This window comes from Orcinus orca, unplaced genomic scaffold, assembly GCF_937001465.1.
Source record: "Orcinus orca unplaced genomic scaffold, mOrcOrc1.1 scaffold_41, whole genome shotgun sequence".
In the NCBI taxonomy this organism is placed as follows: domain Eukaryota; kingdom Metazoa; phylum Chordata; class Mammalia; order Artiodactyla; family Delphinidae; genus Orcinus; species Orcinus orca.
The window spans coordinates 609681-753859 of record NW_026043744.1 but is presented as its reverse complement, the minus strand read 5'-3'; positions in this window follow the sequence as shown (position 1 = coordinate 753859).

The window sequence follows — 144179 nt, the reverse complement described above, 5'->3', positions numbered from 1 at the left end:
CGTGGTGATCCTAACCACCAACCATGCCCTGAAGTTGCAGGGTTCGCTCCGTGGGCACACCAACCTCGAGTGAGGAGGCCCTCCAACTCCAACATCCAGAGAGATAACCGGGGGCAACAGGGCACCATGACGACTCGTGTGAACATCACTTGACCTGGAGTTTCTCTCATAAAACAACAAGAGTGTGTCCCAAAAGAGTAGACTACTGCTTACCCAGAGGGGAGCTAATAATCTTGGCGGGGGAACCGTATATCACACTGTCACCATAGAAAAGCCTACAGACACCGTGATGATGGTGGCCAATAAGACTGGCTGGACTCCTGTTTACTTCAAAAGGCTGTTGACTCAGTGGCCATCATGGTCCTTGATCACCACTGACCCTGGACTGTCTGGGAGTTGAGCAGGCAGGGCTCTGACACCTGGTGCTGTTTGTACATTAATTCAGGGGCCTAATTGAAGAAAGCGCAGACTACTGGTCAGAGCATCTAGGCTGGCAGAAACGGTCAGCCTAAGGTGGCCGAACAAATGTGGGGCGGGGTGAAACTGGCCCCCACAGCGTCTCTGCACATCTCTTTCCTGGACCCTTAAAGGTCATTAGAATCTATAACACTTCCAATGCTGGTGCTCAGGTGGACGAGCAGGGAGGCAGGGGGCCTGGGGACAATCAACGTCACCTGGAGGCTGCTGGGGAGAAGCCCTGACCCTCGCCCCCGGGTATGAGGGCTCCCAACTCAGCACTCAGCAGTTACAGAAGAAGGGTCTCCACCCTCAGCACTCCAAGAATGAGGAACGGGACAAAAGGCAGAGGAGGGGTTTGTCCCCAGCAAAGCCCATTAAAAATCCCTGGGAGATAAAAATAGAATCTGGGCAATAAAGTCAAGTCTAACCTTTTTTATCCTTTGTGCTTTGTCTAATTTCATGTGCTCCTAGGGTCCCGCATGCAGAGGTTCCACACCCGGCACTTCAGACCAGATTTCCTAGTGCAGAATGGCTGGGACGACACCTCAGCTCCTGGGGCCCAGTGCAGACTCCGCGATATAGAGCCTGAGCTGCAGCCAACCTGGCCCTCGAGAGCTCCGCCCCCTCCCTCCCACTGACTCTGACAGGATCTCTACACAACAGCCCAGCCCACAGCCCACGGGGTAGTGCATGCTCTCACCTCTCCATTCTCTGATCAAAATATAAAGTTTCCTTTGCTTGTGAACCAAACTCAGTCTTGATCTGTTGGCCCCAATGACACTGGGCAGGGGGACACTTGTTGGGGTCCACTCTGGAGGATCAGTAACAGAAATTGAGACTATTGTAACCTCAATGAACAGATGTGTGAGCCAAACTGTAGTTAACATAGAACAGTGTATAAGGCTCGGGTAAAATAAGATGTTTCTAACACTTCCATTTGATATTTCCATCACTTTATTATAAGCAAGTTCAGTGAAAAGGTTTGTCTTATTTGTCAGGTCAATATTAGAGAAACGAAGTGATTTCTTTCCAAAGATGTACATCTAATAATCTTGGTTAAAGCTTCAATCTTGTTTTAAATGCTTTTCCATTGAAAATGATACCTCTCTTTCAGCTCCCCCATTTCTGAGAAGTATAAAATCTTATAATTTATTATTACCAAAGGGGAAAGGTGGGAGGAGGGATAAATTAACAGTTTGGGATTAACACATACACACTGCTATGTATAAAATAGATCATCAACAAGGAACTACTGTATAGCACAGGGAACTACACTCAACATTTTGCAATAAGCTATAAGGGGAAATAATCTGGAAAAGAATAGATATTTTTATTGTCATTGTCATCTATCAATGACAGTTAAAGTGTAACCTAAGGGAAGCTGGTGGTGAGTGCTTCTGACCCTGAAGACTTCAATCATCTAAAGTTTGGACTCTGCCTACTTCCCCAGGCCCTTAATGAACATATGTGTAGCCGTAGCTTAAAAAATTCCCCAGTTTGGGTTTCGGGCAGACACTGATTTTGAAAAAGCCCTGATGTTCTCCTTACATGAATGGGACTCTTCCTACTGCTAAAACATGTCTGTCACACCCAGAGGATGGTATACCGTCTGATCGGGAAGAGTTTGGAAAAGGCATCTCATCTCCTCATCTCCTGGTGCTCGGGTTCACCCCTCCAGCGTCTTTACTAACAGTCTCCCCACTTGGAGATGTCAGCACTGTCAACATCCTGTTGCGTACAGTTTGGAATTTGTCCAGAGGATGAAGCGGAAGGATGAGGAACAATGAGAGACAAGTCCTAGGTGTTCAGACAGGCACATGTCACTCTAATTTCCAACCAGGAAGACGAATTGACCAAAGGCTAGGGTTGCCCATGGAAACAGTATAGGGCTTGAGGAAATCCCGCTGCTTTGTGGCCAGTTCCCATAAACACAAGTTGAACAATGGAACTCAGGGGCAGTAAAATTCACGAAACTGCAGAGTTGAAAATATCCATCACTGAAAAATGTCTTGAGGAAAGTCAGAGAAAAGGACTTGTAAGCAAGGGAGAATGGCAGGAAAGGGATCTGAGGAGGTAGAAAGGACTCGCCATTAAGCACGAGAAAAGGAGCTGAACATTGCCAACATTGCAGTTGGCCAAAAAGGGTGTATGCGTTTTTTTCTGTATATATTCAAGAAAAGGGCATACACTTTTTTAGCCAAGCAAACAGGTGGGCACTGGAAGTCAATACTACAAAAGATATCACTTCGCATCAGTCAGAAGAGCCATCCTCATAAAGCGTAAACAACAGAAATGCAGGACAGGGCAAGGAGAAGAGGGAGCCCTGTGAGACTTATAGTGGAAATGTATATTGCCAACGGCCATTCTGGAGAAGTGTATTGTGTTTACTAAAGCATCTAAAAAATGAGCTACAGAGCATAGGGCACTTGCACTCATGGGCGTATATCTTGGGAAAAACAAAAATCAAGAGGACACAGGCACCCCAATGTTTACCCCCTCTCTGTTTAAAAGATCCTCGACTAGGATATAACTTAAATGTCTCTGGAGGGAAAAAATGGATAGAGATGTGGTACTTAGGTAGAGTGGAATATTATTCAGCCTGGAAATCAATGAACTATGGCCAGTTGTAACAACTCCGGAGGAGTTACGTATGATCATTCTAAGTGACATAATTCAAAAAGAAAAAGACACATATCATAAGATATCACTTAAAGGTGGAATCCAAAATGGCTACACATGAAATAAATTACAAAACAAAAACATAGTCAAATATGTAGGAAACACGCATAAGGCTGCTAAACGGGAAAGGTGGGGAGGGGTGAGGCATCATCCAGGAGGTTGAAATTAGCAAAGATACCATTCCAAATACCAAACTGATAATCAACAAAGCCTACACGGTAGCTAAAAGAACTGCACTCAGCACACTCAAGTCACCGGGAAAGAATATATACGACTGGTAAGAATCTGAAAAAGAATTTACTGATGTCTCTCTGTACGTGAATCAAGTGGATGTACAGCAGCAAGAAACAGAGCTTTGAAAATCAGCTGTAACCAATATAGTAACAAATTGAAAAAAATAAACGACAGAGAGACAGAGAAAACCTCTTACAACTTTTCCTCAGGGACGGTGATGCAACATGGATTGAACACATCTAGATCCACAGCAGGATGAGACATAAGGCTGGAAACTGTTTGCACTAAGAGAAATGTGAGGTTGGGTGAGGAAATGCACACCCTTTAAAGTAATACTACCTGGTACCCATTCAATGGGTCCCAAATCTGCAGGTTCAAGGGATCTTCCTACAGCTAAAACATGCATGGAAAACCCAGAGGACTGTACACCATGTGATCGGGAGATGTGTCTAAAATGCAGCTCATTTATCCTCTCCTGGTGCTCCTGTTCACCATTCCAGCCACGTTACTTAGAATCTCCCCACTTGGAGAATCAGCACATTTCAACTTCTGTTTCACACATTTTGCAAATTGTGAGGAGGATGAACGGGAAGAGGGGGAACCAATGAGAGAATAGTTGTAGGGGTTTGGACGGGCACATATCACTCTAATTTCCCATTAAGAATAAGAATTGAAAAAAGGCTCAGCCCGCCTCGCCGGAGCCAAAATAGGGCCTGAAGCAATCCTGCGGGTTTGAGGCCAGCTCACAAAAGAGCAACTTAAAAAATGGAGCTCAGGGTCACTGCAATTCACAAACCTGCAGAGTTATAAATGAAAACTAACGTCCAAAACTATGTTGAGGTAAGGCAAAGAAGAGGATCTGAATGCAAGACAGAATTGCAAGAAACAGATTTCAAGAGATAGATTGGACTCGTCTTTAAAGCACATGAAAAGCGGCAGAATTTCGACAATGATGCAGTTGGCCCAAAAGGGCGTATGCGTTTTTCCTGATTATATCCAGGAAAAAACGCATACGCACTTTATGGGCAACGAAGCAAGCAAGCAATGCAAATGTGCACAACAAAGAAGTCTCATTTCCCACCGGTCAAAAGGGCCATCCTAAAAAATTGTAAAAACCAGAAATGCAGGACAGGCCATGGAGAACAGGGAGCCTTTATACGCTGATGGGCAGTGTGTGAACTGCCGAGAGCCACTCTGGAGAAGTGTATGGTGGTTCCTAAATCATCTAAAAAACAGAGCTACAGAGCATAGGACACTTCCAATCATGGGAGTATATCTAGGGAAGTCTAAAAATCAACAAGACACAAGCACACCACAGTTTAGGGCTACTCTGTTTACAAGAACCTCAACTTCAGTACACCTTAAATATCCCAGGAAAGAGAACAATGGATAAAGAAGATGTGGTACTTATGTACAATGGAATATCTCTTCACCATGAAATCAAGGTAATAAGGCTAGTAGAAGGATAAAGAGTGGATTTAGGTCCGATAATACTACTTGAAATAAGTCAAACAGAAAAAGAAACATATCATAAGATATCACTTATAGAGGGAGGGTAAATATGGCTGCACAAGAAATGAATTACAGAACAGAACAGTGTCTCACATTTAGAAAACACACTTATGTCAGCTTAAGGGGAAAGGAGAGGTGGGGTGATGCATAAAACCAGAGTTTGAAATTAGCACAGATACCGTTCAATAAACCAAATAGATATTAGACAAGATCTACACCTTGCTCAATGAACTGGCCTCAACACACCTTATAAACCACAGAGAAATATATCTGAGTAATAAGAATCTTAAAATCCATGTATTGGGCTTCCCTGGTGGCACAGTGGTTGAGAGTCCGCCTGCCGATGCAGGGGACGCGGGTTCGTGCCCTGGTCCGGGAGGATCCCATGTGCCGCGGAGTGGCTGGGCCCGTGAGCCATGGCCGCTGAGCCTGCGCGTCCAGAGCCTGTGCTCCACGGCGGGAGAGGCCACAACAGTGAGAGGCCCACGTATCGCAAAAGAAAAAAAAAAATCCATGTATTGATATATCTCCATAAGGGAATCAAGTGTGTGCAGAGCGGCACAAACACAGCAGTGAAAATGAGCTAAACCCCATTATAGAAATAAATTTTAAAAACAAAACGCAGAAACAATGAAAGAGAGAAAAATTCTTACAAAATTTGCTCAGGGGCTGTGATGCAACCTGGATTGACCACATATAAACCCACAGCTGGATAACACATAAGGCTGGACACTTGGGGCTGAGAGGATTGGTGAGTTTTGGTGAGCAACTGCCAAAAGTTTAATGCAATACTTCATGCTACTCATTCCAAGGGTCCCAACAATCCAGGTTGAAGGGAATCTTCCTACAGCTAAACCATGCTTGGGAAACCCAGCGACTGGTATACCATATGATCGGGAAAGGTTTCTAAAACGCACCTCATTTTTCCTCTCCTGGGGCTCCGGATCGACATTCCAGCCGCTTTACTAACAACATCCTCACATGGAGAGTCAATGCCTTTAAGTTCTGGTATCGCACAGTCTGCAGTTAGTGCGGAGGATGAATGGGAATAGGGGGAACCAGTGAGAAACAAGCTGTAGCGGTTTCAATGGGCACATGTCACTCTAATTTCACATCAGTAAGAAGAATAAACCAAAGGCACAGCAAGGTGCCCCAGAAGAAGAATAGGGCCTGAAGGAATCCTGTGGTTATGAGGCAAGATCACAAAAATATGAGCTGAAAAATGGAGCTAAGGGCCACTGCAATTCAAAAACGTGCAGAGTTATAAAGACCAACTATTTTCAAAAACTATATTGAGGTAAGGCTATGAAGAGGCATTGAAAGCAAGGCAGAATTGCAGGAAACCTATTTCAGGAGGTAGACAGGAATTGCATTTAAAGCATAGGAAAAGAGGCAGAACGACAACAATGATGCACTTGGCCAAAAAGGGCGTATGCGTTTTTTCCTGAATATATTCAGGAAAAAACGCATACGCCCTTTTTGGCCAACCAAGCAAGCTTACAAAGGAAATCTGCACTACAATGAAGTCTCACTTCCCCCCAGTCAAAAGGGCCATCTGAAAAAAGTGTAAAATCCAGAAAGGCAGGACAGGCAATGGAGAACTGGGAGCATTGTTATGCTGATGGGTGGGATGTAAATTGCCAACAGCCACTGGGGAGAAGTGTATGGTGTTTCCTGAAACATCTAAAAAACAAAGCAACAGAGCCTAGGGCACTTCCACTTATGGTGCTATAGCTTAGGGAAATTAAAATCAAAAAGAGACAGCCACCCCAAAGTTTGAGACGGCTCTGTTTAAGGGAACCTCGTTTACGGGACAAGTTCAATATTGCAGAAAGCGAAAAATGGATAAAGAAGTTGTGGTACTTACGTACAATGCAATATCACTCAGCAATGAAATCTATGTCATCAGGCCCGTAGCAGCATAATGAGTGGATTCAGGTATGATGATTCTAACTGAAATAAGTCACACAGAAAAAGAAACATCATAAGATATCACTAATACACGGAATGTAAACTTGCTACACAGGAACAGAGTTACAAAACAGAATAAGGTCTCAAATTTAGAAAACCAACTTATGCTTGCTTAAGGGGAAAGGTGAGTTGGGGTGCTGCATAAAACCAGAGATTGAAATGAGCACAGATAAAGTTCCTTAAGCCAAATATGGAATAGACAAGAGCTACTCCTTGCTCAACGAGATGGACTCAACACCCCATATTAAACGCCTAAGTATGTACCTGACTAGTAAGTATCTTAAAACCTATGGATTGCTATGTCTCCAAAAGAGAATCAAGCGTGTGTACAGGGGCATAAACGCAGCAGTGATAGGATTGGAGAGGTTCGGTGAGCAAATGAAGACCCTTTGAAGTCATATTGCATGGTACCTATTCGACGGGTCTCAACTCTCCAGGTTTAAGGGATTCTTCCTTCAGCTAAAACATGCATGTGGAACCCAGAGTATGATCAACTGTGTGATCGGGAGATGTGTTCAAATATGTCTCAGTTCCCGTCCCCTGGTTCTCGGGTGCAACATTCCAGATGCTTTACTAACACTCTCCCGACTTGGACAGTCGGTGCCTTTAACCTCCTGTTTGGCCAAGTTTGCAATTTCTGTGGAAGATGAACAGGAATAGTGAGGACCAATGAGAGACTAGTTGGAGGTGTCTGGACAGGCAAATTTAACTCTCATTTCCCACCAGGAAGAGGAATTAACCAAAGACTCAGCATCCCGTGCCAGAACCAGATTAGGGCCTGAAGCAATCCTGCAGTGTTGCGGGCAGCTCAAAAGAAAGCGAATTGAAGAAAGGAGCTCAGGGGCACTGTAATTCACAAACCTGCAGAGTTATAAATGACAGCCATCGTCCAAAAATATACTGAAGTAAGGCTGCCAAGAGGACTTGAAAGCGGGGCAAAATTGCAGGAAACCGATTTCAGGAGGTCGACTGGAATTGCATTTAAAGCATAGGAAAAGAGGCAGAACGTCCAAAACGATGCACTTGAACAAAAAGGGCGTATGCGTTTTTTCCTGAATATATTCAGGAAAAAACGCATACGCCCTTTTTGGCCAACCAAGCAAGCTTGCAAAGGAAATCTGCACTACAATGAAGTCTCACTTCCCCCTGGTAAAAAGGGCCATCTGAAAAAAGTGTAAAATGCAGAAAGGCAGTACAGGCCATGGAGAACTGGGAGCCTGGTTATGCTGATGAGTGGGATGTAAATTGCCAACAGCCACTCAGGAGAAGTGTATGGTGTTTCCTGAAACATCTAAAAAACAAAGCAACAGAGCCTAGGGCACTTCCACTTATGGTGCTATGGCTTAGGGAAATTAAAATCAAAAAGACACAGCCACCCCAAAGTTTGGGACAGCTCTGTTTACAAGAACCTCGTTTACGGTACAAGTTCAATATCGCAGAAAGCGAAAAATGGATAAAGAAGTTGTGGTACTTACGTACAATGCAATATCACTCAGCAATGACATCTATGTCATCAGACCCGTAGCAGCATAATGAGTGGATTCCGGTATAATGATTCTAACTGAAATAAGTCACACAGAAAAAGAAACATCATAAGATATCACTAATACATGGAATGTAAAGTTGGCGACACAGGAACTGGATTACAAAACAGAACAGGGTCTCAAATTTAGATAACCAACTTATGCTTGCTTAAGGGGAAAGGTGAGTTGGGGTGCTGCATAAAACCAGAGATTGAAATGAGCACAGATAATGTTCCTTAAGCCAAATATGGAATAGACAAGAGATACTCCTTGCTCAACGAAATGGACTCAACACCCCATATTAAACGCCGAAGAATGTACCTGACTAGTAAGTATCTTAAACCCTATGGATTGCTATGTCTCTGAAAGAGAATCAAGCGTGTGTACAGTTGCATAAAAGCAGCACTGATAGGATTGGAGAGGTTCAGTGAGCAAATGAAGACCCTTTGAAGTCATATTGCATGGTACCCATTCCACGGATCTCAACTCTCCAGGTTTAAGGGATTCTTCCTTCAGCTAAAACACGCATGTGGAACCCAGAGTATGATCAACCGTGTGATAGGGAGACGTGTTCAAATATGTTTCAGTGTTCGTCCCCTGGTACTCGGGTGCAACATTCCAGACGCTTTACTAACACTCTCCCGATTTGGAAAGTCAGTGACTTTAACCTCCTGTTTGGCCCAGTTTGCAATTTCTGCGGAAGATGAACAGGAAAAGGGAGAACCAATGAGAGACAAGATGGAGGTGTCTGGACGGGCAAATTTAACTCTCATTTCCCACCAGGAAGAGGAATTAACCAAAGGCTCAGCGTGCCGTGCCGGAACCAGATTAGGGCCTGAAGCAATCCTGCGGTGTTGCGGACAGCTCACAAGAAAGCGAGTTGAAGAAAGGAGCTCAGGGGCAATGTAATTCACAAACCTGCAGACTTATAAATGACAGCTATCGTCCAAAAATATACTGAAATAAGGTTGCCAAGAGGACTTGAAAGCAGGGCAGAATTGCAGGACACCGATTTCAGGAGGTAGACTGGAATTGCATTTAAAGCATAGGAAAAGAGGCAGAACATCGACAATCATGCACTTGGCCAAAAAGGGCGTATGCGGTATTTACTGAATATATTCAGGAAAAAACGCATACGCCCTTTTTGGCGAAGCAAGCAAGCTTGTAAAGGAAATCTGCACTACAATGAAGTCTCACTTCGCCCCGGTCAAAAGGGCCATCTGAAAAAAGTGTAAAATCCAGAAAGGCAGGACAGGCCATGCAGAACTGGGAGCCTTGTTATGCTGATGGGTGGGATGTAATTTGCCAACAGCCACTAGGGAGAAGTGTATGGTGTTTCCTGAAACATCTAAAAAACAAAGCAACAGAGCCGAGGGCAATTCCACTTATGGTCCTATAGCTTAGGGAAATTAAAATCAAAAAGACACAGCCACCCAAAAGTTTGGGACGGCTATGTTTACAAGAACCTCGTTTATGGTACAAGTTCAATATCGCAGAAAGTGAAAAATGGATAAAGCAGTTGTGGTACTTAGGTACAATGCAATATCACTCAGCAATGAAATCTATGTCATCAGGCCCGTAGCAGCATAATGAGTGGATTCAGGTATGATGATTCTAACTGAAATAAGTCACACAGGAAAAGAAACATCAGAAGATATCACTAATACACGGAATGTAAACCTGGCTACACAGGAACTGGATTACAAAACAGAACAGGGTCTCAAATTTAGAAAACCAACTTATGCTTGCTTAAGGGGAACGGTGAGTTGGGGTGCTGCATAAAACTAGAGATGAAATGAGCACAGATAAAGTTCCTTAAGCCAAATATGGAATAGACAAGTGCTACTCCTTGTTCAATGAAATGGACTCAACACCCCATATTAAAAGCCTAAGTATGTAGCTGACTAGTAAGTATCTTAAAACCTATGGATTGCTATGTCTCCGAAAGAGAATCAAGCATGTGTACAGGGGCAAAAACGCAGCAGTAATAGGATTGGAGACGTTCGGTGAGCAAACGAAGACCCTTTGAAATCATATTGCATGGTACCCATTCCACGGGTCTCAACTCTCCAGGTTTAAGGGATTCTTCCTTCAGCTAAAACATGCATGTGGAACCCAGAGTATGATCAACCATGTGATCGGGAGACGTGTGCCAATATATCTCAGTTCTCGTCCCCTGGTACTCGGGTGTAACATTCCAGACACTTTACTAACACTCTCCCGACTTGGAGAGTCAGTGCCTTTAACGTCCTTTTTGGCCCAGTTTGCAATTTCTGCGGAAGATGAACAGGAATAGGGAGAACCAATGAGAGACTAGCTGGAGGTGTCTGGACGGGCAAATTTAACTCTCATTTCCCACCAGGAAGAGGAATTAACCAAAGGCTCAGCGTGCCGTACCGGAACCAGATTAGGGCCTGAAGCAATCCTGCGGTGTTGCGGCCAGCTCACAAGAAAGCGAGTTGAAGAAAGGAGCTCAGGGAAACTGTAATTCACAAACCTGCAGAGTTATAAATGACAGCTATCGTCCAAAAATATACTGAAGTAAGCCTGCCAAGAGGACTTGAAAGCGGGGCAGAATTGCAGGAAACCGATTTCAGGAGGTAGACTGGAATTGCATTTAAAGCATAGGAAAAGAGGAAGAACGTCCACAATGATGCACTTGGCCAAAAATATCTTATGCGTTTTTTCCTGAATATATTCAGGAAAAAACGCATACGCAATTTTTGGCCAACCAAGCAAGCTTGCAAAGGAAATCTGCACTACAATGAAGTCTCACTTCCCCACAGTCAAAAGGGTCATCTGAAAAAAGTATAAAATCCAGAAAGGCAGGACAGGCCATGGAGAACTGGGAGCCCTGTTATGCTGATGGGCGGGATGTAAATTGCCAACAGCCACTCGGGAGAGGTGTATGGTGTTTCCTGAAACATCTAAAAAACAAAGCAACAGAGCCTAGGTCAAATCCACTTATGGTCCTATAGCTTAGGGAAATTAAAATAAAAAAGACACAGCCACCCCAAAGTTTGGGATGGCTCTGTTTACAAGAACCTCGTTTATGGTACAAGTTCAATATCGCAGAAAGCGAAAAATGGATAAAGAAGTTGTGGTACTTACGTACAATGCAATATCACTCAGCAATGAAATCTATGTCAACAGGCCTGTAGCAGAAAATGAGTGGGTTCAGGTATGATGATTCTAACTGAAATAAGTCACACAGAAAAAGAAACATCATAAGATATAACTAATACACGGAATATAAACTTGGCTACACAGGAACTGGATTACAAAACAGAACAGGGTCTCAAATTTAGAAAACCAACTTATGCTTGCTTAAGGGGAAAGGTGAGTTGGGGTGCTGCATAAAACCAGAGATTGAAATGAGCACAGATAAAGTTCCTTAAGCCAAATATGTAATAGACAAGAGCTACTCCTTGCTCAACGAAATGGACTCAACACCCCATATTAAACGCCTAAGAATATACCTGACTAGGAAGTATCTTAAAACCTATGGATTGCTATGCCTCCGAAAGAGAATCAAGCGTGTGTACAGGGGCATAAACGCAGCAGTGATAGGATTGGAGAGGTTCGGTGAGCAAATGAATACCCTTTGAAGTCATATTGCATGGTACCCATTCCACGGGTCTCAACTCTCCAACTTTAAGGGAATCTTCCTTCAGCTGAAACATGCATGTGGAACCCAGAGTATGATCAACCGTGTGATCGGGAGACGTGTTCCAATATGTCTCAGTTCTCGTCCCCTGGTACTCGGGTGCAACATTCCAGACGCTTTACTAACACTCTCCCGACTTGGAGAGTCAGTGCCTTTAACCTCCTCTTTGGCCCAGTTTGCAATTTCTGCAGAAGATGAACAGGAATAGGGAGAACCAATGAGAGACTAGCTGGAGGTGTCTGGACGGGCAAATTTAACTCTCATTTCCCACCAGGAAGAGGAATTAACCAAAGGCTCAGTGTGCCGTGCCGGAACAAGATTAGGGCCTGAAGCAATCCTGCGGTGTTGCGGCCAGCTCACAAGAAAGCGAGTTGAAGAAAGGAGCTCAGGGGCCCTGTAATTCACAAACCTGCAGAATTATAAATGACAGCTATCGTCCAAAAATATACTGAAGTAAGGCTGCCAAGAGGACTTGATAGCGGGGCAGAATTGCAGAAAACCGATTTCAGGGGGTAGACTGGAATTGCATTTAAAGCATAGGAAGAGGCAGAACGTCCACAATGATGCACTTGGACAAACAGGGCGTATGCGTTTTTTCCTGAATATATTCACTCGGGAGAAGTGTATGGTGTTTCCTGAAACATCTAAAAAAGAAAGCAACAGAGCCTAGGGCACTTCCACTTATGGTCCTATAGCTTAGGGTAATTAAAATCAAAAAGACACAGCCACCCCAAAGTTTGGGATGGCTCTGTTTACAAGAACCTCGTTTATGGTACAAGTTCAATATCGCAGAAAGCGAAAAATGGATAAAGCAGTTGTGGTACTTACGTACAATGCAATATCACTCAGCAATGAAATCTATGTCAACAGGCCTGTAGCAGAAAATGAGTGGGTTCAGGTATGATGATTCTAACTGAAATAAGTCACACAGAAAAAGAAACATCATAAGATATCACTAATACACGGAATGTAAACTTGGCTACACAGGAACTGGATTACAAAACAGAACAGGGTCTCAAATTTAGAAAACCAACTTATGCTTGCTTAAGGGGAAAGGTGAGTTGGGGTGCTGCATTAAACCAGAGATTGAAATGAGCACAGATAAAGTTCCTTAAGCCAAATATGGAATAGACAAGTGCTACTCCTTGTTCAATGAAATGGACTCAACACCCCATATTAAATGCCTAAGAATGTACCTGACTAGTAAGTATCTTAAAACCTATGGATTGCTATGTCTCCGAAAGAGAATCAATCATGTTTACAAGGGCATAAACGCAGCAGTGATAGGATTGGAGAGGTTCGGTGAGCAAACGAAGACCCTTTGAAATCATATTGCATGGTACCCATTCCACGGGTCTCAACTCTCCAGGTTTAAGGGATTCTTCCTTCAGCTAAAACATGCATGTGGAACCCAGAGTATGATCAACCATGTGATCGGGAGACGTGTGCCAATATATCTCAGTTCTCGTCCCCTGGTACTTGGGTGCAACATTCCAGACACTTTACTAACACTCTCCCGACTTGGAGAGTCAGTGCCTTTAACGTCCTGTTTGGCCCAGTTTGCAATTTCTGCGGAATATGAACAGGAATAGGGAGAACCAATGAGAGACTAGCTGGAGGTGTCTGGACGGGCAAATTTAACTCTCATTTCCCACCAGGAAGAGGAATTAACCAAAGTCTCAGCGTGCCGTGGGGAACCAGATTAGGGCCTGAAGCAATCCTGCGGTGTTGCGGCCAGCTCACAAGAAAGCGAGTTGAAGAAAGGAGCTCAGGGGCACTGTAATTCACAAACCTTCAGAGTTATAAATGACAGCTATCGTCCAAAAATATACTGAAATAAGGCTGCCAAGAGGACTTGAACGTGGGGCAGAATTGCAGGAAACCGATATCAGGAGGGAGACTGGAATTGCATTTAAAGCATAGGAAAAGAGGCAGAACGTCCACAATGATGCACTTGGCCAAAAAGGGCGTATGCATTTTTTCCTGAATATATTCAGGAAAAAACGCATACGCCCTTTTTGGACAACCAAGCAAGCTTGCAAAGGAAATCTGCACTACAATGAAGTCTCACTTCCCCCCGGTCAAAAGGGCCATCTGAAAAAAGTGTAAAATCCAGAAAGGCAGGACAGGCCATGGAGAACTGGGAGCCTTGTTATGCTGATGGGCAGGTTGTAAATTGCCAACAGCCACTCGGGAGAAGTGTATGGTGTTTCCTGAAACATCTAAAAAACAAAGCAACAGAGCCTAGGTCAATTCCACTTATGGTCCTATAGCTTAGGGAAATTAAAATCAAAAAGACACAGCCACCCCAAAGTTTGGGACGGCTCTGTTTACAAGAACCTCTTTTACGGTACAAGTTCAATATCGCAGAAAGCGCAAAATGGATAAAGAAGTTGTGGTACTTACGTACAATGCAATATCACTCAGCAATGAAATCTATGTCAACAGGCCTGTAGCAGAAAATGAGTGGGCTCAGGTATGATGATTCTAACTGAAATAAGTCACACAGAAAAAGAAACAACATAAGATATCACTAATACACGGAATGTAAACTTGGCTACCCAGGAACTGGATTAAAAAAGAGAACAGGGTCTCAAATTTAGAAAACCAACTTATGCTTGCTTAAGGGGAAAGGTGAGTTGGGGTGCTGCATAAAACCAGAGATTGAAATGAGCACAGATAAAGTTCCTTAAGCCAAATATGTAATAGACAAGAGCTACTCCTTGCTCAACGAAATGGACTCAACACCCCATATTAAACGCCTAAGAATGTACCTGATTAGTAAGTATCTTAAAACCTATGGATTGCTATGTGTCCGAAAGAGAATCAAGCATGTGTACAGGGGCATAAACGCAGCAGTGATAGGATTTGAGAGGTTCGGTGAGCAAAGAATGACCCTTTGAAGTCATATTGCATGGTACACATTCCACGGGTCTCAACTCTCCAGGTTTAAGGGATTCTTCCTTCAGCTGAAACATGCATGTGGAACCCAGAGTATGATCAACCGTGTGATCAGGAGACGTTTTCAAATATGTCTCAGTTTTCGTCCACTGGTACTCGGGTGCAACATTCCAGACGCTTTACTAACACTCTCCTGACTTGGAGAGTCAGTGCCTTTAACCTCCTGTTTGGCCCAGATTGCAATTTCTGCAGAAGATGAACAGGAATAGGTAGGAGCAATGAGAGACTAGCTGGAGGTGTCTGGACGGGCAAATTTAACTCTCATTTCCCACCAGGAAGAGGAATTAACCAAAGGCTCAGCGTGCCGTGCCGGAACCACATTAGGGCCTGAAGCAATCCTGCGGTGTTGTGGCCCGCTCACAAGAAAGCGAGTTGAAGAAAGGAGCTCAGGGGCACTGTAATTCACAAACCTGCAGAGTTAGAAATGACAGCTATCGTCCAAAAATATACTGAAGTAAGGCTGCCAAGAGGACTTGAAAGCGGGGCAGAATTGCAGGAAACCGATTTCAGGAGGGAGACTGGAATTGCATTTAAAGCATAGGAAAAGAGGAAGAACGTCCAAAATGATGCACTTGGCCAAAAATGTCGTATGCATTTTTTCCTGAATATATTCAGGAAAAAACGCATACACCATTTTTGGCCAACCAAGCAAGCTTGCAAAGGAAATCTGCACTACAATGAAGTCTCACTTCCCCCCGGTCAAAAGGGCCATCTGAAAAAAGTGTAAAATCGAGAAAGGCAGGATAGTCCATGGAGAACTGGGAGCCTTGTTATGCTGATGGGCGGGATGTAAATTGCCAACAGCCACTCGAGAGAAGTGTATGGTGTTTCCTGAAACATCTAAAAAACAGAGCAACGGAGCCTAGGGCACTTCCACTTATGGTCCTATAGCTTAGGGAAATTAAAATCAAAAAGACACAGCCACCCCAAAGTTTGGGACGGCTCTGTTTACAAGAACATCGTTTACGGTACAAGTTCAATATCGCAGAAAGTAAAAAATGGATAAAGAAGTTGTGGTACTTACGTACAATGCAATATCACTCAGCAATGAAATCTACGTCATCAGGCCCGTAACAGCATAGAGTGGATTCAGGTATGATGATTCTAACTGAAATAAGTCACACAGAAAAAGAAACATCATAAGATATCACTAATACACGGAATGTAGAATTGGCTACACAGGAACTGGATTAAAAAACAGAACAGGGTCTCAAATTTAGAAAACCAACTTATGCTTGCTTAAGGGGAAAGGTGAGTTGGAGTGCTGCATAAAACCAGATATTGAAATGAGCACAGATAAAGTTCCTTAAGCCAAATATGTAATAGACAAGAGCTACTACTTGCTCAACGAAATGTACTCAACACCGCATATTAAACGCCTAAGAATGTACCTGACTAGTAAGTATCTTAAAACCTATGGATTGCTATGTCTCTGAAAGAGAATCAAGCGTGTGTACAGGGGCATAAACGCAGCAGTGATAGGATTGGAGAGGTTCGGTGAGAAAATGAAGACCCTTTGAAGTCATATTGCATGGTACCCATTCCACGGGTCTCAACTCTCCAACTTTAAGGGAATCTTCCTTCAGCTGAAACATGCATGTGGAACCCAGAGTATGATCAACCGTGTGATCGGGAGACGTGTTCCAATATGTGTCAGTTCTCGTCCCCTGGTACTCGGGTGCAACATTCCAGACGCTTTACTAACACTCTCCCGACTTGGAGAGTCAGTGCCTTTAACCTCCTGTTTGGCCCAGTTTGCAATTTCTGCAGAAGATGAACAGGAATAGGGAGAACCAATGAGAGACTAGCTGGAGGTGTCTGGACGGGCAAATTTAACTCTCATTTCCCACCAGGAAGAGGAATTAACCAAAGGCTCAGCGTGCCGTGCCGGAACCAGATTAGGGCCTGAATCAATCCTGCGGTGTTGCGGCCAGCTCACAAGAAAGCGAGTTGAAGAAAGGAGCTCAGGGGCACTGTAATTCACAAATCTGCAGAGTTATAAATGACAGCTATCGTCCAAAAATATACTGAAGTAAGGCTGCCAAGAGGACTTGAAAGCGGGGCAGAATTGCAGGAAACCGATTTCAGGAGTAGACTGGAATTGCATTTAAAGCATAGGAAAAGAGGAAGAACGTCCACAATGATGCACTTGGCCAAAAATGTCGTATGCGTTTTTTCCTGAATATATTCAGGAAAAAACGCATACACCATTTTTAGCCAACCAAGCAAGCTTGCAAAGGAAATCTGCACTACAATGAAGTCTCACTTCCCCCCAGTCAAAAGGGCCATCTGAAAAAAGTGTAAAATCCAGAAAGGCAGGACAGGCCATGGAGAACAGGGAGCCCTGTTATGCTGATGGGTGGGATGTAAATTGCCAACAGCCACTCGGGAGAAGTGTATGGTGTTTCCTGAAATATCTAAAAAACAAAGCAACAGAGCCTAGGTCAAATCCACTTATGGTCCTATAGCTTAGGGAAATTAAAATAAAAAAGACACAGCCACCCCAAAGTTTGGGATGGCTCTGTTTACAAGAACCTCGTTTATGGTACAAGTTCAATATCGCAGAAAGCGAAAAATGGATAAAGAAGTTGTGGTACTTACGTACAATGCAATATCACTCAGCAATGACATCTATGTCATCAGGCCCATAGCAGCATAATGAGTGGATTCAGGTATGATGATTCTAACTGAAATAAGTCACACAGAAAAAGAAACATCATAAGATATCACTAATACACGGAATGTAAACTTGGCTACACAGGAACTGAATTTCAAAACAGAACATGGTCCCAAATTTAGAAAACCAACTTATGCTTGCTTAAGGGGAAGGTGAGTTTGGGCGCTGCATAAAACCAGAGATTGAAATGAGCACAGATAAAGTTCCTTAAGCCAAATATGGAATAGACAAGTGCTACTCCTTGTTCAATGAAATGGACTCAACACCCCATATTAAACGCCTAAGAATGTACCTGACTAGTAAGTATCTTAAAACCTATGGATTGCTATGTCTCCGAAAGAGAATCAAGCATGTGTACAGGGGCATAAACGCAGCAGTGATAGGATTGGAGAGGTTCGGTGAGCAAACGAAGACCCTTTGAAATCATATTGCATGGTACCCATTCCACGGGTCTCAACTCTCCAGGTTTAAGGGATTCTTCCTTCAGCTAAAACATGCATGTGGAACCCAGAGTATGATCAACCGTGTGATCGGGAGACGTGTGCCAATATATCTCAGTTCTCGTCCCCTGGTACTTGGGTGCAACATTCCAGACACTTTACTAACACTCTCCCGACTTGGAGAGTCAGTGCCTTTAACGTCCTTTTGGCCCAGTTTGCAATTTCTGCGGAATATGAACAGGAATAGGGAGAACCAATGAGAGACTAGCTGGAGGTGTCTGGACGGGCAAATTTAACTCTCATTTCCCACCAGGAAGAGGAATTAACCAAAGTCTCAGCGTGCCGTGGGGAACCAGATTAGGGCCTGAAGCAATCCTGCGGTGTTGCGGCCAGCTCACAAGAAAGCGAGTTGAAGAAAGGAGCTCAGGGGCACTGTAATTCACAAACCTGCAGAGTTATAAATGACAGCTATCGTCCAAAAATATACTGAAGTAAGGCTGCCAAGAGGACTTGAACGTGGGGCAGAATTGCAGGAAACCGATATCAGGAGGGAGACTGGAATTGCATTTAAAGCATAGGAAAAGAGGCAGAACGTCCACAATGATGCACTTGGCCAAAAAGGGCGTATGCGTTTTTTCCTGAATATATTCAGGAAAAAACGCATACACGCTTTTTGGACAACCAAGCAAGCTTGCAAAGGAAATCTGCACTACAATGAAGTCTCACTTCCCCCCGGTCAAAAGGGCCATCTGAAAAAAGTGTAAAATCCAGAAAGGCAGGACAGGCCATGGAGAACTGGGAGCCTTGTTATGCTGATGGGCAGGTTGTAAATTGCCAACAGCCACTCGGGAGAAGTGTATGGTGTTTCCTGAAACATCTAAAAAACAAAGCAACAGAGCCTAGGTCAATTCCACTTATGGTCCTATAGCTTAGGGAAATTAAAATCAAAAAGACACAGCCACCCCAAAGTTTGGGACGGCTCTGTTTACAAGAACCTCTTTTACGGTACAAGTTCAATATCGCAGAAAGCGCAAAATGGATAAAGAAGTTGTTGTACTTACGTACAATGCAATATCACTCAGCAATGAAATCTATGTCAACAGGCCTGTAGCAGAAAATGAGTGGGCTCAGGTATGATGATTCTAACTGAAATAAGTCACACAGAAAAAGAAACAACATAAGATAACACTAATACACGGAATGTAAACTTGGCTACACAGGAACTGGATTACAAAAGAGAACAGGGTCTCAAATTTAGAAAACCAACTTATGCTTTCTTAAGGGGAAATGTGAGTTGGGGTGCTGCATAAAACCAGAGATTGAAATGAGCACAGATAAAGTTCCTTAAGCCAAATATGTAATAGACAAGAGCTACTCCTTGCTCAACGAAATGGACTCAACACCCCATATTAAACGCCTAAGAATGTACCTGATTAGTAAGTATCTTAAAACCTATGGATTGCTATGCCTCCGAAAGAGAATCAAGCGTGTGTACAGGGGCATAAACGCAGCAGTGATAGGATTGGAGAGGTTCGGTGAGCAAATGAAGACCCTTTGAAGTCATATTACATGCTACCCATTCCACGGGTCTCAACTCTCCAGGTTTAAGGGATTCTTCCTTCAGCTGAAACATGCATGTGGAACCCAGAGTATGATCAACCGTGTGATCAGGAGACGTTTTCAAATATGTCTCAGTTTTCGTCCACTGGTACTCGGGTGCAACATTCCAGACGCTTTACTAACACTCTCCTGACTTGGAGAGTCAGTGCCTTTAACCTCCTGTTTGGCCCAGATTGCAATTTCTGCAGAAGATGAACAGGAATAGGTAGGAGCAATGACAGACTAGCTGGAGGTGTCTGGACGGGCAAATTTAACTCTCATTTCCCACCAGGAAGAGGAATTAACCAAAGGCTCAGTGTGCCGTGCCGGAACAAGATTAGGGCCTGAAGCAATCCTGCGGTGTTGTGGCCCGCTCACAAGAAAGCGAGTTGAAGAAAGGAGCTCAGGGACACTGTAATTCACAAACCTGCAGAGTTATAAATGTCAGCTATCGTCCAAAAATATACTGAAGTAAGGCTGCCAAGAGGACTTGAAAGCGGGGCAGAATTGCAGGAAACTGATTTCAGGAGGTAGACTGGAATTGCATTTAAAGCATAGGAAAAGAGGCAGAACGTCCACAATGATGCACTTGGCCAAAAAGGGCGTATGCGTTTTTTCCTGAATATATTCAGGAAAAAACGCATACGCCCTTTTTGGCCAACCAAGCAAGCTTGCAAAGGAAATCTGCACTACAATGAAGTCTCACTTCCGCCTGGTCAAAAGGGCCATCTGAAAAAAGTGTAAAATCCAGAAAGGCAGGACAGGCCATGGAGAACTGGGAGCCTTGTTATGCTGATGGGCGGGATGTAAATTGCCAACAGCCACTGGGGAGAAGTGTATGGTGTTTCCTGAAACATCTCAAAAACAAAGCAACGGAGCCTAGGGCACTTCCACTTATGGTCCTATAGCTTAGGGAAATTAAAATCAAAAAGACACAGCCACCCCAAAGTTTGGGACGGCTCTGTTTACAAGAACCTTGTTTATGGTACAAGTTCAATATCACAGAAAGTGAAAAATGGATAAAGAAGTTGTGGTACTTACGTACAATGCAATATCACTCAGCAATGGAATCTATGTCATCAGGCCCGTAGGAGCATAGTGAGTGGATTCAGGTATGACGATTCTAACTGAAATAAGTCACACAGAAAAAGAAACATCATAAGATATCACTAATACACGGAATGTAAACTTGGCTACACAGGAACTGAATTACAAAACAGAACAGGGTCTCAAATTTAGAAAACCAACTTATGCTTGCTTAAGGGGAAAGGTGAGTTGGTATGCAGCATAAAACCAGAGATTGAAATGAACACAGATAAAGTTCCTTAAGCCAAATATGTAATAGACAAGAGCTACTCCTTATTCAACGAAATGGACTCAACACCCCATATTAAACGCCTAAGAATGTACCTGACTAGTAAGTATCTTAAAACCTATGGATTGCTATGTCTCCGAAAGAGAATCAAGCATGTGTACAGGGGCATAAACGCAGCAGTGATAGGATTGGAGAGGTTCGGTGAGCAAAGAATGACCCTTTGAAGTCATATTACATGCTATCCATTCCACGGGTCTCAACACTCCAGGTTTAAGGGATTCTTTCTTCAGCTGAAACATGCATGTGGAACCCAGAGTATGATCAACCGTGTGATCAGGAGACGTTTTCAAATATGTCTCAGTTTTCGTCCACTGGTACTCGGGTGCAACATTCCAGACGCTTTACTAACACTCTCCTGACTTGGAGAGTCAGTGCCTTTAACCTCCTGTTTGGCCCAGATTGCAATTTCTGCAGAAGATGAACAGGAATAGGTAGGAGCAATGAGAGACTAGCTGGAGGTGTCTGGACGGGCAAATTTAACTCTCATTTCCCACCAGGAAGAGGAATTAACCAAAGGCTCAGCGTGCCGTGCCGGAACAAGATTAGGGCCTGAAGCAATCCTGCGGTGTTGTGGCCCGCTCACAAGAAAGCGAGTTGAAGAAAGGAGCTCAGGGGCACTGTAATTCACAAACCTGCAGAGTTATAAATGACAGCTATCGTCCAAAAATATACTGAAGTAAGGCTGCCAAGAGGACTTGAAAGCGGGGCAGAATTGCAGGAAACCGATTTCAGGAGGTAGACTGGAATTGCATTTAAAGCATAGGAAAAGAGGCAGAACGTCCACAATGATGCACTTGGCCAAAAAGGGCGTATGCGTTTTTTCCTGAATATAATCAGGAAAAAACGCATACGCCCCTTTTGGCCAACCAAGCAAGCTTGCAAAGGAAATCTGCACTACAATGAAGTCTCACTTCCCCCTAGTCAAAAGGGCTATCTGAAAAAAGTGTAAAATCCAGAAAGGCAGGACAGGCCATGGAGAACTGGGAGCCTTGTTATGCTGATGGGCGGGATGTAAATTGCCAACAGCCACTGGGGAGAAGTGTATGGTGTTTCCTGAAACATCTAAAAAACAAAGCAACAGAGCCTAGGGCACTTCCACTTATGGTCCTATAGCTTAGGGAAATTAAAATCAAAAAGACACAGCCACCCCAAAGTTTGGGACGGCTCTGTTTACAAGAACCTCTTTTACGGTACAAGTTCAATATCGCAGAAAGCGCAAAATGGATAAAGAAGTTGTGGTACTTACGTACAATGCAATATCACTCAGCAATGAAATCTATGTCAGCAGGTCTGTAGCAGAAAATGAGTGGGCTCAGGTATGATGATTCTAACTGAAATAAGTCACACAGAAAAAGAAACAACATAAGATATCACTAATACACGGAATGTAAACTTGGCTACACAGGAACTGGATTACAAAACAGAACAGGGTCTCAAATTTAGAAAACCAACTTATGCTTGCTTAAGGGGAAAGGTGAGTTGGGGTGCTGCATAAAACCAGAGATTGAAATGAGCACAGATAAAGTTCCTTAAGCCAAATATGTAATAGACAAGAGCTACTCCTTGCTCAACGAAATGGACTCAACACCCCATATTAAACGCCTAAGAATGTACCTGATTAGTAAGTATCTTAAAACCTATGGATTGCTATGCCTCCGAAAGAGAATCAAGCGTGTGTACAGGGGCATAAACGCAGCAGTGATAGGATTGGAGAGGTTCGGTGAGCAAATGAAGACCCTTTGAAGTCATATTGCATGGTACCCATTCCACGGTTCTCAACTCTCCAGGTTTAAGGGATTCTTCCTTCAGCTGAAACATGCATGTGGAACCCAGAGTATGATCAACCATGTGATCAGGAGACGTGTTCAAATATGTCTCAGTTTTCGTCCCCTGGTACTCAGGTGCAACATTCCAGACGCTTTACTAACAGTCTCCCGACTTGGAGAGTCAGTGCCTTTAACCTCCTGTTTGGCCCAGTTTGCAAATTCTGCGGAAGATGAACAGGAATAAGGAGGACCAATGAGAGACTAGCTGGAGGTGTCTGGACGGGCAAATTTAACTCTCATTTCCCACCAGGAAGAGGAATTAACCAAAGGCTCAGTGTGCTGTGCCGGAACAAGATTAGGGCCTGAAGCAATCCTGCGGTGTTGCGGCCAGCTCACAAGAAAGCGAGTTGAAGAAAGGAGCTCAGGGCCCCTGTAATTCACAAACCTGCAGAATTATAAATGACAGCTATCGTCCAAAAATATACTGAAGTAAGGCTGCCAAGAGGACTTGAATGCGGGGCAGAATTGCAGAAAACCGATTTCAGGAGGTAGACTGGAATTGCATTTAAAGCATAGGAAAAGAGGCAGAACGTCCACAATGATGCACTTGGACAAAAAGGGCGTATGCGTTTTTTCCTGAATATATTCAGGAAAAAACGCATACGCCCTTTTTGGCCAACCAAGCAAGCTTGCAAAGGAAATCTGCACTACAATGAAGTCTCACTTCCGCCTGGTCAAAAGGGCCATCTGAAAAAAGTGTAAAATCCAGAAAGGCAGGACAGGCCATGGAGAACTGGGAGCCTTGTTATGCTGATGGGCGGGATGTAAATTGCCAACAGCCACTGGGGAGAAGTGTATGGTGTTTCCTGAAACATCTAAAAAACAAAGCAACAGAGCCTAGGGCACTTCCACTTATGGTCCTATAGCTTAGGGAAATTAAAATCAAAAAGACACAGCCACCCCAAAGTTTGGGAAGGCTCTGTTTACAAGAACCTTGTTTATGGTACAAGTTCAATATCATAGAAAGTGAAAAATGGATAAAGAAGTTGTGGTACTTACGTACAATGCAATATCACTCAGCAATGAAATCTATGTCATCAGGCCCATAGGAGCATAGTGAGTGGATTCAGGTATGACGATTCTAACTGAAATAAGTCACACAGAAAAAGAAACATCATAAGATATCACTAATACATGGAATGTAAACTTGGCTACACAGAAACTGAATTACAAAACAGAACAGGGTCTCAAATGAAGAAAACCAACTTATGCTTGCTTAAGGGGAAAGGTGAGTTGGGGTGCTGCATAAAACCAGAGATTGAAATGAGCACAGATAAAGTTCCTTAAGCCAAATATGGAATAGACAAGAGCTACTCCTTGCTCAACGAAATGGACTCAACACCCCATATTAAACGCCGAAGAATGTACCTGACTAGTAAGTATCTTAAACCCTATGGATTGCTATGTCTCTGAAAGAGAATGAAGCGTGTGTACAGTTGCATAAACGCAGCAGTGATAGGATTGGAGAGGTTCGGTGAGCAAATGAAGACCCTTTGAAGTCATAATGCATGGTACCCATTCCACGGGTCTCAACTCTCCAGGTTTAAGGGATTCTTCCTTCAGCTGAAACATGCCTGTGGAACCCAGAGTATGATCAACCGTGTGATCGGGAGACGTGTTAAAATATGTCTCAGTTTTCGTCCCCTGGTACTCGGGTGCAACATTCCAGATGCTTTACTAACACTCTCCCGACTTGGAGAGTCAGTGCCTTTAACCTCCTTTTTGGCCCAGTTTGCAATTTCTGCGGAAGATGAACAGGAATAGGGAGAACCAATGAGAGACTAGCTGGACGTTTCTGGACGGGCAAATTTAACTCTCATTTCCCACCAGGAAGAGGAATTAACCAAAGGCTCAGCGTGCCGTGCCGGAACCAGATTAGGGTCTGAAGCAATCCTGCGGTGTTGTGGCCAGCTCACAAGAAAGCAAGTTGAAGAAAGGAGCTCACGGGCACTGTAATTCACAAACGTGCAGAGTTATAAATGACAGCTATCGTCCAAAAATATACTGAAGTAAGGCTGCCAAGAGGACTTGAAAGCGGGGCAGAATTGCAGGAAACCGATTTTAGGAGGTAGACTGGAATTGCATTTAAAGCATAGGAAAAGAGGCAGAACGTGGACAATGATGCACTTGGCCAAAAAGGGCGTATGCGTTTTTTCCTGAATATATTCAGGAAAAAACGCATACGCCCTTTTTGGCCAACCAAGCAAGCTTGCACAGGAAATCTGCACTACAATGAAGTCTCACTTCCCCCCAGTCAAAAGGGCCATCTGAAAAAAGTGTAAAATCCAGAAAGGCAGGACAGGCCATGGAGAACTGGGAGCCCTGTTATGCTGATGGGCGGGATGTAAATTGCCAACAGCCACTCGGGAGAAGTGTATGGTGTTTCCTGAAACATCTAAAAAACAAAGCAACAGAGCCTAGGTCAAATCCACTTATGGTCCTATAGCTTAGGGAAATTAAAATCAAAAAGACACAGCCACCCAAATGTTTGGGACGGCTCTGTTTACAAGAACCTCGTTTATGGTACAAGTTCAATATCGCAGAAAGTGAAAAATGGATAAAGAATTTGTGCTACTTACGTACAATGCAATATCACTCAGCAATGAAATCTCTGTCAACAGGCCTGTAGCACAAAATGAGTGGGTTCAGGTATGATGATTTTAACTGAAATAAGTCACACAGAAAAAGAAACATCATAAGATATCACTAATACACGGAATGTAAACTTGGCTACACAGGAACTGAATTACAAAACAGAACAGGGTCTCAAATTTAGAAAACCAACTTATGCTTGCTTAAGGGGAAAGGTGAGTTGGGATGCAGCATAAAACCAGAGATTGAAATGAACACAGATACAGTTCCTTAAGCCAAATATGGAATAGACAAGAGCTACTCCTTATTCAACGAAATGGACTCAACACCGCATATTAAACGCCTAAGAATGTACCTGACTAGTAAGTATCTTAAAACCTATGGATTGCTATGTCTCTGAAAGAGAATCAAGCATGTGTACAGGAACATAAACGCAGAAGTGTTAGGATTGGAGAGGTTCGGTGAGCAAATGAAGACCCTTTGAAGTCATATTGCATGGTACCCATTCCACGGGTCTCAACTCTCCAGGTTTAAGGGAATCTTCCTTCAGCTGAAACATGCATGTGGAACCCAGAGTATGATCAACCATGTGATCGGGAGACGTGTTCAAATATGTCTCAGTTGTCGTCCCCTGGTACTCGGGTGCAACATTCCAGACGATTTACTAACACTCTCCTGACTTGGAGAGTCAGTGCCTTTAACGTCCTGTTTGGCCCAGTTTGCAATTTCTGCGGAAGATGAACAGGAATAGGGAGAACCAATGAGAGACTAGCTGGAGGTGTCTGGACGGGCAAATTTAACTCTCATTTCCCACCAGTAAGAGGAATTATCCAAAGGCTCGGCGTGCCATGCCGGAACCAGATTAGGGCCTGAAGCAATCCTGCGGTGCTGCGGTCAGCTCACAAGAAAGCGAGTTGAAGAAAGGAGCTCAGGGGCACTGTAATTCACAGACCTGCAGAGTTATAAATGACAGCTATCGTCCAAAAATATACTGAAGTAAGGCTGCCAAGAGGACTTGAAAGCGGGGCAGAATTGCAGGAAACCGATTTCAGGAGGTAGACTGGAATTGCATTTAAAGCATAGGAAAAGAGGCAGAACGTCCACAATGATGCACTTGGCCAAAAAGTGCGTATGTGTTTTTTCCTGAATATATTCAGGAAAAAACGCATACGCCCTTTTTGGCCAACCAAGCAAGCTTGCAAAGGAAATCTGCACTACAATGAAGTCTCACTTCCCCCCGGTCAAAAGGGCCATCTGAAAAAAGTGTAAAATCCAGAAAGGCAGGACAGGCCATGGAGAACTGGGAGCCCTGTTATGCTGATGGGTGGGATGTAAATTGCCAACAGCCACTTGGGAGAAGTGTATGGTGTTTCCTGAAACATCTAAAAAACAAAGCAAGAGAGCCTAGGGCACTTCCACTTATGGTCCTATAGCTTAGGGAAATTAAAATCAAAAAGACACAGCCACCCAAATGTTTGGGACGGCTCTGTTTACAAGAACCTCGTTTATGGTACAAGTTCAATATCGCAGAAAGTGAAAAATGGATAAAGAAGTTGTGGTACTTACGTAAAATGCAATACCACTCAGCAATGAAATCTCTGTCAACAGGCCTGTAGCACAAAATGAGTGGGTTCAGGTATGATGATTCTAACTGAAATAAGTCACACAGAAAAAGAAACATCATAAGATATCACTAATACACGGAATGTAAACTTGGCTACACAGGAACTGAATTACAAAACAGAACAGGGTCTCAAATTTAGAAAACCAACTTATGCTTGCTTAAGGGGAAAGGTGAGCTGGGATGCAGCATAAAACCAGAGATTGAAATGAACACAGATAAAGTTCCTTAAGCCAAATATGTAATAGACAAGAGCTACTCCTTATTCAACGAAATGGACTCAACACCCCATATTAAACGCCTAAGAATGTACCTGACTAGTAAGTATCTTAAAACCTATGGATTGCTATGTCTCCGAAAGAGAATCAAGCATGTGTACAGGGGCATAAACGCAGCAGTGATAGGATTTGAGAGGTTCTGTGAGCAAAGAATGACCCTTTGAAGTCATATTACATGCTACCCATTCCACGGGTCTCAACTCTCCAGGTTTAAGGGATTCTTCCTTCAGCTGAAACATGCATGTGGAACCCAGAGTATGATCAACCGTGTGATCAGGAGACGTGTTCAAATATGTCTCAGTTTTTGTCCACTGGTACTCGGGTGCAACATTCCAGACGCTTTACTAACACTCTCCTGACTTGGAGAGTCAGTGACTTTAACCTCCTGTTTGGCCCAGATTGCAATTTCGGCGGAAGATGAACAGGAATAGGTAGGAGCAATGACAGACTAGCTGGAGGTGTCTGGACGGGCAAATTTAACTCTCATTTCCCACCAGGAAGAGGAATTAACCAAAGGCTCAGCATGCCGTGCCGGAACCAGATTAGGGCCTGAAGCAATCCTGCGGTGTTGCGGCCCGCTCACAAGAAAGCGAGTTGAAGAAAGGAGCTCAGGGGCACTGTAATTCACAAACCTGCAGAGTTATAAATGACAGCTATCGTCCAAAAATATACTGAAGTAAGGCTGCCAAGAGGACTTGAAAGCGGGGCAGAATTGCAGGAAACCGATTTCAGGAGGTAGACTGGAATTGCATTTAAAGCATAGGAAAAGAGGCAGAACGTCGACAATGATGCACTTGGCCAAAAAGGGCATATGCGTTTTTTCCTGAATATATTCAGGAAAAAACGCATACGCACTTTTTGGCCAACCAAGCAAGCTTGCAAAGGAAATCTGCACTACAATGAAGTCTCACTTCCCCCTGGTCAAAAGGGCCATCTGAAAAAAGTGTAAAATCCAGAAAGGCAGGACAGGCCATGGAGAACTGGGAGCCTTTTTATGCTGATGGGCGGGATGTAAATTGCCAACAGCCACTGGGGAGAAGTGTATGATGTTTCCTGAAACATCTAAAAAACAAAGCAACAGAGCCTAGGGCACTTCCACTTATGGTCCTATAGCTTAGGGAAATTAAAATCAAAAAGACACAGCCACCCCAAAGTTTGGGACGGCTCTGTTTACAAGAACCTTGTTTATGGTACAAGTTCAATATCGCAGAAAGTGAAAAATGGATAAAGAAGTTGTGGTACTTACGTACAATGCAATATCACTCAGCAATGAAATGTATGTCATCAGGCCCGTAGGAGCATAGTGAGTGGATTCAGGTATGACGATTCTAGCTGAAATAAGTCACACAGAAAAAGAAACATCATAAGATATCACTAATACATGGAATGTAAACTTGGCTACACAAAAACTGAATTACAAAACAGAACAGGGTGTCAAATGAAGAAAACCAACTTATGCTTGCTTAAGGGGAAAGGTGAGTTGGGGTGCTGCATAAAACCAGAGATTGAAATGAGCACAGATAAAGTTCCTTAAGCCAAATATGGAATAGACAAGAGCTACTCCTTGCTCAATGAAATGGACTCAACACCCCATATTAAACGCCTAAGAATGTACCTGACTAGTAAGTATCTTAAAACCTATGGATTGCTATGTCTCCGAAAGAGAATCAAGCATGTGTACAGGGGCATAAACGCAGCAGTGATAGGATTGGAGAGGTTCGGTGAGCAAATGAAGACCCTTTGAAGTCATATTGCATGGTACCCATTCCACGGGTCTCAACTCTCCAGGTTTAAGGAATTCTTCCTTCAGCTGAAACATGCATGTGGAACCCAGAGTATGAACAACCGTGTGATCGGGAGACGTGTTCCAATATGTCTCAGTTCTCGTCCCCTGGTACTCGGGTGCAACATTCCAGACGCTTTACTAACACTCTCCCGACTTGGAGAGTTAGTGCCTTTAACCTCCTGTTTGGCCCAGTTTGCAATTTGTGCGGAAGATGAACAGGGATAGGAAGGACCAATGAGAGACTAGCTGGAGGTGTCTGGACGGGCAATTTTAACTCTCATTTCCCACCAGGAAGAGGAATTAAGCAAAGGCGCAGCATGCCGTGCCGGAACCAGATTAGGGCCTGAAGCAATCCTGCGGTGTTGCGGCTAGCTCACAAGAAAGCGAGTTGAAGAAAGGAGCTCAGGGGCACTGTAATTCATAAACCTGCAGAGTTATAAATGACAGCTATCGTCCAAAAATATACTGAAGTAAGGCTGCCAAGAGGAATTGAAAGTGGGGCAGAATTGCAGGAAACCGATTTCAGGAGGTAGACTGCAATTGCATTTAAAGCATAGGAAAAGAGGCAGAACGTGGACAATGATGCACTTGGCCAAAAAGGGCGTATGCGTTTTTTCCTGAATATATTCAGGAAAAAACGCATACGCCTTTTTTGGCCAACCAAGCAAGCTTGCAAAGGAAATCTGCACTACAATGCAGTCTCACTTCCCCCCGGTCAAAAGGGCCATCTGAAAAAAGTGTAAAATCCAGAAAGGCAGGACAGGCGTTGGAGAACTGGGAGCCTTGTTATGCTGATGGGTGGGATGTAAATTGACAGCAGCCACTGGGGAGAAGTGTATGGTGTTTCCTGAAACATCTAAGAAACAAAGCAACAGAGCCTAGGGCACTTCCACTTATGGTCCTATAGATTAGGGAAATTAAAATAAAAAAGACACAGCCACCCCAAAGTTTGGGACGGCTCTGTTTACAAGAACCTCGTTAACGGTACAAGTTCAATATCGCAGAAAGTGAAAAATGGATAAAGAAGTTGTGGTACTTAAGTACAATGCAATATCACTAAGCAATGAAATCTATGTTATCAGGCCCGTAGCAGCATAATGAGTGAATTCAGGTATGATGATTCTAACTGAAATAAGTCACACAGAAAAAGAAACATAAGATATCACTAATACACGGAATGTAAACTTGGCTACACAGGAACTGGATTACAAAACAGAACAAGGTCTCAAATTTAGAAAACCAACTTATGCTTGCTTAAGGGGAAAGGTGAGTTGGGGTGCTGCATAAAACCAGAGATTGAAATGAGCACAGATAAAGTTCCTTAAGCCAAATATGGAGTAGACAAGTGCTACTCCTTGCTCAACGAAATGGACTCAACACCCCATATTAAACGCCTAAGAATGAACCTGACTAGTAAGTATCTTAAAACCTATCGATTGCTATGTCTCCGAAAGACAATCAAGCATGTATACAGGGGCATAAACGCAGCAGTGATAGGATTGGAGAGGTTCGCTGAGCAAATGAAGACCCTTTGAAGTCATATTGCATGGTACCCATTCCACGGGTCTCAACTCTCCATGTTTAAGGGATTCTTCCTTCAGCTAAAACATGCATGTGGAACCCAGAGTATGATCAGCCGTGTGATCGGGAGACGTGTTCCAATATGTCTCAGTTCTCGTCCCCTGGTACTCGGGTGCAACATTCCAGATGCTTTACTGACACTCTCCCGAGTTGGAGAGTCAGTGCCTTTAACCTCCTGTTTGGCCCAGTTTGCAATTTCTGCGGAAGATGAACAGGAATAGCGAGAAACAATGAGAGACTAGCTGGAGGTGTTTGGACGGGCAAATTTAACTCTCATTTCCCACCAGGAAGAGGAATTAACCAAAGGCTCAGCGTGCCGTGCCAGAACCAGATTAGGGCCTGAAGCAATCCTGCGGTGTTGCGGCCAGCTCACAAGAAAGCGAGTTGAAGAAAGGAGCTCAGGGGCACTGTAATTCACAAACCTGCAGAGTTATAAATGACAGCTATTGTCCAAAAATATACTGAAGTAAGGCTGCCAAGAGGACTTGAAAGCGGGGCAGAATTGCAGGAAACCGATTTCAGGAGGTAGACTGGAATTGCATTTAAAGCATAGGAAAAGAGGCAGAACGTCGACAATGATGCACTTGGCCAAAAAGGGCGTATGCGTTTTTTCCTGAATATATTCAGGAAAAAACGCATACGTCCTTTTTGGCCAACCAAGCAAGCTTGCAAAGGAAATCTGCACTACAGTGAAGTCTCACTTCCCCCTGGTCAAAAGGGCCATCTAAAAAAAGTGTAAAATCCAGAAAGGCAGGACAGGCCATGGAGAACTGGGAGCCTTGTTATGCTGATGGGCGGGATATAAATTGCCAACAGCCACTCGCGAGAAGTGTATGGTGTTTCCTGAAACATCTAAAAAACAAAGCAACAGAGCCTAGGGCACTTCCACTTATGGTCCTATAGCTTAGGGAAATTAAAATCAAAAAGACACAGCCACCCCAAAGTTTGGGACGGCTCTGTTTACAAGAAACTCGTTTACAGGACAAGTTCAATATCGCAGAAAGTGAAAAATGGATAAAGAAGTTGTGGTACTTACGTACAATGCAATATCGCTCAGCAATTATATCTATCTCATCAGGCCCGTAGCAGCATAATGAGTGGATTCAGGTATGATGATTCTAACTGAAATAAGTCACACAGAAAAAGAAACATCATAAGATATTTCTAATACACGGAATGTAAACTTGGCTACACAAGAACTGGATTACAAAACAGAACAGGGTCTCAAATTTAGAAAACCAACTTATGCTTGCTTAAGGGGAAAGGTGAGTTGGGGTGCTGCATAAAACCAGAGATTGAAATGAGCACAGATAAAGTTCCTTAAGCCAAATATGTAATACACAAGAGCTACTCCTTGCTCAACGAAATGGACTCAACACCCCATATTAAACGCCTAACAATGTAGCTGACTAGAAAGTATCTTAAAACCTATGGATCGCTATGTCTCCGAAAGAGAATCAAGCGTGTGTACAGGGGCATAAATGCAGCAGTGATAGGATTGGAGAGGTTCGGTGAGCAAATGAAGACCCTTTGAAGTCATATTGCATGGTACCCATTCCACGGGTCTCAACTCTCCAGGTTTAAGGGATTCTTCCTTCAGCTAAATCATGCATGTTGAACCCAGAGTATGATCAACCGTGTGATGGGGAGACGTGTTCCAATATGTCTCAGTTCTCGTCCCCTGGTACTCGGGTGCAACATTCCAGAAACTTTATTAACACTCTCCCGGCTTGGAGAGTCAGTGCCTTTAACCTCCTGTTTGGCCCAGTTTGCAATTTCTGTGGAAGATGAACAGGAATAGGGAGAACCAATGAGAGACTAGCTGCAGGTGTCAGGACGGGAAAATTTAACTCTCATTTCCCACCAGGAAGAGGAATTAACCAAAGGCTCAGCGTGCCGTGCCAGAACCAGATTAGGGCCTGAAGCAATCCTGCGGTGTTGCGGCCAGCTCACAAGAAAGCGAGTTGAAGAAAGGAGCTCAGGGGCACTGTAATTCACAAACCTGCAGAGTTATAAATGACAGCTCTCGTCCAAAAATATACTGAAGTAAGGCTGCCAAGAGGAATTCAAAGCGGGCCAGAATTGCAGGAAACCGATTTCAGGAGGTAGACTGGAATTGCATTTAAAGCATAGGAAAAGAGGCAGAACGTCCACAATGATGCACTTGGCCAAAAAGGGCGTATGCGTTTTTTCCAGAGTATATTCAGGAAAAAACGCATATGCCCTTTTTGGCCAAACAAGCAAGCTTGCAAAGGAAATCTGCACTACAATGAAGTCTCACTACCCCCGGTCAAAAGGGCCATCTGAAAAAAGTGTAATATCCATAAAGGCAGGACAGGCCATGGAGAACTGGGAGCCTTGTTATGCTGATGGGCAGGATGTATATTGCCAACACCCACTCGGGAGAATTGTATGGTGTTTCCTGAAACATCTAAAAAACAAAGCAACAGAGCCTAGGGCACTTCCACTTATGGTCCTATAGCTTAGGGAAATTAAAATGAAAAAGACACAGCCACCCCTAAGTTTGGGACGGCTCTGTTTAAAAGAAACTCGTTTATGGGACAAGTTCAATATCGCAGAAAGTGAAAAATGGATAAAGAAGTTTTGGTACTTACGTACAATGCAATATCACTCAGCAATGAAATCTATGTCATCAGGCCCATAGCAGCATAATGAGTGGATTAAGTTATGATGATTCTAACTGAAATAAGTCACAAGAAAAAGACACATCATAAGATATCATTAATACACGGAATGTAAACTAGGCTAGACAGGAACTGGATTAAAAAACAGAACAGGGTCTCAAATTTAGAAAACCAACTTATGCTTCCTTAAGGGGAAAGGTGAGTTGGGGTGCTGCATAAAACCAGAGATTGAAATGAGCACAGATAAAGTTCCTTAAGCCAAATATGGAATAGACAAGAGCTACTCCTTGCTCAACGAAATGGACTCAACACCCCATATTAAACACCTAAGAATGTAGCTGACTAGAAAGTATCTTAAAACCTATGGATTGCTATGTCTCCAAAAGAGAATCAAGCGTGTGTACAGAGGCATAAACGCAGCAGTGATAGGATTGGAGAGGTTCGCTGAGCAAATGAAGACCCTTTGAAGTCATATTGCATGGTACCCATTCCACGGGTCTCAACTCTCAACGTTTAAGGGATTCTTCCTTCAGCTAAAGCATGCATGTGGAACCCAGAGTATGATCAACCGTGTGATCAGGAGACGTGTTCCAATACGTCTCAGTTTTCGTCCCCTTGTACTCGGGTGCAACATTCCAGACGCTTTACTAACAATCTCCCGACTTGGAGAGTCAGTGCCTTTAACCTCCTCTTTGGCCCAGTTTGCAATTTCTGCGGAAGATGAACAGGAATAGGGAGGACCAATGAGAGACTAGCTGGAGGTGTCTGGACGGGCAAATTTAACTCTCGTTTCCCACCAGGAAGAGGAATTAACCAAAGGCTCACCGTGCCGTGCCGGGACCAGATTAGGGCCTGAAGCAATCTTGCGGTGTTGCGGCCAGCTCACAAGAAATCGAGTTGAAGAAAGGAGCTCAGGGGCACTGTAATTCACAAACCTGCAGAGTTATAAATGACAGCTATCGTCCAAAAATATACTGAAGTAAGGCTGCCAAGAGGACTTGAAAGCGGGGCAGAATTGCAGGAAACCGATTTCAGGAGGTAGACTGGAATTGCATTTAAAGCATAGGAAAAGAGGCAGAACGTCGACAATGATGCACTAGGCCAAAAAGGGCATATGCGTTTTTTCCTGAATATATTCAGGAAAAAAAGCATACGCACTTTTTGGCCAACCAGGCAAGCTTGCAAAGGAAATCTGCACTACAATGAAGTCTCACTTCCCCCGGGTCAAAAGGGCCATCTGTAAAAAGTGTAAAATCCAGAAAGGCAGGACAGGCCATGGAGAACTGGAAGCCTTGTTATGCTGATGGGCGGGATGTAAATTGCCAACAGCCACTCGGGAGAAGTGTATGGTGTTTCCTGAAACATCTAAAAAACAAAGCAACAGAGCCTAGGGCACTTCCACTTATGGTCCTATAGCTTAGGGAAATTAAAATCAAAAAGACACAGCCACCCCAAAGTTTGGGACGGCTCTGTTTACAAGAACCTCGTTTACGGTACATGTTCAATATCACAGAAAGTGAAAAATGGATAAAGAAGTTGTGGTACTTACGTACAATGCAATATCACTCAGAAATGAAATCTATGTCATCAGGCACGTAGCAGCATAATGAGTGGATTCAGGTATGATGATTCTCACTGAAATAAGTCACACAGAAAAAGAAACATCAGAAGATATCACTAATACATGGAATGTAAACTTGGCTACACAGGAACTGGATTACAAAAGAGAAGAGGGTCTCAAATTTAGAAAACCAACTTATGCTTGCTTAAGGGGAAAGGTGAGTTGGGGTGCTGCATAAAACCAGAGATTGAAATGAGCACAGATAAAGTTCCTTAAGCCAAATATGGAATAGACAAGAGCTACTCCTTGCTCAACGAAATGGACTCAACACCCCATATTAAACGCCTAATAATGTACCTGACTAGTAAGTATCTTAAAACCTATGGATTGCTATGTCTCTGAAAGTGAATCAATCGTGAGTACAGGGGCAAAAACGCAGCAGTGATAGGATTGGAGAGTTTTGGTGAGCAAATGAAGACCCTTTGAAGTCATATTGCATGGTACCCATTCCACGGGTCTCAACTCTCCAGGTTTAAGGGATTCTTCCTTCAGCTAAATCATGCATGTGGAACCCAGAGTATGATCAACCGTGTGATCAGGAGACGTGTTCCAATACGTCTCAGTTTTCGTCCCCTTGTACTCGGGTGCAACATTCCAGACGCTTTACTAACAATCTCCCGACTTGGAGAGTCAGTGCCTTTAACCTCCTCTTTGGCCCAGTTTGCAATTTCTGCGGAAGATGAACAGGAATAGGGAGGACCAATGAGAGACTAGCTGGAGGTGTCTGGACGGGCAAATTTAACTCTCGTTTCCCACCAGGAAGAGGAATTAACCAAAGGCTCACCGTGCCGTGCCGGGACCAGATTAGGGCCTGAAGCAATCTTGCGGTGTTGCGGCCAGCTCACAAGAAATCGAGTTGAAGAAAGGAGCTCAGGGGCACTGTAATTCACAAACCTGCAGAGTTATAAATGACAGCTATCGTCCAAAAATATACTGAAGTAAGGCTGCCAAGAGGACTTGAAAGCGGGGCAGAATTGCAGGAAACCGATTTCAGGAGGTAGACTGGAATTGCATTTAAAGCATAGGAAAAGAGGCAGAACGTCGACAATGATGCACTAGGCCAAAAAGGGCATATGCGTTTTTTCCTGAATATATTCAGGAAAAAAAGCATACGCACTTTTTGGCCAACCAGGCAAGCTTGCAAAGGAAATCTGCACTACAATGAAGTCTCACTTACCCCTGGTCAAGAGGGCCATCTGAAAAAAGTGTAAAATCCAGAAAGGCAAGACAGGCCATGGAGAACTGGAAGCCTTGTTATGCTGATGGGCGGGATGTAAATTGCCAACAGCCACTCGGGAGAAGTTTATGGTGTTTCCTGAAACATCTAAAAAACAAAGCAACAGAGCCTAGGGCACTTCCACTTATGGTCCTATAGCTTAGGGAAATTAAAATCAAAAAGACACAGCCACCCCAAAGTTTGGGACGGCTCTGTTTACAAGAACCTCGTTTACGGTACATGTTCAATATCACAGAAAGTGAAAAATGGATAAAGAAGTTGTGGTACTTACGTACAATGCAATATCACTCAGAAATGAAATCTATGTCATCAGGCACGTAGCAGCATAATGAGTGGATTCAGGTATGATGATTCTCACTGAAATAAGTCACACAGAAAAAGAAACATCAGAAGATATCACTAATACATGGAATGTAAACTTGGCTACACCGGAACTGGATTACAAAAGAGAAGAGGGTCTCAAATTTAGAAAACCAACTTATGCTTGCTTAAGGGGAAAGGTGAGTTGGGGTGCTGCATAAAACCAGAGATTGAAATGAGCACAGATAAAGTTCCTTAAGCCAAATATGGAATAGACAAGAGCTACTCCTTGCTCAACGAAATGGACTCAACACCCCATATTAAACGCCTAATACTGTACCTGACTAGTAAGTATCTTAAAACCTATGGATTGCTATGTCTCTGAAAGAGAATCAAGCGTGAGTACAGCGCCATAAATGCAGCAGTGATAGGATTGGAGAGGCTCGGTGAGCAAATGAAGACCCTTTGAAGTCATATTGCATAGTACCCATTCCACGGGTCTCAACTCTCCAGGTTTAAGGGATTCTTCCTTCAGCTAAACATGCATTGGGACCCAGACTATGATCAACCGTGTGATCATGAGTCATGTTCAAATATGTCTCACTTCTCATCCCTTGCTACTCGGGTGCAACATTCTAGACGCTTTACTAACACTCTCCCGACGTGGAGAGTCAGTGCCTTTAACCTCCTGTTTGGCCCAGTTTGCAAATTCCGCGGATGATGAACAGGAATAGGGAGAACCAATGAGAGACTAGCTGGAGATGTCTGGACGGGCAAATTTAACTCTCATTTCCCACCAGGAAGAGGAATTAAGCAAAGGCTCAGCGTGCCATGCCGGAACCAGATTAGGGCCTGAAGCAATCCTGCGGTGTTGCGGCCAGCTCACAAGAAAGCGAGTTGAAGAAAGGAGCTCAGGGGCACTGTAATTCACAAACCTGCAGAGTTATAAATGACAGCTCTCGTCCAAAAATATACTGAAGTAAGGCTGCCAAGAGGACTTGAAAGCGGGACAGAATTACAGGAAACCGATTTCAGGAGGTAGACTGGAATTGCATTTAAAGCATAGGAAAAGAGGCAGAACGTCGACAATGATGCACTTGGCCAAAAAGGGCGTATGCGTTTTTTCCTGATTATATTCAGGAAAAAAACGCATACGCCCTTTTTGGCCAACCAAGCAAGCTTGCAAAGCAAATCTGCACTACAATGAAGTCTCACTTCCCCCCGATCAAAAGGGCCATCTGAAAAAAGTGTAAAATCCAGAAAGGCAGGACAGGCCATGGAGAACTGGGAGCCTTGTAAGCTGATGGGCAGGATATAAATTGCCAACAGCCACTCGGGAGAAGTGTATGGTGTTTCCTGAAACATCTAAAAGACAAAGCAACAGAGCCTAGGTCAATTCCACTTATGGTCCTATAGCTTAGGGAAATTAAAATCAAAAAGACACAGCCACCCCAAAGTTTGGGACGGCTGTGTTTACAAGAACCTCGTTTACGGTACAAGTTCAATATCACAGAAAGTGAAAAATGGATAAAGTATTTGTGGTACTTACGTACAATGCAATATCACTCAGCAACGAATTCTATGTCATCAGGCCCATAGCAGCATAATGAGTGGCTTCAGGTATGATGATTCTAACTGAAATAAGTCACACAGAAAAAGAAACATCATAAGATATCACTAATACACGGAATGTAAACTTGGCTACACAGGAACTGGATTACAAAAGAGAAGAGGGTCTCAAATTTAGAAAACCAACTTATGCTTGCTTAAGGGGAAAGGTGAGTTGGGGTGCTGCATAAAACCAGAGATTGAAATGAGCACAGATAAAGTTCCTTAAGCCAAATATGGAATAGACAAGAGCTACTCCTTGCTCAACGAAATGGACTCAACACCCCATATTAAACGCCTAATACTGTACCTGACTAGTAAGTATCTTAAAACCTATGGATTGCTATGTCTCTGAAAGAGAATCAAGCGTGAGTACCGGGGCATAAACGCAGCAGTGATAGGATTGGAGAGGTTCGGTGAGCAAATGAAGACCCTTTGAAGTCATATTGCATGATACCCATTCCACGGGTCTCAACTCTCCAGGTTTAAGGGATTCTTCCTTCAGCTAAAGCATGCATGTGGAACCCAGAGTATGATCAACCATGTGATCGGGAGACGGGTTCAAATATGTCTCAGTTCTTGTCCCCTGGTACTCAGGTGCAACATTCCACACGCTTTACTAAGACTCTCCCGACTTGGAGAGTCAGTGCCTTTAACCTCCTGTTTGGACCAGTTTGCAATTTCTGCGGAAGATGAACAGGGATAGGGAGGACCAATGAGAGACTAGCTGGAGGTGTCTGGACGGGCAAATTTAACTCTCATTTCCCACCAGGAAGAGGAATTAACCAAAGAATCAGCGTGCCGTGCCGGAACCAGATTAGGGCCTGAAGCAATCCTGCGGTGTTGCGGCCAGCTCACAAAAAAGCGAGTTGAAGAAAGGAGCTCAGGGGCACTGTAATTCACAAACCTGCAGAGTTATAAATGACAGCTATCGTCCAAAAATATACTGAAGTAAGGCTGCCAAGAGGACTTGAAAGCTGAGCAGAATTGCAGGAAACCGATTTCAGGAGGTAGACTGGAATTGCATTTAAAGCATAGGAAAAGAGGCAGAACGTCGACAATGATGCACTTGCCCAAAAAGGGCGTATGCGTTTTTTCCTGAATATATTCAGGAAAAAACGCATACGCCCTTTTTGGCCAACCAAGCAAGCTTGCAAAGGAAATCTGCACTACAATGAAGTCTCACTTCCCCCCGGTCAAAAGGGCCATCTGAAAAAAGTGTAAAATCCAGAAATGCAGGACAGGCCATGTAGAACTGGGAGCCTTGTTATGCTGATGGTCGGGATGTAAATTGCCAACAGCCACTCAGGAGAAGTGTATGGTGTTTCCTGGAACATTTAAAACGAAGCAACCGAGCCTAGGGCACTTCCACTTATAGTCCTATAGCTTAGGGAAATTAAAATCAAAGAGACACAGCCACCCCAAAGTTTGGGACGGCTCTGTTTACAAGAAACTCTTTTACGGGACAAGTTCAATATCGCAGAAAGTGAAAAATGGATAAAGAAGTTGTGGTACTTACATACAATGCAATATCACTCAGCAATGAAATCTATGTCATCATGCCCATAGCAGCATAATGAGTGGATTCAGGTATGATGATTCTAACTGAAATAAGTCATAGAGAAAAAGAAACATCATAAGATATCACTAATACACGGAATATAAACTTGGCTACAAAGGAACTGGATTACAAAACAAAACAGGGTCTCAAATTTAGAAAACCAACTTACGCTTGCTTAAGGGGAAAGGTGAGTTGGGGTGCTGCATAAAACCAGAGATTGAAATGAGCACAGATAAAGTTCCTTAAGCGAAATATGTAATAGACAAGGGCTACTCCTTGCTCAACGAAATGGACTCAAAACCCCATATTAAACGCCTAATAATGTCCCTAACTAGTAAGTATCTTAAAACCTATGGATTGCTATGTCTCCGAAAGAGAATAAAGCATGTGTACAGGGGCATAAACGCAGCTGTGATAGGATTGGAGAGGTTCGGTGAGCAAATAAAGACCCTTTGAAGTCATATTGCATGGTACCCATTCCACGGGTCTCAACTCTCCAGGTTTAAGGGATTCTTCCTTCAGCTAAAACATGCATGTGGAAACCAGGGTATGATTAACCATGTGATCGGGACACGTGTTCAAATATGTCTCAGTTTTCATCCCCTGGTACTCGGGTGCAACATTCCAGACGCTTTACTAACACTCTCCCGACTTGGAGAGTCAGTGCCTTTAACCTCCTCTTTGGCCCAGTTTGCAATTTCTGCGGAAGATGAACAGGAATAGGGAGAACCAATGAGAGACTAGCTGGAGGTGTCTGGACGGGCAAATTTAACTCTCATTTCCCACCAGGAAGAGGAATTAACCAAAGGCTCAGCGTGCCGTGCCGGAACCAGATTAGGGCCCGAAGCTATCCTGCGGTGTTGCGGCCAGCTCACAAGAAAGCGAGTTGAAGAAAGGAGCTCAGGGGCACTGTAATTCACAAACCTGCAGAGTTATAAATGACAGCTATCGTCCAAAAATATACTGAAGTAAGGCTGCCAAGAGGACTTGAAAGCGGGGCAGAATTGCAGGAAACCGATTTCAGGAGGTAGACTGGAATTGCATTTAAAACATAGGAAAAGAGGCAGAACGTTGACAATGATGCACTTGGCCAAAAAGGGCGTATGCGTTTTTTCCTGAATATATTCAGGAAAAAACGCATACGCCCTTTTTGGCCAACCAAGCAAGCTTGCAAAGGAAATCTGCACTACAATGAAGTCTCACTTCCCCCCAGTCAAAAGGGCCATCTGAAAAAAGTGTAAAATCCAGAAAGGCAGGACAGGCCATGGAGAACTGGGAGCCTTGTTATGCTGATGGGCGGGATGTAAATTGCCAACAGCCACTGGGGAGAAGTGTATGGTGTTTCCTGAAACATCTAAAAAACAAAGCAACAGAGCCTAGGGCACTTCCACTTATGGTCCTATAGCTTAGGGAAATTAAAATCAAAAAGACACAGCCACCCCAAAGTTTGGGACGGCTCTGTTTACAAGAAACTCGTTTACGGTACAAGTTCAATATCGCATAAAGCGAAAAATGGATAAAGAAGTTGTGGTACTTACGTACAATGCAATATCACTCAGCAATGACATCTATGTCATCAGGCCCATAGCAGCATAATGAGTGGATTCAGGTATGATGATTCTAACTGAAATAAGTCACACAGAAAAAGAAACATCATAAGATATCACTAATACACGGAATGTAAACTTGGCTACACAGGAACTGAATTTCAAAACAGAACATGGTCCCAAATTTAGAAAATCAACTTATGCTTGCTTAAGGGGAAAGGTGAGTTGGGGTGCTGCATAAAACCAGAGATTGAAATGAGCACAAATAAAGTTCCTTAAGCCAAATATGTAATAGACAAGAGCTACTCCTTGCTCAACGAAATGGACTCAAAACCCCATATTAAACGCCTAATAATGTACCTGACTAGTAAGTATCTTAAAACCTATGGATTGCTATGTCTCTGAAAGTGAATCAATCGTGAGTACAGGGGCAAAAACGCTGCAGTGATAGGATTGGAGAGTTTTGGTGGGCAAATGAAGATGCTTTGAAGTCATATTGCATGGTACCCATTCCACGGGTCTCAACTCTCCAGGTTTAAGGGATTCTTCCTTCAGCTAAAACATGCATGTGGAACCCAGAGTATGATCAACCGTGTGATCGGGAGACGTGTTGAAATATGTCTCAGTTCTCGTCCCCTGGTACTCGGGTGCAACATTCTAGATGCTTTACTAACACTCTCCCGACTTGGAGAGTCAGTGCCTTTAACCTCCTGTTTGGCCCAGTTTGCAAATTCCGCAGAAGATGAACAGGAATAGGGAGAACCAATGAGAGACTAGCTGGAGGTGTCTGGACGGGAAAATTTAACTCTCATTTCTCACCAGGAAGAGGAATTAACCAAAGGCTCAGCGTGCCATGCCGGAACCAGATTAGGGCCTGAAGCAATCCTGCGGTGTTGCGGCAAGCTCACAAGAAAGCGAGTTGAAGAAAGGAGCTCAGGGGCACTGTAATTCACAAACCTGCAGAGTTATAAATGACAGCTATCATCCAAAAATATACTGAAGTAAGGCTGCCAAGAGGACTTGAAAGCCGGGCAGAATTGCAGGAAACCGATTTCAGGAGGTAGACTGGAATTGCATTTAAAGCATAGGAAAAGAGGCAGAAGGTCGACAATGATGCACTTGGCCAAAAAGGGCATATGCGTTTTGTCCTGAATATATTCAGGACAAAACGCATATGCCCTTTTTGGCCAACCAACCAAGCTTGCAAAGGAAATCTGCACTACAATGAAGTCTCACTTCCCCGCGGTCAAAAGGGCCATCTGAAAAAAGTGTAAAATCCAGAAAGGCAGGACAGACCATGGAGAACTGGGAGCCTTGTTATGCTGATGGGCGGGATGTAAATTGCCAACAGCCACTGGGGAGAAGTTTATGGTGTTTCCTGAAACATTTAAAAAACAAAGCAACAGAGCCTAGGGCACTTCCACTTATGGTCCTATAGCTTAGGGAAATTAAAATCAAAAAGACACAGCCACCCCAAAGTTTGGGATGGCTCTGTTTACAAGAAACTCCTTTACGGTACAAGTTCAATATCGCATAAAGCGAAAAATGGATAAAGAAGTTGTGGTACTTACGTACAATGCAATATCACTCAGCAATGACATCTATGTCATCAGGCCCATAGCAGCATAATGAGTGGATTCAGGTATGATGATTCTAACTGAAATAAGTCACACAGAAAAAGAAACATCATAAGATATCACTAATACACGGAATGTAAACTTGGCTACACAAGAACTGAATTTCAAAACAGAACATGGTCCCAAATTTAGAAAATCAACTTATGCTTGCTTAAGGGGAAAGGTGAGTTGGGGTGCTGCATAAAACCAGAGATTGAAATGAGCACAAATAAAGTTCCTTAAGCCAAATATGTAATACACAAGAGCTACTCCTTGCTCAACGAAATGGACTCAAAACCCCATATTAAACGCCTAAGAATGTACCTGACTAGTAATATCTTAAAATCTATGGATTGCTATGTCTCCGAAAGAGAATCAAGCTTGTGTACAGGGGCATAAACGCAGCAGTGATAGGATTGGAGAGGTTCGGTGAGCAAACGAAGACCCTTTGAAGTCATATTGAATGGTACCCATTCCACGGGTCTCAACTCTCCAGGTTTAAGGGATTCTTCCTTCAGCTAAAACATGCATGTGGAACCCAGAGTATGATCAACCGTGTGATCGGGAGACTTGTTCAAATAGGTCTCAGTTTTTCTCCCCTGGTACTCGGGTGCAACATTCCAGATGCTTTACTAACACTCTCCCGTCTTGGAGAGTCAGTGCCTTTAACCTCCTGTTTGGCCCAGTTTGCAATTTCTGCGGAAGATGAACAGGAATAGGGAGAACCAATGAGAGACTAGCTGGAGGTGTCTGGACGGGCAAATTTAACTCTCATTTCCCACCAGGAAGAGAAATTAACAAAAGGCTCAGCGTGCCGTGCCGGAACCAGATTAGGGCCTGAAGCAATCCTGCGGTGTTGCGGCCAGCTCACAAGAAAGCTAGTTGAAGAAAGGAGCTCAGGGGCACTGTAATTCACAAACCTGCAGAGTTATAAATGACAGCTATCGTCCAAAAATATACTGAAGTAAGGCTGCCAAGAGGACTTGAAATCGGGGCAGAATTGCAGGAAACCGATTTCAGGAGGTAGACTGGAATTGCATTTAAAACATAGGAAAAGAGGCAGAACGTTGACAATGATGCACTTGGCCAAAAAGGGCATATGCGTTTTTTCCTGAATATATTCAGGAAAAAGCGCATACGACCTTTTTGGCCAACCAAGCAAGCTTGCAAAGGAAATCTGCACTGCAATGAAGTCTCACTTACCCCTGGTCAAGAGGGCCATCTGAAAAAAGTGTAAAATCCAGAAAGGCAAGACAGGCCATGGAGAACTGGGAGCCTTGTTATGCTGATGGGCGGGATGTAAATTGCCAACAGCCACTGGGGAGAAGTTTATGGTGTTTCCTGAAACATTTAAAAAACAAAGCAACAGAGCCTAGGGCACTTCCACTTATGGTCCTATAGCTTAGGGAAATTAAAATCAAAAAGACACAGCCACCCCAAAGTTTGGGATGGCTCTGTTTACAAGAACCTCGTTTACGGTACAAGTTCAATATCGCATAAAGCGAAAAATGGATAAAGAAGTTGTGGTACTTACATACAATGCAATATCACTCAGCAATGACATCTATGTCATCAGGCCCATAGCAGCATAATGAGTGGATTCAGGTATGATGATTCTAACTGAAATAAGCCACACAGAAAAAGAAACATCATAATATATCACTAATACACGGAATGTAAACTTGGCTACACAGGAACTGGATTACAAAACAGAACAGGGTCTCAAATTTAGAAAACCAACTTATGCTTGCTTAAGGGGAAAGGTGAGTTGGGGTGCTGCATAAAACCAGAGATTGAAATGAGCACAGATAAAGTTCCTTAAGCGAAATATGTAATAGACAAGAGCTACTCCTTGCTCAACGAAATGGACTCAACATCCCATATTAAACATCTAAGAATGTACCTGACTAGTAAGTATCTTAAAACCTATGGATTGCTATGTCTCCAAAAGAGAATCAAGCGTGTGTACAGGGGCATAAACACAGCAGTGATAGGATTGGAGGGGTTCGGTGAGCAAATGAAGACCCTTTGAAGTCATATTGCATGGTACCCATTCCACGGGTCTCAACTCTCCTGGTTTAAGGGATTTTTCCTTCAGCTAAAACATGCATGTGGAGCCCAGAGTATGATCAACTGTGTGATCGGGAGACGTGTTCAAATATGTCTCAGTTCTCGTCCCCTGGTACTCGGGTGCAACATTCCAGACGTTTTAATAACACTCTCCCGACTTGGAGAGTCAGTGCCTTTAACCTCCTGATTGGTCCAGTTTGCAGTTTCTGCGGAAGATGAACCGGAATAGGGAGGACCAATGAGAGACTAGCTGGAAGTGTCTGGACGGGCAAATTTAACTCTCATTTCCCACCAGGAAGAGAAATTAACAAAAGGCTCAGCGTGCCGTGCCGGAATCAGATTAGGACCTGAAGCAATCCTGCGGTGTTGCGGCCAGCTCACAAGAAAGCGAGTTGAAGAAAGGAGCTCAGAGGCACTGTAATCACAAACCTGCAGAGTTATAAATGACACCTATCGTCCAAAAATATACTGAAGTAAAGCTGCCAAGATGACTTCAAAGCGGGGCAGAATTGCAAGAATCCGATTTCAGGATGTAGACTGGAATTGCATTTAAAGCATAGGAAAAGAGGCAGAACGTCGACAATGATGCACTTGGCCAAAAGGGGTGTACGTGTTGTTTCCTGAATATATTCAGGAAAAAAACGTGTACGCCCTTTTTGGCCAACCAAGCAAGCTTGCAAAGGAAATCTGCACTACAATGAAGTCTCACTTCCCCCCGGTCAAAAGGGCCATCTGAAAAAAGTGTAAAATCCAGAAAGGCAGGACAGGCCATGGAGAACTGGGAGCCTTGTTATGCTGGTGGGTGGGATGTAAACTGCCAACAGCCACTGGGGAGAAGTGTGTGGTGTTTCCTGAAACATCTAAAAAACAAAGCAACAGAGCCTAGGGCACTTCCACTTATGGTCCTGCAGCTTAGGGAAATTAAAATCAAAAAGACACAGCCACCCCAATGTTTGGGACGGCTCTGTTTACAAGAACGTCGTTTACGGTACAAGTTCAATATCACAGAAAGTGAAAAATGGATAAAGAAGTTGTGGTACTTACGTACAATGCAATATCACTCAGCAATGAAATCTATGTCATCAGGCCCGTAGCAGCATAGAGTGGATTCAGGTATGATGATTCTAACTGAAATAAGTCACACAGAATAAGAAACATCATAAGATATCACTAATACACGGAATGTATACTTGGCTACACAGGAACTGGATTACAAAACAGAACAGAGTCTCAAATTTAGAAAACCAACTTATGCCTGCTTAAGGGGAAAGGTGAGTTGGGGTGCTGCATAAAACCAGAGATTGAAATGAGCACAGATAAAGTTCCTTAAGCCAAATATGTAATAGACAAGAGCTACTCCTTGCTCAACAAAATGGACTCAAAACCCCATATTAAACGCCTAATAATGTACCTGACTAGTAAGTATCTTAAAACCTATGGATTGCTATGTCTCTGAAAGTGAATCAATCGTGAGTACAGGGGCAAAAACGCTGCAGTGATAGGATTGGAGAGTTTTGGTGGGCAAATGAAGACCCTTTGAAATCATATTGCATGGTACCCATTCCACGGGTCTCAACTCTCCAGGTTTAAGGGATTCTTCCTTCAGCTAAAACATGCATGTGGAACCCAGAGTATGATCAACCATGTGATCGGGAGACGTGTTGAAATATGTCTCAGTTCTCGTCCCCTGGTACTCGGGTGCAACATTCTAGATGCTTTACTAACACTCTCCCGACTTGGAGAGTCAGTGCCTTTAACCTCCTGTTTGGCCCAGTTTGCAAATTCCGCGGAAGATGAACAGGAATAGGGAGAACCAATGAGAGACTAGCTGGAGGTGTCTGGACGGGAAAATTTAACTCTCATTTCCCACCAGGAAGAGGAATTAAACAAAGGCTCAGCGTGCCATGCCGGAACCTGATTAGGGCCTGAAGCAATCCTGCGGTGTTGCGGCCCGCTCACAAGAAAGCGAGTTGAAGAAAGGAGCTCAGGGGCACTGTAATTCACAAACCTGCAGAGTTATAAATGACAGCTATCATCCAAAAATATACTGAAGTAAGGCTGCCAAGAGGACTTGAAAGCCGGGCAGAATTGCAGGAAACCGATTTCAGGAGGTAGACTGGAATTGCATTTAAAGCATAGGAAAAGAGGCAGAAGGTCGACAATGATGCACTTGGCCAAAAAGGGCGTATGCGTTTTTTCCTGAATATATTCAGGAAAAAACGCATACGCCCTTTTTGGCCAACCAAGCAAGCTTGCAAAGGAAATCTGCACTACAATGAAGTCTCACTTCCCCCCCGTCACAAGGGCCATCTGAAAAAAGTGAAAAATCCAGAAAGGCAGGACAGGCCATGGAGAACTGGGAGCCTTGTTATGCTGATGGGCGGCATGTAAATCGCCAACAGTCACTGGGGAGAAGTGTATGGTGTTTCCTGAAACATCTAAAAAACAAAGCAACAGAGCCTAGGGCACTTCCACTTATGGTCCTATAGCTTAGGGAAATTAAAATCAAAAAGACACAGCCACCCCAAAGTTTGGGACGGCTCTGTTTACAAGAACTCCTTTACGGTACAAGTTCAATTTCGCAGACAGTGAAAAATGGATAAAGAAGTTGTGGTACTTACGTACAATGCAATATCACTCAGCAATGAAATCTATGTCATCAGGCCCGTAGCAGCATAATGAGTGGATTCAGGTATGATGATTCTCACTGAAATAAGTCACACAGAAAAAGAAACATCATAAGATATCACTAATACACGGAATGTAAACTTGGCTACACAGGAACTGAATTTCAAAACAGAACATGGTCCCAAATTTAGAAAATCAACTTATGCTTGCTTAAGGGGAAAGGTGAGTTGGGGTGCTGCATAAAACCAGAGATTGAAATGAGCACAGATAAAGTTCCTTAAGCCAAATATGTAATAGACAAGAGCTACTCCTTGCTCAACGAAATGGACTCAAAACCCCATATTAAACGCCTAAGAATGTACCTGACTAGTAATATCTTAAAATCTATGGATTGCTATGTCTCCGAAAGAGAATCAAGCATGTGTAGAGGGGCATAAACGCAGCAGTGATAGGATTGGAGAGGTTCGGTGAGCAAACGAAGACCCTTTGAAGTCATATTGAATGGTACCCATTCCACGGGTCCCAACTCTCCAGGTTTAAGGGATTCTTCCTTCAGCTAAAACATGCATGTGGAACCCAGAGTATGATCAACCGTGTGATCGGGAGACGTGTTCAAATATGTCTCAGTTTTCCTCCCCTGGTAAACGGGTGCAACATTCCAGATGCTTTACTAACACTCTCCCGACTTGGAGAGTCAGTGCCTTTAACCTCCTGTTTGGCCCAGTTTGCAATTTCTGCGGAAGATGAACAGGAATAGGGAGAACCAATGAGAGACTAGCTGGAGGTGTCTGGACGGGCAAATTTAACTCTCATTTCCCACCAGGAAGAGGAATTAACCAAAGGCTCAGCGTGCCGTGCCGGAACCAGATTAGGGCCTGAAGCAATCCTGCGGTGTTGCGGCCAGCTCACAAGAAAGCGAGTTGAAGAAAGGAGCTCAGGGGCACTGTAATTCACAAACCTGCACAGTTATAAATGACAGCTATCGTCCAAAAATATACTGAGGTAAGGCTGCCAAGAGGACTTGAAAGCGGGGCAGAATTGCAGGAAACCGATTTCAGGAGGTAGACTGGAATTGCATTTAAAGCATACGAAAAGAGGCAGAATGTTGACAATGATGCACTTGGCCAAAAAGGGCGTATGCGTTTTTTCCTGAATATATTCAGGAAAAAGTGCATACGATCTTTTTGGCCAACCAAGCAAGCTTGCAAAGGAAATCTGCACTACAATGAAGTCTCACTTCCCCCCAGTCAAAAGGGCCATCTGAAAAAAGTGTAAAATCCAGAAAGGCAGGACAGGCCATAGAGAACTGGGAGCCTTGTTATGCTGATGGGCGGGATGTAACTTGCCAACAGCCACTCAGGAGAAGTGTATGGTGTTTCCTGGAACATCTAAAACAAAGCAACAGAGCCTAGGGCACTTCCACTTATGGTCCTGCAGCTTAGGGAAATTAAAATCAAAAAGACACAGCCACCCCAATGTTTGGGACGGCTCTGTTTACAAGAACCTCTTTTACGGTGCAAGTTCAATATCGCAGAAAGTGAAAACTTGATAAAGAAGTTGTGGTACTTACGTACAATGCAATATCCCTCAGCAATGAAATCTATGTCATCAGGCCCATAGCAGCATAATGAGTGGATTCAGCTATGATGATTCTAACTGAAATAAGTCACACAGAAAAAGAAACATCATAAGATATCACTAATACACGGAATGTAAACTTGGCTACAAGGGAACTGGATTACAAAACAGAACAGGGTCTCAAATTTAGAAAATCAACTTATGCTTGCTTAAGGGGAAAGGTGAGTTGGGGTGCTGCATAAAACCAGAGATTGAAATGAACACAGATAAAGTTCCTTAAGACAAATATGTAATAGACAAGAGCTACTCCTTGCTCAACGAAATGGACTCAACACCCCATATTGAACACCTAAGAATGTACCTGACTAGTAAGTATCTTAAAACCTATGGATTGCTATGTCTCCGAAAGAGAATCAAGCGTGTGTACAGGGGCATAAACACAGCAGTGATAGGATTGGAGAGGTTCGGTGAGCAAATGAAGACCCTTTGAAATCATATTGCATGGTACCCATTCCACGGGTCTCAACTCTCCAGGTTTAAGGGATTCTTGCTTCAGCTAAAACATGCATGTGGAACCCAGAGTATGATCAACCATGTGATCGGGAGACGTGTTCAAATATGTCTCAGTTCTCGTCCCCTGGTACTCGGGTGCAACATTCCAGACGCTTTAATAACACTCTCCCGACTTGGAGAGTCAGTGCCTTTAACCTCCTGAATGGCCCAGTTTGCAATTTCTGCGGAAGATGAACAGGAACAGGAAGGACCAATGAGAGACTAGCTGGAAGTGTCTGGACGGGCAAATTTAACTCTCATTTCCCTCCAGGAAGAGAAATTAACAAAAGGCTAAGCGTGCCGTGACAGAATCAGATTAGGGCCTGAAGCAATCCTGCGGTGTTGCGGCCAGCTCACAAGAAAGCGAGTTGAAGAAAGGAGCTCAGGGGCACTGTAATCACAAACCTGCAGAGTTATAAATGACAGCTATCGTCCAAAAATATACTGAAGTAAAGCTGCCAAGATGACTTCAAAGCGGGGCAGAATTGCAAGAATCCGATTTCAGGATGTAGACTGGAATTGCATTTAAAGCATAGGAAAAGAGGCAGAACGTCGACAATGATGCACTTGGCCAAAAGGGGTGTACGTGTTGTTTCCTGAATATATTCAGGAAAAAAACGTGTACGCCCTTTTTGGCCAACCAAGCAAGCTTGCAAAGGAAATCTGCACTACAATGAAGTCTCACTTCCCCCCGGTCAAAAGGGCCATCTGAAAAAAGTGTAAAATCCAGAAAGGCAGGACAGGCCATGGAGAACTGGGAGCCTTGTTATGCTGGTGGGTGGGATGTAAACTGCCAACAGCCACTGGGGAGAAGTGTGTGGTGTTTCCTGAAACATCTAAAAAACAAAGCAACAGAGCCTAGGGCACTTCCACTTATGGTCCTGCAGCTTAGGGAAATTAAAATCAAAAAGACACAGCCACCCCAATGTTTGGGACGGCTCTGTTTACAAGAACGTCGTTTACGGTACAAGTTCAATATCACAGAAAGTGAAAAATGGATAAAGAAGTTGTGGTACTTACGTACAATGCAATATCACTCAGCAATGAAATCTATGTCATCAGGCCCGTAGCAGCATAGAGTGGATTCAGGTATGATGATTCTAACTGAAATAAGTCACACAGAATAAGAAACATCATAAGATATCACTAATACACGGAATGTATACTTGGCTACACAGGAACTGGATTACAAAACAGAACAGAGTCTCAAATTTAGAAAACCAACTTATGCCTGCTTAAGGGGAAAGGTGAGTTGGGGTGCTGCATAAAACCAGAGATTGAAATGAGCACAGATAAAGTTCCTTAAGCCAAATATGTAATAGACAAGAGCTACTCCTTGCTCAACAAAATGGACTCAAAACCCCATATTAAACGCCTAATAATGTACCTGACTAGTAAGTATCTTAAAACCTATGGATTGCTATGTCTCTGAAAGTGAATCAATCGTGAGTACAGGGGCAAAAACGCTGCAGTGATAGGATTGGAGAGTTTTGGTGGGCAAATGAAGACCCTTTGAAATCATATTGCATGGTACCCATTCCACGGGTCTCAACTCTCCAGGTTTAAGGGATTCTTCCTTCAGCTAAAACATGCATGTGGAACCCAGAGTATGATCAACCATGTGATCGGGAGACGTGTTGAAATATGTCTCAGTTCTCGTCCCCTGGTACTCGGGTGCAACATTCTAGATGCTTTACTAACACTCTCCCGACTTGGAGAGTCAGTGCCTTTAACCTCCTGTTTGGCCCAGTTTGCAAATTCCGCGGAAGATGAACAGGAATAGGGAGAACCAATGAGAGACTAGCTGGAGGTGTCTGGACGGGAAAATTTAACTCTCATTTCCCACCAGGAAGAGGAATTAAACAAAGGCTCAGCGTGCCATGCCGGAACCTGATTAGGGCCTGAAGCAATCCTGCGGTGTTGCGGCCCGCTCACAAGAAAGCGAGTTGAAGAAAGGAGCTCAGGGGCACTGTAATTCACAAACCTGCAGAGTTATAAATGACAGCTATCATCCAAAAATATACTGAAGTAAGGCTGCCAAGAGGACTTGAAAGCCGGGCAGAATTGCAGGAAACCGATTTCAGGAGGTAGACTGGAATTGCATTTAAAGCATAGGAAAAGAGGCAGAAGGTCGACAATGATGCACTTGGCCAAAAAGGGCGTATGCGTTTTTTCCTGAATATATTCAGGAAAAAACGCATACGCCCTTTTTGGCCAACCAAGCAAGCTTGCAAAGGAAATCTGCACTACAATGAAGTCTCACTTCCCCCCCGTCACAAGGGCCATCTGAAAAAAGTGAAAAATCCAGAAAGGCAGGACAGGCCATGGAGAACTGGGAGCCTTGTTATGCTGATGGGCGGCATGTAAATCGCCAACAGTCACTGGGGAGAAGTGTATGGTGTTTCCTGAAACATCTAAAAAACAAAGCAACAGAGCCTAGGGCACTTCCACTTATGGTCCTATAGCTTAGGGAAATTAAAATCAAAAAGACACAGCCACCCCAAAGTTTGGGACGGCTCTGTTTACAAGAACTCCTTTACGGTACAAGTTCAATTTCGCAGACAGTGAAAAATGGATAAAGAAGTTGTGGTACTTACGTACAATGCAATATCACTCAGCAATGAAATCTATGTCATCAGGCCCGTAGCAGCATAATGAGTGGATTCAGGTATGATGATTCTCACTGAAATAAGTCACACAGAAAAAGAAACATCATAAGATATCACTAATACACGGAATGTAAACTTGGCTACACAGGAACTGAATTTCAAAACAGAACATGGTCCCAAATTTAGAAAATCAACTTATGCTTGCTTAAGGGGAAAGGTGAGTTGGGGTGCTGCATAAAACCAGAGATTGAAATGAGCACAGATAAAGTTCCTTAAGCCAAATATGTAATAGACAAGAGCTACTCCTTGCTCAACGAAATGGACTCAAAACCCCATATTAAACGCCTAAGAATGTACCTGACTAGTAATATCTTAAAATCTATGGATTGCTATGTCTCCGAAAGAGAATCAAGCATGTGTAGAGGGGCATAAACGCAGCAGTGATAGGATTGGAGAGGTTCGGTGAGCAAACGAAGACCCTTTGAAGTCATATTGAATGGTACCCATTCCACGGGTCCCAACTCTCCAGGTTTAAGGGATTCTTCCTTCAGCTAAAACATGCATGTGGAACCCAGAGTATGATCAACCGTGTGATCGGGAGACGTGTTCAAATATGTCTCAGTTTTCCTCCCCTGGTAAACGGGTGCAACATTCCAGATGCTTTACTAACACTCTCCCGACTTGGAGAGTCAGTGCCTTTAACCTCCTGTTTGGCCCAGTTTGCAATTTCTGCGGAAGATGAACAGGAATAGGGAGAACCAATGAGAGACTAGCTGGAGGTGTCTGGACGGGCAAATTTAACTCTCATTTCCCACCAGGAAGAGGAATTAACCAAAGGCTCAGCGTGCCGTGCCGGAACCAGATTAGGGCCTGAAGCAATCCTGCGGTGTTGCGGCCAGCTCACAAGAAAGCGAGTTGAAGAAAGGAGCTCAGGGGCACTGTAATTCACAAACCTGCACAGTTATAAATGACAGCTATCGTCCAAAAATATACTGAGGTAAGGCTGCCAAGAGGACTTGAAAGCGGGGCAGAATTGCAGGAAACCGATTTCAGGAGGTAGACTGGAATTGCATTTAAAGCATACGAAAAGAGGCAGAATGTTGACAATGATGCACTTGGCCAAAAAGGGCGTATGCGTTTTTTCCTGAATATATTCAGGAAAAAGTGCATACGATCTTTTTGGCCAACCAAGCAAGCTTGCAAAGGAAATCTGCACTACAATGAAGTCTCACTTCCCCCCAGTCAAAAGGGCCATCTGAAAAAAGTGTAAAATCCAGAAAGGCAGGACAGGCCATAGAGAACTGGGAGCCTTGTTATGCTGATGGGCGGGATGTAACTTGCCAACAGCCACTCAGGAGAAGTGTATGGTGTTTCCTGGAACATCTAAAACAAAGCAACAGAGCCTAGGGCACTTCCACTTATGGTCCTGCAGCTTAGGGAAATTAAAATCAAAAAGACACAGCCACCCCAATGTTTGGGACGGCTCTGTTTACAAGAACCTCTTTTACGGTGCAAGTTCAATATCGCAGAAAGTGAAAACTTGATAAAGAAGTTGTGGTACTTACGTACAATGCAATATCCCTCAGCAATGAAATCTATGTCATCAGGCCCATAGCAGCATAATGAGTGGATTCAGCTATGATGATTCTAACTGAAATAAGTCACACAGAAAAAGAAACATCATAAGATATCACTAATACACGGAATGTAAACTTGGCTACAAGGGAACTGGATTACAAAACAGAACAGGGTCTCAAATTTAGAAAATCAACTTATGCTTGCTTAAGGGGAAAGGTGAGTTGGGGTGCTGCATAAAACCAGAGATTGAAATGAACACAGATAAAGTTCCTTAAGACAAATATGTAATAGACAAGAGCTACTCCTTGCTCAACGAAATGGACTCAACACCCCATATTGAACACCTAAGAATGTACCTGACTAGTAAGTATCTTAAAACCTATGGATTGCTATGTCTCCGAAAGAGAATCAAGCGTGTGTACAGGGGCATAAACACAGCAGTGATAGGATTGGAGAGGTTCGGTGAGCAAATGAAGACCCTTTGAAATCATATTGCATGGTACCCATTCCACGGGTCTCAACTCTCCAGGTTTAAGGGATTCTTGCTTCAGCTAAAACATGCATGTGGAACCCAGAGTATGATCAACCATGTGATCGGGAGACGTGTTCAAATATGTCTCAGTTCTCGTCCCCTGGTACTCGGGTGCAACATTCCAGACGCTTTAATAACACTCTCCCGACTTGGAGAGTCAGTGCCTTTAACCTCCTGAATGGCCCAGTTTGCAATTTCTGCGGAAGATGAACAGGAACAGGAAGGACCAATGAGAGACTAGCTGGAAGTGTCTGGACGGGCAAATTTAACTCTCATTTCCCTCCAGGAAGAGAAATTAACAAAAGGCTAAGCGTGCCGTGACAGAATCAGATTAGGGCCTGAAGCAATCCTGCGGTGTTGCGGCCAGCTCACAAGAAAGCGAGTTGAAGAAAGGAGCTCAGGGGCACTGTAATCACAAACCTGCAGAGTTATAAATGACAGCTATAGTCCAAAAATATACTGAAGTAAGGCTGCCAAGAGGACTTCAAAGCGGGGCAGAATTGCATGAAACCGATTTCAGGAGGTAGACTGGAATTGCAGTTAAAGCATAGAAAAAGAGGCAGAACGTCCACAATGATGCACTTGGCCAAAAAGGGCGTATGTGTTTCTTCCTGAATATATTCAGGAAAAAACGCATACGCCCTTTTTGGCCAACCAAGCAAGCTTGCAAAGGAAATCTGCACTGCAATGAAGTCTCACTTCCCCCCGGTCAAAAGGGCCATCTGAAAAAAGTGTAAAATCCAGAAAGGCAGGACAGGCCATGGAGAACTGGGAGCCTTGTTATGCTGATGGGCGGGATGTAAATTGCCAACAGCCACTGGGGAGAAGTGTATGGTGCTTCCTGAAACATCTAAAAAACAGAGGAACAGAGCCTAGGGCACTTCCACTTATGGTCCTATAGCTTAGGGAAATTAAAATCAAAAAGGCAGAGCCACCCCAAAATTTGGGACGGCTCTGTTTACAAGAACCTCGTTTACGGTACAAGTTCAATATCGCAGATAGCAAAAAATGGATAAAGAAGTTTTGGTACTTACGTACAATGCAATATCACTCAGCAATGGAATCTACGTCATCAGGCCCGTAGCAGCATAATGAGTGGATTCAGGTATCATGATTCTAACTGAGATAAGTCACACAGAAAAAGAAACATCATAAGATATCACTAATACACGGAATGTAAACTTGCTACACAGGAACTGAATTACAAAACAAAACAGGGTCTGAAATTTAGAAAACCAACTTATGCTTGCTTAAGGGGAAAGGTGAGTTGGGGTGCTGCATAAAACCAGAGATTGAAATGAGCACAGATAAAGTTCCTTAAGCCACTTATGTATTAGACAAGAGCTACTCCTTGCTCAACGAAATGGACTCAACACCCCATATTAAACGCCAAAGTATGTACCTGACTAGTAAGTATCTTAAAACCTATGGATTGCTATGTCTCCGAAAGAGAATCAGGCATGTGTACAGGGGCATAAATGCAGCAGTGATAGGATTGGAGAGGTTCGGTGAGCAAATGAAGACCCTTTGAAGTCATATTGCATGGTACCCATTCCACGGGTCTCAACTCTCCAGGTTTAAGGGATTCTTCCTTCAGCTAAAACATGCATGTGGAACCCAGAGTATGATCAACCATATGATCGGGATACGTGTTCCAATATGTCTCAGTTCTCGTCCCCTGGTACTCGGGTGCAACATTCCAGACGCTTTACTAATGCTCTGCCGACTTGGAGAGTCAGTGCCTTTAACCTCCTGTTTGGCCCAGTTTGCAATTTCTGCGGCAGATGAACAGGAATAAGGAGAACCAATGAGAGACTAGCAGGAGGTGTCTGGACGGGCAAATTTAACTCTCATTTCCCACCAGGAAGAGGAATTAACCAAAGGCTCAGCGTGCCGTGCTGGAACAAGATTAGGGCCTGAAGCAATCCTGCGGTGTTGCGGCCAGCTCACAAGAAAGCGAGTTGAAGAAAGGAGCTCAGGGGCACTGTAATTCACAAACCTGCAGAGTTATAAATGACAGCTATCGTCCAAAAGTATACTGAAGTAAGGCTGCCAAGAGGACTTGAAAGCGGGCCAGAATTGCAGGCAACCGATTTCAGGAGGTAGACTGGAATTGCATTTAAAGCATAGGAAAAGAGGCAGAACGTGGACAATGATGCACTTGGCCAAAAAGGGCGTATGCGTTTTTTCCTGAATATATTCAGGAAAAAACGCATACGCCCTTTTTGGCCAACCAAGCAAGCTTGCAAAGGAAATCTGCACTACAATGAAGTCTCACTTCCCCCCGGTCAAAAGGGCCATCTGAAAAAAGTGTAAAATCCAGAAAGGCAGGACAGGCCATGGAGAACTGGGAGCCTTGTTATGCTGATGGGCGGGATGTAAATTGCCAACAGCCACTCGGGAGAAGTGTATGGTGTTTCCTGAAACATCTAAGAAACAAAGCAACAGAGCCTAGGGCACTTCCACTAATGGTCCTATAGATAAGGGAAATTAAAATCAAAAAGACACAGCCACCCCAAAGTGTGGGACGGCTCTGTTTACAAGAACCTCTTCTGCAGCACAAGTTAAATATGCCAGAGAACAAATAATGGATAAAGAAGTTGCGGTACTTACGTACAACAGAATACCTCTCATTAATGAAAACTATGTCACCAGGCCCGTACCAGCATAATGAGTGGATTGAGGCACGGTGATTCTAAGTGAAAAAAGTCACACAGAAAAAGAAACATCATAAGGTACCACTAATACATGGAATGAGAACTTGGCTACACATGAACTGATTTACAAAACAGAACACGGTCTCAAATTTAGAAAACCAACTTATGCTTGCTTAAGTGGGAAGGTGAGTTGGGGTGCTGCATAAAACCAGAGTTTGAAATTAGCACAGATACCGTTCCATAAGCCAAATATTTAATAGACAAGACCTACCCCTTGCTCAAGGAAATGGACTCAGCAATGAGGTATCACCTCACACCTGGTAGAATGGGCATCATCAGAAAATCTACAAACAAAAAATGCTGGAAAGGGTGTGGAGAAAAGGAACCCTCTTCCACTATTGTTGGGAATATAAATTGATACAGTCACTATGGAGAACAATATGGAGTTTCTTAAGATACTAACAGTAGAATTACCATATGATACAGCAATCCCAGTTCTGGACATATACCCAGACAAAACCATAAATCAAAAAGAGACATTCACCGCAATGTTCATTGCCTCACTCTTTACAATATCGAGGTAATGGAAGCAACCTAAATGCCCACAGACAGACGAATGCATAAAGCTGTGGCATATATAAAATGGAATATTACTAAGCCATGAAAAGGAATGATTGGGTCATTTGTCAAGACGTCAATGGATCTAGAGAGTGTCATACAGAGTGAAGTAAGTCAGAAAGAGAAAAACAAATCTTGTATATTCATGCATATATGTGGAACCTAGAAAAACTGTACAGGTTAACCATTTTGCAAGGCATAAATAGAGCAACAGATGTAGACAACAAACGTATGGACAACAAGGGTGGAAGGCTGTTGGGGGGGTGGTGGTGGGAGGAGTTGAGAGACTGGGATTGTCATGTATACATTTATACGTATAAAATAGGTAACCAATAAGAACCTGCTGTATAAAAATATAAAATAAAATTCAAAATTAAAAAGAAATAAAATTTAAAAAATAAAACAGAAAAAACAATTATTCCCTTCACATACATGTATTTATATGAATAAATTATTTCCATGCTTATATCTGTAAATACAAAAAAGAGGAATAAAATCTACCTTGAACCAAAAACGAAAAAGAGAAAAAAAACACAGAACCCACCAGTTCCACAGAGGAAAACCGTATCAGGGCACTTGCTCCAGTTGTAAACAATTCTGAAGTTGGTCAGTGGTGGGGAATCGTCTCCCATTCAGCCAGCAGCCCCCACGCAACAAGCGTCCTCATTGCAAAGCTGGGGCACCGTGCCGAGGCATCTGTGAGTAAACGTGAGCTGAGCCCCAGGCCAGTTGCTGCTGAACTATTCCCACCCGTCCCAGGTAAAACACCTGAATATATACAAGGACTTGAAAGCCTAGAGGAAGGGCCATAGAGCCACACGAGTGACAGCATGCCGGCCGACTTGGTGCCTGCAGGCCAGCCAGGATGGTCCTGGCCCTGGGTGCTCTTCTGGAAGATTTCCATTTCCCTGCCTGAGATACCCATCCTGTCCCTGCCCCCACTGCTTCTTTCCTTCCTCACCTCTGCCCAGGGAGAAATTCCAGCAGCAGGTATAGGTGACACATCCTCTTCTTTAGCAGGTGGCAGCCTGGCAACTGCTGCAGAAAGTCCAGCAGAGCCCCACTCACACTGGGCCACCCACAAAGCCGTGGCCTCTCACTCCCTCCCACCAGCCCAGCCCCGAGACTGCTGACAGGGCAGAGAAAATGGCGTCAGGCACGGCTGCAGGGCCTCTTGCTGCCTGGAGTGGTATTTATATTGATCTCAACCCAGGCACACCTGGGGAGGGCTGGCCGGCACGGTAAGGCTGCCCAGGTCAGCCAATCATCACCCCTCAGGGGCTCACAGTTGCAGAAAATGGAACTTGCTGAACCGGCCAGGTCCAAGGAACAGGTGTGGGCTCCTGAGAGTCAGGATAGACAAGGGGCTGCAGCTTTGGCTTGTTTTCTAATCATTTTATCTGGCCCATGAGTGGGAGACAACTTCAAGAAAACCCTCTCCTAATGAGAGGAACCCAGGAGTCAGGGAGAGGAGGGGTGGGTGGTGGTTGGAGACAGAGGCCTGGTGCCCCGGGTGCAGTGGAAGTCTCTGGAAGACCAGGTGGAGGGAGGCCGCACAGAGTGATGCCCAGGGTCACAGACCTGTCGCAGCTGCTGTTTGTTAGTTCAAGTCCTGCTCTGAGGTGCTCTGTGTCAGCTCTGAGCGACAGGTGAGCTGGGGGTGCTCTGCAATGAGGGCTATGTGCACGGTTCCTGTGTGCCCAGCCCTGCCACGGTACCTGCAAGGGTAGCTCTGTATCCTGGGAGGGGCCTGACCACGAGAGCCCCGTGGGCTGGGGTGGGGGTGGGGTACCTGCCCAGGTGAGCTCCATATTCTGGGATTGGTCTGACCACGAGAGCCCCATGGGCTGCTGGGGACCTGGTAAAGGATGTCAGGACAGTCAGTGAAGCCACCGAGGATATACCTCCAGCTGCTCCTAATTCCTACACCCTGCTGGTCATTCTACCAACCACCAGGACATGGTATTCTGTATTAGTCTTCAATGATGCCTTCTTTTGTATTCCATTAGTCCCAGAGTCACAAGAAATTTTGGCTTGTGAGTGGCAGGACTCAACATACAACTAAAACAATACTTCCGGGCCGTCTTGCCCCAAGGGTGCAAAAATTCCCACACCATCTTTGGGGAAAGCTTAGCTAAAGACCTAAAAGTTCTACCTCTGGAAAAGGAAACGCTCCTTCAGTACACAGACGACATTCTGATCACCAGCCCTACTAAGGAGGCCTCTGAACTACCAAGCCAATAAAGGATAGAAGTTGTCCAAGAAAAAGCTCAAATATCACAGACTGCGGTGACCTGCCTGGGCTTCATTCTCACAGAAGGTCGGAGAAGCCCATCCCAGGAAAGGAAAGAAACCATTTTCAGCCTTACCCCTTTCTAAAACTAGAAGACAGCTTAGGGGTTCTTGGGGAGACCAGGGTTTGCTGCTTCTGGATCCCTAACTACAGTCTACTAGCTGGGCCTCTATATGAAACACTGAAAGGAAAAGATGATGATCCTGTTGAATAGAATCCAGAAGTGGCCTTTCAAGAATGGAAAGAGCAGTCAATTCAGACACTTGCCCTGGAACTCCCTAATTTAGCTAAACCCTTTGACCTTTACATTCCCAGTGAAAGGTGAATCGCCATTGGAGAATTAGTGCAAAAACTGGGACCACTTGAAATGGAACAATGCAAGAATGCCATCCAGGTAGGATAAACTACGGTCACCAAGGGGCTTGGCCAACTGCCACATCTGGCCAAGATACTGGCGGTATCTAAAAACCTGGAAATCAGCAGCCCCAAAGGCCACCTCCCTCCTAAGGGAAAAGGACCCCACGTGGTGATCCTAACCACCAACCATGCCCTGAAGTTTCAGGGTTCGCTCTGTGGGCACACCAACCTCGAGTGAGGAGGCCTTCCAACTTCAACATCCAGAGAGATAACCGGGGGCAACAGGGCACCATGACGACTCATGTGAACATCACTTGACCTGGAGTTTCTCTCATAAAACACCAAGAGTGTGTCCCAAAAGAGTAGACTACTGCTTGCAGGACTTACTGCACCCAGAGGGGAGCTAATAATCTTGGCGGGGGAACCGTATATCACACTGTCACCATAGAAAAGCCTACAGACACCGTGATGATGGTGGCCAATAAGACTGGCTGGACTCCTGTTTACTTCAAAAGGCTGTTGACTCAGTGGCCATCATGGTCCTTGATCACCACTGACCCTGGACTGTCTGGGAGTTGAGCGGGCAGGGCTCTGACACCTGGTGCTGTTTGTACGTTAATTCAGGGGCCTAATTGAAGAAAGTGCAGACTACTGGTCAGAGCATCTAGGCGGGCAGAAACAGTCAGCCTAAGGTGGCTGAACAAATGTGGGGCGGGGTGAAACCGGCCCCCACAGCGTCTCTGCACATCTCTTTCCTGGACCCTTAAAGGTCATTAGAATCTATAACACTTCCAATGCTGGTGCTCAGGTGGACGAGCAGGGAGGCAGGGGGCCTGGGGACAATCAACGTCACCTGGAGGCTGCTGGGGAGAAGCTCTGACCCTCGCCCCCGGGTATGAGGGCTCCCAACTCAGCACTCAGCAGTTACAGAAGAAGGGTCTGCACCCTCAGCACTCCAAGAATGAGGAATGGGACAAAAGGCAGAGGAGGGGTTTGTCCCCAGCAAAGCCCATTAAAAATCCCTGGGAGATAAAAATAGAATCTGGGCAATAAAGTCAAGTCTAACCGTTTTTATCCTTTGTGCTTTGTCTAATTTCATGTGCTCCTAGGGTCCCACATGCAGAGGTTCCACACCCGGCACTTCAGACCAGATTTCCTAGTGCAGAATGGCTGGGACGACACCTCAGCTCCTGGGGCCCAGTGCAGACTCCGCGATACAGAGCCTGAGCTGCAGCCAACCTGGCCCTCGAGAGCTCCGCCCCCTCCCTCCCACTGACTCTGACAGGATCTCTACACAGCAGCCCAGCCCACAGCCCAGGGGGTAGTGCATGCTCTCACCTCTCCATTCTCTGATCAAAATATAAAGTTTCCTTTGCTTGTGAACCAAACTCAGTCTCGATCTGTTGGCCCCAATGACACTGGGCAGGGGGACACTTGTTGGGGTCCACTCTGGAGGATCAGTAACAGAAATTGAGACTATTGTAACCTCAATGAACAGATGTGTGAGCCAAACTGTAGTTAACATAGAACAGTGTATAAGGCTCGGGTAAAATAAGATGTTTCTAACACTTCCATTTGATATTTCCATCACTTTATTATAAGCAAGTTCAGTGAAAAGGTTTGTCTTATTTGTCAGGTCAATATTAGAGAAACGAAGTGATTTCTTTCCAAGGATGTACATATAATAATCTTGGTTAAAGCTTCAATCTTGTTTTAAATGCTTTTCCATTGAAAATGATACCTCTCTTTCAGCTCCCCCATTTCTGAGAAGTATAAAATCTTATAATTTATTATTACCAAAGGGGAAAGGTGGGAGGAGGGATAAATTAACAGTTTGGGATTAACACATACACACTGCTATGTATAAAATAGATCATCAACAAGGAACTACTGTATAGCACAGGGAAATACACTCAACATTTTGCAATAAGCTATAAGGGGAAATAATCTGAAAAAGAATAGATATTTTTATTGACATCATCTATCAATGACAGTTAAAGTGTAACCTAAGGGAAGCTGGTGGTGAGTGCTTCTGACCCTGAAGACGTCAATCATCTAAAGTTTGGACTCTGCCTACTTCCCAAGGCCCTTAATGAACATATGTGTAGCCGTAGCTTAAAAAATTCCCCAGTTTGTGTTTCGGGGAGACACTGATTTTGAAAAAGCCCTGATGTTCTCCTTACATGAATGGGACTCTTCCTACTGCTAAAACATGTCTGTCACACCCAGAGGATGGTATACCGTCTGATCGGGAAGAGTTTGGAAAAGGCATCTCATCTCCTCATCTCCTGGTGCTCGGGTTCACCCCTCCAGCGTCTTTACTAACAGTCTCCCCACTTGGAGATGTCAGCACTGTCAACATCCTGTTGTGTACAGTTTGGAATTTGTCCAGAGGATGAAGCGGAAGGATGAAGAACAATGAGAGACAAGTCCTAGGTGTTCAGACAGGCACATGTCACTCTAATTTCCAATCAGGAAGACGAACTGACCAAAGGCTAGGGTTGCCCATGGAAACAGTATAGGGCTTGAGGAAATCCCGCTGCTTTGTGGCCAGTTCCCATAAACACAAGTTGAACAATGGAACTCAGGGGCAGTAAAATTCACGAAACTGCAGAGTTGAAAATATCCATCACTGAAAAATGTCTTGAGGAAAGTCAGAGAAAAGGACTTGTAAGCAAGGGAGAATGGCAGGAAAGGGATTTGAGGAGGTAGAAAGGACTCGCCATTAAGCACAAGAAAAGGAGCTGAACATTGCCAACATTGCAGTTGGCCAAAAAGGGTGTATGCGTTTTTTTCTGTATATATTCAAGAAAAGGGCATACACTTTTTTAGCCAAGCAAACAGGTGGGCACTGGAAGTCAATACTACAAAAGATATCACTTCACATCAGTCAGAAGAGCCATCCTCATAAAGCGTAAACAACAGAAATGCAGGACAGGGCAAGGAGAAGAGGGAGCCCTGTGAGACTTATAGTGGAAATGTATATTGCCAACGGCCATTCTGGAGAAGTGTATTGTGTTTACTAAACCATCTAAAAAATGAGCTACAGAGCATAGGGCACTTGCACTCATGGGCGTATATCTTGGGAAAAACAAAAATTGAGAGGACACAGGCACCCCAATGTTTACCCCCTCTCTGTTTAAAATATCCTCGACTAGGATATAACTTAAATGTCTCTGGAGGGAAAAAATGGATAGAGATGTGGTACTTAGGTAGAGTGGAATATTATTCAGCCTGGAAATCAATGAAATATGGCCAGTTGTAACAACTCTGGAGGAGTTACGTATGATCTTTCTAAGTGACATAATTCAAAAAGAAAAAGACACATATCATAAGATATCACTTAAAGGTGGAATCCAAAATGGCTACACATGAAATAAATTACAAAACAAAAACATAGTCAAATATGTAGAAAACACGCATAAGGCTGCTAAACGGGAAAGGTGGGGAGGGGTGAGGCATCATCCAGGAGGTTGAAATTAGCAAAGATACCATTCCAAATACCAAACTGATAATCAACAAAGCCCACACGGTAGCTAAAAGAACTGCACTCAGCACACTCAAGTCACCGGAAAAGAATATATACGACTGGTAAGAATCTGAAAAAGAATTTACTGATGTCTCTCTGTACGTGAATCAAGTGGATGTACAGCAGCAAGAAACAGAGCTTTGAAAATCAGCTGTAACCAATATAGTAATAAATTGAAAAAAATAAACGACATAGAGACAGAGAAAACCTCTTACAACTTTTCCTCAGGGACGGTGATGCAACATGGATTGAACACATCTAGACCCACAGCAGGATGAGACATAAGGCTGGAAACTGTTTGCACTAAGAGAAATGTGAGGTTGGGTGAGGAAATGCACACCCTTTAAAGTAATACTACCTGGTACCCATTCAATGGGTCCCAAATCTGCAGGTTCAAGGGATCTTCCTACAGCTAAAACATGCATGAAAAACCCAGAGGACTGTACACCATGTGATCGGGAGATGTGTCTAAAATGCAGCTCATTTATCCTCTCCTGGTGCTCCTGTTCACCATTCCAGCCACGTTACTTAGAATCTCCCCACTTGGAGAATCAGCACATTTCAACTTCTGTTTCACACATTTTGCAAATTGTGAGGAGGATGAACGGGAAGAGGGGGAACCAATGAGAGAATAGTTGTAGGGGTTTGGACGGGCACATATCACTCTAATTTCCCATTAAGAATAAGAATTGAAAAAAGGCTCAGCCCGCCTCGCCGGAGCCAAAATAGGGCCTGAAGCAATCCTGTGGGTTTGAGGCCAGCTCACAAAACAGCAACTTAAAAAATGGAGCTCAGGGTCACTGCAATTCACAAACCTGCAGAGTTATAAATGAAAACTAACGTCCAAAAATATGTTGAGGTAAGGCAAAGAAGAGGATCTGAATGCAAGACAGAATTGCAAGAAACAGATTTCAAGAGATAGATTGGACTCGTCTTTAAAGCACATGAAAAGCGGCAGAATTTCGACAATGATGCAGTTGGCCCAAAAGGGCGTATGCGTTTTTTCCTGATTACATCCAGGAAAAAACGCATACGCACTTTATGGGCAACGAAGCAAGCAAGCAATGCAAATGTGCACAACAAAGAAGTCTCATTTCCCACCAGTCAAAAGGGCCATCCTAAAAAATTGTAAAAACCAGAAATGCAGGACAGGCCATGGAGAACAGGGAGCCTTTATACGCTGATGGGCAGTGTGTGAACTGCCGAGAGCCACTCTGGAGAAGTGTATGGTGGTTCCTAAATCATCTAAAAAACAGAGCTACAGAGCATAGGACACTTCCAATCATGGGAGTATATCTAGGGAAGTCTAAAAATCAACAAGACACAAGCACACCACAGTTTAGGGCTACTCTGTTTACAAGAACCTCAACTTCAGTACACCTTAAATATCCCAGGAAAGAGAACAATGGATAAAGAAGATGTGGTACTTATGTACAATGGAATATCTCTTCACCATGAAATCAAGGTAATAAGGCTAGTAGAAGGATAAAGAGTGGATTTAGGTCCGATAATACTACTTGAAATAAGTCAAACAGAAAAAGAAACATATCATAAGATATCACTTATAGAGGGAGGGTAAATATGGCTGCACAAGAAAGGAATTACAGAACAGAACAGTGTCTCACATTTAGAAAACACACTTATGTCAGCTTAAGGGGAAAGGAGAGGTGGGGTGATGCATTAAACCAGAGTTTGAAATTAGCACAGATACCGTTCAATAAACCAAATAGATATTAGACAAGATCTACACCTTGCTCAATGAACTGGCCTCAACACACCCTATATACCGCAGAGAAATATATCTGAGTAATAAGAATCTTAAAACCCATGTATTGATATATCTCCATAAGGGAATCAAGTGTGTGCAGAGTGGCACAAACACAGCAGTGAAAATGAGCTAAACCCCATTATAGAAATAAATTTTAAAAACAAAATGCAGAAACAATGAAAGAGAGAAAAATTCTTACAAAATTTGCTCAGGGGCTGTGATGCAACCTGGATTGACCACATATAAACCCACAGCTGGATAAGACATAAGGCTGCACACTTGGGGCTGAGAGGATTGGTGAGCTTTGGTGAGCAACTGCCAAAAGTTTAATGCAATACTTCATGCTACTCATTCCAAGGGTCCCAAAACTCCAGCTTGAAGGGAATCTTCCTACAGCTAAACCATGCTTGGGAAACCCAGCGACTGGTATACCATATGATCGGGAAAGGTTTCTAAAACGCACCTCATTTTTCCTCTCCTGGGACTCTGGATCGACATTCCAGCCACTTTACTAACAATATCCCCACATGGAGAGTCAATGCCTTTAAATTCTGGTATCGCACAGTCTGCAGTTAGTGCGGAGGATGAATGGGAATAGGGGGAACCAGTGAGAAACTAGCTGTAGCAGTTTCAATGAGCACATGTCACTCTAATTTCACATCAGTAAGAAGAATAAACCAAAGGCACAGCAAGGTGCCCCAGAAGAAGAATAGGGCCTGAAGGAATCCTGTGGTTATGAGGCAAGATCACAAAAATAAGAGCAGAAAAATGGAGCTAAGGGCCACTGCAATTCAAAAACCTGCAGAGTTATAAAGGCCAACTATTTTCAAAAAATATATTGAGGTAAGGCTATGAAGAGGCATTGGAGGCAAGGCAGAATTGCAGGAAACCGATTTCAGGAGGTAGACTGGAATTGCATTTAAAGCATAGGAAAAGAGGCAGAACGTCCACAATGATGCACTTGGCCAAAAAGGGCGTATGCGTTTTTTCCTGAATATATTCAGGAAAAAACGCATACGCCCTTTTTGGCCAACCAAGCAAGCTTGCAAAGGAAATCTGCACTACAATGAAGTCTCACTTCCCCCCAGTCAAAAGGGCCATCTGAAAAAAGTGTAAAATCCAGAAAGGCAGGACAGGCCATGGAGAACTGGGAGCCTTGTTATGCTGATGGGCGGAATGTAAATTGCCAACAGCCAGTCAGGAGAAGTGTATGGTGTTTCCTGAAACATCTAAAAAACAAAGCAACAGAGCCTAGGGCACTTCCACTTATGGTACTATAGCTTAGGGAAATTAAAATCAAAAAGACACAGCCACCCCAAAGTTTGGGACGGCTCTGTTTACAAGAACCGCATTTATGGTACAAGTTCAATATCGCAGAAAGTGGAAAATGGATAAAGAAGTTGTGGTACTTATGTACAATGCAATATCACTCAGCAATGAAATCTATGTCATCAGGCCAATAGCAGCATAATGAGTGGACTCAGGTATGATGATTCTAACTGAAATAAGTCACACAGAAAAAGAAACATCATAAGATATCACTAATACACGGAATGTAAACTTGGCTAGAGAGGAACTGGTTTACAAAGACGAAGAGGGTCTCAAATTTAGAAAACCAACTTATGCTTGCTTAAGGGGAAAGGTGAGTTGGGGTGCTGCATAAAACCACAGATTGAAATGAGCACAGATAAAGTTCCTTAAGCCAAATATGTAATAGACAAGAGCTACTCCTTGCTCAACGAAATGGACTCAACACCCCATATTAAACACCTAAGAATGTACCTGACAAGTAAGTATCTTAAAACCTATGGATTGCTATGTCTCTGAAAGAGAATCAAGCATGTGTGCAGGGGCATAAACGCAGCAGTGATAGGATTGGAGAGGTTCGGTGAGCAAATGAAGACCCTTTGATGTCATATCGCATGGTACCCATTCCACGGGTCTCAACTCTCCAGGTTTAAGGGATTCTTCCTTCAGCTAAAACATGCATGTGGAACCCAGAGTATGATCAACCGTGTGATCGGGAGACGTGTTGAAATATGTCTCAGTTCTCGTCCCCTGGTACTCGGGTGCAACATTCCAGACGCTTTATTAACACTCTCCCGACTTGGAGAGTCAGTGCCTTTAACCTCCTGTTTGGCCCAGTTTGCAATTTCTGCGGAAGATGAACAGGAATATGGAGAACCAATGAGAGACTAGCTGGAGGTGTCTGGACAGGCAAATTTAACTCTCATTTCCCACCAGGAAGAGGAATTAACCAAAGGCTCAGCGTGCTGTGGCGGAACTAGATTAGGGCCTGAAGCAATCCTGTGGTGTTGCGGCCAGCTCACAAGAAAGCGAGTTGAAGAAAGGAGCTCAGGGGCACTGTAATTCACAAACCTGCAGAGTTATAAATGACAGCTATCGTCCAAAAATATACTGAAGTAAGCCTGCCAAGAGGACTTGAAAGCGGGGCAGAATTGCAAGAAACCAATTTCAGGAGGTAGACTGGAATTGCATTTAAAGCATAGGAAAAGAGGCAGAACGTCCACAATGATGCACTTGGCCAAAAAGGGCATATGCGTTTTTTCCTGAATATATTCAGGAAAAAACGCATACGCCCTTTTTGGCCAACCAAGCAAGCCTGCAAAGGAAATCTGCACTACAATGAAGTCTCACTTCCCCCTGGTCAAAAGGGCCATCTGAAAAAAGTGTAAAATCCAGAAAGGCAACACAGGCCATGGAGAACTGGGAGCCTTGTTATGCTGATGGGCAGGATGTAAATTGCCAACAGCCACTTGGGAGAAGTGTATGGTGTTTCCTGAAACATCTGAGAAACAAAGCAACAGAGCCTAGGGCAATTCCACTTATGGTCCTATAGCTTAGGGAAATTAAAATCAAAAAGACACAGCCACCCCAAAGTTTGGGACAGCTCTGTTTACAAGAACCTCGTTTACGGGACAAGTTCAATATCGCAGAAAGTGAAAAATGGATAAAGAAGTTTTGGTACATACGTACAATGCAATATCACTCAGCAATGAAATCTATGTCATCAGGCCCGTAGCAGCATAATGAGTGAATTCAAGTATGATGATTCTAACTGAATTAAGTCACAAGAAAAAGAAACATCATAAGATATCATTAATACACGGAATGTAAACTTGGCTACACAGGAACTGGATTACAAAACAGAACAGGGTCTCAAATTTAGAAAACCAACTTATGCTTGCTTAAGGGGAAAGGTGAGTTGGGTTGCTGCATAAAACCAGAGATTGAAATGAGCACAGATAAAGTTCCTTAAGCCAAATATGTAATAGACAAGAGCTACACCTTGCTCAACGAAATGGACTCAACACCCCATATTAAACGCCTAAGAATGTGCCTGACTAGTAAGTATCTTAAAACCTATGGATTGATATGTCTGCGAAAGAGAATCAAGCGTGTGTACAGGGGCATAAACGCAGCAGTGATAGGTTTGGAGAGGTGCGGTGAGCAAATGAAGACCCTTTGAAGTCATATTGCATGGTAACGGTTCCACGGGTCTCAACTCTCCAGGTTTAAGGGATTCTTCCTTCAGCTAAAGCATGCATGTGGAACCCAGAGTATGATCAACCGTGTGATCGGGAGACGTGTTCCAATATGTCTCAGTTCTCGTCCCCTGGTACTCGGGTGCAACATTCCAGACGCTTTACTAACGCTCTGCCGACTTGGAGAGTCAGTGCCTTTAACCTCCTGATTGGCCCAGTTTGCAATTTCTGCGGAAGATGAACAGGAATAGGGAGAAACGATGAGAGACTAGCTGTAGGTGTCTGGACGGGCAAATTTAACTCTCATTTCCCACCAGGAAGAGGAATTAACCAAAGGCTCAGCGGGCCGTGCCAGAACAAGATTAGGGCCTGAAGGAATCCTGCGGTGTTGCGGCCAGCTCACAAGAAAGCGAGTTGAAGAAAAGAGCTCAGGGGCACTGTAATTCACAAAGATGCAGAGTTATAAATGACAGCTATCGTCCAAAAATATACTGAAGTAAGGCTGCCTAGCGGACTTGAAAGCGGGGCAGAATTGCAGGAAACCGATTTCAGGAGGTAGACTGGAATTGCAGTTAAAGCATAGAAAAAGAGGCAGAACGTCCACAATGATGCACTTGGCCAAAAAGGGCGTATGTGTTTCTTCCTGAATATATTCAGGAAAAAACGCATACGCCCTTTTTGGCCAACCAAGCAAGCTTGCAAAGGAAATCTGCACTGCAATGAAGTCTCACTTCCCCCCGGTCAAAAGGGCCATCTGAAAAAAGTGTAAAATCCAGAAAGGCAGGACAGGCCATGGAGAACTGGGAGCCTTGTTATGCTGATGGGCGGGATGTAAATTGCCAACAGCCACTGGGGAGAAGTGTATGGTGCTTCCTGAAACATCTAAAAAACAGAGGAACAGAGCCTAGGGCACTTCCACTTATGGTCCTATAGCTTAGGGAAATTAAAATCAAAAAGGCAGAGCCACCCCAAAATTTGGGACGGCTCTGTTTACAAGAACCTCGTTTACGGTACAAGTTCAATATCGCAGATAGCAAAAAATGGATAAAGAAGTTTTGGTACTTACGTACAATGCAATATCACTCAGCAATGAAATCTACGTCATCAGGCCCGTAGCAGCATAATGAGTGGATTCAGGTATGATGATTCTAACTGAGATAAGTCACACAGAAAAAGAAACATCATAAGATATCACTAATACACGGAATGTAAACTTGCTACACAGGAACTGAATTACAAAACAAAACAGGGTCTGAAATTTAGAAAACCAACTTATGCTTGCTTAAGGGGAAAGGTGAGTTGGGGTGCTGCATAAAACCAGAGATTGAAATGAGCACAGATAAAGTTCCTTAAGCCACTTATGTATTAGACAAGAGCTACTCCTTGCTCAACGAAATGGACTCAACACCCCATATTAAACGCCAAAGTATGTACCTGACTAGTAAGTATCTTAAAACCTATGGATTGCTATGTCTCCGAAAGAGAATCAGGCATGTGTACAGGGGCATAAATGCAGCAGTGATAGGATTGGAGAGGTTTGGTGAGCAAATGAAGACCCTTCGAAGTCATATTGCATGGTACCCATTCCACGGGTCTCAACTCTCCAGGTTTAAGGGATTCTTCCTTCAGCTAAAACATGCATGTGGAACCCAGAGTATGATCAACCATGTGATCGGGATACGTGTTCCAATATGTCTCAGTTCTCGTCCCCTGGTACTCGGGTGCAACATTCCAGACGCTTTACTAATGCTCTGCCGACTTGGAGAGTCAGTGCCTTTAACCTCCTGTTTGGCCCAGTTTGCAATTTCTGCGGCAGATGAACAGGAATAAGGAGAACCAATGAGAGACTAGCAGGAGGTGTCTGGACGGGCAAATTTAACTCTCATTTCCCACCAGGAAGAGGAATTAACCAAAGGCTCAGCGTGCCGTGCTGGAACCAGATTAGGGCCTGAAGCAATCCTGCGGTGTTGCGGCCAGCTCACAAGAAAGCGAGTTGAAGAAAGGAGCTCAGGGGCACTGTAATTCACAAACCTGCAGAGTTATAAATGACAGCTATCGTCCAAAAGTATACTGAAGTAAGGCTGCCAAGAGGACTTGAAAGCGGGCCAGAATTGCAGGCAACCGATTTCAGGAGGTAGACTGGAATTGCATTTAAAGCATAGGAAAAGAGGCAGAACGTGGACAATGATGCACTTGGCCAAAAAGGGCGTATGCGTTTTTTCCTGAATATATTCAGGAAAAAACGCATACGCCCTTTTTGGCCAACCAAGCAAGCTTGCAAAGGAAATCTGCACTACAATGAAGTCTCACTTCCCCCCGGTCAAAAGGGCCATCTGAAAAAAGTGTAAAATCCAGAAAAGCAGGACAGGCCATGGAGAACTGGGAGCCTTGTTATGCTGATGGGCGGGATGTAAATTGCCAACAGCCACTCTGGAGAAGTGTATGGTGTTTCCTGAAACATCTAAGAAACAAAGCAACAGAGCCTAGGGCACTTCCACTTATGGTCCTATAGATAAGGGAAATTAAAATCAAAAAGACACAGCCACCCCAAAGTGTGGGACGGCTCTGTTTACAAGAACCTCTTCTGCAGCACAAGTTAAATATGCCAGAGAACAAATAATGGATAAAGAAGTTGCGGTACTTACGTACAACAGAATACCTCTTAGCAATGAAAACTATGTCACCAGGCCCGTACCATCATAATGAGTGGATTGAGGCACGGTGATTCTAAGTGAAAAAAGTCACACAGAAAAAGAAACATCATAAGGTACCACTAATACATGGAATGAGAACTTGGCTACACATGAACTGATTTACAAAACAGAACACGGTCTCAAATTTAGAAAACCAACTTATGCTTGCTTAAGTGGGAAGGTGAGTTGGGGTGCTGCATAAAACCAGAGTTTGAAATTAGCACAGATACCGTTCCATAAGCCAAATATTTAATAGACAAGACCTACCCCTTGCTCAAGGAAATGGACTCAGCAATGAGGTATCACCTCACACCTGGTAGAATGGGCATCATCAGAAAATCTACAAACAAAAAATGCTGGAAAGGGTGTGGAGAAAAGGAACCCTCTTCCACTATTGTTGGGAATATAAATTGATACAGTCACTATGGAGAACAATATGGAGTTTCTTAAGATACTAACAGTAGAATTACCATATGATACAGCAATCCCAGTTCTGGACATATACCCAGACAAAACCATAAATCAAAAAGAGACATTCACCGCAATGTTCATTGCCTCACTCTTTACAATATCGAGGTAATGGAAGCAACCTAAATGCCCACAGACAGACGAATGCATAAAGCTGTGGCATATATAAAATGGAATATTACTAAGCCATGAAAAGGAATGATTGGGTCATTTGTCAAGACGTCAATGGATCTAGAGAGTGTCATACAGAGTGAAGTAAGTCAGAAAGAGAAAAACAAATCTTGTATATTCATGCATATATGTGGAACCTAGAAAAACTGTACAGATTAACCATTTTGCAAGGCATAAATAGAGCAACAGATGTAGACAACAAACGTATGGACAACAAGGGTGGAAGGCTGTTGGGGGGGTGGTGGTGGGAGGAGTTGAGAGACTGGGATTGTCATGTATACATTTATACGTATAATATAGGTAACCAATAAGAACCTGCTGTATAAAAATATAAAATAAAATTCAAAATTAAAAAGAAATAAAATTTAAAAAATAAAACAGAAAAAACAATTATTCCCTTCACATACATGTATTTATATGAATAAATTATTTCCATGCTTATATCTGTAAATACAAAAAAGAGGAATAAAATCTACCTTGAACCAAAAACGAAAAAGAGAAAAAAAACACAGAACCCACCAGTTCCACAGAGGAAAACCGTATCAGGGCACTTGCTCCAGTTGTAAACAATTCTGAAGTTGGTCAGTGGTGGGGAATCGTCTCCCATTCAGCCAGCAGCCCCCACGCAACAAGCGTCCTCATTGCAAAGCTGGGGCACCGTGCCGAGGCATCTGTGAGTAAACGTGAGCTGAGCCCCAGGCCAGTTGCTGCTGAACTATTCCCACCCGTCCCAGGTAAAACACCTGAATATATACAAGGACTTGAAAGCCTAGAGGAAGGGCCATAGAGCCACACGAGTGACAGCATGCCGGCCGACTTGGTGCCTGCAGGCCAGCCAGGATGGTCCTGGCCCTGGGTGCTCTTCTGGAAGATTTCCATTTCCCTGCCTGAGATACCCATCCTGTCCCTGCCCCCACTGCTTCTTTCCTTCCTCACCTCTGCCCAGGGAGAAATTCCAGCAGCAGGTATAGGTGACACATCCTCTTCTTTAGCAGGTGGCAGCCTGGCAACTGCTGCAGAAAGTCCAGCAGAGCCCCACTCACACTGGGCCACCCACAAAGCCGTGGCCTCTCACTCCCTCCCACCAGCCCAGCCCCGAGACTGCTGACAGGGCAGAGAAAATGGCGTCAGGCACGGCTGCAGGGCCTCTTGCTGCCTGGAGTGGTATTTATATTGATCTCAACCCAGGCACACCTGGGGAGGGCTGGCCGGCACGGTAAGGCTGCCCAGGTCAGCCAATCATCACCCCTCAGGGGCTCACAGTTGCAGAAAATGGAACTTGCTGAACCGGCCAGGTCCAAGGAACAGGTGTGGGCTCCTGAGAGTCAGGATAGACAAGGGGCTGCAGCTTTGGCTTGTTTTCTAATCATTTTATCTGGCCCATGAGTGGGAGACAACTTCAAGAAAACCCTCTCCTAATGAGAGGAACCCAGGAGTCAGGGAGAGGAGGGGTGGGTGGTGGTTGGAGACAGAGGCCTGGTGCCCCGGGTGCAGTGGAAGTCTCTGGAAGACCAGGTGGAGGGAGGCCGCACAGAGTGATGCCCAGGGTCACAGACCTGTCGCAGCTGCTGTTTGTTAGTTCAAGTCCTGCTCTGAGGTGCTCTGTGTCAGCTCTGAGCGACAGGTGAGCTGGGGGTGCTCTGCAATGAGGGCTATGTGCACGGTTCCTGTGTGCCCAGCCCTGCCACGGTACCTGCAAGGGTAGCTCTGTATCCTGGGAGGGGCCTGACCACGAGAGCCCCGTGGGCTGGGGTGGGGGTGGGGTACCTGCCCAGGTGAGCTCCATATTCTGGGATTGGTCTGACCACGAGAGCCCCATGGGCTGCTGGGGACCTGGTAAAGGATGTCAGGACAGTCAGTGAAGCCACCGAGGATATACCTCCAGCTGCTCCTAATTCCTACACCCTGCTGGTCATTCTACCAACCACCAGGACATGGTATTCTGTATTAGTCTTCAATGATGCCTTCTTTTGTATTCCATTAGTCCCAGAGTCACAAGAAATTTTGGCTTGTGAGTGGCAGGACTCAACATACAACTAAAACAATACTTCCGGGCCGTCTTGCCCCAAGGGTGCAAAAATTCCCACACCATCTTTGGGGAAAGCTTAGCTAAAGACCTAAAAGTTCTACCTCTGGAAAAGGAAACGCTCCTTCAGTACACAGACGACATTCTGATCACCAGCCCTACTAAGGAGGCCTCTGAACTACCAAGCCAATAAAGGATAGAAGTTGTCCAAGAAAAAGCTCAAATATCACAGACTGCGGTGACCTGCCTGGGCTTCATTCTCACAGAAGGTCGGAGAAGCCCATCCCAGGAAAGGAAAGAAACCATTTTCAGCCTTACCCCTTTCTAAAACTAGAAGACAGCTTAGGGGTTCTTGGGGAGACCAGGGTTTGCTGCTTCTGGATCCCTAACTACAGTCTACTAGCTGGGCCTCTATATGAAACACTGAAAGGAAAAGATGATGATCCTGTTGAATAGAATCCAGAAGTGGCCTTTCAAGAATGGAAAGAGCAGTCAATTCAGACACTTGCCCTGGAACTCCCTAATTTAGCTAAACCCTTTGACCTTTACATTCCCAGTGAAAGGTGAATCGCCATTGGAGAATTAGTGCAAAAACTGGGACCACTTGAAATGGAACAATGCAAGAATGCCATCCAGGTAGGATAAACTACGGTCACCAAGGGGCTTGGCCAACTGCCACATCTGGCCAAGATACTGGCGGTATCTAAAAACCTGGAAATCAGCAGCCCCAAAGGCCACCTCCCTCCTAAGGGAAAAGGACCCCACGTGGTGATCCTAACCACCAACCATGCCCTGAAGTTTCAGGGTTCGCTCTGTGGGCACACCAACCTCGAGTGAGGAGGCCTTCCAACTTCAACATCCAGAGAGATAACCGGGGGCAACAGGGCACCATGACGACTCATGTGAACATCACTTGACCTGGAGTTTCTCTCATAAAACAACAAGAGTGTGTCCCAAAAGAGTAGACTACTGCTTGCAGGACTTACTGCACCCAGAGGGGAGCTAATAATCTTGGCGGGGGAACCGTATATCACACTGTCACCATAGAAAAGCCTACAGACACCGTGATGATGGTGGCCAATAAGACTGGCTGGACTCCTGTTTACTTCAAAAGGCTGTTGACTCAGTGGCCATCATGGTCCTTGATCACCACTGACCCTGGACTGTCTGGGAGTTGAGCGGGCAGGGCTCTGACACCTGGTGCTGTTTGTACGTTAATTCAGGGGCCTAATTGAAGAAAGCGCAGACTACTGGTCAGAGCATCTAGGCGGGCAGAAACGGTCAGCCTAAGGTGGCTGAACAAATGTGGGGCGGGGTGAAACCGGCCCCCACAGCGTCTCTGCACATCTCTTTCCTGGACCCTTAAAGGTCATTAGAATCTATAACACTTCCAATGCTGGTGCTCAGGTGGACGAGCAGGGAGGCAGGGGGCCTGGGGACAATCAACGTCACCTGGAGGCTGCTGGGGAGAAGCTCTGACCCTCGCCCCTGGGTATGAGGGCTCCCAACTCAGCACTCAGCAGTTACAGAAGAAGGGTCTGCACCCTCAGCACTCCAAGAATGAGGAATGGGACAAAAGGCAGAGGAGGGGTTTGTCCCCAGCAAAGCCCATTAAAAATCCCTGGGAGATAAAAATAGAATCTGGGCAATAAAGTCAAGTCTAACCGTTTTTATCCTTTGTGCTTTGTCTAATTTCATGTGCTCCTAGGGTCCCGCATGCAGAGGTTCCACACCCGGCACTTCAGACCAGATTTCCTAGTGCAGAATGGCTGGGACGACACCTCAGCTCCTGGGGCCCAGTGCAGACTCCGCGATACAGAGCCTGAGCTGCAGCCAACCTGGCCCTCGAGAGCTCCGCCCCCTCCCTCCCACTGACTCTGACAGGATCTCTACACAGTAGCCCAGCCCACAGCCCAGGGGGTAGTGCATGCTCTCACCTCTCCATTCTCTGATCAAAATATAAAGTTTCCTTTGCTTGTGAACCAAACTCAGTCTCGATCTGTTGGCCCCAATGACACTGGGCAGGGGGACACTTGTTGGGGTCCACTCTGGAGGATCAGTAACAGAAATTGAGACTATTGTAACCTCAATGAACAGATGTGTGAGCCAAACTGTAGTTAACATAGAACAGTGTATAAGGCTCGGGTAAAATAAGATGTTTCTAACACTTCCATTTGATATTTCCATCACTTTATTATAAGCAAGTTCAGTGAAAAGGTTTGTCTTATTTGTCAGGTCAATATTAGAGAAACGAAGTGATTTCTTTCCAAGGATGTACATATAATAATCTTGGTTAAAGCTTCAATCTTGTTTTAAATGCTTTTCCATTGAAAATGATACCTCTCTTTCAGCTCCCCCATTTCTGAGAAGTATAAAATCTTATAATTTATTATTACCAAAGGGGAAAGGTGGGAGGAGGGATAAATTAACAGTTTGGGATTAACACATACACACTGCTATGTATAAAATAGATCATCAACAAGGAACTACTGTATAGCACAGGGAAATACACTCAACATTTTGCAATAAGCTATAAGGGGAAATAATCTGAAAAAGAATAGATATTTTTATTGACATCATCTATCAATGACAGTTAAAGTGTAACCTAAGGGAAGCTGGTGGTGAGTGCTTCTGACCCTGAAGACTTCAATCATCTAAAGTTTGGACTCTGCCTACTTCCCAAGGCCCTTAATGAACATATGTGTAGCCGTAGCTTAAAAAATTCCCCAGTTTGTGTTTCGGGGAGACACTGATTTTGAAAAAGCCCTGATGTTCTCCTTACATGAATGGGACTCTTCCTACTGCTAAAACATGTCTGTCACACCCAGAGGATGGTATACCGTCTGATCGGGAAGAGTTTGGAAAAGGCATCTCATCTCCTCATCTCCTGGTGCTCGGGTTCACCCCTCCAGCGTCTTTACTAACAGTCTCCCCACTTGGAGATGTCAGCACTGTCAACATCCTGTTGTGTACAGTTTGGAATTTGTCCAGAGGATGAAGCGGAAGGATGAAGAACAATGAGAGACAAGTCCTAGGTGTTCAGACAGGCACATGTCACTCTAATTTCCAATCAGGAAGACGAACTGACCAAAGGCTAGGGTTGCCCATGGAAACAGTATAGGGCTTGAGGAAATCCCGCTGCTTTGTGGCCAGTTCCCATAAACACAAGTTGAACAATGGAACTCAGGGGCAGTAAAATTCACGAAACTGCAGAGTTGAAAATATCCATCACTGAAAAATGTCTTGAGGAAAGTCAGAGAAAAGGACTTGTAAGCAAGGGAGAATGGCAGGAAAGGGATTTGAGGAGGTAGAAAGGACTCGCCATTAAGCACAAGAAAAGGAGCTGAACATTGCCAACATTGCAGTTGGCCAAAAAGGGTGTATGCGTTTTTTTCTGTATATATTCAAGAAAAGGGCATACACTTTTTTAGCCAAGCAAACAGGTGGGCACTGGAAGTCAATACTACAAAAGATATCACTTCACATCAGTCAGAAGAGCCATCCTCATAAAGCGTAAACAACAGAAATGCAGGACAGGGCAAGGAGAAGAGGGAGCCCTGTGAGACTTATAGTGGAAATGTATATTGCCAACGGCCATTCTGGAGAAGTGTATTGTGTTTACTAAACCATCTAAAAAATGAGCTACAGAGCATAGGGCACTTGCACTCATGGGCGTATATCTTGGGAAAAACAAAAATTGAGAGGACACAGGCACCCCAATGTTTACCCCCTCTCTGTTTAAAATATCCTCGACTAGGATATAACTTAAATGTCTCTGGAGGGAAAAAATGGATAGAGATGTGGTACTTAGGTAGAGTGGAATATTATTCAGCCTGGAAATCAATGAAATATGGCCAGTTGTAACAACTCTGGAGGAGTTACGTATGATCTTTCTAAGTGACATAATTCAAAAAGAAAAAGACACATATCATAAGATATCACTTAAAGGTGGAATCCAAAATGGCTACACATGAAATAAATTACAAAACAAAAACATAGTCAAATATGTAGAAAACACGCATAAGGCTGCTAAACGGGAAAGGTGGGGAGGGGTGAGGCATCATCCAGGAGGTTGAAATTAGCAAAGATACCATTCCAAATACCAAACTGATAATCAACAAAGCCCACACGGTAGCTAAAAGAACTGCACTCAGCACACTCAAGTCACCGGAAAAGAATATATACGACTGGTAAGAATCTGAAAAAGAATTTACTGATGTCTCTCTGTACGTGAATCAAGTGGATGTACAGCAGCAAGAAACAGAGCTTTGAAAATCAGCTGTAACCAATATAGTAATAAATTGAAAAAAATAAACGACATAGAGACAGAGAAAACCTCTTACAACTTTTCCTCAGGGACGGTGATGCAACATGGATTGAACACATCTAGACCCACAGCAGGATGAGACATAAGGCTGGAAACTGTTTGCACTAAGAGAAATGTGAGGTTGGGTGAGGAAATGCACACCCTTTAAAGTAATACTACCTGGTACCCATTCAATGGGTCCCAAATCTGCAGGTTCAAGGGATCTTCCTACAGCTAAAACATGCATGAAAAACCCAGAGGACTGTACACCATGTGATCGGGAGATGTGTCTAAAATGCAGCTCATTTATCCTCTCCTGGTGCTCCTGTTCACCATTCCAGCCACGTTACTTAGAATCTCCCCACTTGGAGAATCAGCACATTTCAACTTCTGTTTCACACATTTTGCAAATTGTGAGGAGGATGAACGGGAAGAGGGGGAACCAATGAGAGAATAGTTGTAGGGGTTTGGACGGGCACATATCACTCTAATTTCCCATTAAGAATAAGAATTGAAAAAAGGCTCAGCCCGCCTCGCCGGAGCCAAAATAGGGCCTGAAGCAATCCTGTGGGTTTGAGGCCAGCTCACAAAACAGCAACTTAAAAAATGGAGCTCAGGGTCACTGCAATTCACAAACCTGCAGAGTTATAAATGAAAACTAACGTCCAAAAATATGTTGAGGTAAGGCAAAGAAGAGGATCTGAATGCAAGACAGAATTGCAAGAAACAGATTTCAAGAGATAGATTGGACTCGTCTTTAAAGCACATGAAAAGCGGCAGAATTTCGACAATGATGCAGTTGGCCCAAAAGGGCGTATGCGTTTTTTCCTGATTACATCCAGGAAAAAACGCATACGCACTTTATGGGCAACGAAGCAAGCAAGCAATGCAAATGTGCACAACAAAGAAGTCTCATTTCCCACCAGTCAAAAGGGCCATCCTAAAAAATTGTAAAAACCAGAAATGCAGGACAGGCCATGGAGAACAGGGAGCCTTTATACGCTGATGGGCAGTGTGTGAACTGCCGAGAGCCACTCTGGAGAAGTGTATGGTGGTTCCTAAATCATCTAAAAAACAGAGCTACAGAGCATAGGACACTTCCAATCATGGGAGTATATCTAGGGAAGTCTAAAAATCAACAAGACACAAGCACACCACAGTTTAGGGCTACTCTGTTTACAAGAACCTCAACTTCAGTACACCTTAAATATCCCAGGAAAGAGAACAATGGATAAAGAAGATGTGGTACTTATGTACAATGGAATATCTCTTCACCATGAAATCAAGGTAATAAGGCTAGTAGAAGGATAAAGAGTGGATTTAGGTCCGATAATACTACTTGAAATAAGTCAAACAGAAAAAGAAACATATCATAAGATATCACTTATAGAGGGAGGGTAAATATGGCTGCACAAGAAAGGAATTACAGAACAGAACAGTGTCTCACATTTAGAAAACACACTTATGTCAGCTTAAGGGGAAAGGAGAGGTGGGGTGATGCATTAAACCAGAGTTTGAAATTAGCACAGATACCGTTCAATAAACCAAATAGATATTAGACAAGATCTACACCTTGCTCAATGAACTGGCCTCAACACACCCTATATACCGCAGAGAAATATATCTGAGTAATAAGAATCTTAAAACCCATGTATTGATATATCTCCATAAGGGAATCAAGTGTGTGCAGAGTGGCACAAACACAGCAGTGAAAATGAGCTAAACCCCATTATAGAAATAAATTTTAAAAACAAAATGCAGAAACAATGAAAGAGAGAAAAATTCTTACAAAATTTGCTCAGGGGCTGTGATGCAACCTGGATTGACCACATATAAACCCACAGCTGGATAAGACATAAGGCTGCACACTTGGGGCTGAGAGGATTGGTGAGCTTTGGTGAGCAACTGCCAAAAGTTTAATGCAATACTTCATGCTACTCATTCCAAGGGTCCCAAAACTCCAGCTTGAAGGGAATCTTCCTACAGCTAAACCATGCTTGGGAAACCCAGCGACTGGTATACCATATGATCGGGAAAGGTTTCTAAAACGCACCTCATTTTTCCTCTCCTGGGACTCTGGATCGACATTCCAGCCACTTTACTAACAATATCCCCACATGGAGAGTCAATGCCTTTAAATTCTGGTATCGCACAGTCTGCAGTTAGTGCGGAGGATGAATGGGAATAGGGGGAACCAGTGAGAAACTAGCTGTAGCAGTTTCAATGAGCACATGTCACTCTAATTTCACATCAGTAAGAAGAATAAACCAAAGGCACAGCAAGGTGCCCCAGAAGAAGAATAGGGCCTGAAGGAATCCTGTGGTTATGAGGCAAGATCACAAAAATAAGAGCAGAAAAATGGAGCTAAGGGCCACTGCAATTCAAAAACCTGCAGAGTTATAAAGGCCAACTATTTTCAAAAAATATATTGAGGTAAGGCTATGAAGAGGCATTGGAGGCAAGGCAGAATTGCAGGAAACCGATTTCAGGAGGTAGACTGGAATTGCATTTAAAGCATAGGAAAAGAGGCAGAACGTCCACAATGATGCACTTGGCCAAAAAGGGCGTATGCGTTTTTTCCTGAATATATTCAGGAAAAAACGCATACGCCCTTTTTGGCCAACCAAGCAAGCTTGCAAAGGAAATCTGCACTACAATGAAGTCTCACTTCCCCCTGGTCAAAAGGGCCATCTGAAAAAAGTGTAAAATCCAGAAAGGCAGGACAGGCCATGGAGAACTGGGAGCCTTGTTATGCTGATGGGCGGAATGTAAATTGCCAACAGCCAGTCAGGAGAAGTGTATGGTGTTTCCTGAAACATCTAAAAAACAAAGCAACAGAGCCTAGGGCACTTCCACTTATGGTCCTATAGCTTAGGGAAATTAAAATCAAAAAGACACAGCCACCCCAAAGTTTGGGATGGCTCTGTTTACAAGAACCGCATTTATGGTACAAGTTCAATATCGCAGAAAGGGGAAAATGGATAAAGAAGTTGTGGTACTTATGTACAATGCAATATCACTCAGCAATGAAATCTATGTCATCAGGCCAATAGCAGCATAATGAGTGGACTCAGGTATGATGATTCTAACTGAAATAAGTCACACAGAAAAAGAAACATCATAAGATATCACTAATACACGGAATGTAAACTTGGCTAGAGAGGAACTGGTTTACAAAGACGAAGAGGGTCTCAAATTTAGAAAACCAACTTATGCTTGCTTAAGGGGAAAGGTGAGTTGGGGTGCTGCATAAAACCACAGATTGAAATGAGCACAGATAAAGTTCCTTAAGCCAAATATGTAATAGACAAGAGCTACTCCTTGCTCAACGAAATGGACTCAACACCCCATATTAAACACCTAAGAATGTACCTGACAAGTAAGTATCTTAAAACCTATGGATTGCTATGTCTCTGAAAGAGAATCAAGCATGTGTGCAGGGGCATAAACGCAGCAGTGATAGGATTGGAGAGGTTCGGTGAGCAAATGAAGACCCTTTGATGTCATATCGCATGGTACCCATTCCACGGGTCTCAACTCTCCAGGTTTAAGGGATTCTTCCTTCAGCTAAAACATGCATGTGGAACCCAGAGTATGATCAACCGTGTGATCGGGAGACGTGTTGAAATATGTCTCAGTTCTCGTCCCCTGGTACTCGGGTGCAACATTCCAGATGCTTTACTAACACTCTCCCGACTTGGAGAGTCAGTGCCTTTAACCTCCTGTTTGGCCCAGTTTGCAAATTCCGCGGAAGATGAACAGGAATATGGAGAACCAATGAGAGACTAGCTGGAGGTGTCTGGACGGGCAAATTTAACTCTCATTTCCCACCAGGAAGAGGAATTAACCAAAGGCTCAGCGTGCTGTGGCGGAACTAGATTAGGGCCTGAAGCAATCCTGCGGTGTTGCGGCCAGCTCACAAGAAAGCGAGTTGAAGAAAGGAGCTCAGGGGCACTGTAATTCACAAACCTGCAGAGTTATAAATGACAGCTATCGTCCAAAAATATACTGAAGTAAGGCTGCCAAGAGGACTTGAAAGCGGGGCAGAATTGCAAGAAACCAATTTCAGGAGGTAGACTGGAATTGCATTTAAAGCATAGGAAAAGAGGCAGAACGTCCACAATGATGCACTTGGCCAAAAAGGGCATATGCGTTTTTTCCTGAATATATTCAGGAAAAAACGCATACGCCCTTTTTGGCCAACCAAGCAAGCCTGCAAAGGAAATCTGCACTACAATGAAGTCTCACTTCCCCCTGGTCAAAAGGGCCATCTGAAAAAAGTGTAAAATCCAGAAAGGCAACACAGGCCATGGAGAACTGGGAGCCTTGTTATGCTGATGGGCAGGATGTAAATTGCCAACAGCCACTTGGGAGAAGTGTATGGTGTTTCCTGAAACATCTGAGAAACAAAGCAACAGAGCCTAGGGCAATTCCACTTATGGTCCTATAGCTTAGGGAAATTAAAATCAAAAAGACACAGCCACCCCAAAGTTTGGGACAGCTCTGTTTACAAGAACCTCGTTTACGGGACAAGTTCAATATCGCAGAAAGTGAAAAATGGATAAAGAAGTTTTGGTACTTACGTACAATGCAATATCACTCAGCAATGAAATCTATGTCATCAGGCCCGTAGCAGCATAATGAGTGAATTCAAGTATGATGATTCTAACTGAATTAAGTCACAAGAAAAAGAAACATCATAAGATATCATTAATACACGGAATGTAAACTTGGCTACACAGGAACTGGATTACAAAACAGAACAGGGTCTCAAATTTAGAAAACCAACTTATGCTTGCTTAAGGGGAAAGGTGAGTTGGGTTGCTGCATAAAACCAGAGATTGAAATGAGCACAGATAAAGTTCCTTAAGCCAAATATGTAATAGACAAGAGCTACACCTTGCTCAACGAAATGGACTCAACACCCCATATTAAACGCCTAAGAATGTGCCTGACTAGTAAGTATCTTAAAACCTATGGATTGATATGTCTGCGAAAGAGAATCAAGCGTGTGTACAGGGGCATAAACGCAGCAGTGATAGGATTGGAGAGGTGCGGTGAGCAAATGAAGACCCTTTGAAGTCATATTGCATGGTAACGTTTCCACGGGTCTCAACTCTCCAGGTTTAAGGGATTCTTCCTTCAGCTAAAGCATGCATGTGGAACCCAGAGTATGATCAACCGTGTGATCGGGAGACGTGTTCCAATATGTCTCAGTTCTCGTCCCCTGGTACTCGGGTGCAACATTCCAGACGCTTTACTAACGCTCTGCCGACTTGGAGAGTCAGTGCCTTTAACCTCCTGATTGGCCCAGTTTGCAATTTCTGCGGAAGATGAACAGGAATAGGGAGAAACGATGAGAGACTAGCTGTAGGTGTCTGGACGGGCAAATTTAACTCTCATTTCCCACCAGGAAGAGGAATTAACCAAAGGCTCAGCGGGCCGTGCCAGAACAAGATTAGGGCCTGAAGGAATCCTGCGGTGTTGCGGCCAGCTCACAAGAAAGCGAGTTGAAGAAAAGAGCTCAGGGGCACTGTAATTCACAAAGATGCAGAGTTATAAATGACAGCTATCGTCCAAAAATATACTGAAGTAAGGCTGCCAAGCGGACTTGAAAGCGGGGCAGAATTGCAGGAAACCGATTTCAGGAGGTAGACTGGAATTGCAGTTAAAGCATAGAAAAAGAGGCAGAACGTCCACAATGATGCACTTGGCCAAAAAGGGCGTATGTGTTTCTTCCTGAATATATTCAGGAAAAAACGCATACGCCCTTTTTGGCCAACCAAGCAAGCTTGCAAAGGAAATCTGCACTGCAATGAAGTCTCACTTCCCCCCGGTCAAAAGGGCCATCTGAAAAAAGTGTAAAATCCAGAAAGGCAGGACAGGCCATGGAGAACTGGGAGCCTTGTTATGCTGATGGGCGGGATGTAAATTGCCAATAGCCACTGGGGAGAAGTGTATGGTGCTTCCTGAAACATCTAAAAAACAGAGGAACAGAGCCTAGGGCACTTCCACTTATGGTCCTATAGCTTAGGGAAATTAAAATCAAAAAGGCAGAGCCACCCCAAAATTTGGGACGGCTCTGTTTACAAGAACCTCGTTTACGGTACAAGTTCAATATCGCAGATAGCAAAAAATGGATAAAGAAGTTTTGGTACTTACGTACAATGCAATATCACTCAGCAATGAAATCTACGTCATCAGGCCCGTAGCAGCATAATGAGTGGATTCAGGTATGATGATTCTAACTGAGATAAGTCACACAGAAAAAGAAACATCATAAGATATCACTAATACACGGAATGTAAACTTGCTACACAGGAACTGAATTACAAAACAAAACAGGGTCTGAAATTTAGAAAACCAACTTATGCTTGCTTAAGGGGAAAGGTGAGTTGGGGTGCTGCATAAAACCAGAGATTGAAATGAGCACAGATAAAGTTCCTTAAGCCACTTATGTATTAGACAAGAGCTACTCCTTGCTCAACGAAATGGACTCAACACCCCATATTAAACGCCAAAGTATGTACCTGACTAGTAAGTATCTTAAAACCTATGGATTGCTATGTCTCCGAAAGAGAATCAGGCATGTGTACAGGGGCATAAATGCAGCAGTGATAGGATTGGAGAGGTTCGGTGAGCAAATGAAGACCCTTTGAAGTCATATTGCATGGTACCCATTCCACGGGTCTCAACTCTCCAGGTTTAAGGGATTCTTCCTTCAGCTAAAACATGCATGTGGAACCCAGAGTATGATCAACCATGTGATCGGGATACGTGTTCCAATATGTCTCAGTTCTCGTCCCCTGGTACTCGGGTGCAACATTCCAGACGCTTTACTAATGCTCTGCCGACTTGGAGAGTCAGTGCCTTTAACCTCCTGTTTGGCCCAGTTTGCAATTTCTGCGGCAGATGAACAGGAATAAGGAGAACCAATGAGAGACTAGCAGGAGGTGTCTGGACGGGCAAATTTAACTCTCATTTCCCACCAGGAAGAGGAATTAACCAAAGGCTCAGCATGCCGTGCTGGAACCAGATTAGGGCCTGAAGCAATCCTGCGGTGTTGCGGCCAGCTCACAAGAAAGCGAGTTGAAGAAAGGAGCTCAGGGGCACTGTAATTCACAAACCTGCAGAGTTATAAATGACAGCTATCGTCCAAAAGTATACTGAAGTAAGGCTGCCAAGAGGACTTGAAAGCGGGCCAGAATTGCAGGCAACCGATTTCAGGAGGTAGACTGGAATTGCATTTAAAGCATAGGAAAAGAGGCAGAACGTGGACAATGATGCACTTGGCCAAAAAGGGCGTATGCGTTTTTTCCTGAATATATTCAGGAAAAAACGCATACGCCCTTTTTGGCCAACCAAGCAAGCTTGCAAAGGAAATCTGCACTACAATGAAGTCTCACTTCCCCCCGGTCAAAAGGGCCATCTGAAAAAAGTGTAAAATCCAGAAAGGCAGGACAGGCCATGGAGAACTGGGAGCCTTGTTATGCTGATGGGCGGGATGTAAATTGCCAACAGCCACTCGGGAGAAGTGTATGGTGTTTCCTGAAACATCTAAGAAACAAAGCAACAGAGCCTAGGGCACTTCCACTTATGGTCCTATAGATAAGGGAAATTAAAATCAAAAAGACACAGCCACCCCAAAGTTTGGGACGGCTCTGTTTACAAGAACCTCTTCTGCAGAACAAGTTAAATATGCCAGAGAACAAATAATGGATAAAGAAGTTGCGGTACTTACGTACAACAGAATACCTCTCAGCAATGAAAACTATGTCACCAGGCCCGTACCAGCATAATGAGTGGATTGAGGCACGGTGATTCTAAGTGAAAAAAGTCACACAGAAAAAGAAACATCATAAGGTACCACTAATACATGGAATGAGAACTTGGCTACACATGAACTGATTTACAAAACAGAACACGGTCTCAAATTTAGAAAACCAACTTATGCTTGCTTAAGTGGGAAGGTGAGTTGGGGTGCTGCATAAAACCAGAGTTTGAAATTAGCACAGATACCGTTCCATAAGCCAAATATTTAATAGACAAGACCTACCCCTTGCTCAAGGAAATGGACTCAGCAATGAGGTATCACCTCACACCTGGTAGAATGGGCATCATCAGAAAATCTACAAACAAAAAATGCTGGAAAGGGTGTGGAGAAAAGGAACCCTCTTCCACTATTGTTGGGAATATAAATTGATACAGTCACTATGGAGAACAATATGGAGTTTCTTAAGATACTAACAGTAGAATTACCATATGATACAGCAATCCCAGTTCTGGACATATACCCAGACAAAACCATAAATCAAAAAGAGACATTCACCGCAATGTTCATTGCCTCACTCTTTACAATATCGAGGTAATGGAAGCAACCTAAATGCCCACAGACAGACGAATGCATAAAGCTGTGGCATATATAAAATGGAATATTACTAAGCCATGAAAAGGAATGATTGGGTCATTTGTCAAGACGTCAATGGATCTAGAGAGTGTCATACAGAGTGAAGTAAGTCAGAAAGAGAAAAACAAATCTTGTATATTCATGCATATATGTGGAACCTAGAAAAACTGTACAGGTTAACCATTTTGCAAGGCATAAATAGAGCAACAGATGTAGACAACAAACGTATGGACAACAAGGGTGGAAGGCTGTTGGGGGGGTGGTGGTGGGAGGAGTTGAGAGACTGGGATTGTCATGTATACATTTATACGTATAATATAGGTAACCAATAAGAACCTGCTGTATAAAAATATAAAATAAAATTCAAAATTAAAAAGAAATAAAATTTAAAAAATAAAACAGAAAAAACAATTATTCCCTTCACATACATGTATTTATATGAATAAATTATTTCCATGCTTATATCTGTAAATACAAAAAAGAGGAATAAAATCTACCTTGAACCAAAAACGAAAAAGAGAAAAAAAACACAGAACCCACCAGTTCCACAGAGGAAAACCGTATCAGGGCACTTGCTCCAGTTGTAAACAATTCTGAAGTTGGTCAGTGGTGGGGAATCGTCTCCCATTCAGCCAGCAGCCCCCACGCAACAAGCGTCCTCATTGCAAAGCTGGGGCACCGTGCCGAGGCATCTGTGAGTAAACGTGAGCTGAGCCCCAGGCCAGTTGCTGCTGAACTATTCCCACCCGTCCCAGGTAAAACACCTGAATATATACAAGGACTTGAAAGCCTAGAGGAAGGGCCATAGAGCCACACGAGTGACAGCATGCCGGCCGACTTGGTGCCTGCAGGCCAGCCAGGATGGTCCTGGCCCTGGGTGCTCTTCTGGAAGATTTCCATTTCCCTGCCTGAGATACCCATCCTGTCCCTGCCCCCACTGCTTCTTTCCTTCCTCACCTCTGCCCAGGGAGAAATTCCAGCAGCAGGTATAGGTGACACATCCTCTTCTTTAGCAGGTGGCAGCCTGGCAACTGCTGCAGAAAGTCCAGCAGAGCCCCACTCACACTGGGCCACCCACAAAGCCGTGGCCTCTCACTCCCTCCCACCAGCCCAGCCCCGAGACTGCTGACAGGGCAGAGAAAATGGCGTCAGGCACGGCTGCAGGGCCTCTTGCTGCCTGGAGTGGTATTTATATTGATCTCAACCCAGGCACACCTGGGGAGGGCTGGCCGGCACGGTAAGGCTGCCCAGGTCAGCCAATCATCATCCCTCAGGGGCTCACAGTTGCAGAAAATGGAACTTGCTGAACCGGCCAGGTCCAAGGAACAGGTGTGGGCTCCTGAGAGTCAGGATAGACAAGGGGCTGCAGCTTTGGCTTGTTTTCTAATCATTTTATCTGGCCCATGAGTGGGAGACAACTTCAAGAAAACCCTCTCCTAATGAGAGGAACCCAGGAGTCAGGGAGAGGAGGGGTGGGTGGTGGTTGGAGACAGAGGCCTGGTGCCCCGGGTGCAGTGGAAGTCTCTGGAAGACCAGGTGGAGGGAGGCCACACAGAGTGATGCCCAGGGTCACAGACCTGTCGCAGCTGCTGTTTGTTAGTTCAAGTCCTGCTCTGAGGTGCTCTGTGTCAGCTCTGAGCGACAGGTGAGCTGGGGGTGCTCTGCAATGAGGGCTATGTGCACGGTTCCTGTGTGCCCAGCCCTGCCACGGTACCTGCAAGGGTAGCTCTGTATCCTGGGAGGGGCCTGACCACGAGAGCCCCGTGGGCTGGGGTGGGGGTGGGGTACCTGCCCAGGTGAGCTCCATATTCTGGGATTGGTCTGACCACGAGAGCCCCATGGGCTGCTGGGGACCTGGTAAAGGATGTCAGGACAGTCAGTGAAGCCACCGAGGATATACCTCCAGCTGCTCCTAATTCCTACACCCTGCTGGTCATTCTACCAACCACCAGGACATGGTATTCTGTATTAGTCTTCAATGATGCCTTCTTTTGTATTCCATTAGTCCCAGAGTCACAAGAAATTTTGGCTTGTGAGTGGCAGGACTCAACATACAACTAAAACAATACTTCCGGGCCGTCTTGCCCCAAGGGTGCAAAAATTCCCACACCATCTTTGGGGAAAGCTTAGCTAAAGACCTAAAAGTTCTACCTCTGGAAAAGGAAACGCTCCTTCAGTACACAGACGACATTCTGATCACCAGCCCTACTAAGGAGGCCTCTGAACTACCAAGCCAATAAAGGATAGAAGTTGTCCAAGAAAAAGCTCAAATATCACAGACTGCGGTGACCTGCCTGGGCTTCATTCTCACAGAAGGTCGGAGAAGCCCATCCCAGGAAAGGAAAGAAACCATTTTCAGCCTTACCCCTTTCTAAAACTAGAAGACAGCTTAGGGGTTCTTGGGGAGACCAGGGTTTGCTGCTTCTGGATCCCTAACTACAGTCTACTAGCTGGGCCTCTATATGAAACACTGAAAGGAAAAGATGATGATCCTGTTGAATAGAATCCAGAAGTGGCCTTTCAAGAATGGAAAGAGCAGTCAATTCAGACACTTGCCCTGGAACTCCCTAATTTAGCTAAACCCTTTGACCTTTACATTCCCAGTGAAAGGTGAATCGCCATTGGAGAATTAGTGCAAAAACTGGGACCACTTGAAATGGAACAATGCAAGAATGCCATCCAGGTAGGATAAACTACGGTCACCAAGGGGCTTGGCCAACTGCCACATCTGGCCAAGATACTGGCGGTATCTAAAAACCTGGAAATCAGCAGCCCCAAAGGCCACCTCCCTCCTAAGGGAAAAGGACCCCACGTGGTGATCCTAACCACCAACCATGCCCTGAAGTTTCAGGGTTCGCTCTGTGGGCACACCAACCTCGAGTGAGGAGGCCTTCCAACTTCAACATCCAGAGAGATAACCGGGGGCAACAGGGCACCATGACGACTCATGTGAACATCACTTGACCTGGAGTTTCTCTCATAAAACACCAAGAGTGTGTCCCAAAAGAGTAGACTACTGCTTGCAGGACTTACTGCACCCAGAGGGGAGCTAATAATCTTGGCGGGGGAACCGTATATCACACTGTCACCATAGAAAAGCCTACAGACACCGTGATGATGGTGGCCAATAAGACTGGCTGGACTCCTGTTTACTTCAAAAGGCTGTTGACTCAGTGGCCATCATGGTCCTTGATCACCACTGACCCTGGACTGTCTGGGAGTTGAGCGGGCAGGGCTCTGACACCTGGTGCTGTTTGTACGTTAATTCAGGGGCCTAATTGAAGAAAGTGCAGACTACTGGTCAGAGCATCTAGGTGGGCAGAAACAGTCAGCCTAAGGTGGCTGAACAAATGTGGGGCGGGGTGAAACCGGCCCCCACAGCGTCTCTGCACATCTCTTTCCTGGACCCTTAAAGGTCATTAGAATCTATAACACTTCCAATGCTGGTGCTCAGGTGGACGAGCAGGGAGGCAGGGGGCCTGGGGACAATCAACGTCACCTGGAGGCTGCTGGGGAGAAGCTCTGACCCTCGCCCCCGGGTATGAGGGCTCCCAACTCAGCACTCAGCAGTTACAGAAGAAGGGTCTGCACCCTCAGCACTCCAAGAATGAGGAATGGGACAAAAGGCAGAGGAGGGGTTTGTCCCCAGCAAAGCCCATTAAAAATCCCTGGGAGATAAAAATAGAATCTGGGCAATAAAGTCAAGTCTAACCGTTTTTATCCTTTGTGCTTTGTCTAATTTCATGTGCTCCTAGGGTCCCACATGCAGAGGTTCCACACCCGGCACTTCAGACCAGATTTCCTAGTGCAGAATGGCTGGGACGACACCTCAGCTCCTGGGGCCCAGTGCAGACTCCGCGATACAGAGCCTGAGCTGCAGCCAACCTGGCCCTCGAGAGCTCCGCCCCCTCCCTCCCACTGACTCTGACAGGATCTCTACACAGCAGCCCAGCCCACAGCCCAGGGGGTAGTGCATGCTCTCACCTCTCCATTCTCTGATCAAAATATAAAGTTTCCTTTGCTTGTGAACCAAACTCAGTCTCGATCTGTTGGCCCCAATGACACTGGGCAGGGGGACACTTGTTGGGGTCCACTCTGGAGGATCAGTAACAGAAATTGAGACTATTGTAACCTCAATGAACAGATGTGTGAGCCAAACTGTAGTTAACATAGAACAGTGTATAAGGCTCGGGTAAAATAAGATGTTTCTAACACTTCCATTTGATATTTCCATCACTTTATTATAAGCAAGTTCAGTGAAAAGGTTTGTCTTATTTGTCAGGTCAATATTAGAGAAACGAAGTGATTTCTTTCCAAGGATGTACATATAATAATCTTGGTTAAAGCTTCAATCTTGTTTTAAATGCTTTTCCATTGAAAATGATACCTCTCTTTCAGCTCCCCCATTTCTGAGAAGTATAAAATCTTATAATTTATTATTACCAAAGGGGAAAGGTGGGAGGAGGGATAAATTAACAGTTTGGGATTAACACATACACACTGCTATGTATAAAATAGATCATCAACAAGGAACTACTGTATAGCACAGGGAAATACACTCAACATTTTGCAATAAGCTATAAGGGGAAATAATCTGAAAAAGAATAGATATTTTTATTGACATCATCTATCAATGACAGTTAAAGTGTAACCTAAGGGAAGCTGGTGGTGAGTGCTTCTGACCCTGAAGACGTCAATCATCTAAAGTTTGGACTCTGCCTACTTCCCAAGGCCCTTAATGAACATATGTGTAGCCGTAGCTTAAAAAATTCCCCAGTTTGTGTTTCGGGGAGACACTGATTTTGAAAAAGCCCTGATGTTCTCCTTACATGAATGGGACTCTTCCTACTGCTAAAACATGTCTGTCACACCCAGAGGATGGTATACCGTCTGATCGGGAAGAGTTTGGAAAAGGCATCTCATCTCCTCATCTCCTGGTGCTCGGGTTCACCCCTCCAGCGTCTTTACTAACAGTCTCCCCACTTGGAGATGTCAGCACTGTCAACATCCTGTTGTGTACAGTTTGGAATTTGTCCAGAGGATGAAGCGGAAGGATGAAGAACAATGAGAGACAAGTCCTAGGTGTTCAGACAGGCACATGTCACTCTAATTTCCAATCAGGAAGACGAACTGACCAAAGGCTAGGGTTGCCCATGGAAACAGTATAGGGCTTGAGGAAATCCCGCTGCTTTGTGGCCAGTTCCCATAAACACAAGTTGAACAATGGAACTCAGGGGCAGTAAAATTCACGAAACTGCAGAGTTGAAAATATCCATCACTGAAAAATGTCTTGAGGAAAGTCAGAGAAAAGGACTTGTAAGCAAGGGAGAATGGCAGGAAAGGGATTTGAGGAGGTAGAAAGGACTCGCCATTAAGCACAAGAAAAGGAGCTGAACATTGCCAACATTGCAGTTGGCCAAAAAGGGTGTATGCGTTTTTTTCTGTATATATTCAAGAAAAGGGCATACACTTTTTTAGCCAAGCAAACAGGTGGGCACTGGAAGTCAATACTACAAAAGATATCACTTCGCATCAGTCAGAAGAGCCATCCTCATAAAGCGTAAACAACAGAAATGCAGGACAGGGCAAGGAGAAGAGGGAGCCCTGTGAGACTTATAGTGGAAATGTATATTGCCAACGGCCATTCTGGAGAAGTGTATTGTGTTTACTAAACCATCTAAAAAATGAGCTACAGAGCATAGGGCACTTGCACTCATGGGCGTATATCTTGGGAAAAACAAAAATTGAGAGGACACAGGCACCCTAATGTTTACCCCCTCTCTGTTTAAAAGATCCTCGACTAGGATATAACTTAAATGTCTCTGGAGGGAAAAAATGGATAGAGATGTGGTACTTAGGTAGAGTGGAATATTATTCAGCCTGGAAATCAATGAAATATGGCCAGTTGTAACAACTCCGGAGGAGTTACGTATGATCTTTCTAAGTGACATAATTCAAAAAGAAAAAGACACATATCATAAGATATCACTTAAAGGTGGAATCCAAAATGGCTACACATGAAATAAATTACAAAACAAAAACATAGTCAAATATGTAGAAAACACGCATAAGGCTGCTAAACGGGAAAGGTGGGGAGGGGTGAGGCATCATCCAGGAGGTTGAAATTAGCAAAGATACCATTCCAAATACCAAACTGATAATCAACAAAGCCCACACGGTAGCTAAAAGAACTGCACTCAGCACACTCAAGTCACCGGAAAAGAATATATACGACTGGTAAGAATCTGAAAAAGAATTTACTGATGTCTCTCTGTACGTGAATCAAGTGGATGTACAGCAGCAAGAAACAGAGCTTTGAAAATCAGCTGTAACCAATATAGTAATAAATTGAAAAAAATAAACGACATAGAGACAGAGAAAACCTCTTACAACTTTTCCTCAGGGACGGTGATGCAACATGGATTGAACACATCTAGACCCACAGCAGGATGAGACATAAGGCTGGAAACTGTTTGCACTAAGAGAAATGTGAGGTTGGGTGAGGAAATGCACACTCTTTAAAGTAATACTACCTGGTACCCATTCAATGGGTCCCAAATCTGCAGGTTCAAGGGATCTTCCTACAGCTAAAACATGCATGAAAAACCCAGAGGACTGTACACCATGTGATCGGGAGATGTGTCTAAAATGCAGCTCATTTATCCTCTCCTGGTGCTCCTGTTCACCATTCCAGCCACGTTACTTAGAATCTCCCCACTTGGAGAATCAGCACATTTCAACTTCTGTTTCACACATTTTGCAAATTGTGAGGAGGATGAACGGGAAGAGAGGGAACCAATGAGAGAATAGTTGTAGGGGTTTGGACGGGCACATATCACTCTAATTTCCCATTAAGAATAAGAATTGAAAAAAGGCTCAGCCCGCCTCGCCGGAGCCAAAATAGGGCCTGAAGCAATCCTGTGGGTTTGAGGCCAGCTCACAAAACAGCAACTTAAAAAATGGAGCTCAGGGTCACTGCAATTCACAAACCTGCAGAGTTATAAATGAAAACTAACGTCCAAAAATATGTTGAGGTAAGGCAAAGAAGAGGATCTGAATGCAAGACAGAATTGCAAGAAACAGATTTCAAGAGATAGATTGGACTCGTCTTTAAAGCACATGAAAAGCGGCAGAATTTCGACAATGATGCAGTTGGCCCAAAAGGGCGTATGCGTTTTTTCCTGATTACATCCAGGAAAAAACGCATACGCACTTTATGGGCAACGAAGCAAGCAAGCAATGCAAATGTGCACAACAAAGAAGTCTCATTTCCCACCAGTCAAAAGGGCCATCCTAAAAAATTGTAAAAACCAGAAATGCAGGACAGGCCATGGAGAACAGGGAGCCTTTATACGCTGATGGGCAGTGTGTGAACTGCCGAGAGCCACTCTGGAGAAGTGTATGGTGGTTCCTAAATCATCTAAAAAACAGAGCTACAGAGCATAGGACACTTCCAATCATGGGAGTATATCTAGGGAAGTCTAAAAATCAACAAGACACAAGCACACCACAGTTTAGGGCTACTCTGTTTACAAGAACCTCAACTTCAGTACACCTTAAATATCCCAGGAAAGAGAACAATGGATAAAGAAGATGTGGTACTTATGTACAATGGAATATCTCTTCACCATGAAATCAAGGTAATAAGGCTAGTAGAAGGATAAAGAGTGGATTTAGGTCCGATAATACTACTTGAAATAAGTCAAACAGAAAAAGAAACATATCATAAGATATCACTTATAGAGGGAGGGTAAATATGGCTGCACAAGAAAGGAATTACAGAACAGAACAGTGTCTCACATTTAGAAAACACACTTATGTCAGCTTAAGGGGAAAGGAGAGGTGGGGTGATGCATTAAAACAGAGTTTGAAATTAGCACAGATACCGTTCAATAAACCAAATAGATATTAGACAAGATCTACACCTTGCTCAATGAACTGGCCTCAACACACCCTATATACCGCAGAGAAATATATCTGAGTAATAAGAATCTTAAAACCCATGTATTGATATATCTCCATAAGGGAATCAAGTGTGTGCAGAGTGGCACAAACACAGCAGTGAAAATGAGCTAAACCCCATTATAGAAATAAATTTTAAAAACAAAATGCAGAAACAATGAAAGAGAGAAAAATTCTTACAAAATTTGCTCAGGGGCTGTGATGCAACCTGGATTGACCACATATAAACCCACAGCTGGATAAGACATAAGGCTGCACACTTGGGGCTGAGAGGATTGGTGAGCTTTGGTGAGCAACTGCCAAAAGTTTAATGCAATACTTCATGCTACTCATTCCAAGGGTCCCAAAACTCCAGCTTGAAGGGAATCTTCCTACAGCTAAACCATGCTTGGGAAACCCAGCGACTGGTATACCATATGATCGGGAAAGGTTTCTAAAACGCACCTCATTTTTCCTCTCCTGGGACTCCAGATCGACATTCCAGCCACTTTACTAACAATATCCCCACATGGAGAGTCAATGCCTTTAAATTCTGGTATCGCACAGTCTGCAGTTAGTGCGGAGGATGAATGGGAATAGGGGGAACCAGTGAGAAACTAGCTGTAGCAGTTTCAATGAGCACATGTCACTCTAATTTCACATCAGTAAGAAGAATAAACCAAAGGCACAGCAAGGTGACCCAGAAGAAGAATAGGGCCTGAAGGAATCCTGTGGTTATGAGGCAAGATCACAAAAATAAGAGCAGAAAAATGGAGCTAAGGGCCACTGCAATTCAAAAACCTGCAGAGTTATAAAGGCCAACTATTTTCAAAAAATATATTGAGGTAAGGCTATGAAGAGGCATTGGAGGCAAGGCAGAATTGCAGGAAACCGATTTCAGGAGGTAGACTGGAATTGCATTTAAAGCATAGGAAAAGAGGCAGAAGGTCGACAATGATGCACTTGGCCAAAAAGGGCGTATGCGTTTTTTCCTGAATATATTCAGGAAAAAACGCATACGCCCTTTTTGGCCAACCAAGCAAGCCTGCAAAGGAAATCTGCACTACAATGAAGTCTCACTTCCCCCTGGTCAAAAGGGCCATCTGAAAAAAGTGTAAAATCCAGAAAGGCAACACAGGCCATGGAGAACTGGGAGCCTTGATATGCTGATGGGAGGAATGTAAATTGCCACCAGCCAGTCGGGAGAAGTGTATGGTGTTTCCTGAAACATGTAAAAAAAAAGCAACAGAGCCTAGGGCACTTCCACTTATGGTCCTATAGCTTAGGGAAATTAAAATCAAAAAGACACAGCCACCCCAACGTTTGGGACGGCTCTGTTTACAAGAACCTCCTTTACGGTACAATTTCAATTTCGCAGAAAGTGAAAAATGGATGAAGAAGTTGTGGTACTTACGTACAATGCAATATCACTCAGCAATGAAATCTATGTCATCAGGCCCGTAGCAGCATAATGAGTGGATTCAGGTATGATGATTCTAACTGAAATAAGTCACACAGAAAAAGAAACATCATAAGATATCACTAATACACGGAATGTAAACTTGGCTACACAGGACCTGGATTACAAAACAGAAGAGCATCTCAAATTTAGAAAACCAACTTATGCTTGCTTAAGGGGAAAGGTGAGTTGGGGTGCTGCATAAAACCAGAGATTGAAATGAGCACAGATAAAGTTCCTTAAGCCAAATATGTAATAGACAAGAGCTACTCCTTGCTCAACGAAATGGACTCAACACCCCATATTAAACGCCTAAGAATGTACCTGACTACTAATTATCTTAAAACCTATGGATTGCTATGTCTCCGAAAGAGAATCAAGCATATGTACAGGGGCATAAACGCAGTAGTGATAGGATTGGAGAGGTTCGGTGAGCAAACAAAGACCCTTTGAAGTCATATTGCATGGTACCCATTCCACGGGTCTCAACTCTCCAGGTTTAAGGGATTCTTCCTTCAGCTAAAACATGCATGTGGAACCCAGAGTATGATCAACCGTGTGATCGGGAGACGTGTTCCAATATGTCTCAGTTCTCGTCCCCTGGTACTCGGGTGCAACATTCCAGACGCTTTACTAACACTCTCCTGACTTGGAGAGTCAGTGCCTTTAACCTCCTGTTTGACCCAGTTTGCAATTTCTGCGGAAGATGAACAGGGATAAGGAGGACCAATGAGAGACTAGCTGGAGGTGTCTGGACGGGCAAATTTAACTCTCATTTCCCACCAGGAAGAGAAATTAACCAAAGGCTCAGCATGCCCTGCGGGAACCAGATCAGGGCCTGAAGCAATCCTGCGGTGTTGCGGCCAGCTCACAAGAAAGCGAGTTAAAGAAAGGAGCTCAGGGGCACTGTAATTCACAAACCTGCAGAGTTATAAATGACAGCTATCGTCCAAAAATATACTGAAGTAAGCCTGCCAAGAGGACTTGAAAGTGGGGCAGAATTTCAGGAAACCGATTTCTGGAGGTGGACTGGATTTGCATTTAAAGCATAGGAAAAGAGGCAGAACATCCACAATGATGCACTTGGCCAAAAAGGGCGTATGCTTTTTTTCCTGAATATATTCAGGAAAAAAAGCATACGCCCTTTTTGGCCAACCAAGCAAGCTTGCAAAGGAAATCTGCACTACAATGAAGTCTCACTTCCCCCCAGTCAAAAGGGCCATCTGAAAAAAGTGTAAAATCCAGAAAGGCAGGACAGGCCATGGAGAACTGGGAGCCTTGTTATGCTGATGGGCGGGATGTAAATTGCCAACAGCCACTCGGGAGAAGTGTATGGTGTTTCCTGAAACATCTAAAAAACAAAGCAACAGAGCCTAGGTCAATTCCGCTTATGGTCCTATAGTTTAGGAAAATTAAAATCAAAAAGACACAGCCACCCCAAAGTTTGGAACGGCTCTGTTTACAAGAACCTCGTTTACGGTACAAGTTCAATATCGCAGAAAGCGAAAAATGGATAAAGAAGTTGTGGTACTTACGTACAATGCAATATCACTCAGCAATGAAATCTATGTCATCGGCCCATAGCAGCATAATGAGTGGATTCAGGTATGATGATTGTAACTGAAATAAGTCACACAGGAAAAGAAACATCATAAGATATCACTAATACACGGAATGTAAACTTGGCTACACAGAACTGAATTACAAAACAGAACAGGGTCTCAAATTTAGAAAACCAACTTATGCTTGCTTAAGGGGAAAGGTGAGTTGGGGTGCTGCATAAAACCAGAGATTGAAATGAGCACAGATAATGTTCCTTAAGCCAAATATGGAATAGACAAGAGCTACTCCTTGCTCAACGAAATGGACTCAAAATCCAAAATTAAACGCCTAAAAATGTACCTGACTAGTAAGTATATTAAAACCTATGGATTGCTATGTCTCTGAAAGAGAATCAAGCGTGAGTACAGGGGCATAAACGCAGCAGTGATAGGATTGGAGAGGTTCGGTGAGCAAATGAAGACCCTTTGAAGTCATATTGCATGGTACCCATTCCACGGGTCTCAACTCTCCAGGTTTAAGGGATTCTTCCTTCAGCTAAAACATGCATGTGGAACCCAGAGTATGATCAACCGTGTGATCGGGAGACGTGTTCCAATATGTCTCAGTTCTATTCCCCTGGTACTCGGGTGCAACATTCCAGATGCTTAACTGACACTCTCCCGACTTGGAGAGTCAATGCCTTTAACCTCCTGTTTGGCCCAGTTTGGAATTTCTGCGGAAGATGAACAGGAATAGGGAGAACCAATGAGAGACTAGCTGGAGGTGTCTGGACGGGCAAATTTAACTCTCATTTCCCACCAGGAAGAGGAATTAAGCAAAGGCTCAGCGTGCCGTGCCAGAAGCAGATTAGGGCCTGAAGCAATCCTGCGGTGTTGCGGCCATCTCACAAGAAAACGAGTTGAAGAAAGGAGCTCAGGGGGCACTGTAATTCACAAACCTGCAGAGTTATAAATGACAGCTATCGTCCAAAAATATACTGAAGTAAGGCTGCCAAGAGGACTTGAAAGCGGGGCAGAATTGCAGGAAACCGATTTCAGGAGGTAGACTGGAATTGCATTTAAAGCAAAGGAAAAGAGGCAGAAAGTCCACAATGATGCACTTGGCCAAAAAGGGCGTATTCGTTTTTTCCTGAATATATTCAGGAAAAAAGGCATACGTCCATTTTGGCCAACCAAGCAACCTTGCAAAGGAAATCTGCACTACAATGAAGTCTCACTTCCCCCTGGTCAAAACGGTCATCTGAAAAAAGTGTAAAATCCAGAAAGGCAGGACAGGCCATGGAGAATTGGGAGCCTTGTTATGCTGATGGGCGGGATGTAAATTGCCAACAGCCACTCGGGAGAAGTGTATGGTGTTTCCTGAAACATCTAAAAAACAGAGGAACAGAGCCTAGGGCAATTCCACTTATGGTCCTATAGCTTAGGGAAATTAAAATAAAAAAGACACAGCCACCCCAAAGTTTGGGACGGCTCTGTTTACAAGAACCGCGTTTATGGTACAAGTTCAATATCGCAGAAAGCGAAAAATGGATAAAGAAGTTGTGGTACTTACGTACAATGCAATATCACTCAGCAATGAAATCTATGTCATCAGGCCCATAGCAGCATAATGAGTGGATTCAGGTATGATGATTCTAACTGAAATAAGTCACACAGAAAAAGAAACATCATAAGGTATCACTAATACACGGAATGTAAACTTGGCTACAGAGGAACTGAATTACAAAACAGAACAGGGTCTCAAATTTAGAAAACCAACTTATGCTTGCTTAAGGGGAAAGGTGAGTTGGGGTGCTGCATAAAACCAGAGATTGAAATGAGCACAGATAAAGTTCCTTAAGCCAAATATGGAATAGACAAGAGCTACTCCTTGCTCAACGAAATGGACTCAACACCCCATATTAAACGCCTGAGAATGTACGTGACTTGTAAGTGTCTTAAAACTTATGGATTGCTATGTCTCCGAAAGAGAATCAAGCGTGTGTACAGGGGCATAAACGCAGCAGTGATAGGATTGGAGAGGTTCGGTGAGCAAATGAAGACCCTTTGAAGTCATATTGCATGGTACCCATTCCACGGGTCTCAACTCTCCAGGTTTAAGGGATTCTTCCTTCAGCTAAAACATGCATGTGGAACCCACAGTATGATCAACCGTGTGATCGGGAGACGTGTTCCAATGTCTCAGTTCTCGTCCCCTGGTACTCGGGTGCAACATTCCAGACGCATAACTAACACTCTCCCGACTTGGAGAGTCAGTGCCTTTAACCTCCTCTTTGGCCCAGTTTGCAATTTCTGCGGAAGATGAACAGGAATAGGGAGAACCAATGAGAGACTAGCTGGAGGTTTCTGGACGGGCAAATTTAACTCTCATTTCCCACCAGGAAGAGGAATTAAGCAAAGGCTCAGCGTGCCGTGCCGGAACCAGATTAGGGCCTGAAGCAATCCTGCGGTGTTACGGCCAGCTCACAAGAAAGCGAGTTGAAGAAAGGAGCTCAGGGGCACTGTAATTCACAAACCTGCAGAGTTATAAATGACAGCTATCGTCCAAAAATTTACTGAAGTAAGGCTGCCAAGAGGACTTGAAAGCGGGGCAGAATTGCAGGAAACCGATTTCAGGAGGTAGACTGGAATTGCATTTAAAGCATAGGAAAAGAGGCAGAATGTTGACAATGATGCACTTGGCCAAAAAGGGCGTATTCGTTTTTTCCTGAATATATTCAGGAAAAAACGCATACGCACTTTTTGGCCAACCAAGCAAGCTTGCAAAGGAAATCTGCACTACAATGAAGTCTCACTTCCCCCCGGTCAAAACGGCCATCTGAAAAAAGTGTAAAATCCAGAAAGGCAGGACAGGCCATGGAGAATTGGGAGCCTTGTTATGCTGATGGGCGGGATGTAAATTGTCAACAGCCACTTGGGAGAAGTGTATGGTGCTTCCTGAAACATCTAAAAAACAGAGGAACAGAGCCTAGGGCAATTCCACTTATGGTCCTATAGTTAAGGGAAATTAAAATAAAAAACACACAGCCACCCAAAAGTTTGTGACGGCTCTCTTTACAAGAACCTAATTTACGGGACAAGTTCAATATCACAGAAAGTGAAAAATGGATAAAGAAGTTGTGGTACTTACGTAGAATGCAATATCACTCAGCAATGAAATCTATGTCATCAGGCCCATAGCAGCATAATGAGTGGATTCAGGTATGATGATTCTAACTGAAATAAGTCACATAGAAAAAGAAACATCATAAGATATCACTAATACACGGAATGTAAACTTGGCTACACAGGAACTGGATTACAAAAGAGAACAGGGTCTCAAATTTAGAAAACCATCTTATGATTGCTTAAGGGGAAAGGTGAGTTGGGGTGCTGCATAAAACCAGAGATTGAAATGAGCACAGATAAAGTTCCTTAAGCCAAATATGTAATAGACAAGAGCTACTCCTTGCTCAACGAAATGGACTCAACACCCCATATTAAACACCTAACAATGTACCTGACTAGTAAGTATCTTACAACCTATGGATCGCTATGTCTCCGAAAGAGAATCAAGCGTGTGTACAGGGGCATAAACGCAGCAGTGATAGGATTGGAGAGGTTCGGTGAGCAAATGAAGACCCTTTGAAGTCATATTGCATGGTACCCATTCCACGGGTCTCAACTCTCCAACTTAAGGGATGCTTCCTTAGGTGAAATCATGCATGTGGAACCCAGAGTATGATCAACCGTGTGATCGGGAGACGTGTTCCAATATGTCTCAGTTCTCGTCCCCTGGTACTCGGGTGCAACATTCCAGACGCTTTACTAACACTCTCCCGACTTGGAGAGTCAGTGCCTTTAACCTCCTGTTTGGCCCAGTTTGCAACTTCTGCGGAAGATGAACAGGAATAGGGAGAACCAATGAGAGACTAGCTGGAGGTGTCTGGACGGGCAAATTTAACTCTCATTTCCCACCAGGAAGAGGAATTAACCAAAGGCTCAGCGTGCCGTGCCGGAACCAGATTAGGGCCTGAAGCAATCCTGCGGTGTTGCGGCCAGCTCACAAGAAAGCGAGTTGAAGAAAGGAGCTCAGGGGCACTGTAATTCACAAACCTGCAGAGTTATAAATGACAGCTATCGTCCAAAAATATACTGAAGTAAGGCTGCCAAGAGGACTTGAAAGCAGGGCAGAATTGCAGGAAACCGATTTCAGGAGGTAGACCGGAATTGCATTTAAAGCATAGGAAAAGAGGCAGAAAGTCGACAATGATGCACTTGGCCAAAAAGGGCGTATTTGTTTTTTCCTGAATATATTCAGGAAAAAAGGCATAGGTCCTTTTTGGCCAACCAAGCAAGCTTGCAAAAGAAATCTGCACTACAATGAAGTCTCACTTCTCCCCGGTCAAAAGGGCCACTGAAAGAAGTGTAAAATCCAGAAAGGCAGGACAGGCCATGGAGAACTGGGAGCCCTGTTATGCTGATGGGCGGGATGTAAATTGCCAACAGCCACTCGGGAGAAGTGTATGGTGTTTCCTGAAACATCTAAAAAACAGATGAACAGAGCCTAGGGCACTTCCACTTATGGTCCTATAGCTTAGGGAAATTAAAATCAAAAAGACACAGCCACCCAAAAGTTTCGGATGGCTCTGTTTACAAGAACCTCGTTTACGGTACAAGTTCAATATCGCAGAGGGCGAAAAATGGATAAAGAAGGTGTGGTACTTACGTACAATGCAATATCACTCAGCAATGAAATCTATGTCATCAGGCCCGTAGCAGCATAATGAGTGGATTCAGGTATGATGATTGTAACTGAAATAAGTCACACAGAAAAAGAAACATCATAAGATATCACTAATACACGGAATGTAAACTTGGCTATACAGGAACTGGATTACAAATCAGAAGAGGGTCTCAAATTTAGAAAACCAACTTATGCTTGCTTAAGGGGAAAGGTGAGTTGGGGTGCTGCATAAAACCAGAGATTGAAATGAGCACAGATAAAGTTCCTTAAGCCAAATATGTAATAGACAAGAGCTACTCCTTGCTCAACGAAATGGACTCAACACCCCATATGAAACGCCTAAGAATGTACCTGACTAGTAAGTATCTTAAAACCTATGGATCGCTATGTCTCCGAAAGAGAATCAAGCGTGTGTACAGGGGCATAAACGCAGCAGTGATAGGATTGGAGAGGTTCGGTGAGAAAATGAAGACCCTTTGAAGTCATATTGCATGGTACCCATTCCACGGGTCTCAACTCTCCAGGTTTAAGGGATTCTTCCTTCAGCTAAAACATGCATGTGGAACCCAGAGTATGATCAACCGTGTGATCGGGAGACGTGTTCCAATGTCTCAGTTCTCATCCCCTTGTACTCGGGTGCAACATTACAGACGCTTTACGAACACTCTCCCGACTTGGAGAGTCAGTGCCTTTAACCTCCTGTTTGGCCCAGTTTGCAATTTCTGTGGAAGATGAACAGGAATAGGGAGAACCAATGAGAGACTAGCTGGAGGTTTCTGGACGGGCAAATTTAACTCTCATTTCCCACCAGGAAGAGGAATTAACCAAAGGCTCAGCGTGCCATGCCAGAACCAGATTAGGGCCTGAAGCAATCCTGCAGTGTTGCGGCCAGCTCACAAGAAAGCGAGTTGAAGAAAGGAGCTCAGGGGCACTGTAATTCACAAACCTGCAGAGTTATAAATGACAGCTATCGTCCAAAAATATACTGAAGTAAGGCTGCCAAGAGGACTTGAAAGCGGGGCAGAATTGCAGGCAACCGATTTCAGGAGGTAGACTGGAATTGCATTTAAAGCATAGGAAAAGAGGCAGAACGTCGACAATGATGCACTTGGCCAAAAAGGGCGTATGCGTTTTTTCCTGAATATATTCAGGAAAAAAAGCATACGCACTTTTTCGCCAACCAAGCAAGCTTGCAAAGGAAATCTGCACTACAATGAAGTCTCACTTCCCCCAGGTCAAAAGGGCCATCTGAAAAAAGTGTAAAATCCAGAAAGGCAGGACAGGCCATGGAGAACTGGGAGCCTTGTTATGCTGATGGGCGGGATGTAAATTGCGAACAGCCACTGGGGAGAAGTGTATGGTGTTTCCTGAAACATCTAAAAAACAAAGCAACAGAGCCTAGGGCACTTCCACTTATGGTCCTATATCTTAGGGAAATTAAAATCAAAAAGACACAGCCACCCCAAAGTTTGGGACGGCTCTGTTTACAAGAACCTTGTTTACGGTACAAGTTCAATATCGCAGAAAGCGAAAAATGGATAAAGAAGGTGTGGTACTTACGTACAATGCAATATCACTCAGCAATGAAATCTATGTCATCAGGCCCGTAGCAGCATAATGAGTGGATTCAGGTATGATGATTCTAACTGAAATAAGTCACACAGAAAAAGAAACATCATAAGATATCACTAATACACGGAATGTAAACTTGGTATACAGGAAATGGATTACAAATCAGAAGAGGGTCTCAAATTTAGAAAACCAACTTATGCTTGCTTAAGGGGAAAGGTGAGTTGGGGTGCTGCATAAAACCAGAGATTGAAATGAGCACAGATAAAGTTCCTTAAGCCAAATATGTAATAGACAAGAGCTACTCCTTGCTCAACGAAATGGACTCAACACCCCATATTAAACACCTAAGAATGTACCTGACTAGTAAGTATCTTAAAACCTATGAATTGCTATGTCTCTGAAAGAGAATCAAGCGTGAGTACAGGGGCATAAACGCAGCAGTGATAGGATTGGAGAGGTTCGGTGAGCAAATGAAGACCCTTTGAAGTCATATTGCATGGTACCCATTCCACGGGTCTCAACTCTCCAGGTTTAAGGGATTCTTCCTTCAGCTAAAACATGCATGTGGAACCCAGAGTATGATCAACCGTGTGATCGGGAGACGTGTTGAAATATGTCTCAGTTCTCATCCCCTGGTACTCGGGTGCAACATTCCAGACGCTTTACTAACACTCTCCCGACTTGGAGAGTCAGTGCCTTTAACCTCCTGTTTGGCCCAGTTTGCAAATTCCGCGGAAGATGAACAGGAATACGGAGAACCAATGAGAGACTAGCTGGAGGTGTCTGGACAGGCAAATTTAACTCCCATTTCCCACCAGGAAGAGGAATTAACCAAAGGCTCAGCGTGCCGTGCCGGAACCAGATTAGGGCCTGAAGGAATCCTGCGGTGTTGCGGCCAGCTCACAAGAAAGCGAGTTTAAGAGAGCAGCTCAGGGGCACTGTAATTCACAAACCTGCAGAGTTATAAATGACAGCTATCGTCCAAAAATATACTGAAGTAAGGCTGCCAAGAGGACTTGAAAGCGGGGCAGAATTGCAGGAAACCGATTTCAGGAGGTAGACAGGAATTGCATTTAAAGCATAGGAAAAGAAGCAGAACGTCCACAATGATGGACTTGGCCAAAAAGGGCGTATGCGTTTTTTCCTGAATATATTCAGGATAAAACGCATACGCCCTTTTTGGCCAACCAAGCAAGCTTGCAAATGAAATCTGCACTACAATGAAGTCTCACTTCCCGGCGGTCAAAGGGGCCATCTGAAAAAAGTGTAAAATCCAGAAAGGCAGGACAGGCCATGGAGAACTGGGAGCCTTGTTATGCTGATGGGTGGGATGTAAACTCCCAACAGCCACTGGGGAGAAGTGTATGGTGTTTCCTGAAAAATCTAAAAAACAAAGCAACAGAGCCTAGGGCACTTCCACTTATGGTCCTATAGCTTAGGGAAATTAAAATCAAAAAGACACAGCCACCCCAAAGTTTGGGACGGCTCTGTTTACAAGAACCTCGTTTACGGTACAAGTTCAATATCGCAGAAAGTGAAAAATGGATAGAGAAGTTGTGCTACTTACGTACAATGCAATATCACTCAGCAATGAAATCTATGTCATCAGGCCCGTAGCAGAAAATGAGTGGGTTCAGGTATGATGAATCTAACTGAAATAAGTCACAGAGAAAAAGAAACATCATAAGATATCACTAATACACGGAATGTAAACTTGGCTACACAGGAACTGGATTACAAAACAGAACAGGGTCTCCAATTTAGAAAACCAACTTATGCTTGCTTAAGGGGAAAGGTGAGTTGGGGTGCTGCATAAAACCAGAGATTGAAATGAGCACAGATAAAGTTCCTTAAGCCAAATATGTAATAGACAAGAGCTACTCCTTCCTCAACAAAATGGACTCAAAACCCCATGTTAAACACCGTATAATGTACCTGACTTGTAAGTATCTTAAAACCTAAAGATTGCTATGTCTCTGAAAGAGAATCAAGCGTGAGTATAGGGGCATAAACGCAACAGTGATAAGATTGGAGAGGTTCGGTGAGCAAATGAAGACCCTTTGAAGTCATATTGCATGGTACCCATTCCACGGGTCTCAACTCTCCAGGTTTAAGGGATTCTTCCTTCAGCTAAAACATGCATGTGGAACCTAGAGTATGATCAACTGTGTGACCGGGAGACGTGTTCCAATATGTCTCAGTTCTCGTCCCCTGGTACTCGGGTGCAACATTCCAGACGCTTTACTAACACTCTCCTGAATTGGAGAGTCAGTGCCTTTAACCTCCTGTTTGGCCCAGGTTGCAAATTCCGTGGAAGATTAACAGGAATAGGGAGAACCAATGAGAGACTAGCTGGAGGTGTCTGGACGGGCAAATTTAACTCTCATTTCCCACCATGAAGAGGAATTAACCAAAGGCTCAGCGTGCCATGTCGGAATCAGATTAGGGCCTGAAGCAATCCTGCGGTGTTGCTGCCAGCTCACAAGAAAGCAATTTGAAGAAAGGAGTTCAGTGGCACTGTAATTCACAAACCTGCAGAGTTATAAATGACAGCTATCGTCCAAAAATATACTGAAGTAAGGCTTCCAAGAGGACTTGAAAGCCGGGTAGAATTGCAGGAAACCGATTTCAGGAGGTAGACTGGAATTGCATTTAAAGCATAGGAAAAGAGGCAGAACGTCGACAATGAAGCACTAGGCCAAAAAGGGCGTATGCGTTTTTTCCTGAATATATTCAGGAAAAAACGCATACGCCCTTTTTGGCCAACCAAGCAAGCTTGCAAAGGAAATCTGCACTACAATGAAGTCTCACTTCCCCCCGGTCAAAAGGGCCATCTGAAAAAAGTGTAAAATCCAGAAAGGCAGGACAGGCCATGGAGAACTGGGAGCCTTGTTATGTTGATGGGCGGGATGTAAATTGCCAACAGCCACTCAGGAGAAGTGTATGGTGTTTCCTGAAACATCGAAAAAACAAAGCAACAGAGCCTAGGGCAGTTCCACTTATGGTCCTATAGCTTAGGGAAATTGAAATCAAAAAGACACAGCCACCCCAAAATTTGGGACAGCTCTGTTTACAAGAACCCCGTTTATGGTACAAGTTCAATATCGCAGAAAGTGAAAACTGGATAAAGAAGTTGTGGTACTTACGTACAATGCAATATCAATCAGCAATGAAATCTATGTCATCAGGCCTGTAAAGCATAGAGTGGATTCAGGTATGATGATTCTAACTGAAATAAGTCACACAGAAAAAGAAACATCATAAGATAACACTAATACACGGAGTGTAAACTTGGCTACACAGGAACTGGATTACAAAACAGAACAGGTTCTCAAATTTAGAAAACCAACTTATGCTTGCTTAAGGGGAAAGGTGAGTTGGGGTGCTGCATAAAACCAGAGATTGAAATGAGCACAGATAAAGTTCCTTAAGCCAAATATGTAATAGACAAGGGCTACTCCTTGCTCAACGAAATGGACTCAAAACCCCTTATTAAACGCCTAATAATGTACCTGACTAGTAAGTATCTTAAAACTTATGGATTGCTATGTCTCTGAAAGAGAATCAAGCGTGAGTACAGGGGCATAAACGCAGCAGTGATAGGATTGGAGAGGTTTGGTGAGCAAATGAAGACCCTTTGAAGTCACATTGCATGGTACCCATTCCACGGGTCGCAACTCTCCAAGTTTAAGGGATTCTTCCTTCAGCTAAAAAATGCATGTGGAACACAGAGTGTGATCAACCGTGTGATCGGGAGATGTGTTCTAATATGTCTCAGTTCTCATCCCCTGGTACTCGGGTGCAAAATTGCAGACGCTTTACTAATATTCTCCCGACTTGGAGAGACAGTGCCTTTAACCTCCTGTTTGGCCCAGTTTGCAATTTCTGCGGAAGATGAACAGGAATAGGGAGAACCAATGAGAGACTAGCTGGAGGTGTCTGGACGGGCAAATTTAACTCTCATTTCCCACCAGGAAGAGGAATTAACCAAAGGCTCAGCGTGCCGTGCCAGAACCAGATTAGGGCCTGAAGCAATCCTGCGGTGTTGAGGCCAGCTCACAAGAAAGCGAGTTGAAGAAAGGAGCTCAGGGGCACTGTCATTCACAAACCTGCAGAGTTATAAATGACAGCTATCGTACAAAAATCTACTGAAGTAAGGCTGCCAAGAGGGCCTGAAACCGGGGCAGAATTGCAGGAAACCGATTTCAGGTGGTAGACTTGATTTGCATTTAAAGCATAGGAAAAGAGGCAGAACGTCGACAATGATTCACTTGCCAAAAAGGGCGTATGCTTTTTTTCCTGAATATATTCAGGAAAAAAAGCATACGCCCTTTTAGGCCAACCAAGCAAGCTTGCAAAGGAAATCTGCACTACAATGAAGTCTCACTTCCCCCCAGTCAAATGGGCCATCTGAAAAAAGTGTAAAATCCAGAAAGGCAGGACAGGCCATGGAGAACTGGGAGCCTTGTTATGCTGATGGGCGGGATGTAAATTGCCAACAGCCACTCAGGAGAAGTGTATGGTGTTTCCTGGAATGTCTAAAACAAAGCAACAGAGCCTAGGGCACTTCCACTTATGGTCCTATAGCTTAGGGAAATTAAAATAAAAAAGACACAGCCACCCCAAAGTTTGGGACGGCTCTGTTTACAAGAACCTCGTTTACGGTACAAGTTCAATTTCACAGAAAGCGAAAAATGGATAAAGAAGTTGTGGTACTTAAGTACAATGCAATATCACTCAGCAATGAAATCTATGTGATCAGGCCCATAGCAGCATAATGAGTGGATTCAGGTATGATGATTCTAACTGAAATAAGTCACACAGAAAAAGAAACATCATAAGATATCACTAATACACGGAATGTAAACTTGGCTACACAGGAACTGGATTACAAAACAGAACAGGGTCTCAAATTTAGAAAACCAACTTATGCTTGCTTAAGGGGAAAGGTGAGTTGGGGTGCTGCATAAAACCAGAGATTGAAATGAGCACAGATAAAGTTCCTTAAGCCAAATATGGAATAGACAAGAGCTACTCCTTGCTCAACGAAATGGACTCAACACCCCATATTAAACGCCTAAGAATGTACCTGACTAGTAAGTATCTTAAAACCTATGGATCGCTATGTCTCCGAAAGAGAATCAAGCGTGTGTACAGGGGCATAAACGCAGCAGTGATAGGATTGGAGAGGTTCGGTGAGCAAATGAAGACGCTTTGAAGTCATATTGCATGGTACCCATTCCACGGGTCTCAACTCTCCAGGTTTAAGGGATTCTTCCTTCAGCTAAATCATGCATGTGGAACCCAGAGTATGATCAACCGTGTGATCGGGAGTCGTGGTCCAATATGTCTCCATTCTCGTCCCCTGGTACTCGGGTGCAACATTCCAGACGCTTTACTAACACTCTCCCGACTTGGAGAGTCAGTGCCTTTAACCTCCTGTTTGGCCCAGTTTGCAATTTCTGCGGAAGATGAACAGGAATAGGGAGAACCAATGAGAGACTAGCTGGAGGTGTCTGGACGGGCAAATTTAACTCTCATTTCCCACCAGGAAGAGGAATTAACCAAAGGCTCAGCGTGCCGTGCCAGAACATGATTAGGGCCTGAAGCAATCCTGCGGTGTTGCGGCCAGCTCACAGGCAAGCGAGTTGAAGAAAGGAGCTCAGGGGCACTGTAATTCACAAACCTGCAGAGTTATAAATGACAGCTATCGTCAAAAAATACACTGAAGTAAGGCTTCCAAGAGGACTTGAAAGCGGGGCAGAATTCCAGGAAACCGATTTCAGGAGGTAGACTGGAATTGCATTTAAAGCATAGGAAAAGAGGCAGAACGTCGACAATGATGCACTTGGCCAAAAAGGACGTATGAGTTTTTTCCTGAATATATTCAGGAAAAAACGCATACGCACTTTTTGGCCAACCAAGCAAGCTTGCAAAGGAAATCTGCACTATAATGAAGTCTCACTTCCCCACGGTCAAAAGGGCCATCTGAAAAAAGTGTAAAATCCAGAAAGGCAGGACAGGCCATGGAGAACTGGGAGCCTTGTTATGCGGATGGGCGGGATGTAAATTGCCAACAGCCACTCAGGAGAAGTGTATGGTGTTTCCTGAAACATCTAAAAAACTGAGGAACAGAGCCTAGGGCACTTCCACTTATGGTCCTATAGCTTAGGTAAATTAAAATCAAAAAGACACAGCCACCCCAAAGTTTGGGACAGCTCTGTTTACAAGAACCTCGTTTACGGTACAAGTTCAATATCGCAGAAAGCGAAAAATGGATAAAAAAGTTGTGGTACTTACGTACAATGCAATATCACTCAGCAATGAAATCTATGTCATCATGCCCGTAGCAGCATAATGAGTGGATTCAGGTATGATGATTCTAACTGAAATAAGTCACACAGAAAAAGAAACGTCATAAGATATAACTAATACACGGAATGTAAACTTGGCTACACAGGCACTGAATTACAAAACAGAACAGGGTCTCAAATTTAGAAAACCAACTTATGCTTGCTTAAGGGGAAAGGTGAGTTGGGGTGCTGCATAAAACCAGAGATTGAAATGAGCACAGATAAAGTTCCTTAAGCCAAATATGTAATAGACAAGAGCTACTCCTTGCTCAACGAAATGGACTCAACACCCCATATTAAATGCCTAAGAATGTACCTGACTAGTAAGTATCTTAAAACCTATGGATTGCTATGTCTCCAAAAGAGAACCAAGCGTGAGTACAGGGGCATAAACGCAGCAGTGATAGGATTGGAGAGGTTCGGTGAGCAAATGAAGACCCTTTGAAGTCACATTGCATGGTACCCATTCCACGGGTCTCAACTCTCCAGGTTTAAGGGATTCTTCCTTCAGCAAAAACATGCATGTGGAACCCAGAGTATGATCAACCATATGATCGTGAGACGTGTTCAAATATGTCTAAGTTCTCGTACCCTGGTACTCGGGTGCAACATTCCAAATGCTTTATTAACACTCTCCCGACTTGGAGAGTCAGTGCCTTTAACCTCCTGTTTGGCCCAGTTTGCAATTTCTGAGGAAGATGAACAGGAATAGGGAGAACCAATGAGAGACTAGCTGGAGGTGTCTGGACGGGCGAATTTAACTCTCATTTCCCACCAGGAAGAGGAATTAACCAAAGGCTCAGCATACCGTGCCGGAACCAGATTAGGGCCTGAAGCAATCCTGCGGTATTGCGGCCAGCTCACAAGAAAGCGAGTTGAAGAAAGGAGCTCAGGGACACTGTAATTCACAAACCTGCAGAGTTATAAATGACAGTTATTGTCCAAAAATATACTGAAGTAAGGCTGCCAAGAGGACTTGAAAGCCGGGCAGAATTGCAGGAAACCGATTTCAGGAGGTAGACTGGAATTGCATTTAAAGCATAGGAAAAGAGGCAGAACGTCCACAATGATGCACTGGCCAAAAAGGGCGTATGCGTTTTTTCCTGAATATATTCAGGACAAAACGCATACGCCCTTTTTGGCCAACCAAGCAAGCTTGCAAAGGAAATCTGCACTACAATGAAGTCTCACTTCCCCCCGGTCAAAAGGGCCATCTGAAAAAAGTGTAAAATCCAGAAAGGCAGGACAGGCCATGGAGAACTGGGAGCCTTGTTATGCTGATGGGCAGGATGTAAATTGCCAACAGCCACTCGGGAGAAGTGTATGGTGTTTCCTGAAACATCTAAAAAACTGAGGAACACAGCCTAGGGCACTTCCAATTATGGTCCTATAGCTTAGGGAAATTAAAATAAAAAAGACACAGCCATCCCACAATTTGGGACAGCTCTGTTTACAAGAACCTCAGTCACGGTACAAGTTCAATATCGCAGAATGCGAAAAATGGATAAAGAAGTTGTGGTACTTACGTACAATGCAATATCAATCAGCAATAAAATCTATATCATCAGGCCTGTAAAGCATAGAGTGGATTCAGGTACGATGATTCTAACTGAAATAAGTCACACAGAAAAAGAAACGTCATAAGATATCACTAATACACGGAATGTAAACTTGGCTACACAGGCACTGAATTACAAAACAGAACAGGGTCTCAAATTTAGAAAACCAACTTATGCTTGCTTAAGGGGAAAGGTGAGTTGGGGTGCTGCATAAAATCAGAGATTGAAATGAGCACAGATAAAGTTCCTTAAGCCAAATATGTAATAGACAAGGGCTACTCCTTGCTCAACGAAATGGACTCAAAACCCCATATTAAATGCCTAAGAATGTACCTGACCAGTAAGTATCTTAAAACTTATGTATTGGTATGTCTCTGAAAGAGAATCAAGCGTGAGTACAGGGGCATAAACGCAGCAGTGATAGGATTGGAGAGGTTCGGTGAGCAAATGAAGACCCTTTGAAGTCATATTGCATGGTACCCATTCCACGGGTCTCAACTCTCCAAGTTTAAGGGATTCTTCCTTCAGCTAAAAAATGCATGTGGAACACAGAGTGTGATGAACCGTGTGATCGGGAGTCGTGTTCTAATATGTCTCAGTTCTCATCCCCTGGTACTCAGGTGCAACATTGCAGACGCTTTACTAACATTCTCCCGACATGGAGAGACAGTGCCTTTAACCTCCTGTTTGGCCCAGTTTGCAATTTCTGCGGAAGATGAACAGGAATAGGGAGAACCAATGAGAGACTAGCTGGAGGTGTCTGGACGGGCAAATTTAACTCTCATTTCCCACCAGGAAGAGGAATTAACCAAAGGCTCAGCGTGCCGTGCCGGAACCAGATTAGGGCCTGAAGCAATCCTGCGGTGTTGCGGCCAGCTCACAAGAAAGCGAGTTGAAGAAAGGAGCTCTGGGGCACTGTAATTCACAAACCTGCAGAGTTATAAATGACAGCTATCGCCCAAATATCTACTGAAGTAAGGCTGCCAAGAGGGCTTGAAACCAGGGCAGAATTGCGGGAAACCAATTTCAGGAGGTAGACTTGATTTGCATTTAAAGCATAGGAAAAGAGGCAGAACGTCGTCAATGATGCACTTGCCAAAAAGGGCGTATGCGTTTTTTCCTGAATATATTCAGGAAAAAACGCATACGCCCTTTTTAGCCAACCAAGCAAGCTTGCAAAGGAAATCTGCACTACAATGAAGTCTCACTTCCCCCCAGTCAAAAGGGTCATCTGAAAAAAGTATAAAATCCAGAAAGGCAGGACAGGCCATGGAGAACTGGGAGCCTTGATATGCTGATGGGCGGGATGTAAATTGCCAACAGCCACTAGGGAGAGGTGTATGGTGTTTCCTGAAACATATAAAAAACAAAGCAACAGAGCCTAGGGCACTTCCACTTATGGTCCTATAGCTTAGGGAAATTAAAATAAAAAAGACACAGCCACCCCAAAGCTTGTGACGGCTCCCTTTACAAGAACCTCGTTTACGGTACAAGTTTAATATCGCAGAAAGCAAAAAATGGATAAAGAAGTTGTGGTACTTATGTACAATGCAATATCACTCAGCAATGAAATCTATGTCATCAGGCACGTAGCAGCATAATGAGTGGATTCAGGTATGATGATTCTAACTGAAATAAGTCACACAGAAAAAGAAACATCATAAGATATCACTAATACACGGAATGTAACCTTGGCTACACAGGCACTGAATTACAAAACAGAACAGGGTCTCAAATTTAGAAAACCAACTTATGCTTGCTTAAGGGGAAAGGTGAGTTGGGGTGCTGCATAAAACCAGAGATTGAAATGAGCACAGATAAAGTTCCTTAAGCCAAATATGTAATAGACAAGAGCTACTCCTTGCTCAACGAAATGGACTCAACACCCCATATTAAACGCCAATGAATGTACCTGTCTAGTAAGTATCTTAAAACCTATGGATCGCTATGTCTCTGAAAGAGAATCAAGCGTGTGTACAGGGGCATAAACGCAGCAGTGATAGGTTTGGAGAGGTTCGGTGAGCAAATGAAGACCCTTTGAAGTCATATTGCATGGTACCCATTCCACGGGTCTCAACTCTCCAGGTTTAAGGGATTCTTCCTTCAGCTGAAACATGCATGTGGAACCCAGAGTATGATCAACCGTGTGATCGGGAGACGTGTTCAAATATGTCTCAGTTCTCATCCCCTTGTACTCGGGTGCAACATTACAGACGCTTTACGAACACTCTCCCGACTTGGAGAGTCAGTGCCTTTAACCTCCTGTTTGGCCCAGTTTGCAATTTCTGTGGAAGATGAACAGGAATAGGGAGAACCAATGAGAGACTAGCTGGAGGTTTCTGGACGGGCAAATTTAACTCTCATTTCCCACCAGGAAGAGGAATTAACCAAAGGCTCAGCGTGCCATTCCAGAACCAGATTAGGGCCTGAAGCAATCCTGCGGTGTTGCGGCCAGCTCACAAGAAAGCGAGTTGAAGAAAGGAGCTCAGGGGCACTGTAATTCACAAACCTGCAGAGTTATAAATGACAGCTATCGTCCAAAAATATACTGAAGTAAGGCTGCCAAGAGGACTTGAAAGCGGGGCAGAATTGCAGGCAACCGATTTCAGGATGTAGACTGGAATTGCATTTAAAGCATAGGAAAAGAGGCAGAACGTCGACAATGATGCACTTGGCCAAAAAGGGCGTATGCGTTTTTTCCTGAATATATTCAGGAAAAAAAGCATACGCACTTTTTCGCCAACCAAGCAAGCTTGCAAAGGAAATCTGCACTACAATGAAGTCTCACTTCCCCCAGGTCAAAAGGGCCATCTGAAAAAAGTGTAAAATCCAGAAAGGCAGGACAGGCCATGGAGAACTGGGAGCCTTGTTATGCTGATGGGCGGGATGTAAATTGCGAACAGCCACTGGGGAGAAGTGTATGGTGTTTCCTGAAACATCTAAAAAACAAAGCAACAGAGCCTAGGGCACTTCCACTTATGGTCCTATATCTTAGGGAAATTAAAATCAAAAAGACACAGCCACCCCAAAGTTTGGGACGGCTCTGTTTACAAGAACCTTGTTTACGGTACAAGTTCAATATCGCAGAAAGCGAAAAATGGATAAAGAAGGTGTGGTACTTACGTACAATGCAATATCACTCAGCAATGAAATCTATGTCATCAGGCCCGTAGCAGCATAATGAGTGGATTCAGGTATGATGATTCTAACTGAAATAAGTCACACAGAAAAAGAAACATCATAAGATATCACTAATACACGGAATGTAAACTTGGTATACAGGAAATGGATTACAAATCAGAAGAGGGTCTCAAATTTAGAAAACCAACTTATGCTTGCTTAAGGGGAAAGGTGAGTTGGGGTGCTGCATAAAACCAGAGATTGAAATGAGCACAGATAAAGTTCCTTAAGCCAAATATGTAATAGACAAGAGCTACTCCTTGCTCAACGAAATGGACTCAACACCCCATATTAAACACCTAAGAATGTACCTGACTAGTAAGTATCTTAAAACCTATGAATTGCTATGTCTCTGAAAGAGAATCAAGCGTGAGTACAGGGGCATAAACGCAGCAGTGATAGGATTGGAGAGGTTCGGTGAGCAAATGAAGACCCTTTGAAGTCATATTGCATGGTACCCATTCCACGGGTCTCAACTCTCCAGGTTTAAGGGATTCTTCCTTCAGCTAAAACATGCATGTGGAACCCAGAGTATGATCAACTGTGTGACCGGGAGACGTGTTCCAATATGTCTCAGTTCTCGTCCCCTGGTACTCGGGTGCAACATTCCAGACGCTTTACTAACACTCTCCTGAATTGGAGAGTCAGTGCCTTTAACCTCCTGTTTGGCCCAGGTTGCAAATTCCGCGGAAGATTAACAGGAATAGGGAGAACCAATGAGAGACTAGCTGGAGGTGTCTGGACGGGCAAATTTAACTCTCATTTCCCACCATGAAGAGGAATTAACCAAAGGCTCAGCGTGCCATGTCGGAATCAGATTAGGGCCTGAAGCAATCCTGCGGTGTTGCTGCCAGCTCACAAGAAAGCAATTTGAAGAAAGGAGTTCAGTGGCACTGTAATTCACAAACCTGCAGAGTTATAAATGACAGCTATCGTCCAAAAATATACTGAAGTAAGGCTGCCAAGAGGACTTGAAAGCCGGGTAGAATTGCAGGAAACCGATTTCAGGAGGTAGACTGGAATTGCATTTAAAGCATAGGAAAAGAGGCAGAACGTCGACAATGAAGCACTAGGCCAAAAAGGGCGTATGCGTTTTTTCCTGAATGTATTCAGGAAAAAACGCATACGCCCTTTTTGGCCAACCAAGCAAGCTTGCAAAGGAAATCTGCACTACAATGAAGTCTCACTTCCCCCCCGTCAAAAGGGCCATCTGAAAAAAGTGTAAAATCCAGAAAGGCAGGACAGGCCATGGAGAACTGGGAGCCTTGTTATGTTGATGGGCGGGATGTAAATTGCCAACAGCCACTCAGGAGAAGTGTATGGTGTTTCCTGAAACATCAAAAAAACAAAGCAACAGAGCCTAGGGCAGTTCCACTTATGGTCCTATAGCTTAGGGAAATTGAAATCAAAAAGACACAGCCACCCCAAAATTTGGGACAGCTCTGTTTACAAGAACCCCGTTTATGGTACAAGTTCAATATCGCAGAAAGTGAAAACTGGATAAAGAAGTTGTGGTACTTACGTACAATGCAATATCAATCAGCAATGAAATCTATGTCATCAGGCCTGTAAAGCATAGAGTGGATTCAGGTATGATGATTCTAACTGAAATAAGTCACACAGAAAAAGAAACATCATAAGATAACACTAATACACGGAGTGTAAACTTGGCTACACAGGAACTGGATTACAAAACAGAACAGGTTCTCAAATTTAGAAAACCAACTTATGCTTGCTTAAGGGGAAAGGTGAGTTGGGGTGCTGCATAAAACCAGAGATTGAAATGAGCACAGATAAAGTTCCTTAAGCCAAATATGTAATAGACAAGGGCTACTCCTTGCTCAACGAAATGGACTCAAAACCCCTTATTAAACGCCTAATAATGTACCTGACTAGTAAGTATCTTAAAACTTATGGATTGCTATGTCTCTGAAAGAGAATCAAGCGTGAGTACAGGGGCATAAACGCAGCAGTGATAGGATTGGAGAGGTTTGGTGAGCAAATGAAGACCCTTTGAAGTCACATTGCATGGTACCCATTCCACGGGTCGCAACTCTCCAAGTTTAAGGGATTCTTCCTTCAGCTAAAAAATGCATGTGGAACACAGAGTGTGATCAACCGTGTGATCGGGAGATGTGTTCTAATATGTCTCAGTTCTCATCCCCTGGTACTCGGGTGCAAAATTGCAGACGCTTTACTAATATTCTCCCGACTTGGAGAGACAGTGCCTTTAACCTCCTGTTTGGCCCAGTTTGCAATTTCTGCGGAAGATGAACAGGAATAGGGAGAACCAATGAGAGACTAGCTGGAGGTGTCTGGACGGGCAAATTTAACTCTCATTTCCCACCAGGAAGAGGAATTAACCAAAGGCTCAGCGTGCCGTGCCAGAACCAGATTAGGGCCTGAAGCAATCCTGCGGTGTTGAGGCCAGCTCACAAGAAAGCGAGTTGAAGAAAGGAGCTCAGGGGCACTGTCATTCACAAACCTGCAGAGTTATAAATGACAGCTATCGTACAAAAATCTACTGAAGTAAGGCTGCCAAGAGGGCCTGAAACCGGGGCAGAATTGCAGGAAACCGATTTCAGGTGGTAGACTTGATTTGCATTTAAAGCATAGGAAAAGAGGCAGAACGTCGACAATGATTCACTTGCCAAAAAGGGCGTATGCTTTTTTTCCTGAATATATTCAGGAAAAAAAGCATACGCCCTTTTAGGCCAACCAAGCAAGCTTGCAAAGGAAATCTGCACTACAATGAAGTCTCACTTCCCCCCAGTCAAATGGGCCATATGAAAAAAGTGTAAAATCCAGAAAGGCAGGACAGGCCATGGAGAACTGGGAGCCTTGTTATGCTGATGGGCGGGATGTAAATTGCCAACAGCCACTCAGGAGAAGTGTATGGTGTTTCCTGGAATGTCTAAAACAAAGCAACAGAGCCTAGGGCACTTCCACTTATGGTCCTATAGCTTAGGGAAATTAAAATAAAAAAGACACAGCCACCCCAAAGTTTGGGACGGCTCTGTTTACAAGAACCTCGTTTACGGTACAAGTTCAATTTCACAGAAAGCGAAAAATGGATAAAGAAGTTGTGGTACTTAAGTACAATGCAATATCACTCAGCAATGAAATCTATGTGATCAGGCCCATAGCAGCATAATGAGTGGATTCAGGTATGATGATTCTAACTGAAATAAGTCACACAGAAAAAGAAACATCATAAGATATCACTAATACACGGAATGTAAACTTGGCTACACAGGAACTGGATTACAAAACAGAACAGGGTCTCAAATTTAGAAAACCAACTTATGCTTGCTTAAGGGGAAAGGTGAGTTGGGGCGCTGCATAAAACCAGAGATTGAAATGAGCACAGATAAAGTTCCTTAAGCCAAATATGGAATAGACAAGAGCTACTCCTTGCTCAACGAAATGGACTCAACACCCCATATTAAACGCCTAAGAATGTACCTGACTAGTAAGTATCTTAAAACCTATGGATCGCTATGTCTCCGAAAGAGAATCAAGCGTGTGTACAGGGGCATAAACGCAGCAGTGATAGGATTGGAGAGGTTCGGTGAGCAAATGAAGACGCTTTGAAGTCATATTGCATGGTACCCATTCCACGGGTCTCAACTCTCCAGGTTTAAGGGATTCTTCCTTCAGCTAAATCATGCATGTGGAACCCGGAGTATGATCAACCGTGTGATGGGGAGTCGTGGTCCAATATGTCTCCATTCTCGTCCCCTGGTACTCGGGTGCAACATTCCAGACGCTTTACTAACACTCTCCCGACTTGGAGAGTCAGTGCCTTTAACCTCCTGTTTGGCCCAGTTTGCAATTTCTGCGGAAGATGAACAGGAATAGGGAGAACCAATGAGAGACTAGCTGGAGGTGTCTGGACGGGCAAATTTAACTCTCATTTCCCACCAGGAAGAGGAATTAACCAAAGGCTCAGCGTGCCGTGCCAGAACATGATTAGGGCCTGAAGCAATCCTGCGGTGTTGCGGCCAGCTCACAGGCAAGCGAGTTGAAGAAAGGAGCTCAGGGGCACTGTAATTCACAAACCTGCAGAGTTATAAATGACAGCTATCGTCAAAAAATACACTGAAATAAGGCTTCCAAGAGGACTTGAAAGCGGGGCAGAATTGCAGGAAACCGATTTCAGGAGGTAGACTGGAATTGCATTTAAAGCATAGGAAAAGAGGCAGAACGTCGACAATGATGCACTTGGCCAAAAAGGACGTATGAGTTTTTTCCTGAATATATTCAGGAAAAAACGCATACGCACTTTTTGGCCAACCAAGCAAGCTTGCAAAGGAAATCTGCACTATAATGAAGTCTCACTTCCCCACGGTCAAAAGGGCCATCTCAAAAAAGTGTAAAATCCAGAAAGGCAGGACAGGCCATGGAGAACTGGGAGTCTTGTTATGCGGATGGGCGGGATGTAAATTGCCAACAGCCACTCAGGAGAAGTGTATGGTGTTTCCTGAAACATCTAAAAAACTGAGGAACATAGCCTAGGGCACTTCCACTTATGGTCCTATAGCTTAGGTAAATTAAAATCAAAAAGACACAGCCACCCCAAAGTTTGGGACAGCTCTGTTTACAAGAACCTCGTTTACGGTACAAGTTCAATATCGCAGAAAGCGAAAAATGGATAAAAAAGTTGTGGTACTTACGTACAATGCAATATCACTCAGCAATGAAATCTATGTCATCATGCCCGTAGCAGCATAATGAGTGGATTCAGGTATGATGATTCTAACTGAAATAAGTCACACAGAAAAAGAAACGTCATAAGATATAACTAATACACGGAATGTAAACTTGGCTACACAGGCACTGAATTACAAAACAGAACAGGGTCTCAAATTTAGAAAACCAACTTATGCTTGCTTAAGGGGAAAGGTGAGTTGGGGTGCTGCATAAAACCAGAGATTGAAATGAGCACAGATAAAGTTCCTTAAGCCAAATATGTAATAGACAAGAGCTACTCCTTGCTCAACGAAATGGACTCAACACCCCATATTAAATGCCTAAGAATGTACCTGACTAGTAAGTATCTTAAAACCTATGGATTGCTATGTCTCCAAAAGAGAACCAAGCGTGAGTACAGGGGTATAAACGCAGCAGTGATAGGATTGGAGAGGTTCGGTGAGCAAATGAAGACCCTTTGAAGTCACATTGCATGGTACCCATTCCACGGGTCTCAACTCTCCAGGTTTAAGGGATTCTTCCTTCAGCAAAAACATGCATGTGGAACCCAGAGTATGATCAACCATGTGATCGTGAGACGTGTTCAAATATGTCTAAGTTCTCGTACCCTGGTACTCGGGTGCAACATTCCAGACGCTTTACTAACACTCTCCCGACTTGGAGAGTCAGTGCCTTTAACCTCCTGTTTGGCCCAGTTTGCAATTTCTGAGGAAGATGAACAGGAATAGGGAGAACCAATGAGAGACTAGCTGGAGGTGTCTGGACGGGCGAATTTAACTCTCATTTCCCACCAGGAAGAGGAATTAACCAAAGGCTCAGCATACCGTGCCGGAACCAGATTAGGGCCTGAAGCAATCCTGCGGTATTGCGGCCAGCTCACAAGAAAGCGAGTTGAAGAAAGGAGCTCAGGGACACTGTAATTCACAAACCTGCAGAGTTATAAATGACAGTTATTGTCCAAAAATATACTGAAGTAAGGCTGCCAAGAGGACTTGAAAGCCGGGCAGAATTGCAGGAAACCGATTTCAGGAGGTAGACTGGAATTGCATTTAAAGCATAGGAAAAGAGGCAGAACGTCCACAATGATGCACTGGCCAAAAAGGGCGTATGCGTTTTTTCCTGAATATATTCAGGACAAAACGCATACGCCCTTTTTGGCCAACCAAGCAAGCTTGCAAAGGAAATCTGCACTACAATGAAGTCTCACTTCCCCCCGGTCAAAAGGGCCATCTGAAAAAAGTGTAAAATCCAGAAAGGCAGGACAGGCCATGGAGAACTGGGAGCCTTGTTATGCTGATGGGCAGGATGTAAATTGCCAACAGCCACTCGGGAGAAGTGTATGGTGTTTCCTGAAACATCTAAAAAACTGAGGAACACAGCCTAGGGCACTTCCAATTATGGTCCTATAGCTTAGGGAAATTAAAATAAAAAAGACACAGCCATCCCACAATTTGGGACAGCTCTGTTTACAAGAACCTCAGTCACGGTACAAGTTCAATATCGCAGAAAGCGAAAAATGGATAAAGAAGTTGTGGTACTTACGTACAATGCAATATCAATCAGCAATAAAATCTATGTCATCAGGCCTGTAAAGCATAGAGTGGATTCAGGTACGATGATTCTAACTGAAATAAGTCACACAGAAAAAGAAACGTCATAAGATATCACTAATACACGGAATGTAAACTTGGCTACACAGGCACTGAATTACAAAACAGAACAGGGTCTCAAATTTAGAAAACCAACTTATGCTTGCTTAAGGGGAAAGGTGAGTTGGGGTGCTGCATAAAATCAGAGATTGAAATGAGCACAGATAAAGTTCCTTAAGCCAAATATGTAATAGACAAGGGCTACTCCTTGCTCAACGAAATGGACTCAAAACCCCATATTAAATGCCTAAGAATGTACCTGACTAGTAAGTATCTTAAAACTTATGGATTGGTATGTCTCTGAAAGAGAATCAAGCGTGAGTACAGGGGCATAAACGCAGCAGTGATAGGATTGGAGAGGTTCGGTGAGCAAATGAAGACCCTTTGAAGTCATATTGCATGGTACCCATTCCACGGGTCTCAACTCTCCAAGTTTAAGGGATTCTTCCTTCAGCTAAAAAATGCATGTGGAACACAGAGTGTGATGAACCGTGTGATCGGGAGACGTGTTCTAATATGTCTCAGTTCTCATCCCCTGGTACTCAGGTGCAACATTGCAGACGCTTTACTAACATTCTCCCGACATGGAGAGACAGTGCCTTTAACCTCCTGTTTGGCCCAGTTTGCAATTTCTGCGGAAGATGAACAGGAATAGGGAGAACCAATGAGAGACTAGCTGGAGGTGTCTGGACGGGCAAATTTAACTCTCATTTCCCACCAGGAAGAGGAATTAACCAAAGGCTCAGCGTGCCGTGCCGGAACCAGATTAGGGCCTGAAGCAATCCTGCGGTGTTGCGGCCAGCTCACAAGAAAGCGAGTTGAAGAAAGGAGCTCAGGGGCACTGTAATTCACAAACCTGCAGAGTTATAAATGACAGCTATCGCCCAAATATCTACTGAAGTAAGGCTGCCAAGAGGGCTTGAAACCAGGGAAGAATTGCGGGAAACCAATTTCAGGAGGTAGACTTGATTTGCATTTAAAGCATAGGAAAAGAGGCAGAAGGTCGTCAATGATGCACTTGCCAAAAAGGGCGTATGCGTTTTTTCCTGAATATATTCAGGAAAAAACGCATACGCCCTTTTTAGCCAACCAAGCAAGCTTGCAAAGGAAATCTGCACTACAATGAAGTCTCACTTCCCCCCAGTCAAAAGGGTCATCTGAAAAAAGTATAAAATCCAGAAAGGCAGGACAGGCCATGGAGAACTGGGAGCCTTGATATGCTGATGAGCGGGATGTAAATTGCCAACAGCCACTAGGGAGAGGTGTATGGTGTTTCCTGAAACATATAAAAAACAAAGCAACAGAGCCTAGGGCACTTCCACTTATGGTCCTATAGCTTAGGGAAATTAAAATAAAAAAGACACAGCCACCCCAAAGCTTGTGACGGCTCTCTTTACAAGAACCTCGTTTACGGTACAATTTAATATCGCAGAAAGCAAAAAATGGATAAAGAAGTTGTGGTACTTATGTACAATGCAATATCACTCAGCAATGAAATCTATGTCATCAGGCACGTAGCAGCATAATGAGTGGATTCAGGTATGATGATTCTAACTGAAATAAGTCACACAGAAAAAGAAACATCATAAGATATCACTAATACACGGAATGTAACCTTGGCTACACAGGCACTGAATTACAAAACAGAACAGGGTCTCAAATTTAGAAAACCAACTTATGCTTGCTTAAAGGGAAAGGTGAGTTGGGGTGCTGCATAAAACCAGAGATTGAAATGAGCACAGATAAAGTTCCTTAAGCCAAATATGTAATAGACAAGAGCTACTCCTTGCTCAACGAAATGGACTCAACACCCCATATTAAACGCCAATGAATGTACCTGTCTAGTAAGTATCTTAAAACCTATGGATTGCTATGTCTCTGAAAGAGAATCAAGCGTGTGTACAGGGGCATAAACGCAGCAGTGATAGGTTTGGAGAGGTTCGGTGAGCAAATGAAGACCCTTTGAAGTCATATTGCATGGTACCCATTCCACGGGTCTCAACTCTCCAGGTTTAAGGGATTCTTCCTTCAGCTGAAACATGCATGTGGAACCCAGAGTATGATCAACCGTGTGATCGGGAGACGTGTTCAAATATGTCTCAGTTTTCGTCCCCTGGTACTCGGGTGCAACATTCCAGATGCTTTACTAACACTCTCCCGACTTGGAGAGTCAGTGCCTTTAACCTCCTGTTTGACCCAGTTTGCAATTTCTGCGGAAGATGATCAGGGATAAGGAGGACCAATGAGAGACTAGCTGGAGGTGTCTGGACGGGCAATTTTAACTCTCATTTCCCACCAGGAAGAGGAATTAAGCAAAGTCTCAGCGTGCGGTGCCGGAACCAGATTAGGGCCTGAAGCAATCCTGCGGTGTTGCGGCCAGCTCACAAGAAAGCGAGTTGAAGAAAGGAGCTCATGGGCACTGTAATTCACAAACCTGCAGAGTTATAAATGACAGCTATCGTCCAAAAATATACTGAAGTAAGACTGCCAAGAGGACTTGAAAGCGGGGCAGAATTGCAGGAAACCGATTTCAGGAGGTAGACTGGAATTGCATTTAAAGCATAGGAAAAGAGGCAGAACTTCCACAATGATGCACTTGGCCAAAAAGGGCGTATGCGTTTTTTCCTGAATATATTCAAGACAAAACGCATATGCCCTTTTTGGCCAACCAAGCAAGCTTGCAAAGGAAATCTGCACTACAATGAAGTCTCACTTCCCCCCGGTCAAAAGGGCCATCTGAAAAAAGTGTAAAATCCAGAAAGGCAGGACAGGCCATGGAGAACTGGGAGCCTTGTTATGCTGATGGGCAGGATGTAAATTGCCAACAGCCACTCGGGAGAAGTGTATGGTGTTTCCTGAAACATCTAAAAAACTGAGGAACACAGCCTAGGGCACTTCCAATTATGGTCCTATAGCTTAGGGAAATTAAAATAAAAAAGACACAGCCATCCCACAATTTGGGACAGCTCTGTTTACAAGAACCTCAGTCACGGTACAAGTTCAATATCGCAGAAAGCGAAAAATGGATAAAGAAGTTGTGGTACTTACGTACAATGCAATATCAATCAGCAATAAAATCTATGTCATCAGGCCTGTAAAGCATAGAGTGGATTCAGGTACGATGATTCTAACTGAAATAAGTCACACAGAAAAAGAAACGTCATAAGATATCACTAATACACGGAATGTAAACTTGGCTACACAGGCACTGAATTACAAAACAGAACAGGGTCTCAAATTTAGAAAACCAACTTATGCTTGCTTAAGGGGAAAGGTGAGTTGGGGTGCTGCATAAAATCAGAGATTGAAATGAGCACAGATAAAGTTCCTTAAGCCAAATATGTAATAGACAAGGGCTACTCCTTGCTCAACGAAATGGACTCAAAACCCCATATTAAATGCCTAAGAATGTACCTGACTAGTAAGTATCTTAAAACTTATGGATTGGTATGTCTCTGAAAGAGAATCAAGCGTGAGTACAGGGGCATAAACGCAGCAGTGATAGGATTGGAGAGGTTCGGTGAGCAAATGAAGACCCTTTGAAGTCATATTGCATGGTACCCATTCCACGGGTCTCAACTCTCCAAGTTTAAGGGATTCTTCCTTCAGCTAAAAAATGCATGTGGAACACAGAGTGTGATGAACCGTGTGATCGGGAGACGTGTTCTAATATGTCTCAGTTCTCATCCCCTGGTACTCAGGTGCAACATTGCAGACGCTTTACTAACATTCTCCCGACATGGAGAGACAGTGCCTTTAACCTCCTGTTTGGCCCAGTTTGCAATTTCTGCGGAAGATGAACAGGAATAGGGAGAACCAATGAGAGACTAGCTGGAGGTGTCTGGACGGGCAAATTTAACTCTCATTTCCCACCAGGAAGAGGAATTAACCAAAGGCTCAGCGTGCCGTGCCGGAACCAGATTAGGGCCTGAAGCAATCCTGCGGTGTTGCGGCCAGCTCACAAGAAAGCGAGTTGAAGAAAGGAGCTCAGGGGCACTGTAATTCACAAACCTGCAGAGTTATAAATGACAGCTATCGCCCAAATATCTACTGAAGTAAGGCTGCCAAGAGGGCTTGAAACCAGGGAAGAATTGCGGGAAACCAATTTCAGGAGGTAGACTTGATTTGCATTTAAAGCATAGGAAAAGAGGCAGAAGGTCGTCAATGATGCACTTGCCAAAAAGGGCGTATGCGTTTTTTCCTGAATATATTCAGGAAAAAACGCATACGCCCTTTTTAGCCAACCAAGCAAGCTTGCAAAGGAAATCTGCACTACAATGAAGTCTCACTTCCCCCCAGTCAAAAGGGTCATCTGAAAAAAGTATAAAATCCAGAAAGGCAGGACAGGCCATGGAGAACTGGGAGCCTTGATATGCTGATGAGCGGGATGTAAATTGCCAACAGCCACTAGGGAGAGGTGTATGGTGTTTCCTGAAACATATAAAAAACAAAGCAACAGAGCCTAGGGCACTTCCACTTATGGTCCTATAGCTTAGGGAAATTAAAATAAAAAAGACACAGCCACCCCAAAGCTTGTGACGGCTCTCTTTACAAGAACCTCGTTTACGGTACAATTTAATATCGCAGAAAGCAAAAAATGGATAAAGAAGTTGTGGTACTTATGTACAATGCAATATCACTCAGCAATGAAATCTATGTCATCAGGCACGTAGCAGCATAATGAGTGGATTCAGGTATGATGATTCTAACTGAAATAAGTCACACAGAAAAAGAAACATCATAAGATATCACTAATACACGGAATGTAACCTTGGCTACACAGGCACTGAATTACAAAACAGAACAGGGTCTCAAATTTAGAAAACCAACTTATGCTTGCTTAAAGGGAAAGGTGAGTTGGGGTGCTGCATAAAACCAGAGATTGAAATGAGCACAGATAAAGTTCCTTAAGCCAAATATGTAATAGACAAGAGCTACTCCTTGCTCAACGAAATGGACTCAACACCCCATATTAAACGCCAATGAATGTACCTGTCTAGTAAGTATCTTAAAACCTATGGATTGCTATGTCTCTGAAAGAGAATCAAGCGTGTGTACAGGGGCATAAATGCAGCAGTGATAGGTTTGGAGAGGTTCGGTGAGCAAATGAAGACCCTTTGAAGTCATATTGCATGGTACCCATTCCACGGGTCTCAACTCTCCAGGTTTAAGGGATTCTTCCTTCAGCTGAAACATGCATGTGGAACCCAGAGTATGATCAACCGTGTGATCGGGAGACGTGTTCAAATATGTCTCAGTTTTCGTCCCCTGGTACTCGGGTGCAACATTCCAGATGCTTTACTAACACTCTCCCGACTTGGAGAGTCAGTGCCTTTAACCTCCTGTTTGACCCAGTTTGCAATTTCTGCGGAAGATGATCAGGGATAAGGAGGACCAATGAGAGACTAGCTGGAGGTGTCTGGACGGGCAATTTTAACTCTCATTTCCCACCAGGAAGAGGAATTAAGCAAAGTCTCAGCGTGCGGTGCCGGAACCAGATTAGGGCCTGAAGCAATCCTGCGGTGTTGCGGCCAGCTCACAAGAAAGCGAGTTGAAGAAAGGAGCTCATGGGCACTGTAATTCACAAACCTGCAGAGTTATAAATGACAGCTATCGTCCAAAAATATACTGAAGTAAGACTGCCAAGAGGACTTGAAAGCGGGGCAGAATTGCAGGAAACCGATTTCAGGAGGTAGACTGGAATTGCATTTAAAGCATAGGAAAAGAGGCAGAACTTCCACAATGATGCACTTGGCCAAAAAGGGCGTATGCGTTTTTTCCTGAATATATTCAAGACAAAACGCATATGCCCTTTTTGGCCAACCAAGCAAGCTTGCAAAGGAAATCTGCACTACAATGAAGTCTCACTTCCCCCCGGTCAAAAGGGCCATCTGAAAAAAGTGTAAAATCCAGAAAGGCAGGACAGGCCATGGACAACTCTGAGACTTGTTATGCTAATGGGTGGGATGTAAATTGCCAACAGCCACTGGGGAGAAGTGTATGGTGTTTCCTGAAACATCTAAAAAACAAAGCAACAGAGCCTAGGGCAATTCCACTTAGGGTCCTATAGTTTAGGGAAATTATAATCAAAAAGACTCAGCCACCCCAAAGTTTGGGATGGTTATGTTTACAAGAACCTCGTTTACGGTACAAGTTCAATATCGCAGAGAGTGAAAAATGGATAAAGAAATTGTGCTACTTACGTACAATGCAATATCACTCAGCAATGAAATCTAAGGCATCAGGGCCATAGCAGCATAATGAGTGGATTCAGGTATGATGATTCTAACTGAAATAAGTCACACAGAAAAAGAAACATCATAAGATATCACTAATACACGGAATGTAAACTTGGCTACACAGGAACTGGATTACAAAACAGAACAGGGTCTCAAATGTAGAAAACCAACTTATGCTTGCTTAAGGGGAAAGGTGAGTTGGGGTGCTGCATAAAACCAGAGATTGAAATGAGCACAGATAAAGTTCCTTAAGCCAAATATTAATAGACAAGAGCTACTCCTTGCTCAACGAAATGGGCTCAACACCCCATATTAAACGCCTAAGAATGTACCTGATTAGTAAGTATCTTAAAACCTATGGATCGCTATGTCTCCGAAAGAGAATCAAGCGTGTGTACAGGGGCATAAACGCAGCAGTGATAGGATTGGAGAGGTTCGGTGAGCAAATTAAGACCCTTTGAAGTCATATTGCATGGTACCCATTCCACGGGTCTCAACTCTCCAGGTTTAAGGGATTCTTCCTTCAGCTAAATCATGCATGTGGAACCCAGAGTATGATCAACCGTGTGATCGGGAGACGTGTTCCAACATGTCTCAGTTCTCGTCCCTTGGTACTCGGGTGCAACATTCCAGACGCTTTACTAACACTCTCCCGACTTGGAGAGTCAGTGCCTTTAACCTCCTGTTTGGCCCAGTTTGCAATTTCTGCGGAAGATGAACAGGAATAGGGAGAACCAATGAGAGACTAGCTGGAGGTGTCTGGACGGGCAAATTTAACTCTCATTTCCCACCAGGAAGAGGAATTATCCAAAGGCTCAGCGTGCCGTGCCGGAACCAGATTAGGGCCTGAAGCAATCCTGCGGTGTTGCAGCCAGCTCACAAGAAAGCGAGTTGAAGAAAGGAGCTCAGGGACACTGTAATTCACAAACCTGCAGAGTTATAAATGACAGCTATCGTCCAAAAATATACTGAAGTAAGGCTGCCAAGAGGACTTGAAAGCGGGGCAGAATTGCAGGAAACCGATTTCAGGAGGTAGACTGGAATTGCATTTAAAGCATAGGAAAAGAGGCAGAACGTCGACAATGATGCACTTGTCCAAAAAGGGCGTATGCGTTTTTTCCTGAATATATTCAGGAAAAAACGCATACGCCCTTTTTGGCCAACCAAGCAAGCTTGCAAAGGAAATCTGCACTACAATGAAGTCTCACTTCCGCCTGGTCAAAAGGGCCATCTGAAAAAAGTGTAAACTCCAGAAAGGCAGGACAGGCCATGGAGAACTTGTTATGCTGATGGGTGGGATGTAAATTGCCAACAGCCACTCAGGAGAAGTGTATGGTGTTTCCTGAAACATCTAAAAAACAAATCAACAGAGCCTAGGGCACTTCCACTTATGGTCCTATAGCTTAGGGAAATTAAAATCGAAAAGACACAGCCACCCCAAAGTTTGGGATGGCTCTGTTTACAAGAACCTCGTTTACGGTACAAGTTCAATATTACAGAAAGTGAAAAATGGATAAAGAAGTTGTGGTACTTACGTACAATGCAATATCACTCAGGAATGAAATCTATGTCATCAGGCACGTAGCAGAAAATGAGTGGGTTCAGGTATGATGATTCTAACTGAAATAAGTCACACAGAAAAAGAAATATCATAAGATATCACCAATACACGGAATGTAAACTTGGCTACACAGGAACTGGATTACATAACAGAACAGGGTCTCAAATTTAGAAAACCAACTTATGCTTGCTTAAGGGGAAAGGTGAGTTGGGGTGCTGCATAAAACCAGAGATTGAAATGAGCACAGATAAAGTTCCTTAAGCCAAATATGGAATAGACAAGAGCTACTCCTTGCTCAACGAAATGGACTCAAAACCCCATGTTAAACACCTTATAATGTACCTGACTAGTAAGTATCTTAAAACCTAAAGATTGCTATGTCTCTGAAAGAGAATCAAGCGTGAGTACAGGGACATAAACGCAGCAGTGATAGGATTGGAGAGGTTCGGTGAGCAAATGAAGACCCTTTGAAGTCATATTGCATGGTACCCATTCCACGGGTCTCAACTCTCCAGGTTTAAAGGATTCTTCCTTCAGCTAAAACATGCATGTGGAACCCAGAGTATGATCAACCGTGTGATCGGGAGACGTGTTGAAATATGTCTCAGTTCTCGTCCCCTGGTACTCGGGTGCAACATTCCAGACGCTTTACTAACACTCTCCCGACTTGGAGAGTCAGTGCCTTTAACCTCCTGTTTGGCCCAGTTTGCAAATTCCGTGGAAGATGAACAGGAATAGGGAGAACCAATGAGAGACAAGCTGGAGGTGTCTGGACGGGCAAATTTAACTCCCATTTCCCACCAGGAAGAGGAATTAACCAAAGGCTCAGCGTGCCGTGCCGGAAGCAGATTAGGGCCTGAAGGAATCCTGCGGTGTTGCGGCCAGCTCACAAGAAAGCGAGTTTAAGAAAGCAGCTCTGGGGCACTGTAATTCACAAACCTGCAGAGTTATAAATGACAGCTATCGTCCAAAAATATACTGAAGTAAGGCTGCCAAGAGGACTTGAAAGCCGGGCAGAATTGCAGGAAACCGATTTCAGGAGGTAGACTGGAATTGCATTTAAAGCATAGGAAAAGAGGCAGAACGTCGAGAATGATGCACTAGGCCAAAAAGGGCGTATGCGTTTTTTCCTGAATATATTCAGGAAAAAACGCATACGCCCTTTTTGGCCAACCAAGCAAGCTTGCAAAGGAAATCTGCACTACAATGAAGTCTCACTTCCCCCGGGTCAAAAGGGCCATCTGAAAAAAGTGTAAAATCCAGAAAGGCAGGACAGGCCATGGAGAACTGGGAGCCTTGTTATGTTGATGGGCGGGATGTAAATTGCCAACAGCCACTCAGGAGAAGTGTATGGTGTTTCCTGAAACATCGAAAAAACAAAGCAACAGAGCCTAGGGCAGTTCCACTTATGGTCCTATAGCTTAGGGAAATTGAAATCAAAAAGACACAGCCACCCCAAAGTTTGGGACAGCTCTGTTTACAAGAACCCAGTTTATGGTACAAGTTCAATATCGCAGAAAGTGAAAACTGGATAAAGAAGTTGTGGTACTTACGTACAATGCAATATCAATCAGCAATGAAATCTATGTCATCAGGCCTGTAAAGCATAGAGTGGATTCAGGTATGATGATTCTAACTGAAATAAGTCACACAGAAAAAGAAACATCATAAGATAACACTAATACACGGAGTGTAAACTTGGCTACACAGGAACTGGATTACAAAACAGAACAGGGTCTCATATTTAGAAAACCAACTTATGCTTGCTTAAGGGGAAAGGTGAGTTGGGGTGCTGCATAAAACCAGAGATTGAAATGAGCACAGATAAAGTTCCTTAAGCCAAATATGTAATAGACAAGGGCTACTCCTTGCTCAACGAAATGGACTCAAAACCCCTTATTAAACCCCTAATAATGTACCTGACTAGTAAGTATCTTAAAACTTATGGATTGCTATGTCTCTGAAAGAGAATCAAGCGTGAGTACAGGGACATAAACGCAGCAGTGATAGGATTGGAAAGGTTTGGTGAGCAAATGAAGACCCTTTGAAGTCATATTGCATGGTACCCATTCCACGGGTCTCAACTCTCCAAGTTTAAGGGATTCTTCCTTCAGCTAAAAAATGAATGTGGAACACAGAGTGTGATCAACCGTGTGATCGGGAGATGTGTTCTAATATGTCTCAGTTCTCATCCCCTGGTACTCGGGTGCAAAATTGCAGACGCTTTACTAATATTCTCCCGACTTCGAGAGACAGTGCCTTTAACCTCCTGTTTGGCCCAGTTTGCAATTTCTGCGGAAGATGAACAGGAATAGGGAGAACCAATGAGAGACTAGCTGGAGGTGTCTGGACGGGCAAATTTAACTCTCATTTCCCACCAGGAAGAGGAATTAACCAAAGGCTCAGCCTGCCGTGCCAGAACCAGATTAGGGCCTGAAGCAATCCTGCGGTGTTGCGGCCAGCTCACAGGCAAGCGAGTTGAAGAAAGGAGCTCAGGGGCACTGTAATTCACAAACCTGCAGAGTTATAAATGACAGCTATCGTCAAAAAATATACTGAAGTAAGGCTGCCAAGAGGACTTGAAAGCCGGGCAGAATTGCAGGAAACCGATTTCAGGAGGTAGACTGGAATTGCATTTAAAGCATAGGAAAAGAGGCAGAACGTCGACAATGATGCACTTGGCCAAAAAGGACGTAAGCGTTTTTTCCTGAATATATTCAGGAAAAAACGCATACGCACTTTTTGGCCAACCAAGCAAGCTTGCAAAGGAAATCTGCACTACAATGAAGTCTCACTTCCCCCCGGTCAAAAGGGCCATCTGAAAAAAGTGTAAAATCCAGAAAGGCAGGACAGGCCATGGACAACTCTGAGACTTGTTATGCTAATGGGTGGGATGTAAATTGCCAACAGCCACTGGGGAGAAGTGTATGGTGTTTCCTGAAACATCTAAAAAACAAAGCAACAGAGCCTAGGGCAATTCCACTTAGGGTCCTATAGTTTAGGGAAATTATAATCAAAAAGACTCAGCCACCCCAAAGTTTGGGATGGTTATGTTTACAAGAACCTCGTTTACGGTACAAGTTCAATATCGCAGAGAGTGAAAAATGGATAAAGAAATTGTGCTACTTACGTACAATGCAATATCACTCAGCAATGAAATCTAAGGCATCAGGGCCATAGCAGCATAATGAGTGGATTCAGGTATGATGATTCTAACTGAAATAAGTCACACAGAAAAAGAAACATCATAAGATATCACTAATACACGGAATGTAAACTTGGCTACACAGGAACTGGATTACAAAACAGAACAGGGTCTCAAATGTAGAAAACCAACTTATGCTTGCTTAAGGGGAAAGGTGAGTTGGGGTGCTGCATAAAACCAGAGATTGAAATGAGCACAGATAAAGTTCCTTAAGCCAAATATTAATAGACAAGAGCTACTCCTTGCTCAACGAAATGGGCTCAACACCCCATATTAAACGCCTAAGAATGTACCTGATTAGTAAGTATCTTAAAACCTATGGATCGCTATGTCTCCGAAAGAGAATCAAGCGTGTGTACAGGGGCATAAACGCAGCAGTGATAGGATTGGAGAGGTTCGGTGAGCAAATTAAGACCCTTTGAAGTCATATTGCATGGTACCCATTCCACGGGTCTCAACTCTCCAGGTTTAAGGGATTCTTCCTTCAGCTAAATCATGCATGTGGAACCCAGAGTATGATCAACCGTGTGATCGGGAGACGTGTTCCAACATGTCTCAGTTCTCGTCCCTTGGTACTCGGGTGCAACATTCCAGACGCTTTACTAACACTCTCCCGACTTGGAGAGTCAGTGCCTTTAACCTCCTGTTTGGCCCAGTTTGCAATTTCTGCGGAAGATGAACAGGAATAGGGAGAACCAATGAGAGACTAGCTGGAGGTGTCTGGACGGGCAAATTTAACTCTCATTTCCCACCAGGAAGAGGAATTATCCAAAGGCTCAGCGTGCCGTGCCGGAACCAGATTAGGGCCTGAAGCAATCCTGCGGTGTTGCAGCCAGCTCACAAGAAAGCGAGTTGAAGAAAGGAGCTCAGGGACACTGTAATTCACAAACCTGCAGAGTTATAAATGACAGCTATCGTCCAAAAATATACTGAAGTAAGGCTGCCAAGAGGACTTGAAAGCGGGGCAGAATTGCAGGAAACCGATTTCAGGAGGTAGACTGGAATTGCATTTAAAGCATAGGAAAAGAGGCAGAACGTCGACAATGATGCACTTGTCCAAAAAGGGCGTATGCGTTTTTTCCTGAATATATTCAGGAAAAAACGCATACGCCCTTTTTGGCCAACCAAGCAAGCTTGCAAAGGAAATCTGCACTACAATGAAGTCTCACTTCCGCCTGGTCAAAAGGGCCATCTGAAAAAAGTGTAAACTCCAGAAAGGCAGGACAGGCCATGGAGAACTTGTTATGCTGATGGGTGGGATGTAAATTGCCAACAGCCACTCAGGAGAAGTGTATGGTGTTTCCTGAAACATCTAAAAAACAAATCAACAGAGCCTAGGGCACTTCCACTTATGGTCCTATAGCTTAGGGAAATTAAAATCGAAAAGACACAGCCACCCCAAAGTTTGGGATGGCTCTGTTTACAAGAACCTCGTTTACGGTACAAGTTCAATATTACAGAAAGTGAAAAATGGATAAAGAAGTTGTGGTACTTACGTACAATGCAATATCACTCAGGAATGAAATCTATGTCATCAGGCACGTAGCAGAAAATGAGTGGGTTCAGGTATGATGATTCTAACTGAAATAAGTCACACAGAAAAAGAAATATCATAAGATATCACCAATACACGGAATGTAAACTTGGCTACACAGGAACTGGATTACATAACAGAACAGGGTCTCAAATTTAGAAAACCAACTTATGCTTGCTTAAGGGGAAAGGTGAGTTGGGGTGCTGCATAAAACCAGAGATTGAAATGAGCACAGATAAAGTTCCTTAAGCCAAATATGGAATAGACAAGAGCTACTCCTTGCTCAACGAAATGGACTCAAAACCCCATGTTAAACACCTTATAATGTACCTGACTAGTAAGTATCTTAAAACCTAAAGATTGCTATGTCTCTGAAAGAGAATCAAGCGTGAGTACAGGGACATAAACGCAGCAGTGATAGGATTGGAGAGGTTCGGTGAGCAAATGAAGACCCTTTGAAGTCATATTGCATGGTACCCATTCCACGGGTCTCAACTCTCCAGGTTTAAAGGATTCTTCCTTCAGCTAAAACATGCATGTGGAACCCAGAGTATGATCAACCGTGTGATCGGGAGACGTGTTGAAATATGTCTCAGTTCTCGTCCCCTGGTACTCGGGTGCAACATTCCAGACGCTTTACTAACACTCTCCCGACTTGGAGAGTCAGTGCCTTTAACCTCCTGTTTGGCCCAGTTTGCAAATTCCGTGGAAGATGAACAGGAATAGGGAGAACCAATGAGAGACAAGCTGGAGGTGTCTGGACGGGCAAATTTAACTCCCATTTCCCACCAGGAAGAGGAATTAACCAAAGGCTCAGCGTGCCGTGCCGGAAGCAGATTAGGGCCTGAAGGAATCCTGCGGTGTTGCGGCCAGCTCACAAGAAAGCGAGTTTAAGAAAGCAGCTCTGGGGCACTGTAATTCACAAACCTGCAGAGTTATAAATGACAGCTATCGTCCAAAAATATACTGAAGTAAGGCTGCCAAGAGGACTTGAAAGCCGGGCAGAATTGCAGGAAACCGATTTCAGGAGGTAGACTGGAATTGCATTTAAAGCATAGGAAAAGAGGCAGAACGTCGAGAATGATGCACTAGGCCAAAAAGGGCGTATGCGTTTTTTCCTGAATATATTCAGGAAAAAACGCATACGCCCTTTTTGGCCAACCAAGCAAGCTTGCAAAGGAAATCTGCACTACAATGAAGTCTCACTTCCCCCGGGTCAAAAGGGCCATCTGAAAAAAGTGTAAAATCCAGAAAGGCAGGACAGGCCATGGAGAACTGGGAGCCTTGTTATGTTGATGGGCGGGATGTAAATTGCCAACAGCCACTCAGGAGAAGTGTATGGTGTTTCCTGAAACATCGAAAAAACAAAGCAACAGAGCCTAGGGCAGTTCCACTTATGGTCCTATAGCTTAGGGAAATTGAAATCAAAAAGACACAGCCACCCCAAAGTTTGGGACAGCTCTGTTTACAAGAACCCAGTTTATGGTACAAGTTCAATATCGCAGAAAGTGAAAACTGGATAAAGAAGTTGTGGTACTTACGTACAATGCAATATCAATCAGCAATGAAATCTATGTCATCAGGCCTGTAAAGCATAGAGTGGATTCAGGTATGATGATTCTAACTGAAATAAGTCACACAGAAAAAGAAACATCATAAGATAACACTAATACACGGAGTGTAAACTTGGCTACACAGGAACTGGATTACAAAACAGAACAGGGTCTCATATTTAGAAAACCAACTTATGCTTGCTTAAGGGGAAAGGTGAGTTGGGGTGCTGCATAAAACCAGAGATTGAAATGAGCACAGATAAAGTTCCTTAAGCCAAATATGTAATAGACAAGGGCTACTCCTTGCTCAACGAAATGGACTCAAAACCCCTTATTAAACCCCTAATAATGTACCTGACTAGTAAGTATCTTAAAACTTATGGATTGCTATGTCTCTGAAAGAGAATCAAGCGTGAGTACAGGGACATAAACGCAGCAGTGATAGGATTGGAAAGGTTTGGTGAGCAAATGAAGACCCTTTGAAGTCATATTGCATGGTACCCATTCCACGGGTCTCAACTCTCCAAGTTTAAGGGATTCTTCCTTCAGCTAAAAAATGAATGTGGAACACAGAGTGTGATCAACCGTGTGATCGGGAGATGTGTTCTAATATGTCTCAGTTCTCATCCCCTGGTACTCGGGTGCAAAATTGCAGACGCTTTACTAATATTCTCCCGACTTCGAGAGACAGTGCCTTTAACCTCCTGTTTGGCCCAGTTTGCAATTTCTGCGGAAGATGAACAGGAATAGGGAGAACCAATGAGAGACTAGCTGGAGGTGTCTGGACGGGCAAATTTAACTCTCATTTCCCACCAGGAAGAGGAATTAACCAAAGGCTCAGCCTGCCGTGCCAGAACCAGATTAGGGCCTGAAGCAATCCTGCGGTGTTGCGGCCAGCTCACAGGCAAGCGAGTTGAAGAAAGGAGCTCAGGGGCACTGTAATTCACAAACCTGCAGAGTTATAAATGACAGCTATCGTCAAAAAATATACTGAAGTAAGGCTGCCAAGAGGACTTGAAAGCCGGGCAGAATTGCAGGAAACCGATTTCAGGAGGTAGACTGGAATTGCATTTAAAGCATAGGAAAAGAGGCAGAACGTCGACAATGATGCACTTGGCCAAAAAGGACGTAAGCGTTTTTTCCTGAATATATTCAGGAAAAAACGCATACGCACTTTTTGGCCAACCAAGCAAGCTTGCAAAGGAAATCTGCACTATAATGAAGTCTCACTTCCCCACGGTCAAAAGGGCCATCTGAAAAAAGTGTAAAATCCAGAAAGGCAGGACAGGCCATGGAGAACTGGGAGCCTTGTTATGCTGATGGGCGGGATGTAAATTGCCAACAGCCACTCAGGAGAAGTGTATGGTGTTTCCTGAAACATCTAAAAAACTGAGGAACAGAGCCTAGGGCACTTCCACTTATGGTCCTACAGCTTAGGTAAATTAAAATCAAAAAGACACAGCCACCCCAAAGTTTGGGACAGCTCTGTTTACAAGAACCTCGTTTACGGTACAAGTTCAATATCGCAGAAAGCGAAAAATGGATAAAAAAGTTGTGGTACTTACGTACAATGCAATATCACTCAGCAATGAAATCTATGTCATCATGCCCGTAGCAGCATAATGAGTGGGTTCAGGTATGATGATTCTAACTGAAATAAGTCACACAGAAAAAGAAACGTCATAAGATATCACTAATACACGGAATGTAAACTTGGCTACACAGGCACTGAATTACAAAACAGAACAGGGTCTCAAATTTAGAAAACCAACTTATGCTTGCTTAAGGGGAAAGGTGAGTTGGGGTGCTGCATAAAACCAGAGATTGAAATGAGCACAGATAAAGTTCCTTAAGCCAAATATGGAATAGACAAGAGCTACTCCTTGCTCAACGAAATGGACTCAACACCCCATATTAAACGCCTAAGAATGTACCTGACTAGTAAGTATCTTAAAACCTATGGATTGCTATGTCTCCAAAAGAGAACCAAGCGTGTGTACAGGGGCATAAACGCAGCAGTGATAGGATTGGAGAGGTTCGGTGAGCAAATGAAGACCCTTTGAAGTCACATTGCATGGTACCCATTCCACGGGTCTCAACTATCCAGGTTTAAGGGATTCTTCCTTCAGCAAAAACATGCATGTGGAACCCAGAGTATGATCAACCATGTGATCGTGAGACGTGTTCAAATATGTCTCAGTTCTCGTACCCTGGTACTCGGGTGCAACATTCCAAATGCTTTATTAACACTCTCCCGACTTGGAGAGTCAGTGCCTTTAACCTCCTGTTTGGCCCAGTTTGCAATTTCTGAGGAAGATGAACAGGAATAGGGAGAACCAATGAGAGACTAGCTGGAGGTGTCTGGACGGGCGAATTTAACTCTCATTTCCCACCAGGAAGAGGAATTAACCAAAGGCTCAGCATACCGTGCCGGAACCAGATTAGGGCCTGAAGCAATCCTGCGGTGTTGCGGCCAGCTCACAAGAAAGCGAGTTGAAGAAAGGAGCTCAGGGACACTGTAATTCACAAACCTGCAGAGTTATAAATGACAGTTATTGTCCAAAAATATACTGAAGTAAGGCTGCCAAGAGGACTTGAAAGCCGGGCAGAATTGCAGGAAACCGATTTCAGGAGGTAGACTGGAATTGCATTTAAAGCATAGGAAAAGAGGCAGAACGTCCACAATGATGCACTGGCCAAAAAGGGCGTATGTGTTTTTTCCTGAATATATTCAGGACAAAACGCATACGCCCTTTTTGGCCAACCAAGCAAGCTTGCAAAGGAAATCTGCACTACAATGAAGTCTCACTTCCCCCCGGTCAAAAGGGCCATCTGAAAAAAGTGTAAAATCCAGAAAGGCAGGACAGGCCATGGAGAACTGGGAGCCTTGTTATGCTGATGGGCAGGATGTAAATTGCCAACAGCCACTCGGGAGAAGTGTATGGTGTTTCCTGAAACATCTAAAAAACTGAGGAACACAGCCTAGGGCACTTCCAATTATGGTCCTATAGCTTAGGGAAATTAAAATAAAAAAGACACAGCCATCCCACAATTTGGGACAGCTCTGTTTACAAGAACCTCAGTCACGGTACAAGTTCAATATCGCAGAAAGCGAAAAATGGATAAAGAAGTTGTGGTACTTACGTACAATGCAATATCAATCAGCAATAAAATCAATGTCATCATGCCTGTAAAGCATAGAGTGGATTCAGGTATGATGTTTCTAACTGAAATAAGTCACACAGAAAAAGAAACGTCATAAGATATCACTAATACACGGAATGTAAACTTGGCTACACAGGCACTGAATTACAAAACAGAACAGGGTCTCAAATTTAGAAAACCAACTTATGCTTGCTTAAGGGGAAAGGTGAGTTGGGGTGCTGCATAAAATCAGAGATTGAAATGAGCACAGATAAAGTTCCTTAAGCCAAATATGTAATAGACAAGGGCTACTCCTTGCTCAACGAAATGGACTCAAAACCCCATATTAAATGCCTAAGAATGTACCTGACTAGTAAGTATCTTAAAACTTATGGATTGGTATGTCTCTGAAAGAGAATCAAGCGTGAGTACAGGGGCATAAACGCAGCAGTGATAGGATTGGAGAGGTTCGGTGAGCAAATGAAGACCCTTTGAAGTCATATTGCATGGTACCCATTCCACGGGTCTCAACTCTCCAAGTTTAAGGGATTCTTCCTTCAGCTAAAAAATGCATGTGGAACACAGAGTGTGATGAACCGTGTGATCGGGAGACGTGTTCTAATATGTCTCAGTTCTCATACCCTGGTACTCAGGTGCAACATTGCAGACGCTTTACTAACATTCTCCCGACATGGAGAGACAGTGCCTTTAACCTCCTGTTTGGCCCAGTTTGCAATTTCTGCGGAAGATGAACAGGAATAGGGAGAACCAATGAGAGACTAGCTGGAGGTGTCTGGACGGGCAAATTTAACTCTCATTTCCCACCAGGAAGAGGAATTAACCAAAGGCTAAGCGTGCCGTGCCGGAACCAGATTAGGGCCTGAAGCAATCCTGCGGTGTTGCGGCCAGCTCACAAGAAAGCGAGTTGAAGAAAGGAGCTCAGGGGCACTGTAATTCACAAACCTGCAGAGTTATAAATGACAGCTATCGCCCAAATATCTACTGAAGTAAGGCTGCCAAGAGGGCTTGAAACCAGGGCAGAATTGCGGGAAACCGATTTCAGGAGGTAGACTTGATTTGCATTTAAAGCATAGGAAAAGAGGCAGAACGTCGTCAATGATGCACTTGCCAAAATGGGCGTATGCGTTTTTCCTGAATATATTCAGGAAAAAACGCATACGCCCTTTTGAGCCAACCAAGCAAGCTTGCAAAGGAAATCTGCACTACAATGAAGTCTCACTTCCCCCCAGTCAAAAGGGTCATCTGAAAAAAGTATAAAATCCAGAAAGGCAGGACAGGCCATGGAGAACTGGGAGCCTTGATATGCTGATGGGCGGGATGTAAATTGCCAACAGCCACTAGGGAGAGGTGTATGGTGTTTCCTGAAACATATAAAAAACAAAGAAACAGAGCCTAGGGCACTTCCACTTATGGTCCTATAGCTTAGGGAAATTAAAATAAAAAAGACACAGCCACCCCAAAGCTTGTGACGGCTCTCTTTACAAGAACCTCGTTTACGGTACAAGTTTAATATCGCAGAAAGCAAAAAATGGATAAAGAAGTTGTGGTACTTATGTACAATGCAATATCACTCAGCAATGAAATCTATGTCATCAGGCACGTAGCAGCATAATGAGTGGATTCAGGTATGATGATTCTAACTGAAATAAGTCACACAGAAAAAGAAACATCATAAGATATCACTAATACACGGAATGTAACCTTGGCTACACAGGCACTGAATTACAAAACAGAACAGGGTCTCAAATTTAGAAAACCAACTTATGCTTGCTTAAAGGGAAAGGTGAGTTGGGGTGCTGCATAAAACCAGAGATTGAAATGAGCACAGATAAAGTTCCTTAAGCCAAATATGTAATAGACAAGAGCTACTCCTTGCTCAGCGAAATGGACTCAACACCCCATATTAAACGCCAATGAATGTAACTGTCTAGTAAGTATCTTAAAACCTATGGATTGCTATGTCTCTGAAAGAGAATCAAGCGTGTGTACAGGGGCATAAACGCAGCAGTGATAGGTTTGGAGAGGTTCGGTGAGCAAATGAAGACCCTTTGAAGTCATATTGCATGGTACCCATTCCACGGGTCTCAACTCTCCAGGTTTAAGGGATTCTTCCTTCAGCTGAAACATGCATGTGGAACCCAGAGTATGATCAACCGTGTGATCGGGAGACGTGTTCAAATATGTCTCAGTTTTCGTCCCCTGGTACTCGGGTGCAACATTCCAGATGCTTTACTAACACTCTCCCGACTTGGAGAGTCAGTGCCTTTAACCTCCTGTTTGACCCAGTTTGCAATTTCTGCGGAAGATGAACAGGGATAAGGAGGACCAATGAGAGACTAGCTGGAGGTGTCTGGACGGGCAATTTTAACTCTCATTTCCCACCAGGAAGAGGAATTAAGCAAAGTCTCAGCGTGCGGTGCCGGAACCAGATTAGGGCCTGAAGCAATCCTGCGGTGTTGCGGCCAGCTCACAAGAAAGCGAGTTGAAGAAAGGAGCTCATGGGCACTGTAATTCACAAACCTGCAGAGTTATAAATGACAGCTATCGTCCAAAAATATACTGAAGTAAGGCTGCCAAGAGGACTTGAAAGCGGGGCAGAATTGCAGGAAACCGATTTCAGGAGGTAGACTGGAATTGCATTTAAAGCATAGGAAAAGAGGCAGAACTTCCACAATGATGCACTTGGCCAAAAAGGGCGTATGCGTTTTTTCCTGAATATATTCAGGAAAAAACGCATACGCCCTTTTTGGCCAACCAAGCAAGCTTGCAAAGGAAATCTGCACTACAATGAAGTCTCATTTCCCCCCGGACAAAAGGGCCATCTGAAAAAAGTGTAAAATCCAGAAAGGCAGGACAGGCCATGGACAACTCTGAGACTTGTTATGCTAATGGGTGGGATGTAAATTGCCAACAGCCACTGGGGAGAAGTGTATGGTGTTTCCTGAAACATCTAAAAAACAAAGCAACAGAGCCTAGGGCACTTCCACTTATGGTCCTATAGTTTAGGGAAATTATAATCAAAAAGACTCAGCCACCCCAAAGTTTGGGATGGTTCTGTTTACAAGAACCTCGTTTACGGTACAAGTTCAATATCGCAGAGAGTGAAAAATGGATAAAGAAATTGTGCTACTTACGTACAATGCAATATCACTCAGCAATGAAATCTAAGGCATCAGGGCCATAGCAGCATAATGAGTGGATTCAGGTATGATGATTCTAACTGAAATAAGTCACACAGAAAAAGAAACATCATAAGATATCACTAATACACGGAATGTAAACTTGGCTACACAGGAACTGGATTACAAAACAGAACAGGGTCTCAAATGTAGAAAACCAACTTATGCTTGCTTAAGGGGAAAGGTGAGTTGGGGTGCTGCATAAAACCAGAGATTGAAATGAGCACAGATAAAGTTCCTTAAGCCAAATATTAATAGACAAGAGCTACTCCTTGCTCAACGAAATGGGCTCAACACCCCATATTAAACGCCTAAGAATGTACCTGATTAGTAAGTATCTTAAAACCTATGGATCGCTATGTCTCCGAAAGAGAATCAAGCGTGTGTACAGGGGCATAAACGCAGCAGTGATAGGATTGGAGAGGTTCAGTGAGCAAATGAAGACCCTTTGAAGTCATATTGCATGGTACCCATTCCAAGGTTCTCAACTCTCCAGGTTTAAGGGATTCTTCCTTCAGCTAAATCATGCATGTGGAACCCAGAGTATGATCAACCGTGTGATTGGGAGACGTGTTCCAACATGTCTCAGTTTTCGTCCCCTGGTACTCGGGTGCAACATTCCAGACGCTTTACTAACACTCTCCCGACTTGGAGAGTCAGTGCCTTTAACCTCCTGTTTGGCCCAGTTTGCAATTTCTGCGGAAGATGAACAGGAATAGGCAGAACCAATGAGAGACTAGCTGGAGGTGTCTGGACGGGCAAATTTAACTCTCATTTCCCACCAGGAAGAGGAATTATCCAAAGGCTCAGCGTGCCGTGCCGGAACCAGATTAGGGCCTGAAGCAATCCTGCGGTGTTGCAGCCAGCTCACAAGAAAGCGAGTTGAAGAAAGGAGCTCAGGGACACTGTAATTCACAAACCTGCAGAGTTATAAATGACAGCTATCGTCCAAAAATATACTGAAGTAAGGCTGCCAAGAGGACTTGAAAGCGGGGCAGAATTGCAGGAAACCGATTTCAGGAGGTAGACTGGAATTGCATTTAAAGCATAGGAAAAGAGGCAGAACGTCGACAATGATGCACTTGTCCAAAAAGGGCGTATGCGTTTTTTCCTGAATATATTCAGGAAAAAACGCATACGCCCTTTTTGGCCAACCAAGCAAGCTTGCAAAGGAAATCTGCACTACAATGAAGTCTCACTTCCGCCTGGTCAAAAGGGCCATCTGAAAAAAGTGTAAACTCCAGAAAGGCAGGACAGGCCATGGAGAACTTGTTATGCTGATGGGTGGGATGTAAATTGCCAACAGCCACTCGGGAGAAGTGTATGGTGTTTCCTGAAACATCTAAAAAACAAATCAACAGAGCCTAGGGCACTTCCACTTATGGTCCTATAGCTTAGGGAAATTAAAATCAAAAAGACACAGCCACCCCAAAGTTTGGGATGGCTCTGTTTACAAGAACCTCGTTTACGGTACAAGTTCAATATTACAGAAAGTGAAAAATGGATAAAGAAGTTGTGGTACTTACGTACAATGCAATATCACTCAGCAATGAAATCTATGTCATCAGGCACGTAGCAGAAAATGAGTGGGTTCAGGTATGATGATTCTAACTGAAATAAGTCACACAGAAAAAGAAACATCATAAGATATCACTAATACACGGAATGTAAACTTGGCTACACAGGAACTGGATTACAAAACAGAAGAGGGTCTCAAATGTAGAAAACCAACTTATGCTTGCTTAAGGGGAAAGGTGAGTTGGGGTG